Here is a 136,015-nt window from a genome sequence, read left to right as displayed (position 1 = left end):
AGGATCTCAGCTCACTGCAACCTCTGCTGGGTTCAAGTGATTCTCCTGCCTCAGCCTCCCAAGTAACTGGGACCACAGGTGCACACCAGCACGCCTAGCTAATTTTTGTATTTTTAATAGAGACGGGGTTTCACCATGTTGGCCAGGATGGTCTCGTTCTCTTGACCTTGTGATCCACCTACTTTGGCCTCCCAAAGTGCTGGGATTACAGGCGTGAGCCACCGCGCCCAGCAAAAAACATCATCTTTTTAACATGCAATCAATATAAAAAGTATTGGAATGCTTTAAATGCTTTTTTTTCCCCTTCATGTCAAGTCTTCGAAATCTGGTATTTTACACTTACAGCACATCTCCTTTCCGACAAACCACATTTCACAGCTTAATGGCCACACGTGGCTGACTGCCACTGTTTTGCACAGTGCAGTTCCAGGTACTTAACTATCCCCAAAGTGGTCAGGCAAAATCAGCATCTGTCTCAGCTGGAAGTTTGTTTGTAATGCAGAATCCCAGACCCACTCAATCAGAATCTGCCTTTTAACGAGGTGCTCAAGTAATTTACACACACATTCCAGTGTGAGACACATGGGTGGATGGCCATTGTTTTGGTTTGTTCTGGAAAGTATACTTGCATTTTTCAGACTACATGCCTTAATTTTGGTTCTGAAAACACAATCACTTCGCCTATGATGGCATCTGTATTAGGGTCCTCCAGAGAAACAGAACCAATAAAATATATAGAGAGAAATACAGACAGATTTATTTATTTATTGAGACATGGTCTTGCTCTGTTGCCCAGGCTGGAGTGCAGTGGGGCAATCATGGCGCACTCCAGCCTCGACCTCCCAGGCTCAGGCAATTCTCCTGCCTCAGCCTCCTGAGTAGCTGGGACCATGGGTGTGTGCCACCATGCCCAGCTAATTTTTAAAAATTATCTGTAGGCCGGGCACAGTGGCTCACGCCTGTAATCCCAGCGCTTTGGGAGGCCGAGGCGGGTGGATCACGAGGTCAGGAGATCAAGACCATCCTGGCTAACACAGTGAAACCCCGTCTCTACTAAAAATACAAAAAATTAGCCAGGCGCGGTGGTGGGTGCCTGTAGTCCCAGCTACTCGGGAGGCTGAGGCAGGAGAATGGCGTGAACCTGGGAGGCGGAGCTTGCAGTGAGCCGAGATAGTGCCACTGCAGTGCGGCCTGGGCGAAAGACAGAGACTCTGTCTCAAAAAAAAAAAAAAAATTATTTGTTGAGACAGGGTTTTCCTATGTTACCCAGGCTGGTCTAAACTCCTGGGCTCAAGCGATCCTCCTGCCTTGGCCTCCTGGGATTACAGGCATGAGCTATCAGCCTGGCCACCTAAATGATACTCAAATAAAGTTTAAAGACAATGCAAAGAACTCCCCAGAATATGCACCCTATGCTCCAAAAACAATTCCCAAAAGTTTGGTCACTGGCATTGCTGCTGACATCACCGCAAAACCTCCCGGGGCTACTTGGAAGGACCAGGCCTGTGCAGATGTGCACGCCAGCACCTCTTGGTAGGTGGCCCATGGCCTGTGGGGTCCACTGTTCTGCGAGCCTGGGAGAGTTGTGGTGCCCTCGCTATTGAGCACAGATACACCCGTGTTTAGGGCCGCTGCGTCCTTGGACAAATGGTGATGTGAGATGCTCAGGGGAGGTGGGTTGGGGGCGGGCATGAGTCCCAACGTGCCCCCAGGCCTTCACCCAGTGTCCCACACATTGTGGCCAATACCACTGCCACCGCAACTGCCCATTAGCTCGAGTGTGTGGCGCCCTCACCCCCATCTCTGATTTCCTTCAGCTGCTTCCGGCTGAAGAGCGTTCTCGGACTTCATGGGGAGGCTTCTGGAAAAGATTGCAAAAGCAACAGAGCAGCTCTGTCCACTGACATGGTGGCATGGGTGAGCACCAGGCCTGCCATGGCCAGAGCTTCAGGAGGACAAGAGGCCAGAGCTTCAGGAGGACAAGAGGCAGGACAGGTTGGGGCCTTTCAGCTGTGTGGGAGAAAGAGACCTGCTGACACCAGGACTGGCGCCCATTTGGGACACTGGCTACCAGCCAGGGAATGGGCACTGCTGAGATGTGAGTCTTTGTGTCAGCAATCAACGGCAAGGCGGTAGCATCCTACCTAAGTGCCCCTTCTAGAATGCCTGGACCAACCTTGCTGTTGGTTATTTTTATTTATTTATTTATTTTTGTAGAGATGGGGTCTTGCTATATTGCCCAGGCTGGTCTTGAACTCCTGGCCTTAAGAAATCCTCCCACCTTGGCCTCCCAAAGTGCCGGGATTACTGACGTGAGGCACGACACCTGGCCTGTCATTGTTATTATTTTATTATTTTATTTTATTTTACTTTTTTGAAATGGAGTCTCACTCTGTCACCCAGGCTGGAGTGCAGGGGTGCGATCTCAGCTCACGGCAACCTCCGCCTCCCAGGTTCAAGTGATTCTCCCGCCTCAGTCTCCCGAATAACTGGGATCACAGGCATGCGCCACCACACCCAGCTAATTTTTGTATTTTTAGTAGAGACAGCGTTTTGCCATGTTGGCCAGGCTGGTCTCGAACTCCTGACCGTGGGTGATCCTCCTGCCTCGGCCTCCCAAAGTGGTGGGATTACAGGCATGAACCACCACGCCCAGCCTGTTAATTGTTATTTTTTTTAATGGTGGTTGTCCATATGAAGTTTTTTTTTTTTTTGAGACGGAGTCTCTGTCACCCAGGCTGGAGTGCAGTGGCGCGATCTCGGCTCACCGCAAGCTCCGCCTCCCGGGTTCACGCCATTCTCCTGCCTCAGCCTTCCGAGTAGCCAGGACTGCAGGCGCCCACCACCACGCCCGGCTGATTTTTTGTATTTTTAGTAGAGACGGGGTTTCACTGTGTTAGCCAGGATGGTCTTGATCTCCTGACCTCGTGATCTGCCCTCCTTGGCCTCCCAAAGTGCTGGGATTACAGGCGTGAGCCACCGCCCCTGGCCCATATAAAGTTTTAGAAGGAAGGCTGAAGGCGTCTGTTTGAACCTAAATAGATCACCCTGCTCCCCTACTGCTGTCCCCGTGGAGGGTTTGTGACTCTGCTTTCAACATGATTAATTCTTTTCCTGCTTTACAGCTTTTGAAAGGGCACAGTGGGGGCTGCTAGTATGTTCTTCTCCTAAAAGACACCTACAAACTCAGACACAGACCAGAAACAATGGGGAGTGAACTTTTATTTAAGACTTGCTCAGTGGTTGGCATATCTCCTTTGCCTATTAAGGACGGCTCCTCATGTGCTTCCCTTAGGCATCCAGTACAAGTGTGGACTTCATAATCCCTGTGGCCAGCCAAGGTTGGATCCAGGGTGCTGGTTTCACAACAAGCCTAGGTGTCAGTAGAGGCACATTCATAGATAGCAGGATGGGCTTTTTCCTCTCTCCTTTGCTCCTAGAAAACTCTGCCTCAGCTCCAAATAGGATATTACAAACTATATTAATAAGTAAATAAAAGATAGGAAAGCTGAGTGCGGCGGCTCACACCTGTAATCCCAGCACTTTGGGAGGCTGAGGCAGGTGGATCTTTTGAGGTCAGGAGTTTGCGAACAGTCTGGCCAACATGGTGAAACTCTGTGTCTACTAAAAATACAAAAATTAGCTGGGCTGGGTGGTGGGCGCCTGTAACTCCACCTACTAGCGAGGCTGAGGCAGGAGAATCGCTTGAACCTGGGAGGTGGAGGTTGCAGTGAGCCGACATCACGCCACTGTACTCCTGCCTGGGTGACAGAGCGAGACTCTGTCTCAAATTAAAAAAATAAGGGAAAGATTAACCACTGCCAACATCTGACTAACGTTCTCTTTAGTAGTGGTGCCAGCCAGGCGCAGTGGTTCTCAGCCATCATCCAGCACTCTGGGAGACTGAGGGGGAAGATCGCGTGAGCCCAGGATTTTGAGGCTGCAGTGAGCCATGATTGCACCACTGTACTCCAGTCTGGGTGACAGAACAAGACCCTATCTCTAAAAAAGAAAGAAAGAACGAACAGGTAGATACCTATTCAGGATGATGCCTGTCGATGGCACTAATCGCACCTTGTGGCAGGGTTAGGAGTTCTCAGTCCCCATTCTCAGTAGCTTTCATCTTTCCGTCTTTATTCACACCACCACGCTGGCCTATCAGTCTTTTTTTTGTTTGTTTTTTTGAGATGGAGTTTCGCTCTTGTTGCCCAGGCTGGAGTGCAATGGCGCGATCTCGGCTCACTGCAACCTCTGCCTCCTGGGTTCAAGAGATTCTCCTGCCTCAGCCTCCCGAGTAGCTGGGATTATAGGTGCCTGCCACCATGCCCGGCTAATTTTCGCAGTTTTAGTAGAGATGGGGTTTCACCATGTTGGTCAGGTTGGTCTCAAACACCTGGACCTCAGGTGATCCACCCGCCTCGACCTCCCAAAATGCTGGGATTACAGGCGTGAGCCACCATGCCCGGCCATAGTCATTTGTATGTTTATTATTATTTTTTTCCTTTTTTTAATTTTTAGAGATAGGGTCTTGCTGCATTGCCCAGGTTGGAGTTCAGGGGCTATTCATAGGTGCGATCCCAGCCCACTGCAGCCTCGGACTCCTGGCGTTGAGCGATCCCCCCACCTCAGCCTCCCAAGTAGCTGGGATTACGGGCACATGCCACTGTGCCCAGCTTGTATGTGTTTTCTGGGGTCATCCGTTCCTTTAGCAAAAATGTGTTGAGCGCCAGTGGAGCAGCAGTGCACCTGCCCAGGAGGCCCGTGGCATGAGGCTGAGTCTAAACAGAAAGAGAGTAATTTCCTGGACTTTTACGAAGTGAGGCCCAAGTTTTGAACAGAATGCCCTGGTGAAAGGTTAGCTCATAGACCCCGGTGTGAGTTGAACTCTTAACCTTGTGGAGCAATAAATGAAGGCCTCCAGATATGAAATGATTTGCTCGGTGTCTCCTGCCTGCAATCTGTACATTTTTCTTCTAGACCATGCCTATTGTATTCTTGATTTTTTAAAAAGGACTATTTTGAGGAAACAGTTTTAGGTTCACGGCATAATTGAGAGGAAGGTACATTTATATGATTTTTAAACCTTGGAGGAAGAGGAAATTTTTTTTCTTTTTTTTTTTTTTTTTTTGAGAGAGAGTCTCGCTCTGTCACACAGGCTGGAGTGCAGTGGCATGATCCTGGCTCACTGCAACCTCCGCTTCCCGGGTTCCAGTGATTCTCCCGCCTTAGCCTCCCAAGTAGCTAGGACTACAGGCACACACCACCACACCCGGCTAATTTTTGTATTTTTAGTAGCGACGGGGTTTCACTATGTTGGCCATGCTGGTCTGAAACTCCTGACCTCAGGTGATCCACCCACCTTAGCCTCCCAAAGTTCTGGGATTACAGGTGTGAGTGTGGCCTAATTTTTTCATATTTTTAGTAGAGATGGGGCGGGGGGGGTTTCACCATGTTGGCCAGGCTGGTCTCAAACTCCTGACCTCAAGTGATCCTCCTGCCTTGGCCTCCCAAAGTGCTGGGATTACAGACATGAGCCACAGTGCCTGGCCTCACAGGTAATAATTTTATTTATTTATTTATTTATTTATTTATTTATTTATTTATTTTGGGACAGAGTCTCGCTGAGTCACCCAGACTGGAGGGCAGTGGCATGATCTCGGCTCACTGCAACCTCTGCCTCCCAGGTTCAAGCTATTCTCCTGCCTCAGCCCCGCAAGTAGCTGGGATTACAGGTGCCCGCCACCACGCCCAGGCAATTTCTGTATTTTTAGTAGAGATGGGATTTCAACATGTTGACCAGAGTGGTTTCAGACTCCTGACCTCAAGTGATCTGCCTGCCTTGGGCTCTCAAAGTGCTAGAATTACAGGTGTGAGCCACTGCACCCGGCCCTCGAAGGTAATAATTTTTGGGTTTTTTTTCAGACGGAGTCTCACTCTGTCACCCAGGCTGGAGTGCAATGGCACGATCTCGGCTCACTGCAACCTCCGCCTCCCAGGTTTAAGCGATTCTCCTGCCTCAGCTTCTCAAGTAGCTGGGATTACAGGTGCGTGCCACCACGCCTGGCTAATTTTTGTATTTTTAGTGGAGACAGGGTTTCACCATGTTGGTCAGACTGGTCTCGAGCTCCTGACTTCGTGATCCACCCACCTCGGCTTCCCAAAGTGCTGGGATTACAGGTGTGAGCCACCTCGCCTGGCCGAAGGTAATAATTTGAAATTATTGAAAGTTGCCCCACATTTTCTGTAATTACAGTTATTAGGCACAAGGATTCTGGAAAATGTTTCTTTTGCATGTGAACATTTAAAAAAAATTAAAAACCACATATGCCTTGTATAGGTTGTCTACTGTCCATGACTTCAGTGGGCTTAACGGTTTTCTCTCAAAGGTGCTTAGCAAATATTTCGTAACTAATAGTGGGAAGCTCAGTTAGCCTTGGTGAGGGTCCTGGTCTTAATTCAGGCCTGACTCTGCCCTGACAAACCTGCAGAACTCTGAATCGCACAAGTTAGGTCCAGATTTAAACATTCCCAGAAAGTCCTAGCTGCAAAGGAGATGAGGAACACATGGTTACAGTGATTTTTCTGGAGTTAGGAACCTTATATTCTGGTTTTGGGAAGACACTTGGCTTCTAAATAGTTTTCTTTACCATTGGTCCTCTTTTCATAGATCTTACTATTTTATAAGTTTAGTTAATGAAAGAAAAGCTTTTCTTTTTCTTTCTTCTTTTTTTTTTTGAGATGGAGTCTGGCTCTGTCGCCCAAGCTAGAGTGCAATGGCATGATCTCAGCTCACTGCAACCTCCGCCTCCTGGGTTCAAGCAATTCTCCTGCCTCAGCCTCCCACGTAATTGGGATTACAGGTGCCCACCACCACGCCTGACTAATTTTTGTATTTTCAGTAGAGACAGGATTTTGCCATGTTGGCCAGGCTGGTCTCGAACTCCTAACCTCAGGTGATCCACCCACTTTGGCTTCCCAAAGTGCTGGGATTACAGACGTGAGCCACCATGCCCTGCCTCTCTTTCTTTCTTTCTTTCTTTTTTTTTTCTTGAGACAGAGTTTCACTCTTGTTGCCCAGGCTGGAGTGCAATGGCGCGATCTTGGCTCACTGCAACTTCCGCCTCCCAGGTTTGAGCAATTCTCCTGCCTCAGCCTCCCATCCTGCCTCAGCCTCCCAAATAGCTGGGATTACAGTCATGTGCCACCACGCCCAGCTAATTTTGTATTTTTAGTAGAGATGGGGTTTCACTCTGTTGGTCAGGCTGGTCTCGAACTCCTGACCTCAGGTGATCCACCCACCTCAGCCTCCCAAAGTGCTGGGATTATAGGTGTGAGCCAATGTGCCTGGCCACTTTTTTTTTCTTTTTTTTTTTTGAGGCAGTGTCTTGGTTTTTTGCCTAGGCTGAAGTGCAGTGGTGTGATCACAGCTCACTGCTGCCTCTACCTCTTGGGCTCAAGTGATCCTCCTGCCTCAGCCTCCTGAGTAGCTGATTCTACAGGCACTGCCACCACACTAGGCTAATTTTTCAAAAAATTTTAAATGAATAAAGTGTTTTTACATAGAGACATAGTCTCACTATGATGCCTAGGCTGGTCTCGAACTCCTAGGCTCAATCAATCCACCCGCCTTAGCCTCCCAAAGTGCTAGGATTACAGGTACGAGCCACTGCACCTGGCCTTTTTTTAAAAAAAAAAAAAAAGAAAAAAAACAGCATCTCACCTTACACGGTTTGCTGCGGCCTCAGCCTCCCGGGCTCAAGTGATCCTCCCATCTCAGTTTCCCAAGTAGCTGGGACTACAGGCACACACCACTATGCCTGGCTAATTTTTTGTATTTTTTGTAGAGACGGGTTTTTGACATGTTGCCCAGGCTGGTCTCGAACTCCTGGACTCAAGTGATCCACCCACCTCAGTCTCCCAAAGTGCTGGGATTACAAGCATGAGCCATCGTGCCTGGCCAAAAAGTTTTTCTTCACTTGAGTGTCTGATGATAATAAACACTTCATCTTCATTCCTCCTGGGTGGTGATAGAAGTAGAAATTATTTACTTTGGTTTCCAATTATATGTATTTTATATATATATAATAATTTTTTTTTTGAGACAGAGTCTTGCTCTGTCACCCAGGCTGGAGTGCAGTGGCTCGATCTCGGCTCACTGCAAGCTCCGCCTCCCGGGTTCACGGCATTCTCCTGCCTCAGCCTCTCGAGCAGCTGGACTACAGGTGAGTGCTACCAAGCCCGGCTAATTTTTTGCATTTTTAGTAGAGACGGGGTTTCACCATGTTAGCCAGGATGGTCTTGATCTCCTGACCTCAAGTGATCCACCCGCCTTGGCTTCCCAAAATGTTGGGATTACAGGGGTGAGCCACCGTGCCTGGCCAGTCTCCAGTTATATTTATAGTAAAAGTCAAAATAACATTGCATTCAATTCTGGTAGACAACGACCTGCCCCAAATTTATCTTTTTTTTTTTTTTTTTTTTTTTGAGGAAGAGTTTTGCTTCTTCGCCATGGCAGGAGTGCAATGGCACGATCTTGGCTCACTGCAACCTCCGCCTCTCAGGTTCAAGGAATTCTCCTGCCTCAGCCTCCCAAGTAGCTGGGATTACAGGCACATGCCAGCATGCCTGGCTAATTTTTGTATTTTTAGTAGAGACAGAGTTTCACCATGTTGGCAAGGCTGGTCTTTAACTCCTGACCTCAAGTGATCCTCTTGCCTTGACCTCCCAAAATGCTGGGATTACAGGTGTGAGTCACCGCACCTGGCCCCAAATTTATCTTAGTAAAAACTTTTCTTTATAGTATGCAATAGTTTAAAAGAACATTGTAAAAATACATTAAAGTTATGTTTTATTAGTTTGTTTAATTCAGGCTTGTCACTGACTGGGTCTAGCTTTCTGCCAAATGGTCCAAATTGGCCCAATTTTCTGTCACTGTTGTCACCTGCCTGGTGCACTAGGCCGGGCATTGACTCCTGATCCAGCTAGGTTGCAGATCAGTGATCTGAATGACCCTGCTGGCTTAGCAAGAAGTTCAGAGCAAGTAATTCAAGCTTTCCACCTCTGAAGAAGTTCAGAGCAAGTAATTCAAGCTCTCCACCTCTGAAGAAGTTCAGAGCAAGTAATTCAAGTGCTCCACCTCTGAAGTCCTTGCTGATTGGACTCTTTGGTGACCTCTGTTCCCTTGGGAACTTCATTCTGGAGACAGCGTAGGTATCCACCCCTCAAGCACTGGTGAGGGTTGCCAGTGCTGTGCCCTAAAGTTACGACAGAGCCTTAAGGACCTACCCAGAGAGGACAAAAGAAAAGTGAGGGACAGAGCTCTCAGAGCTTTGTAATTGTGTCCATCCTCTCCGTGAAGTCCAGGTTCAATGGGAATAAACAGAGGCACCTTTAAAACAGAAAGGGAGGCCAGGCGTGGTGGCGCACGCCTGTAATCCCAGCACTTTGGGAGGCTAAGGCGGGTGGATCACCCGAGGTCAGGTGTTCGAGACCAGCCTGGGCAACATGGTGAAACCCCATCTCTACTAAAAACACATAACTTACCCGATGTGGTGGTCTCCTGTAATCCCAGCTACTCGGGGGGCTGAGGCATGAGAATTGCTTGAACCCGGGAGGCGGAGGTTGCAATGAGCCCAGATTGTGCCATTGCACTCCAGCCTGGGCTATGGAGCAAGACTCTGTCTCAAAAAAAAAAAAAAAAAAAAGCAAACCCAGAAAGGAAAATTAGCCATTGCAGAATTGCAGAGAACAACTGTGTTTTGTGAGCAGGTCCCAACAATGCCACCACCGGGAGCGGGTGCCGCCTGCTCGGCCCCTGCAGAGCCGGGGACCTCAGAGGAAGGGGTACACGTGGTAGGGAGGGCTGGGCTGCAGATGTGGGGCCTCATTTTCTTTCCCTGTAAAGTGAATTCCCCAAAGGGTTCTGAGGCTTTTGCTTGGCAGAGCAAGGGAAAATAAGACATTTTAAATGGATTCCTTTGTCTTTCCTGGTGACAGAGCAGCCTCCCCAGCATGTTTCCGTGTCTCTGTAGCCCTGTGAGAGCAGTTGCTCCCTTCTCCTCTTAAAACGCGGCAATAATGAGTCGGAAGAAAAAGTGCTTGTTGCCAAAGGCTGATTATTATAGGTCTCCGAGCATTCTGCATCCACCTGCTGAGGAAATCATGGCTTTGAGTGTGCAGAGATTTATTGCCATGCAAGTTCATTTGCAAGTTTAGAAGATAGGAACAGACTAATATTGAACTACAGAGGCAAAGATGGTAGAGTGTTTGAAGGGGTGCGACTTAATTTTAAGATCCAGCCAATTCTCCCCCTCATCTCTCCTTCCCATCCCAAGGGCAATAACATCCCGAATCCCTGGGGCCATGCCCTGCATAGCTCTACGTAGCTGGCACATTTTCTAGGACTTGAGCTAACTGGAGCTTGGAGTCTTTGGCGATGACAAGCATGATATGCAGGGCAGCTCTCATCTCACAAGACCAGCTGGTAGGAAGCCCTTCCAAGACGTGCGTGGCCCTGAGCTTGAGCTTAGCTCAGGCAAAGTGGGAGACTGGAAAGAGAAGTGGAGGCAGGCTGGCCATCTTCCTTTTCTGACATACCTGCTGTGGCCTTAAGGAAGTCCTGTAAACTTTCAGGGCCCCAACTACCTCCTTCTCCAAATGGCTAGTGGCCTCCTTGAGCTCCTTGAGTAGGGCCGCAGGCCACAGCAGTGAGAGTCCGCTGGGGGGTGATGAAGTTTTAGGGAGCCCAAGGCAAAGCAGCACACAGTGTGAAATACCATTTCATAGCATGAGCTTGTGTGTATGCCAATTAGTTGGTATAAAGATCAAGGCCAGGCATGGTGGCTCACGCCTGTAATCCCAGCACTTTGGGAGTCCAAGGAGGGTGGATCTCTTGAGCCCAAGAGTTTGAGACCAGCCTGGCCAACATGGTAAAACACCGTCTCTACAAAAAAAAAAAAAAAAAAAAAAAAAAAAATAGCCGAGCATGGTGGTGCATGCCTGTAACCCCAGCTATTTAGGAGGCTGAGGCAGGAGGATCACTTGAGCCAAGGAGGTCAAGGCTGTAGTGAGCCATGATCACACCACTGCACTCCAGCCTGGGTGTCAGAGTGAGACTCTGTGTCAAAAAAAAAAAAAAAAAAAAAAAAAAAGATCAAACTCAGATTCTACCCAGGGTTTCAAAGATGAGCACTTACAGAGGGATGTGGACCTGAAAGGACGTATCTGGAGAATTTTAACTGCATTCAGTATGCTTTGAAATTGTGTATGGGTAAAAATGGCTCCAGTTGCCATTGCAGGTTGGGGGAGAGCTGGCAGGTGATGGGGAGGAGGGCAGCTCACATGCAGAACCATGATCAAGCAAAGGGGGTCTGAGAAGGTGGCTCCAGGTTCGTGGAGCTCAAAGACAGCGGGTGAGGGTGGGTGGGGGAGGCTGGGCCAGGGAGGAGGCCTAGGGAACAGCAGGTGCTCTGAGTTGGAAAGCGCCCCCAAGAAATTCATGGCTACCTGGTACCCGTGAATGTGACCTTATCTGGAAATAACGGTCTTTGCAGTTGTAATCAAGTTCAGATGAGGTCACACCCACATCCAATGACTGGCATCCTTAGAAAAGGAACATTTTGACACAGAGATACTGCCCCAGAGGGGCAATGGCCACATGAAGACGGAAGCAGAGGTCAGAGCGACGCTCCCACAAGCCCAGCAATGGCAATGACTGCAGGTGTCTTCGTCTGCTGTGGCTGCTAAAGAAGATGTGGTAGACTGGGAGGCTCAAAGAACAGACATTTGTTTCTCACAGTTCTGGAAAGTGGAAAGTCAGAGATCAAGGTACTGGAAGATTTGGTTCAATCTGGTGAGGGCCTCTTCCTGGTTTTAAGGATGGCTGCCTTTCTACTTCGGACCTCACATAGCAGAGGTGGGTGTAGAACGAGAGAGGAGAGCGCAAGAGAGCGCACGATCCTCTGTCCCTTTTTTTTTTTTTTTTTTTTTTTTTTGGAGATAGAGTCTCACTCTGGCTGGAGTGCAGTGATTAGATCTCAGCTCACTGCAGCCTCTGCCTCCCAGGTTCAAATGATTCTCACCCCTCAGCCTCCTGAGTAGCTGGGATTACAGGCACCCCCCAACCACACCTGGCTCACTTTTGTATTTTTAGTAGAGATGGGGTTTCGCCATGTTGGCCAGGCTGGTCTCGAATTCCTGACCTCAAGTTATCCACCTGCCTTGGCCTCCCACAGTGTTGGGATTACAGACATGAGCCACCGCGCCCGGCGTCCCCCATCTCTTCTTATAAGGACACTCATCCTATCATGGCATCAGGGGGCTCTACCCCCATGACCTCATCTAACCCTAGTTACCTCCTGAAGATCTCACCTCCTAATACCATGCCTAACTGGGGGTTAGGGTTTCAACAGATGAATTTTGCGGGAACACATACACTCGGTTCGTAACAGCCAGGAACCACCAGAAGCTAGAAGAGGTGAGGAAGGATCCCTTTCTTGATGTGACTCCTTCATTTTAGACTTCTGGCCTCTGGAACTGTGAGAGAAGAAAGTCTGTTGTTGTAAGCCACCCAGTTCATGGTTGTTTTACTTTAGCTGTGGTAGAAAGCCCAGGAAAAAGTCTCCAGAGTGAGCTGGGGGACATACCTGCCCCTCACACCCTTGGCCATGGTCACCCAAGGGTCTCCTTTCCTCCTCATGCCTCCTCCCTCTTCCACCAGGGGCACGGGCACCATCCAAGTGCAGCCTCTGCAGGCAGGGGAGACTCCTGCACGGACTTCCTGCAGAGTCAGTTCTGCAATAGACACCAGCCGGGGGTCCTCTGCTTCCACTCAGTCCCAACACTGTCTACCTGGAGATGTCCTCAGGTCCCACAGGTTGAGGACTTGGTCCCACAAGACCTGAGCCCCACTCCCAAAGCTGATTCCAAGCCCAGGTTATTCTGAATTTGCTTCTTCTTCTTTCTTTCTTTATTTTTTTGAGACAGGGTCTCACTGTGTTGCCCAGGCTGGAGTGCAGTGGTGAGATATTGGCTCACTGCAGCCTCCACCTCCCAGGTTCAAGGGAATCTTCTGCCTCAGCCTCCCCAGTAGCTGGGACTATGGGCCTGCGCCACCATGCCACACCAATTTTTGTATTTTTAGTAGAGATGGTGTTTCACCAGATTGGCCAGGCTGGTCTTGAACTCCTGACCTCAAGGGATGCACCCACCTCAGCCTCCCAAAGTGCTGGGATTACAGGAGTGAGCCACCATGCCTAGCCTATTTTGTGTTTGCTTCTGACCAACCAGCCATAAATTGGGGTTCCCACAGCCCTCTCTTTGGGTTCAATTCACTTGCTAGAGAGGCTCAGAACTTGGGGGAACACTTACTCAGGTTTACCATGTGGGGTGAAGGGAAAACTTCCCCTTTGCCCTCTGAAGGTTCACGGAAAATCAACTCACAAAAGGCAGATGAATAGGAGAAAGGGATGCGCATTTATCTGATTATAGTTTTACCTGTCACAGGAGCCTTCGGAATGAAGACCCAAAGATACAGGGGAAATTGTCCATTTTCATGCTGAGGTTCAACACAGTATGGGCGGCTGTGGAGACATAGGACTGGACAAAAACAATCTGATCTGATGCTAGCAGATGGAGTGGGGAACCAAGCAGGCCTGTCTGGCTAGATTCCTCTTGGTCTCTCTGAGCAGAGTTCCTTCTGGGTGTGGGGAGGCCCCTCTCTGGAATGGGGGTCTTATTACTATTTTTTTTGAGACAGAGTCTTGCTCTGTCGTCCAGGCTGGTGTACAGTGGCGTGATCTCGGCTCATTGCAACCTCCGCCTCCTGGGTTCAAGCGATTCTCCCGCTTGAACCAGCCTCCTGAGTAGCTGGGATTACAGGTGCACGCCACTACGCCTGGCTAATTTTTGTGTTTTTAGTAGAGATGGGGTTTCACCATGTCGGCCTGGCTGGTCTTGAACTCCTGACCTCAGGTGATCCACCCACCTCAGCCTCCCAAAGTGCTGGGATTACAGGCGTGAGCCATGGTGCCTGGCCTGGAATGGGGGTCTTATGGTCTACAGTCAAACAAAATAGGCCAGAGAATTTCTTTATGGCCAGTTTTTACACAGATAGGGCAGTGGGGAAGTTAGAGTCATACTTTAGGTTGTGTGGCTGGTTTGGGGGAAAGGGGTTCTGGTTTCTATGACCCACCCTGAGGATGAGGGACTCTAGTCTCTGTGGTCAGCCTCAGGGCAGAATGAGCGGCCAGAGACAGGAGGGCAGGAGAAGGTCAGAGAGAAACTTTTGCTTCTGAGGCTGCTGCTGAGGCCTTCATTTTGGGGAATCATTTTCTGAGCCCCAAATCTCCTTTAGTATACAGGAGCCAGCCTTGGCAACATAGCAAGACCCTGTCTCTATCAATCAATCAATCAATCAATAATCCGGGCGTGATGGCACACACCTGTGGTCCCAACGACCCGGGAGCCTGAGGTGGAAAGATCGTTTGAGCCCAGGAAGTTGAGGCTGCAATGAACTGTGAGCATGCTACGGCACACCAGTCTGGGCCTCAAAAACATATATTGAAAAATTAAAAAAGCAGCTAGATGAGGAGCTATACAGGCGAAGGTCTGGAAGGGCCCTGAGCGCAGGAGCTCCTGTCCCCGTGGAGTTGGGTGGGCCACCCCCAGCATGTGGATGTGTTCCTGTTCACTTTCCTGGAAGCCCCTGTATGTCTGGCTGCCTGTAAGCTTTCCGAATCCAGTCCTGTTGGGGTTTTATGGAAGCTTCATTATGTAGGCATGATGGATTAAATCAGTGGCCATTGATAATCAACTCAAACTTCAGCCCCTCTCCCTCCGGGGAGATTGAAGGATGGGGCTCAAAGTCCTAATTCTCTAATCTTGTCTCGGTCTTCCCAGTAACCAGGCCCCCTCCAGAAACCACTGGGGGCTGCCAGTCACCAGCCAATCATTAGCATACAAAAAGATACTGTCATTTTGGAGGTTCCAAGGGTTTTAGAAGTCATGTATCAGGAAACCAGGTAGAAGACTAAATACATATGTCACTGTGTCTGTATTAGTCCGTTTTCACGCTGCTGATAAAGACAAAGCCAAGAATGGAAAAGTTTAATAGACTCACATTTCCACGTGGCTGGGGAGGCCTCAATCGTGGCAGAAGGGGAAAGGTGGCGGCAAGAGAGAAATGAGAGCCAAGCAAAAGGGGTTTCCTGTTATAAAACCATGAGCTCTCATGAGATTATTCACTACCATGAGAACTGCCCCCATGATTCAATTATCTCCCACAACACATGGAAATGATGGGAGCTACAATTCAAGATGAGATTTGGGTGAGGACGCAGCCAAACCATATCAATATCACTACTCCCCTCTCACTCAGCCCACTTCCTGTTTGACGACAACCTCGATTTCCTTTTTTAACTTTTATTTTTTACTTTTTGGGATGGAGTCTCACTCTGTCACCCAGGCTGGAGGGCAATGATGTGATCTCGGCTCACTGCAACCTCTGCCACCCTGGTTCACATGATTCTCCTGCCTCAGCCTCCTGAGTAGCCGGGACTACAGGTATGTGCCTCCATGCCTGGTTAATTTTTTGTAGTTTTAGTAGAGATGGGGTTTCACCATGTTGGCCAGGCTGGTCTCGAACTCCTGATCTCAGGTGATCCACCTGCTTTGGCCTCCAAAAGTACTGGGATTACAGGCCTGAGCCACTGTGCCTGGCTGTCAACCTCGATTTCTTGAGTCTACCAAGCAAGGTCCTTGGGGGTCCTAGGAGCCCTCAGAGGCCTCCCTGCCTCTGCCTTCTTGCCCTTAGGTTTGGTTCCTCCCACACCAGCTAGGGCAATCCTTTAAAAACCCTCAGACCGCTTGCTGGGAGGAGGGTACTGAATGCTCCCAGCACAGTGACATGATAGACATGATCAAGAAGATGGATATGCTAATTATGTTGATCTGATCACTACACACTATATGTATCAAAACATCACTGTGTGCTCCATAAATATGTACAATTATTCTATGCCAATTAAAAAATAAGATAAAATAATATTCTGATTTTTTTTTTTTCAGACGGAGTCTTGCTCTGTCACCCAGGCTGGAGTGCAGTGGCACGATCTCAGCTCACTGCATTCTCTGCCTCCCGGGTTCAAGCGATTCTCCTGCCTCAGCCTCCTGAGTAGCTGGGACTACAGGCGCCCGCCACCATGACTGGCTAATTTTTGTATTTTTAGTAGAGACAGGGTTTCACCATGTTGGCCAGGATGGTCTCGATCTTGACCTCATGATCCACCCTCCTCAGCCTCCCAAAGTGCTGGGATTACAGGCGTGAGCCACCGCACCCGGCCCTGATTTTTTTAAGTAAGCCCAATTATATAATTCTGTTTAAAACTCCCTCATGGAGCTCCCCTAGAGTAAAAGCCAATGTTCTTGCCATGGCCTGTAAAGTGAAACCAAACCTGCCCCCTTCTTTCTCTCAGGCCTTATCCTTATCCCCCCATTTACTGTGATCCAGCCACTTGTCCTTGCTGCTTGGGGATCCTGCTGTCGAGAGGTGACCTGTGTCCAGGCTGGTGTCTGTTGGTAAAGTACAGTTTTTTGTTTTTTGTTTTGTTTTTGTTTTTTGTTTTTTGAGACAAAGAGTCTCACTCTGTCACCCAGGCTGGAGTGCTGTGGTGTGATCTTAGCTCACTGTAACCTCTGCCTCCAGGATTCAAACAGTTCTCATGCCTCAGCCTCCAAGTAACTGAGATTATAGGCGCCCGCCACCATACCCAGCTAGTTTTTGTATTTTTAGTAGAGACGAGGTTTCACCATGTTGGCCAGGCTGGTCTCGAACTCCTGACCTCAAGTGATCTGCCCTCCTCGGCCTCCCAGAGTTCTGGGATTACAGGTGTGAGCCACCACGCTCAGCCCAGCATAGTTCTTAATAGTGCCACTTTCACTCCTGAATGGATTTTGGATGCATCAACCTAAAGAAACTGAGGTAAAATTAATATAGGTAGAGAGTTTATTTTGGGCCAAAGTTTAGGACTACGGTCTCAGACACACTGGGAAGTGCCCCGGAGAACAAAGGAGAGACTGGAGTTTTTAAAGAAAAAAGGATCGGGCCGGACGTGGTGCCTCACGCCTGTAATCCTAGCATTTTGGGAGGCCGAGGTGGGCGGATCACTTGAGATCAGGAGTTCAAGACCAGCCTGGCCAAACATGGTGAAACCCTGTCTCTACTAAAAATACAAAAATTAGCTGGGCATGGTGGCACGTGCCTATAATCCCAGCTACTCAGGAGGCTGAGGCAGGAGAATTGCTTCCATCTGGGAAGCGGAGGTTGTAGTTAGCCAAGATTATGCCATTGCACTCCAGCCTGGGGGACAAGAGTGAAACTCTGTCTCAAAAAAAAAAAAAGAAAAAAAAAAGAAAGAAAGGAAAAAGGATGAATCAGGCTGAGCACAGTGGCTCACACCTGTAATCCCAGAAGTTTTGGGAGGCTGAGGTGGGAGGATTGCTAGAACTCAGGAGTTGGAGACCAGCCTGGGCAACATACTGAGATCCCTATCTCTATTTAAAAAAAATCAGCCAGGCATGGTGGTGTGTGCCTATAGTCCCAGCTACTTGGGAGGCTGAGGCAGGAGGATTGCTTGAGCCTGGGAGATGGGGGCTGCAGTGAGCCACAATCACATCACTGCACTTTAGCCTGGGCCATAGAGCAGGAACCTGTCTCAAGAAAAAAAAAAAAAAAGTATGAAACAGGAGAGAAGCAATTACAGATGTTACAGGAATTCTCATTGGTTTATTGAAATCACATTGATTAGGGTATGAGTTATGGTATCCAGCAAATGGCGTGGTTAGGTTAATTTATGGCTGTCGGTGTTGACAGTTAGTCTAGGGTCCCAATAGCAGGTGGCTTTGGGGGCAGGGCGGGGATGGGGCTTGTAACTGCCATCACATTTCGATGCCTCTCTGGGCCTGATCATTTAAAGGGGGCTCTCAGCAGGGCACAGTGGCTCACGCTTGTAATCCCAGTACTTTGGAAGGCCAAGGTAGGGGGGAAATCACCTGAGGTCAGGAGTTTGAGACCAGCCTGGCCAACGTGGCAAAACCCCATCTCTACCAAAAAATACAAAAATTAGCCAGGCCTGGTGGCGGGCACCTGTAACCCCAGCTACTCAGGAGGCTGAGGCAGGAGAATTGCTTGAACCTGGGAGGCAGAGGTTGCAGTGAGCTGAGATTGCGCTACTGCACTCCAGTCTGGGCAACAGAGTGAGACTCCTTCACAAAAAAACTAAAATATAATAAAACAAAGTCAGCTAATTAGCAAACTTCATTTCATCTTCGACCTTCATTCCCTCTTGCCATGTAACACAACATATTCACAGGTTCCAGGGATTAGGACATGGACGTCTTGCGGGAGGCACCATCCTGCTACCACTGTGAGGATGCTACTTTGAACAGGGTGGTCAGGGAGGGCTTCTCTGAGTAGCTGGCATTGAAAGGAAGATCTGAAGCATAAGAAGGAGCTGACAACATCAAGTGGCAGCTTCTCAGGCAGAGGGAGTGCCACGTGCAAAGGCCCCAGGGCAGTGAAGAGATGGGTGTGTTTAGGAGCAGGTGGGATCTAGAGTGGTACAGCGCACTAAGGGGAAGAGTGACCCCAGGTGAGGGTCAGAGGGAAGCTGGGATCAGCTAGTGCAGGTGCACTGGTTTTCTCTCCCAGCCTAGGTCATCATAATTAGTGTGATTTCCATGCCATTGTCAAACACAAGCTTGATTCTGTGTGTGAGGTGGCTGTGTTTTAACAATGTGTGATTCTTGTAGATTTGTTCACGAAGCGGTTTGAGATCTGGCTGTAAGACACAGGCAATTGCTACTCATTCATAAGGTCACTTATTTTTTTTTTTTTTTTTGAGACAGAGTCTCACTCTGTTGGAGTGACTGGCACGATCTTGGCTCACTGCAGCCTCTACTTCCTGGGTTCAAGCAATTCTCCTGCATCAGCCTCCAGAGTAGTTGGGATTACAGTTGTGCATCACCACACCCGGCTAATTTTTGTATTATTAGTAGAGATGGGGTTTCACCATGTTGGTCATACTGGTTTCAAACTCCTGACCTCAGGTGATCCACCTGCCTCGGCCTCCCACAGTGCTGGAATTACACATGTGAACCACCATGCCGAGCCCCAGTCACCTTTTAAATTTACTGAATGGACTGATTCATCCTTCAAAGAGAAGGGATAGCCAGGTGCAGTGGCTCACACCTGTAATCCCAGCACTTTGGGAGTCTGAAGTGGGTGGATCTCTTGAGCCCAGGAGTTTGAGACCAGCCTGGGCAACATGGTGAAATCCTGTCTCTACAAAAAATACAAAAAATTAGCTGGACGTGGCTGGACACAGTGGCTCATGCCTGTAATTCCAGCACTTTGGGAGGCCGAGGAGGGCAGATCACGAGGTCAGGAGATCGAGACCATCCTGGCTAACACGGTAAAACGCCATCTCTACTAAAAAAAAAAAATTACAAAAAATTAGCTGGGCATGGTGGCGGGCACCTGTAGTCCCAGCTACTCAGGAGGCTGAGGCAGGAGAATGGCGTGAACCCAGGAGGCAGAGGTTGCAGTGAGCCGAGGTATAGCCACTGCACTCCAGCCTGGGCGATAGAGCGAGACTCTGGCTCAAAAAAAAAAAAAAAAAAATTATCTCGATGTGGTGGTGCAAGCCTGTAGTCCCAGCTTCTCGGGAGGCTGAGGCAGGAGGATCACTTGAACCCAGGAGGCGGAGGTTGCAGTGAGCTGAGATCGTGTCACTACACTCCAGTCTGGGTGACAGAGAGCAACTCTGTCTCAAAAATAAATAAATAAATAAATAAATAAATAAAATGGTAATATAACCCTAGTTTGCATAATGATTTTGAGCTATGAACCTAGACTTAAAGGGAATACATTGAATAAATCGAATGACCATGGAGAACTAGATGAGACCTGTTGTAACCAAGTGGCTTGTTTTCTTATTTTGTGTATTTGGGTCTCAACTTCCCCAAAGAAATTTATCCAGGTGTGGCATGTAGTATTAGCAACAGCACAGACATTTCCTTATCCAACCAATAAACAATATAGAGCAAATTCATCATCTAGCATCCCATGACTGGGATGAATTAAAGCCAAGTGAACAACAGTTCTATTAGGGATGTTGCCAAAGTTACCCACTAGGTGGCCTAAAGGATCTCTTAGGTCAGGTTCTGTCAAGTTACCAGCAGAAGCTACTGATTGTGAAGTTTCAGTTGCATCATTATCCTGCCAAGTGGAAAAAATTGGCATAAGCAGGGAAAAATTAAGAGGGACAAGAGGCTCATGATGGGGACTCTCGTTCTGTTGTCTTGGGAAAAGCCACCCACAGCGTGAAGCCATCAACCGCTTGTCCTGGTTTGCAGTTACGATGTCTCTGCTTATGGCATGGGGCAGTTCAGTGAACGTTCTAAGTGGTCCATAGATCACACACAAGACTCATCCCTTAAAATTCATTTAATTTCAGCTTATAGTGCCTTAGGAACAGAGAAATTCCCATTCTTAGTATACTATGGAAGAAAGTTGGATTGGAGGAACCAAAAAGAATTTACGGTCAGGTGGGCATGGTGGCTCACGCCTGTAATTCCAGCATCCCGTGCATGCTTCAACCAGAGTAAAAATCTTTATGCGGTAAAAATCTTTATTTCTGGAATGTGCACAGAAATAGAACTAAAAATGGTCTATAACTGATTCCCTTGAGCTCGCAAGTCCCCACTCTTGCTAACGGCAAAAGAGAGAAAGGAAATAACACCAGGAACATGCTCATCAGAGCTAACTCAGCCTCTTCGGTCTTCGAAAACGCCCTTCCTCATTAATGCGTCAAGATTGAAGTTCAAGTTCAGGTTCAAGTTCCGATCAAGTGTCTCTCCCTGCTCCTTTCTGAGATGCTGCTGGGGTGCGGGGGAACTAGGGCACCCTCCTGGCTCCTGCCTCTCAGCCATGGCCAGGGAGGTTTCTGGGCCTTCTGTCCTGGTGTCCACGAGGCAATACCATCATGCATTATTCTCAGGCTCCAGCCCAGGGCTCCCAGCCTGGCCTCTGTACCCCAACCTCAGTCTTCTGATTCATCAGGGCCTGGGCTGCTTTTCCCACTCCACACTAGAGAGTGTAGGATCTGTGAGGCTGCCTTCCAGGCCACCCTCCTAGACCCTTTCCTGGCCATTTCCAAACCATGCCTGAGCAGCCTGTGCCATTCTGTTGCCATGCTCACCGCAGGCCTTGCTACCACTGTGTTAACCTCGAGGAGGGAATCAGGACGCTGACATCTAATCTCCTGTGTCTTCCTGCTGATGAGAACTTCCCTAAGTCACACCTTCTGACCCTGTGCACTGCTTATAATCCAAGTCCAGGATTCTGTTCTTTATGTCTTAAAGCAGAGCCTTTGGAATTTAGAAAATCTCTTTTTCCTCTGAAAGCTCAGTTTCAAGACTACCAAATCACATGCACTTGGAGTCAGTCTTAATACTTAAAGGTGAAAGGGTCTTTCTTTCTCATCACCTTCCTACTATGAAAATCATAATTATCCTTGTGGCCAACAGGAGCTTCTGACTAAATAGGAGAAGGAAAAAATATTAATACATCTAAGATAGTGTCTGGCCAGGTGCGGTGGCTCATGCCTGTAATCCCAGCACTTTGGGAGGCTGAGGTGGGTGGATCATTTGAGGTCAGGCGTTTGAGGCCAGCCTGGCCAACATAGTGAAACCCTGTCTCTACTAAAAATACCAAAAAAAAAAAAAAAAAAAAAAAAAAAAAAAAAAAGAGCCTGGCATGGTGGCCCACACCTGTAATCCCAGCTACTCGGGAGGCTGAGGCATGAGAAACGCTTGAACCCAGGAGATGGAGGTGGCAGTGAGCCAAGATTGCACCACTGCACCCCCGCCTGGGTTACAGAGTGAGAACCTGTCTCGTATCCCTCTTTTACTTGTAGCATAGCACTTATCACAAACGTGCTAGAATTGTTCCATATCTGTCATCCTAAATAGAGAGGAATTACTTAAAGGAAGGGCACAACTCTTACTCACTTTTTATGTCAAGTGCCTAAATATTGTTCCTGGCACTTTATACACTCTCAGAAACTATTGGATAGATGGATAGGTGGACGAGTGGGTGGTTGGGTGGGTGGGTGGTGGATGGATGGATGAATGGATATGTTGATGGGTGGATGGATGGGTGGAAGGATGGGTGGATGGGTGAATGGATGGGTGAGTGGGTAAGTGGATAGGTGGGTAGGTGGGTGAATGGTTGGTGGATGAGTGGATGGGTGGATGAGTGAGTTGTTGGCTGGATGGGTGAGTGGATGGATGGATGGGTGGGTGGATGGATGGGTGGGTAGATGGGTAGTGGATGAGTACATGGGTGGATAGATAAAAAATAAAATGGGGATAAAAAGGATTGGAGGTAGGCAAAGGAAGAGGTCATATTTTTTTCCTTGATGCCAACAATAAAAACTTTTAAAGCGTCTTACACGTACCATGACTTGCATCCAGACCACAGGAGACTTCTTGCCAACAGCCATGTGAGTAAACCTCCTTGGAAGAAGATCCTCCAGACCTAGTCAAGCCTTTGGATGACTGCAGCCCCAGTGGACACCTTGACTGCAACCTCATTAAGATCTTGAACCAGAACCACCCAGATAAGCCACTCCCAAATTCTTGACCCACAAAAATTGTGAGATAATAAAAACATCCATTGCTTTAAACCACTAAGTTTTGGGATACTTTGATATGCATCGATAATTAATAAACCTAGCAAACTTCAGCCTGAATCTCATTGTCCAAAACTGTGTCACTTGGCTGCCCTGAGATACAGAGGGAGCTGGGAATATAATACGATAGTTGTAGTCATTTTAAAAGGACCATATTAGAACAAAATTATCGTTCTATTCTTAAGGAAGTGGGGCAGAATGGATACTGGCTATGCTCTTGGCAGTAACAGCCAAAGGAGGTTGCATTTTAGCCAAACCTCACAGGGTGCAAAGGAGAGGAAGGTCATTTGGAGCTGAGAAAACAGCCTAATCAAAGGTATAGAGGCAAGAGAGTTCCTAACGAGAGCAGGGAATGGCTCCTAGTAAGTTCTGGGTAAATGCTAGCCCATGACTATTAATATACATACACAGAGGATTCTGTAGAAAGGATTTGTATTTTAACCTAAACTGTAAATAAATATTGCATTATAGAATGAGGCATGAAACTGACTCATAAATGTGAGCTATCGTTATTTCTGACTCTCTACTTTAGCTGTGTTCAGTTCCTTGGGTTAATTCCTAACAAGCCCATGCTTTCTCTTGCATTTGCTCTGCTGCTGTTGCCAGAGGTCTGCCTATTTCATGAGTCTTAAAGATCCAGCTGCAGTTTTGTGTATCCTCTATTCATTTTTTCTTTGATTAATTTCTGTTTTTATCTTTATGATTTTCTTGTTTCCTTCCTTCTACTTTTATTTTTGTTGTTTTATTCTACTCTTTTTCTTACTTTTAGAGTTGGACACTTAGCTCATGAATTGGGAATCTTCTTATTCTTTTTTTTTTGAGATACAGTTTCATTCTGTCACCCAGGCTGGAGTGCAGTGGCGTGATCTTAGCTCACTGCAACCTCTGCCTCCTAGGTTCAACCCATTCTCTTGCCTCAGCCTCCCGAGTGGCTGGGATTATAGGCAAGTGCCACCACACCTGGCTAATTTTTGTATTTTTAGTAGAGACAGGGTTTCACCATGTTGGCCAGGCTGGTCTTGAACTCCTGACCTCAAGTGATCCACCCACTTCGGCCTCCCCAAGTGCTGGGATTACAGGTGTGAGCCACTGTGCCCAGCGTTTTTTTTTTTTTTTTTTTTTTGAGACAGGTTCTTACTCTGTCATGCCACCCAGGCTACAGTGCAGTGGCACAAACACAGCACACTGCAGCTTCAACCTCCTGGGCTCAAATGATCCTCCTGCCTCAGCCTCCCAAGTAGCTGGGACTACAGGTGTCCACCACCATGCCCGGCTAATTTTTGTAAAGATGGGGTTTCGCCATGTTGCTCAGGCTGGCCTTGAACTCCCAAGCTCAAGCAGTCTACCTATCTTGGCCTCCTAAAGTGTTGGGATCACAGGAGTGAGCCACCATGCCTGGCTGAATCTTCTTCTTTTCTAATGTGCGCAGTTAAGGCTGTAAATTTCCCTCTGCATACTCCTTTAGTGGTATCCTTCGAGATTTATCACACAGTGACTTAATTATCTTTCAGTTCTAAATATTTTCTGATTTCCCTTATGATATCTTCTTTAACTTTTATGTTAGGCAATCCATGAATTCAAATTTTAAAACATATGGGTTTAGAAAATCATTTTATAATTTCTTTCTAACCTGACTGCATTGTAGCCAAATACCAATTTATTGTACGTGTTGAGCATGACATTGCAACCTGCTACACATGCAGTCTAAAAAACTTTTTTTTCATTTCAGTCTTAAAACTATTTCTTCAAAGACAACATGTACAATTTTTGTAAAAGTACTATGTGTGTTTGGAAAGATATAGTCTCTAATTCTTGGGCATAGGAGTCTCTTATTGCCCATTCATCTTTAGGAGAATATCTCCATTTTGCCTGCTGGGTCTATCAATTCCTGAGAGATGGATAGGATGCAGATTATGACCTTCTACTGTAATATTACATGTGGTGGCCATGGACTTACGCCGCTCAGATTCCCCTTCAAAGGGACCTGCTGCAGGGAGTGTGATCGGCCAACAGCCTTCAGACCACTGTGATATTCAAGCCAAAACCACATTCCTGTCCCTCCGACCCCAGTTGCTCCCAGGCAATGACTAATCACCAGGGGGGTGCTGGAGCCCAACCACATTTGCCTGGTGCAAGACTCCTCTAACGAGCAGTCATTGCTTGGAGACTCATCATCTGCCTGGCCAGGCTTGCTCAGAGTCCTGCTGCAGCCTGAGGCTTCCTTCTTCTCTTCCTCCTTTATACGTCAGACCTGCCTCCGTGGCCTGAAGGCTCTCCTGCTACTTCTTTGCTTCTTTTTTTGAGACAGAGTCTCACTCTGTCTCCCAGGCTGGAGGGCAATGGCATGATCACTGCTCACTGCAGCCTCAACTTCCAGGGCTCAATGCGATCCTTCTGCCTCAGCCTCCCAAGTGGCCGGGACCACAGGCATGTGCCTTGATGCCTAATTATTTTATATTTCTTAGAGATGGGGTCTACCTATGTTGCCCAGGCTGGTCTCAACCTCCTGGCCTCAAGCAATCCTCCTGCCTTGGCCTCCCAAAGTGCTGGGATTACAGGCGTGAACCACCATGCCCAGCCCCTAGCCTGCTTCTGCACTCTCTCCCCTTCATCCTTCGCCAAATCTCTTGGGTATCTAATGTCATCTTGGTGTTTATTTCTTGAAATCCAAACTAGCACAGGGAATTTGTCCATTTCTCCTTGTAATTCTGACAATTCTTGACATATTTTGGGGTACATAAAAGTTCAACTTCTTATATATTCTTGATGAATTGTTCCTATTATTGTATATGATAATCCTAATTCTTAATAGCACACTTTATTAAGTATCTATGCCCCTGAACAATACATAGTATTGTTCTATATTTTTTCAACTTTAAAGTTGTTTTGAAGTATTCCTCTCCAATTTATGTTTTTGAGGTTTATTCATGTAGATATATGTAGTTGCAGTTTATTTTTACTGCTTTAATCTGTTATGTGAATAAAATACAATCTATTTATCTCCTCTGTTACTGAAGGACACATAGCTTATTTCCAGATTTTCTCTATTGCACATAAGGCTGCTGTAGACTATCTTTTCTTTTCTTTTTTCTTTTTTTTTTTTTTGAGACGGAGTTTCACTCTTGTTGCCCAGGCTGGAGTGCAATGGCGTGATCTTGGCTCACTGCAACCTCTGCCTCCCGGGTTCAAGTGATTCTCCTGCCTCAGCCTCCCGAGTAGCTGGGATTACAGGCATGCACCCCCACCCGCATGCTCACCTTCCACATGCGCCCTGCTAATTTTGTATTTTTAGTAGAGATGGGGTTTGTCCATGTTGGTCAGGCTGGTCACGAACTCCCGACCTCAGGTGATCTGCCCGCCTCAGCCTCCCAAAGTGCTGGGATTACAGGTGTGAGCCACTGCACCCAGACTGCTGTAAACGTTCTTGCACACAGAACACGGTGTTCATATACGAAAGTTTCCTTAGGATATTTGCCTGGCAATAAAACTCCTAGGTCATAGCACATGTACATCTTCAATAGAAAAAATATCCAATTGCTCTCTGCAGTGGTTGTCCTTATTTACACACAACTAGCACAGATATGGGTTTTCTTGTCTCCATATCTTTGCCTATACTTGGTATTATTAGGCTCTGATATTTTTGACAATCTGATACTATCTTATTGTGGCTTTTTATGTATGTATGTATGTATGTATGTATGTATGTATGTATGTATATATGTATTTGAGATGGAGCTTTGCTCTAGTCACCCAGGCTAGAGTGCAATGGCGCGATCTGGGCTCACTGCAACCTCCGCCTCCCAGGTTCAAGTGTTTCTCCTGCCTCAGCCTCCCAAGTAGCTGGGATTACAAGTATGCACCACCATGCCTGGCTAATTTTTGTATTTTTAGTAGAGATGGGGTTTCACCATGTTGGCCAGGCTGGTCTTGAACTCCTGACCTGAGGTAATCTGCCTGCCTTGACCTTCCAAAGTGCTGGGATTACAGGTGTGAGCCACTGCCTCAGGCCAGCTTATTATGATTATTATTATTAGAGACAGAGTCTCACTGTATCACTCAGGCTGGAGTGCAATGGCATGATCATGGCTCACTGCAGACTCGACAACCCAGGCTCAAGCAATCCTCCCACCTCAGCCTCCCAAGTAGATGTGACTACAGGCATGCATCATACCCAGGTAATTTTATTCTATTTTTGTAGAAACTGGGTCTCACCATGTTGCCAAGTTTGGTCTCAAACTCATGAGCTCAAGCAATCTGCCTGCCTTGGCCTCCCAAAGTGCTGGGATTACAGGTGTGAGCCATGGTGCCCAGCCTGTTTGTTGTAGCTTAAGTGATCATTTCCCCTAATATCAATGCAGTTGATGGCACCAGTGGCCCATCTAGAGCAGCCACTGCCATGACACCGGCCGCAGTGGGGGAAGCACGGCCAGGGCTGCACACTCAATGGAACTGGCAGGAGCTGGGAATGGGTGGAAGCCCCACCCCCTTCTGAGATGGCAGGCTGGGAGCCTTGTGCTCCCTGGGCACAGTTGTAGCTGTTCAAGCCACAGCTGCAGACCTGGGCATCCCTGTGCTCTTGGGGGCTGGGAGCAGGCAGGAGTCCCACCCTTCCAGGCACAGCTGAGGCCGCCCAGCTGTGGCTGCTGACCCAGTCATCTCCACACTCTTGGGGCTCAGAAAGGCCTCCCCTGTCCCTGCAGGCTTGGAGGTGCCTGCTCCCACTGCCTGTGGCCTCTCCCTGTTTCCAGTACCCGCTCAAGTCTTAGAGTGGAATTGAGGCCAAGCTCAGAGGCTGTCACAACCAGCCAGGTGTGCACATGCTCGAGGCAGCACTTACACACCAGCCCCCTGCCATCTTGGCCCCTTCCAGACTTTGGGCACCAACGAGCATGAGAGGGTGGCTGAGCAGGGTGCTGAGGGCAGCAGGGTGCTGAGGCGTGTCTCATCACAAACAGCCTCAGTGATGGCAGGAGGCAGACAGGCTTCTAGGCAGAAAGGGGAGGGTCCTCTGTGAAGCCCCACCTTCAAGCCAGGGATGGCCTGAAGTCTGGGGGCTGGGCTGATGGACCAGAATGGGAACTTATGATGCTTTTTCCAGGCCCGCCTAGAGCTGCCCATGGACCAATCAGCATGCACTTCCTCCCCTCTGAAGCCCATAAAAACCCCAGACTCAGCCAGACTCCAGGAGACAACAGGAAGACCTACCTTCAGAGAGGGGTTACTCACTCCAGGATCTCCTCTCTGCTGAGAGCTGAATGCTCATTAGGACATCCTGGCTGCAGAGAGGAGCTACCCACAGCAAGCCTCCTCTGAGCTGTTCTATCGGTCAATAAAGCTCCTGTTCATCTTGCTCACCCTCCGCTTGTCTGCATACCTCATTCTTCCTGGGCACAGGACAAAAACTTGGGACCTGCCAAATGGTGGGGCTGAAAGAGCTATAACACAAACAGGGCTGAAACATGCCCCTTGCTCATCATGTTGTGGATGACAAGAAAGAGAGAAGAGCTGCAGCACTTCAGGGAGCCCAGACCTAGGAGCTCACCAAGCCAGGGCTGTGACACTCTCTTTGGGGCTCTGTGGTTCTTGACATCACCAAACTTCCAGGTGCCACTGCGTTTCCCCAGTGTCAGCTGTGGAAGCTGCTTGCGGTATGCCTGGTCCAGCTGCAGCCTCTCAGGAAGTCGGCACCCATGCCAACACTTGGAACTACCTGCCCCACCACAGCCAGAATGCCTAGTTGTGCACAGTGGCTGGACTCCACACTTGTTCGCTCTCACACCCCTTGGCAAGCATGGGATCCAGGCCAGTAGCACGAGCTTAGTGCAGCTCAGCAGGCCTGAGCAAAACTTGGCCAGAGGCGCCACTGGCCATGGAGGTTTCCAGCTGGTGAAGTGACCCCCCCCCCGGGGTCCCATAACACAGTGGAACATCTTTTCATCTTCTCATTAACCATGTAAGATTTCCTTCCTGTAATTTGGCATTTGTTATCCTGTGCCTATTTTTCTAATAAACTGTTTGACTTTTTATTTCTGGGAATTCTTTGTGTATATTGAAAATGAATTCCTTGGCCAGGCACGGTGGCTCATGCCTGTAATCCCAGCACTTTGGGAGGCTGAGGCAGGTGGATCACGAGGTCAGGAGATCCAGATCATCCTGGCTAACATGGTGAAACCCCGTCTCTACTAAAAACACAAAAACAAAATTAGCCAGGCGTGGTGGCAGGCGCCTGTAGTCCCAGCTACTCTGGAGGCTGAGGCAGGAGAATGGCGTGAACCTGGGAGGTGGAGCTTGCAGTGAGCCAAGATTGCGCCACTGCATTCCGGCCTGGGTGACAGAGCAAGACTCCTTCTCAAAAAAAAAAAAAAAGATAAAAAGATAAAAAAAGAAAATGAATTCCTTGTCTGTTATATATGTGTTCTATCTTCTCCTAATCTATGGTTTGTTAAATTTATCATGTCATTGAGACAGAAAGGTTTTTTTTAAAATGTAAATATAGTCAGATTTTTCCCTCATTTAATTTACAACTTGTGCTTTTAGTGTCTTCTTTAAGAAATCTTTTGCTTCTTCAAGGTTGTAAAAATTTATCCTGGCCCGGCATGGTGGCTCTTGCCTGCAATCCCAACAATTTGAGTGATTAAGGATCACTTAAGCCTAGGAGTTCAAGACCAGCCGGGGCAACATAGTGAGACCCCATCTCCACAAAAATAGAATAAAATTACCTGGGCATGGTGAATAGAATAAAATTACCTGGGCATGGTGAATAGAATAAAATTACCTGGGCATGGTGAATAGAATAAAATTACCTGGGCATGGTGAATAGAATAAAATTACCTGGGCATGGTGAATAGAATAAAATTACCTGGGCATGGTGGTGCACACCTGTAGTCCCAGCTACTCAGGAGGCTGATGCAGGAGGATCACTTGATCCCAGGAGGTTGAAGGGGCAATGAGCCTTGATTGTGCCACTGTGCTCCAGCCTGGGCAACAGAGCAAGACCCTGTCTCAAAAAGAAAAAAAAGATTGATCACGTTTGGGCCTCTGATGTTTTTATGTATGTGGTATGAAGTAGGACTCCAATTTTATTTTCTCCCATTTGTAAAACAAATAGTCCCAATATCATTTACTGAATACTGCCATTGTTTTTATACCCTAATTGTTGTTGTTAGTATTGTTTGATGGGGTCAGTGGTTGTTTGGGTCCATTCACCTTTTTTCAGGTCTTTGCTCACTACAATTTCCATTTGAGAATTCCTTCTCAACATTTTTTCACAAATTTATATTTTTTCAAATGCTGAAACCCAAGAAAAATAAGTTGAGAAACTGGGGGAAAGGATTAGAAAACCCTATGAGAACTAAGGCTTAATCAAAATAGAAATGTTTCTGGTTCAGGCTGGGTACAGTGGCTCACGCCTGTAATCCCAGCACTTCGGGAGGCCGAGGCGGGAGGATCACCTGAGGTCAGGAGTTCAAGACCAGCCTGGTCAACATGGTGAAACTCCATCTCTACTAAAAATACTAAAATTAGCCGGGTATAGTGGTTGGCACCTGTAATCCCAGCCACTTAGGAGGCTGAGGCAGGAGAATCACTTGAACCCAGGAGGTAGAGGTTGTAGTGAGCCAAGATCATGCCACTGCACTCCAGCCTGGGCAACAGAGTGAGACTCTGTCTCAAAAAACAAAAACAAAAACAAAACAAATTGCCTGGGCCCAGTGGCTCACACCTGTAATCCCAGCACTTTGGGAGGCCGAGGTGGGTGGATCACCTGAGGTCAAGAGTTCAAGACCAGCCTAGCCAACATGGCAAAACCCTGCCTCTACTAAAAATACAAAAAAATTAGCCAGGTATGGTGGCGCATGCCTGTAGTCCCAGCTACTTGGGAGGCTAAGGCAGGAGAAGCGCTTGAACCTGGAAGGTGGCGGTTGCAGTGAGCCAAGATCGTGCCATTGCACTCAAGCCTGGGTGACAGAGTGAGAATCTGTCTCGGAAAAAAAAAAAAAGAAGGCATCTTGCTCGCAGCTATTCCATGTTGTGACCATGGATGGCCCTGTCTGCTGCTGCAAGTCATTCTTGCAAATAAAATAATTATTAACTTGTCTATATGAATAATATACTTTATATAAACTCTATCATATCAGTGGTGTTCCAAGAACAAATTTGGGAATCAAAATAAGTCTTAAAATTGGCAATTTTGACACATGAAGTGTTATTTGCAGTGACACATGAAGTACTATTAACCTTGCTAGGAAATCCAAATATTACATTATTTGAATATCACCCAATAATGGTCACTGGTTTTTCCCGTGTTGTAATATGCCCTATAGGCTACAGTTCTTTATAAATAGTATTAAGCTTAATGTTTCTTATTTGTTAAATATGTTTTTAGGTGATTGGGTTAAGAGTATGAATCATGTTGGAAGCATTTTAGGAATAACTTATGATTTGGGGAATTCCCAAGAATTCCTGGGAATTCTGATTTCTTATTCCTGAATTTTAAACTTTAATATCTGTCAGAATTTGGAAATGGTTTTACTCATTGAGGCAATATTGCTTACTTGAAAAGCACACCATTGCTTCTATTAAAATTTTTTTTTCTGTCAAAAGAGAGCTGGAGTAATGTCATAATTTTTTGAGACAGGGTCTCACTCTGTTGGCCAGGCTGGAGTGCAGTGGCACAATCATGGCTCACTGCATCCTCAACCTCCCAGGCTCAGGGGAGCCTCCTGACTCAGCCTCCTGAGTAGCTGGGACTATAGGTGCACACCACCATGCTCGGCTAATTTTCAAATTTTTTGTAGAGATGGGGTCTCACTATGTTGTGCAGGCTAGTCTTGGAACTCCTGGCCTCAAGTGATCCTCCTGACTCAGCCTCCCAAAGTGCTGGGATTACAAGCATGAGCCATGACACCTGGCTCTCCACTACCACTTCTTGAGTTGGTATAGCATAGTGTTTAAGAATGTGTTCATGTCCTTTGTAGGGACATGGATGAAATTGGAAATCATCATTCTCAGTAAACTATCGCAAGGACAAAAAACCAAACATCGCATGTTCTCACTCATAGATGGGAATTGAACAATGAGAACACATGGACACAGAAGGGGAACATCACACTCTGGGGACGGTTGTGGGGTGGGGGGAGGGGGGAGGGATAGCATTGGGAGATATACCTAATGCTAAATGACGAGTTAATGGGTGCAGCACACCAGCATGGCACATGTATACGTATGTAACTAACCTGCACATTGTGCACATGTACCCTAAAACTTAAAGTATAAAAAAAAAAAAAATAAAAAGAATGTGGACTTTTGTAGCCAAACCTTGGCCTGTGACCAGGGCAAGTTTTAACCCCTCTGTGGTTTCCCCATCTGTAAAGGGCGTATGATAGTAATCACACCCAGTTCTGAGGGTTAACATGAGAATTAAATAAATAAGAGGCCGGGCATGGTGGCTCACACCTGTAATCCCAGCATTTTGGGAGGCTGAGGCGGGCAGATCACTTGAGGTCAAGAGTTCAAGACCAGCCTAGACAAGATGGTGAAACCCTGTCTCTACTAAAAATACAAAAATTAGCTGGTTGCGGTGGTGAGCACCTGTAATCCCAGCTACTCAGGGAGCTGAGGCAGAAAAATCACTTGAACCTGGGAGGCAGAGTTTGCAGTGAGCCGAGATTGCACCATTGTACTCCAGCCTGGGCGACAGAGTAAGACTCTGTCTTAAAAAAAAGAAAAGAAAAAGAAAAAGAAATAAATAAGGAAAGGTACCCACCACCACACTCGGCTAATTTTTAAATTTTGTGTAGAGAAAATCCTTAGAACAGTGCCCGGTATACAACAACCACTCAATAAACGAGACTTATTATTATTGTTTCCAAGTCTTTTCTTCCTCTGGGTTGACTTTTCCCTTTCATAAAGTACATTTTTACTAGTACAGCACTTCCAGTGAGTGTGGCAAACAGCCTCTGTCTTCATTCTAAAATATATATATATTTTGCCCTCATCCTAGAACAATAATTAAGCTAAGCATAGGATTCTAGGTTGACAATTCCTTTGAAAACACTGCTTAGCTGCCTTCAGAGATTTTGGTTGCTGTTGAGAAGTCTTCTGTCAGCAGAATTGTTACCCGTAGGTGAGGTGCCTTTTTTTCCTAGTTGTTCCTATGATTGTCTTTGTGTCTTTTGTAGCTTACAGTTTCTCTATAGCGTGCTGAGGTGTAAATTTATTATTACTTATTGCTCAGAGCCGTTTCTGCTTCTTGAGCCCAACAAGTTAGATCTTCCACCAATTCTCAAAAAACTGTCCGTTACGATTTCTTTGAATCTCACCTCTCCCTTTTTTCTTTTCTTTTCTTTTCTTTTTTTTTTTTTTTATTTTTTGAGACAGAGTTTCACTCTTGTTGCCCAGGCTGTAGTGCAATGGTGTGGTCCTGGCTTACCACAACCTCTGCCTCCCCAGTTCAAGCGATTCTCCTGCCTCAGCCTCCAGAGGAGCTGGGATTACAGGCATGCACCACCATGCCCAGCTAATTTTTTTTGTATTTTTAGTAGAGACGAGGTTTCACCATGTTGGCCAGACTGGTCTTGAACTCCTGACCTGAGGTGATCCTCCCGCCTCAGCCTCCCAAAGTGCTGGGATTACAGGTGTAAGCCACTGCGTCTGTCCCCTTTTCTTTTAGAGTTCCTATTAAATGAGCAGGATGCCTTTCAATATATTCCCTGTGTCTCTTAATCTCTCCTAACGTTTTTTGTTTTTTTTTTTCTCTCTCCACTCTGCATTCTGGATTTTTTTTTCTTTTTCTTTTTTGAGACAGAGTTTCACTCTTGTTGCCCAGGCTGGAGTGCAATAGCACGATCTCGGCTCACCACAACCTCTGCCTCCCAGGTTCAAGTGATTCTCCTGCCTCAGCCTCCCAAGTAGCTGGGACTACAGGCATGCGCCACCACGCCCAGTTAATTTTGTATTTTTAGTAGAGACAGGGTTTCTCCATGTTAGTCGGGCTGGTCTTGAACTCCCGACCTCAGGTGATCCACCCACCTCAGCCTCCCAAAGTGCTGGGATTACAGGCGTGAGCCACTGCGCCCAGCCCAGATATTTTTTTTTCATATCTTCTAGTTTATCAATTCTCTCTTCATCTGTGTCCAATCTGCCATTAAGCTTGTCCTAAGTGTTAAATTTCATTATTGATATTGTTCATTTCTAGAAGCTCTATTTGGAGCTTTATGTTTTGTTTCATAATTTTTATTATAGAAAATTCAAATGTGTATAAAATTAGAGACAATGGAATAAACCTCTGTACTTATTAACCTTTTTTTTATTTACTCATTTTTTAAAATAGAGATGGCATCTCACTATGTTGCCCAGGCTGGTCTTGAACTGCTGGGCTCAAGCAATCCTCCCACCTCAGCCTCCCAAAGCACTGGGATTACAGGTGTGAGCCATGGTGCCTGGCCCTGTGTAGTTATTATTCACCTTCAACAAGTATCAACCCATATCTCCTATTGTTTCATCCATGATCCTTCCTATAGCTCCCCACTCTGAGATTATTTTGAGGCAAATCTCAGACACCATATCATTTCATCCACAAATATTGTTCAAATCTGTCTAGTCTAGCCAGGTGCGGTGGCTCATGCCTGTAATCCCAGCATTTTGGGAGGCCAAGGTGGGTGGACTGCTTGAGCTCAGGAGTTCAAGACCAGCCTGGGCAAAATGGCGGAACTCTGTCTCTAGAAAAAATACAAAAATTAGCCTGGTGTTGGTAGCTTGCACCTGTAGTCCCAACTACTTGGGAGGCTGAGGTGGGAGGATCACTTGAGCCCAGGAGGCAGAGGTTACAGTGAGTTGAGATCGCACCACTATACTCCGGCCTGGGTGACGGATTGAGACTTCATCTCAAAAATAAATAAATAAAATTAGCTGGGCATGGTGGCATGCCCCTGTAGTCCCAGCTGCTCAGGAGGCTACAGCTTCTCGCTTGAGCCCAGAAGGCAGAGGTTGCAGTGAGTCAAGATTGCACCACTGCGCTCCAGCCTGGGTGACAGAGCAAGACCCAATCTCAAAAAAAGAAAAAAAAATCGGTCTATTCTTGGTGTCATGATGTCTCACTATCTTCTTGAGAGTTTGAATCTTTTATTTTGGCCTTTAATCATCACAAACATTCTTATTCAATATTCTCTTTTGGCCTGCTATTCGGTTATCTCAGAGTCTCGGCCTCTATTCCTTCTGTGTGTACCATCTGTCCATGTGATCCAGGTGACCCCTTTCCTTGTGTGTACTGAGATTTGATTGTGAGCTCATCTTCAGTGGAGCATGTTTTTCGCGTGGGAATTTCCTGCTGCTGGAGTTGTAAAAATGCCCCTCCAGAGCCATTTTGCAGCTGCTGCACCAGGTGGCCCAGAGTTAACACCAGCCTGGTACCAATTTTCTTCTCTTGGCATAGGAATCCCAGGCCATGCATGAAGTACAAATTTGGACCTCAAACCCCCTCAAAGCACAGATATGAGGCTTGGATTTTTCAACGGATCCTTTTGTAGCATGTCCCCCAGGCCCCCACTGCTCTATGCCCCTGCTATGATAAACAAGCTTTCTTGTTATCTCCCTGTGCCAGAGGGTAGGTTTTTTTCTAGCCCATCTTTCACTGAGAGATCTGCCCTCAGAGGAGTCTGGCTTTTGCAAGGAGGCATAGTTTCAACTCTCTACTCCTGTCAGCTGAAGATCTTATCTCCAGTCTCAACACAGCCACCAGAACCAAGGCTCCTGGTTGCTGGCTCTGATAACCCTTGCCTTCTCTCACGTGCCTCCTGGAGGCAGCTGTGGGACAGAACCCTGTGCTTACCATTCTGGCTTTTCCCTCTTTGTTTCTGGCCCCTGGGGATATTCCTTTCTTGCTTGCTAACTCAGTCACACACTGGCATTTTATTTATTTACTTAGATTTTATCATGAATTTGTTTTTGTAGGGAGAGGTTTTTCCCACGACCCTAGTCAAATATGATGTCAGACTGGAGTTCCTTTCATTGGTAAACCCAGTTTAATTTGGTTTTATTTCTTCCTTGCAATTTAAAAAACCTAACTGATCAATGATCGCAGCAACAGGCTCAGATCAGACCCATCTGACAGCAAAGCTGCTGCGGAGGTGCACCTGTCTCTCTCTGAGCCTTTCCTCGCTAAGGAGCCTGCACCTGCACTGGACAGAGGCCGGCCTGCTCACAACCCAGGATTCACAGGTGACCCAGCACTTCAGTCTGAATGCAGCCCCCTGCAGAACCTTTGAGGACAGAGCCTGTGCCCTTTATTTGGTCCAGATCAGCTGCGGTTCTTGCTGCAGGAAACTTGCTGGACAGTGCTCTGTCATGCTCCCATTTTGCAGAAACTTCAGCATTCTGGATTTCGCTATGATATAGCCGCTCTGTCATTTTTTTCTTTGTAAATAAGCAACATCATCCATAATACTGATTTGTAGAACTGCCACTAAATAGCCAGCCAGCAAAAAATGACCTGCGTCTTCATAACCTAGTTCTTTCCCTGGCAAATCTAAGAGATGGAGTCTATTCTGTCACTGCTATAAATCTTTAGCCCTTGTGCACAATCACTGCTGTGCCATTGCTCATGTTCTTGGCTCAATGAGGGCCCACACTCGTCCCCTCCAAGCCCGTCTCTGCTCTGCTGCCAAACTGATGAGACATAATTTGGGCAGGCCGTGACCCTGTCAAAAACCCTCCTCAGAAGGGCTTTTCTGTGGGATGTCCTAAAGTTAGTTATGGTGACACAACTCTGTGAATATACTAAAACCCATTGACTTGCATACTTTAAGCAGGTGCATTTTACAGTATGTAAATTCAACCTCAATAAAGCAGTTTGTTGGTTTTGAGACGGAGTCTCACTCTGTCAACCTGGCTGGAGTGCAGTGGTACGATCTCGGCTCATTGCAACCTCCGCCTCCCAGGTTCAAGTGGTTCTCCTGCTTCGGCCTCCCAAGTAGCTGGGATTACAGGTGCACGCCACTACACCCAGCTAATTTTTGTATTTTTAGTAGAGCCAAGGTTTCATCATGGCCAGCCTGGTCTCGAACTCCTGATCTCAGGTGATCTTCCCACCTTGGCCTCCCAAAGTGCTGGGATTACAGGGGTCAGCCACCACGCTTGGTCTGTTTGCTTTTTAAGTGTATGGGAATTATAGGGAGAAAACCTGCAAGGCACCCAAGCCCTGCTGGAGCTGGTCCTCCACGCGACCTTAATCTCTAGCCATAGCAAACTTCTTACTGCTCCTCTCAGACACCACCATGCTCCACGGCGCCCGTGACCTTCGACAAGCTGTCTCTTCTACCTGGGATGTTACTGCCGCCACCATCTCCCAGCCAACTCCTAGTTATCGTACAAAGCCTAGCTCTGATTTTGATTTCTCCAGGAAGTTTCTGTGACCCTCGGTGAGTCCCGCAGTATCCTGGTTTACCTTTGCCACTGCTCCCATCACATCAAACTGACAGTTTGTCCCATAGGACTATCAAAGGGTCTTAGTCACCTCTGCATCTCTAGGACCTGTCTTGGTGCCTGGTACCTCCAAGATGTCAACGTTTGCTCAACTGGCCCCAGCTGATCTCATGGGTCTCCTTATTGAATATTGAGCCCGCTACAGAAAGCAGGTGCTGCATCCGAGAAGCGTTTAGGCAGCGCCAGCTCACCTCAAGCTACAGAAACATGTGGTCCTAATTCCTTCCTCGCTCTCCTCTTTAGCTTTTTCTTAACCTCTGATTTCACAGTTACCAATTAGCAATTTAGCAAGAAACACCTTCCTTGTCTTTCTGAAATGCGTCTCTACTAAGGTACCTTTTCCTTGGGGTAAAAAAAAATAGGGGACGGGAGGTACTAAGTGAATGGGGGAGGGGAGCCAATTAACATTCAGCTAAGAAAGAAAATGATTTCTCCTATCAGCAGTAAAAACTGACAGCTCTATCAGAAAACGAGCTGGGGGAGCCACAAAGCCTGGCAAAGCAGGGTGGGGAGGGAAGGCGTCTGCAGCCCTAATCAGGAGTGATAAAGACGGCTGAGGGCAGAGTCCGCTGCTGGGAGCCAGGGAATCGCTCAGGCGTCCAAAAGGAATCACCTCGGGAGGTGGAACCGTTGCCTTCCACCTCCTCCCTCCTGTCTGATCCGGCCCCAGGCAAGAGGACTGGTACTATTCAGGTTTTATACCTGAAACTTACAGCTCCAACTCTCCTAACCGCCTCTCCCTATGCACTCGTTTCCTCTGACCTTATCATAAAAGGTGGCCACGTGCTGTCTATTCATGGTAGCAGGATGGTATGGGGAGAGGAGGCTCCGTGCGCTAATTCCAGGGTTGATGAAATTGCTCCGGCCCTCTAGATCTCTCCTCGCCATGAACGAATAAACGGGTTTGGGGGCAGGGTGGTGAAATCAAACTCCAGTGTTATCTGACATACAAGTTCTTTCTTGAGTGCCACATAGGTAATTTGTTATAAATCAGAGCTTAAACACCAGATCGGATTTCACAGAGCTCAATTCCATCGCTTTAAGATGAGAAGACGTGCAGAGAAGGATGGGAGAAACACCCCCACTCGGCCTGGCAGAGAAGATATTTAGCGTTTTAAAATGTAACCACTGATCTTCTGCTTGAAATACAAGTGCATTTTGCTAAAAAAGAAGATGTCAGTGAGATTGAGACAGGAAGTGATGGAGAGAAACCAAAGGCTCGAGCAGGTTGTTTAATTGGAAAGAGCGAGAGGCAGTTTTCGGTCATGTTTTGTGTACAGTTCCAGGCCACGCTCCCTCTCTCATATACAATCTGAAACATAAAGACACTGGAACAAGCTCAGTGCCTGAGAGCATCGACACCTCCCTCGAGGCGTGTGTGTGTCCATCACCAGGATGTAGGGAAAAGGAATAGTCTCAGCCTGTGTACAGACTGGGATTTCTGCAGACGCTAGTCTTCAGCAGACACTAATGGGGGAATGCAGAGAGGTCCAGGCCCCGCATCTTCAGAGACTATAGCTCCGGGGCTGTGGTTTTCTGAATCACTCCCAAATGCTTTTGAACTGGGGTTTTTTTTTTTTTTAATTAGGTTTCTTGTCTAAAATGTTCTACTTTTTTAGTGTTCTTAGTACAGGAGGTATAACAAGGCAGTTAAGCATTTAATACTCAAGAATTGGGCTGGTCGCAGTGGCTCCAACTTGTCATCCCAGCACTTTGGAAGGCCAAGGCAGGTGGATCACCTGAGGTCAGGAGTTTGAGACCAACTTGGTCAACATGGCGAAACTCTGTCTCTACTAAAAATACAAAAATTAGCTGGGCTTGGTGATGGGCACCTGTAATACCAGCTACTCGGGAGGCTGAGGCAGGAGAATCGCTTGAACCTGGCCAGCAGAGGTTGCAGTGAGCCGAGATTGCATCACTGCACTCCAGCTTGGGCAACAGAGCGAGACTCCGTCTCAATTAAAAAGAGAAGAAGAAGAATGTGTCTTTCAAGATACACTGATGATTTTTGAGGATAACAGCAAGGAAACGCTAGCTGTTGTAATAAATAAATCCCCTGATATAAATCCCCAAATATCAACGTCTTAACCCAAAAGACATGTGTTTCTCACTCACATAACTGACCAGTGTGAGTGTTTGTGGTTGATGAGGGGGTTTTCCCCCATCACCTTCCATCTCCTCTGCCTAAGGCTTCATCATCATTGCTTGCCTCAGTCAGTGGGAAGGGAGAGGGAGTAGAGAAAGAATAACTACTACTTTTTTTTTTTTTTGAGACAGACTCTTGCTCTGTTGCCCAGGTTGGAGCGCAGTGGCGTGATCTTGGCTCACTGCAACCTCCGCCTCCTGGGTTCAAGCCATTCTCCTGCCTCAGCCTCCTGAGTAGCAGACACACGCCACAATGCCTGACTAGTTTTTTGTATTTTTAGTAGAGATGGGGTTTCACCATGTTGGCCAGGCTGGTTTTGAACTCCTGACCTCCAGTGATCCAGCCGCCTCGGCCTCCCAAAGTCCTGGGATTACAGGCGTGAGCCACCGTGCCCAGCCTAAGAATAACTACATCTTGATTGCATTGGCAGTGTGCAAAGCTGACTCAATATTCAAAAATTAATTAGGCAGGGCATGGTGGCTCACACCTGTAATCCCAGCACTTTGGGAGGCTGAGGCAGGTGGATGGCCTGAGATCAGGAGTTCAAGACCACCCTGGGTAACATGGTGAAACCCTATCTCTACTAAAATACAAAAAATTAGCTGGGCATGGTGGTGTGCGCCTGTAGTCCCAGCTTCTTGGGAGGCTGAGGCATGAGAATAGCTTGAGCCTGAGCCCCGGAGGCGGAGGTCACAGTGAGCTGACCACTGCATGCCACTGCACTTCAGCTTGGGCTACAGAGTGAGACTCCGTCTCATAAAACAACACAAAAAAATTAATGTAATTTAGCATACCAACAGGATAAAGAAGAAAATCATATGATCATATCAATTGATGCAAGAAAAGCTTTCGACAAAAATCCAACACCCATTCATGATTAAAAAAAAAAAAAAATGGCCAGGCACGGTGGCTCATGCCTGTAATCCCAGCACTTTGGGAGGCTGAGGCGGGCAGATCACAAGGTCAGGAGATCGAGACAATCCTGGCTAACACAGTGAAACCCCGTCTCTACTAAAAATACAAAAAATTAGCCAGGCGTGGTGGCGGGTGCCTGTAGTCCCAGCTACTCGGGAGGCTGAGGCAGGAGAATGGCGTGAGCGCAGGAGGCGGAGCTTGCAGTGAGCCGAGATCACGCCACTGCACTCCAGCCTGGGTGACAGAGCGAGACTCCGTCTCAAAAAAAAAAAAAAAAAAAAATTCCCAGCAAACTGAGAATAGAGAACTTCTTCAACTTGATAAAGAGCATCTACAAAGAAACGTACAGCTAATAATACCACACAACTTGATATGTTGGGTTTTCCTTTTCAGTCAGTTCAAAATACTTTCTGACTTCTCTTTTGACTTCTTTTTTGACCCGTGGATTATTTAGAAGTGTGTTATTTCGTTTTCAAGTTATTTGGGCATTTTCAGAGCTCTTTCTGTTATCAATTTCTAATTTAATTCCATTGTAAGAGCATACTTTGAACGACTTGAGTCCCTTTAAATGTACTGAGACTTGTTTAATGTCTCAGAATATTGTCTATGTTGGTAAATATTCTGCGTGAACTTGAGAGGGATGTGTATTCTGCTGTTGTTGGGTAAAGTGTTTTATAAATGTCCATTGGATCGAGTTGGTTGATAATGTTGTTCAAATCTTCTATATACTTGCTGGTTTTCTGTCTATTCATTCTATCAATTTCTATTTATTTATTCAGAGGTGGGATCTCACTATGTTGTCCAGGCTAGACTCAAGTCCTGGGCTAAATTGCTTCTCCTGCCACAGCCTCCTGAGTAGCTGGGACTACAGGTGATACACAGCTACCCCCAGCTATTCTGTCAATTCTATCAATTATTGAAAGCAGGGTATTGACATCTTCAACTACGATTGTCAACTTTTCCATTTCTTTTTGGTGTTCTATAAGTTTTTGCTTCAAGTATTTTGAAGCTGTTATTAGGTACATAAATGCTTAGAATTGTTATGTCCTCTGGAATAACTGACCCCTTAATCATTATTAAATTAACCTCTTTATCCCTGGTAATATCTTCTGCTGTACAATCTACTTGGTCTGATATTAATAAGCCACGCTAGCTTTTTTTGGATTAGTGATAGTACGGTAGGTACGTCTTTTTCCATCCTTCTACTTTTAACCTATTTGTGTCTTTATATTTGAAGTGTGTTTCTTATAAACAGGATACTGAATCTTTTTTTAATCCAATCTGACAATCCCTGTCTTTAAATTTGGACATTTTCTTTTCTTTCTTTTTTTTTTTTTTAGAAAGGGTCTCACTCTGTCACCCAGGCTGGAGTGTAGTGGTGTGCAATTGTGGCTCACTGCAGCCTTCACTTCCTGGGCTCAAGTGATCCTCCTGCCTCAGCCTCCCCAGTAGCTGGGACTACAGGTGCACACCACCACACACGGCTAAATAACTGTATCTTTTGTAGAGATAGGGTTTCACCATGTTGGCCAGGCCTAGACCATTTACTTTTTATTTTATTTTATTTTATTTTTTTTGAGACAGAGTCTCGCTCTGTCGCCCAGGCTGGAGTACAGTGGATCCACCAGCCTATGCCTCCCAAGGTGCTGGGATTACAGTCATGAGCCACCGCATCCAGCCTGAACTCATTGTATTTATTGCAGTTTCTTAAATAGATGGTGGAGTGTGTATGTGGAGAATCAGAAATACACTACTTTTAGGTTCTTTTTTTTGGGAGGGTAGGGAGTGGGGATAGGGTCTTCCTCTATTGCCCAGGCTGGAGTGCAGTGGCACAATCATCGCTCACTGCAGCCTTGACTTCCTGGGCTCAAGCGATCCCAAGTAGCTGGGACTACAGGCATGTACCACCATACCCAGCTAATTTTTTACATTTTTTTGTAGAGATGGGGTGTCACTGGTCTCAAACTTGTGGGCTCAAGCAATCTACCCTCCTCAGCCTCCCAAAGTGTTGGGATTACAGGCATAAGCCACCGCACCTGGCCAATCTTCTTATGCTTTATATTAAGTAGTATATTGGGCCGGGCACGGTGGCTCATGCCTGTAATTCCAGCACTTTGGGAGGCTGAGGCAGGCGGATCACAAGGTCAGGAGATCGAGACCATCCTGGCTAACACAGTGAAACCCTGTCTCTACTAAAAATACAAAAAATTAGCCAGGTGTGGTGGCGGGCACCTATAGTCCCAGCTACTGGGGAGGCTGAGACAGGAGAATGACATGAACCCAGGAGGTGGAGCTTGCAGTGGGCCGAGATTGCACCACTGCACTCCAGCTTGAGGGACAGAGCAAGACTCTGTCTAAAAAAATAAAAAAAGTAGTATATTATCACTTAAAGGCAGATTGTGATTGGCAGGGCACAGTGGCTCACGCCTGTAATCCCAGCATTTTGGGAGCCCAAGGTGGGTGGATCACGAGGTCAGGAGTTCGAGACCAGCCTGACCAACATGGTGAAACCCTGTCTCTACTAAAAGTACAAAATTAGCCAGGTGTGGTAGTGCACACCTGTAACCCCAACTACTCAAGAGGCTGAGGCAGGAGAATCGCTTGAAGCCGGGAGACAGAGGTTGCAGTTCACACCATTGCACTCCATCCTGGGTGACAGAGTGAGACTCTGTCTCAAAAAAAAAAAAAAAAAAAAAGAAGGTAGATTATGATTAATTGAAGTTGAACAGAAATACTTTTTTTTTTTTTTTGAGATAGGGCCTCACTCTGTCACCCAGGCTGGAGTGCAGTGGTGCAATCTCGACTCACGCAAACTCCACCCCTCAGGCCCAGGTGATCCTCCCACCTCAACCTCCCAAGTAGCCTCCAAGCACCTGCACTACCACATCTGGCTAATTTTGTATTTTTTTGTAGAGATGGGGTTTTGTCATATTGCCCAGGCTGGTCTCAAATTCTTGGGCTTAGTTGACCTGCCCACCTCAGCCTCCCAAAGTGCTGGGATCGCAGGCGTGAGCTGCCACCCTGGCCTGGGAATTTTCTTTTTTCAATTTAAATTTGATTTAGAACTAAATAAAGCATTTACATGATGGCAAAGGCAAAACTGAAGAACAAGGGATATTAAAGAGGTCTGCTTCCATCTCCTCTATACCGTTACTGATTTTTTTCCTTGGCGTGGTCTTATTTTTTAGATTTTAGGTTCAAGAGATTCTCCTGCCTCAGCCTCCAGAGTAGCTGGGATTACAGGCGCATGCCACCATGCCTGGCTAATTTTTTGTATTTTTTTAGTAGACACGAAGTTTCACCATGTTGGCCAGGCTGGTCTTGAACTCCTGACCTCAGGTGATCCACCTGCCTCGGCCTCCCAAAGTGCTGGGATTACAGGCGTGAGCCACAGCACCTAGTCCCTCCTCCAGACTCTTAATATTGATGCTGCTCTTCTTCTATGACATCATGAGGTGGCAAAAGACACAGGTTCATTGTTAAGGGTCATGTCGACAGTCTGGTGACGAGGCTTATATGCTTAGATTTCCTGAGTATTTTGAGTTCCCCTGGTGTATACAGAAGGGTCTCCGTGGTCAGTAACTGATGCTTGCCATGCACCGGCACCACGTTGAGTATTTTATAGATGTCTATGACTGTGTAACAGGGTGGGCACGGTGGCTCAAGCCTGTAATCCCAGCACTTTGGGAGGCCAAGGTGCGCAGATCTCTTGAGCTCAGGAGTTTGAGACCAGCTGGCCAACATGGTGAAACCCTGTCTCTCCTAAAAATACAAAAAAATTAGCCAGGCATGGTGGCGGATGCTTGTAATCCCAGCTACTTGGGAGGCTGAGGCACGAGAATCGCTTGAACCTGGGAGGTGGATGTTGCAGTGAGCTGAGATCGTGCCACTGCACTCCAGCCTGGGTGACAGAGTGAGACTCCATCTCAAAAAACAACAAAAAACGATGTCTATGACTGTGTAACAAATTAGCCCGAATCTCAGCTTAAGCAGTACATGTTTATCATCTCACAGTTTCCGTGGGTCAGGAGCCTGGGTGCAGCTTAGCAGGGTCCTCGGGCTGCTGTCTCTCACCAGGCTGCAGTGAAGGTGTCAGCCAGGGCTGCGGTCACCACGAGGCTGGACTGGGGAAAGAGCCACTTCCACCCTCACTCGTGTTGCCGGGTGCCTTTGGTTCTTTGCCACGGGGCCTCTCTCTAGGGCAGCTCTTGATATAGTATTAGGGTGAGCAAGTGAGCAGGAGAGAGTGGAGGAAAGAGTCAGAGACAGAGAGACCCAGAGAGCCCCAGTCTTGATCACCTAGTCTCAGAAGTAACCCTACCAGCTGTGCCCTGTCCTCTTGGGTGGAAGCAGGCAGTGAGTCCAGCCCACACACAGGGCAGGGGGTTCCACAAGGCTGTGAAGGTCAGGAGGCAGGGGATCTTGGAGAGCCGTTTTGGAAGCTGCCTAACACCGAGACGTTACCTCATTTCACAGCCCTAGCCGCCCCAGGAGGGAGGTGTTACCATCCCCACCTCACAGGTGAAGAAATTAAAGCACGGAGAGGGTGGGCATCTCCCCAGGACCCCAGAGCTAGCCAACTGTAGAGTTGGGAGTCCACCCAGCAGCCTGGCTCCAGGCCCCACTCTCAGCCCCAGCCTGGGAGAAGGAGGAGGAGTGGCAGGCGGCACTGGGGCCTGGGCGGGTGCAGCTGAGCCCTGCCACCTGCTGAAGCGTCACAGGATTTCCTAGGCCGTGCATCAGTTCAGGCAGAGGTGCCATGTCAGGACCACAGTTGACTTCCATGAAAACCAAAATCCAAACTTGAGCAGCGTCAAGATGACATTCGGAAAAGCAGTCTGAGAGCAGGGGCCCCATCTGCCTCGTTCAGCCCTGTCCACCCCGGCCAGGCAGGGCCTGGCCACAGAAGGTAAACATTCACTGGCAGCTAGTCAGGAGAGTCCCCAACCCTGTCCTAGGCAGCTCCAGAGCTGGATTTCTTTTTTCTTTTTCTTTTACTTTTTTTTTTTTTTTCTTGAGAGAGGGTCTCACTCTGTTGCCCAGGCTGGAGTGCAATGGCACGATTATGGCTCACTGCAGCCTCTACCTCCCAAGCTAGAGCGATCCTTCCACTTGGGATCCTCAGCTTCCTGAATAGCTGGGGCTACAGGCATGTGGCATCACACTCGGCTAATTTTTTAAGTTTTTTGTGGAGATGAGGTCTCACTATATTGCCTAGGCTAGACAGCTGGATTTCTAAAGCCCAGATCTGACCACATCTGTCCTTGCTCTACAATGGTGACCCCTCCCTGCCTAGGATCCAGTCTGAGCTCCGCCTGTCTGCCCCACCTCGTCACCCAGGTCCCCATCCTTGCCCGTTTTGTGCCTCCACTGCACCCCAGCTCGCCTTTACATCAGCCCCACTCTGTTTACTCTGCCTCCATGGCCACCAGTGGCCCCTTCAGCCCAGGGACTCTGTCTTATTCAGCTTTATGTTTCAGGGACTGGGGACCTGAGTGTGGAGCCTGAAGCTCCCATAGCATCCGTACAGAATGGGGAATGAAGGGAAGAGGGGCCTCTGCTACAGGGGATGGTGTGGGGAGCCACTGCTCATCCTCTGTACCTAGAAGAGGGAGGAGGGAGGAGGAGGAGGGGGAGGAGGAGGAGGGGGAGGAGGAGGAGGCTTTGCTAAAGCTACCAGGCCATGAGGGGGCTGCAGTGAGGGGATCTAAATCTTGTCTGTTTTGTTTTTTGTTTTTTCTTTTTGTTTTTTGTTTGAGATGGAGTTTTGCTCTTGTTGCCCAGGCTGGAGTGCAATGGCATGATCTAGGCTCACTGCAACCTCTGCCTCCCAGGTTCAAGCGATTCTTCTGCCTCAGCCTCCTGAGTAGCTGGGATTACAGGTGTATGCCACCACACCCGGCTAATTTTTTTTTATTTTTAGTAGAGACAGGGTTTCATCATGTTGGCCAGGCTGGTCTCAAACTCCTGACCTCAAGTGATCCACCTGCCTCGGCCTCCCAAAATGCTGGGATTACAGGCGTGAGCCACCGTGCCAGCCCTAAATCCTGGGTTTTTCTTGAAATCTGGAAATCAGCTCTGGGGTAAGATGCCTGGAACCCTGGAAAGAAACACTGCAGATTATGAGTAATGACTCTAGAAATGCCCTCAGCACAGGTTCTGCTGTGTGCAAAAGCCACTGAAGGCAAATATCTTGGAATCCCTCCGCTCCCCACTCAGATTATAGATCTCAAAATACCTGAGTCAGCTTAGCTCCAACTCAAGTCTGCATTTGTCTGTGACTTATGTTCAGGTCTAGATTTCCATCAGGAAGCATCAGTCACCACCAGCAGCATCAAGGGTGCAGAGTCAGAGCTGATGATGTTTTCTGAAGGTCTAATTTCTGAGTTAATCCAAAAAGACGAAGCCCTGCACTTCCAGAGGTAACCTGCAGAGATGCAAGTATTGAAAAGTTTCTAGTTATTTATATTAAATTCTATTTGTTTATTTATTTATTTATTTAGAGACAGAGTCTCACTCTGCCGCCCAGGCTGGAGTGCAATGGTGCAATCTCAGCTCACTGAAACCTCCACCTCTCGTGTTCAAGCAAGGGGTCACTCTGGCTTTCCCCATGGCAAAGAAACTTCCCATGGGCACCTGCACACACCCCAGGCCTCCTCCCTGCCAAGGCAGGGATTCCTGTGCCACCTGCTGGGGAGGGCAGCCCAGCAAATGAGCCAGCTGCATGGGTGGGAGTTGGTGACTGTTCTTCGTTTTCTGCAACGGTTCATTTTTTTGCATCAACTTGTTGGAGCCATGAGGTGCCCAGTATTTGGTTCAACATGATTCTGGGTCTGTCTGTGAAGGTGTTTCCAGAAGAGATAAGCATTTGCATCAGTAGACTGAGTAAAATGATGGCCCTCCCCAGTGTTGATGCTCTTCGTCCAATCCATCGAAAGCCTGATGAGAACAAAAGACAGAGTAAGCCCAGTGTGGTGACGCATGCTGGTAGTCCCAGTTACGCAGGAGGCAGGAGGATTGCTTGAACCCAGAAGTTTGAGACCAGCCTGGGCAACATGGCGAGACCTTATCTCTACAAAAAAATTTTTAAAAAATTAGCCAGGCGTGGCACACTCATAGTCCCAGCTACTCAGGAGGCTAAGGCAAGAGGGTCATTTGAGCCCAGGAAATCGAGGCTACAGTGAGCCACGTTCACACCACTGCACCCTAGCCTGGACAGCGGGGCAAGAGCCTGTCTCAAAAAAAAAAAAAAAAAAAAGACCAGGTGAGGTGGCTCACTTCTGTAATCCCTGCACTTTGGGAGGCCAAGGCAGGTGGATCACCTGAGGTCAGGAGTTCAAGACCAGCCTGGCCAACATGGTGAAACCCCGTCTCTACTAAAAATATAAAGATTAGCTGGGTGTGGTGGCAGGCATCTGTAGTCCCAGCTACTCAGGAGGTTGAGGCAGGGAGAATTGCTTGAACCTGGGAGGTGGAGGTTGCAGTGAGAGTGTACCACTGCACTCCAGCCTGGGTGACAGAGTGAGACTCCATCTCAAAAAAAAAAAAAAAAAAAAAGAAAAGGAAAGGTAAGATAGAATTATTCGCTCTGTCTGCCTGACTGTGAGCTGAGCTGGGACACTGGTCTCCTCTCTTTGAGCTTGGACTCAGCCTGCAATGACACTGTTGGCTCTTCTGGTTTTCTTCTGCTTGGTGACCGCAGATCCTGGGACTTCTCAGCCTGAGCTGGGTCAGGGCTGCATTTAGGTAGAAGAAGGGCTCAGGGTAATTAGATGGGGCAGCTGGGACTCTCCAGCAGCAATTTTGGGGCAAGTCAAGCTAAGACAGCTCCTTGAGAATTGCTCTGCAGAGAACTGCCCAACCCCAGGCAGTAAGAGGTGAAGCTGCCACGCCTTTGCCTAATTCAGGAACAGTCTTTGCCTTTAGAAATTCCCTCTGCTGGGTTGGGCGTGGTGGCTCACACCTGTAATCCCAGCACGTTGGGAGGCCAAGGCAGGCGGATCACGAGGTCAGGAGATTGAGACCATCCTGGCTAACACGATGAAACCCTGTCTCTACTAAAAATACAAAAAAATTAGCCAGGCATGGTGGCGCATGCCTGTAGTCCCAGCTACTCGGGAGGCTGAGGCAGGAGAATGGTGTGAACCCAGGAGGCGGAGCTTGCAGTGAGCCAAGATCACACCGCTGCACTCCAGCCTGGGCGACAGAGCGATACTCCTTCTCTAAAAAAAAAGAAAGAAATTCCCTCTGCTGTTATGTTCAGGGTGGGATGGAAGTAAATATAATGTTTCATGCAAAGCAAAAAAATAGGATATAATACGGATTTTGGGCTGGACTGAGTGGCTCACACCTGTAATCTCAGCAATTTAGAAGGCCAATGTAGGAGGATTGGGTGAGCCTGGGAGTTTGAGACTAGCCTGGGCAACATAGTGAGACCCCATCTCTTAAAAAAAAACAAAAGAGGACTTTTTAAAAGTCTTACTTTGGCCATTACTGTTGATTCCCAATTATTCAGGATTCGATCATCCAGTTTGAGAATCATTGAAGCCTTTTCTAGGCTGTTTTGACTCATCTTTTCATTCTTTCACTAATCTTGGCATTTCCTAATATTAATGAAAATAAAAGGAAATGAGAGTGAAACAACAGGTTTACTTTCCTCTATTAGCTTCTGAGGGAAAAGGAACGGACAGGTTGGGCGACCAGCTGGCATTCGTCCTTTAGTCAGGTGACCTCGACATCCCCGCATTGCAGAAAGGACCCTGAGAGCTGACCTTGCCTGTGTGCGTCTCCCCAACGACACCTCTCAGCAAGTCTGACTTACAGACCACTAGAAACCTGATCGGGACCCAGAAACCCCACTCCCAGGTATTCGCCCAAGAGAAGTGAAAACTTCCATTCATACAAACACCTGTGCGTGAATGTTACAGGAGCTTATTCATAATCATCGAAACCTGGAAATCGCCCACATCCTTTACCTGGTGAATAGATAAATAGACCACAGTCCATCCAGACAGTGGAACACTTCTCAGCAATGAAAAGGAACCATACAACAATGTGGGTGAACCTCAAATCACGATGCTCAGCAAAAGCACCTGGACTCACACGATTCCACTTCCAGGACTCGCTGGAAAAGCAATGGGAGAACAGAGCAGTGGTTGCCAGGGGCAGCACGGGGAGTTCCGGGAGTGACGGGATGTTCCCTGTCTTGACGGTGGTCATGGTGCATTTGAACTATATACCAGAAGAAGTGAATTTTACTGTGTGTACATTTGAAAGTATTTTTTAACCATTAAAAAAGAAAAATCGAGGCTGGGCACAGTGGCTTATGCCTGTAATACCAGCACTTTGGGAGGCTGAGGCAGGCAGATCACCTGAGGTCAGGAGTTCGAGACCAGCCTGGCCAAGACGGTGAAACCCCATCTCTACTAAAAATACAAAAATTAGCTGGGTGCCATGGTGGGCGCCTGTAATCCCAGCTACTCAGGAGGCTGAGGCAGGAGAATCGCTTGAACCTCAGAGGTGGAGGCTGCAGTGAGCTGAGATTGTACCAGTGCACTCCAGCCTGTGCGACAAGAGTAAGACTATGTCTCAAAAAAAAAGTGACTTCAATTTTTCCTCCTCCTCCTCTTGGCTTGTAAAAGGGTTGATCCTGCGTGGCTTCAGAGTGTTTAAAATTGCTTACCTCCTCTTGAGGAGGTTCAACATTCTTTCTTTTTTTTTGAGACAGAGTCTTGCTCTGTCGCCCAGGCTGGAGTACAATGGCATGATCTCGGCTCACTGCCACCTCCACCTCCCAGGTTCAAGGGATTCTCTTGCCTCAGCCTCCCGAGTAGCTGGGATTACAGGTGTGCATCACCACACCCGGCCAATTTTTGTATTTTTGTTGCCCAGGCTGGTCTCAAACTCCTGGACTGAAACAATCCACCTGCCTCAGCCTCCTAAAGTGCTGAGATTACAGGTGTGAGCCACTGTGCCAGGCCTCAATATTCTTTCTAATAAGCTCACTTGGGTTCTTATTCAGTGTATTCCTTTTCCCAGGCTGCTGTAACAAAATAACATAAACTGGGCGGCTTAAGACAACAGAAATTGATTTCCTCCCAGTTCTGGAGGCGAGAAGTCCAACACCAAGGTGTCGGCAGGGCTGTGCTCCCTCTGAAGGTTCTAGGGAAGAATCCTCCCTCACTTCTTCCAGCGTCCAATGGCCACAGGCATCCCTTGGCTTGTAGCCTCACCACTGCCATCTCTGCCTCCATCTTCCTATCTATGGCCGTCTTTCCTCTGTGTCTCCTCTGCTTCTTCTTCTTCTTCTTTTTTTTTTTTTTTTTTTTTTTTTGAGACAGAGTCTCGCTCTGTCGCCCAGGCTGGAGTGCAGTGGCGCGATCTCGGCTCACTGCAAGCTCTGCCTCCCAGGTTCACGCCATTCTCCTGCCTCAGCCTCCCAAGTAGCTGGGACTACTGGCACCCGCCACCACGCCCGGCTAATTTTTTGTATTTTTTAGTAGAGACGGGGTTTCACTGTGTTAGCCAGGATGGTCTCAATCTCCCGACCTCATGATCTGCCCACCTCAGCCTCCCAGAGTGCTCGAATTACAGGTGTGAGCCACCACGCCTAGCCGTCTCCTCTCCTTCTTATAAGGACACCAGCTGTTGGACATAGGGCCCGCCCTAAGTCCAAGATTATTTTATCTTGAGTTGAAAGGACCTGATTACATCTGAAAAGACCCTGTTTCCAAATTCAGGTCACATTCACAGGAATGGAAGAGTCAGGGGGAGGGAGAGGTTAATACTTGAACATATCTCTTGGGGAGCACAATTCAACCCCTACATTCAGTAAGACTCTCTTAGAGAGGGCAGGGCAAGCTGGCCCTGTACTCCTTGGCCGTCCTCTGCTGTCACCCTCAGACCTCAGGCAGGGCGGCCCCTCACTCTCCCCCATCTCCTCTGTCCAGGTCTCTGAAGTCACCATTTCTCCATGCCCAGCTGTGGCCTGTGGAAGAGAGCTAGGGGGGTGAGCTGGAGCTGCTACTTAGCAGCAGAGTCACAAACTCACCGTTCCTAATGAAGCCCATCGCTTCTCCCTCCTCTTCCTCCCAGCAATGTCCCCAGTGGTGCCTGCGATGAAAGAAGCTGACCTAAGACATAGGAGGGAGGTGATTATGGGTTTAGAAAAGTCTTGACAAAAACATATCCTTTTATGATTGGGATGGTTCTGTCAGGCTCTGCTGGCCCAGCATCCTCCCCACAGCCCACCCCAGCCAGAGGGACAGACTCCTGATTTTCCTGTGGGGACTCCTGTCCTCTCAAGGTAATTTAGTTGAGCAGGATTGTCCCTACCCCCAGTTCCCTGTCCCTCTGTCTTCTTTCCACTGCAGGCCAGCCAGCAGAACCCTGCTTTTCTGCAGACCCTGAACAGGAGCTGCAGCCCCTCCCGGCCCTGTAGCCGCAACTGGCCCCATCTCTTGATTCCGCTTACCTGTCCGGCCCAGGCTGGAGCTACCCCACAGCTGCCAGGGCTGGGTCCTCCGGGCCACCTGACTATGAACCAGCAAGGTGAGCACAAAGCATGTCTCCCCCACCCCCTGTCTTGGGTCTGTAGGGACAATAAAATGCCCGCCAGTGAAAAGGGCACAGTGAGGCCGGGTGCTGTGGCTTGTGCCTGTAATCCCAGCACTTTGGGAGGCCAAGGCAGGCAGATCATTTGAGGTCAGGAGTTCGAGACCAGCCTGGCCAACATGGTGAAACACTGTCTCTACTAAAAATAACAAAAATTAGCCAGGCGTGGTGTCTTGCACCTGCAGTCCCAGCTCCTCAGGAGGCTGAGGCAGGAGAATCACTTGAACCCAGGAGGCAGAGGTTGCAGTGAGCCAAGGTCATGACACTGCACTCCAGCCTGGGCAACAGAGTGAGACTCCGTCTCAAAAAAAAAAAAAAAAAGAAAAGGGTGCAGTGCTGAGCCACGGATTTAAGATATCCTATTTCGGGAAAAACAAACAAGTCCAGATTCTCTTGGCTGTGGCTCCATGCTTTATATGTTTGCAGAATCAGAAGAGTGAGTGACAAAGGTTACAGGTGAGCCTGCAGGAGTAGACACCTTTGGGGGAGAGATTGGAGGAAATGATTAGCTTTTTCTGTATAGATTTTTGGATTATTTCACCTTGTGAACTCTGATATTTGCTCTGACGCCAGCCACCCTCACTGGGTCCTTGGTTCTGCCCTGTTCTGTTCCACCTCCTTCTTTGCCTGTGGGGTTTCCGGGTTTCCATCCTGAGCTCCGAGCCAGGGTCCAACCCAGCAACCTGCGGCCCTGAGGTCCGTGCGTCCCCACGTGGGCACTCTTGACCTCCTAGGCTTCGCGGACCTGCAGGCCTCCTCGCCAGTGACTCATGAACTTGGCTGAGGCACAGCTTTTCAGATCCCGGGAGGGCCCCCTCTCTCTTCTCTCCCACGGGGTTCTTATGAAGCTCAAGGGAGAAAATGGTTGACAAACAGTTTTGCTAAACTAGGATCGGTTACCCAATGGGGAAGCTTATTACTGAAGACGCTGATGAGGAACATTCGAGCAGCGCCCCATCAATCTCCTCTGCTGTCAAGAAGGCTGGGGGAGGGGCGGTGGGACCCACGCCATCAGGAGCGGGATGCCACCGAGTTCTCAAAGACATTGTCCACCCTGGCACTTCCTGTCCGGCCTCCAGGGGGCACCAGATCTCCACCCAGTGTGTGACCACCCCCTCCCCACCAATCCCTCAGCGAGATTCTAGCAGAGGGAGAGAGCCAGGGGCCGTGGGGACCCAGGGGTGAGAAAGGGGCTGGCAGAGAGCAGGGAGTCCACCCAGGGTCAGGTTCAGGGCTGCATTGATGTGTGGCCAGGGTGCAACACAGAATTCTGCAAGATTCAGAACATCTCTCAATCACTACATTTTCAGAAAATGGATGAAAAGCTGATCAAACAGACGTTTGATGCCAGGATGAAGAGAAGCTGGATCTTGCACCATCGGGCTGGAGGCAAAGTGCGGGCTGGAGTTCCCCACAGCTGGAGCAGGAGTCCTCTGTCATCCATCAAGTCTGAAGCGGGAAATGCAAGAAGGATCATCGGCGCCTCCTCCCACGAGCCAGGCTGCTGAGAGCCCGGGGTGTGCAGTGGCGGGTTCAGGCCAGGGCAGCGGGACTCTGGGAGCTGGGCTTGCTGGTCCAAGAAACTTGGAGCACAGTCAGGTTTGCAGTTCAGCTCAGAATCCTGATTCAGAAACACCACCCCTTCTTCAGGCCTGGGGAGATAGGTGAACTCCCAAACTGGGCTCCCGGGGCCACCCCAGCAAAACCCTAAATGACAGAATTGCCCAGATAGAAGCTGGTTGATCTGTTAGCAAGACTAACCCCATACTTGCCCATGCCCTCTTCTAGTTCACAGGGCACTTTCGTGGCAGGGGAATATGAACTATTCTTGCTAATGAGGCTGGTGAAGCTCACAGGACCTGCACTTGTCCAAGGCCCCACAGTTAGGAAACGGCAGAGCTGGGCCTTTAACCCAGATCCCCTGCCTCCAAGTCCTGGAATGGTTGTTTCAGAGGCTGAGCCTTCTGAGTGAGATGATAAAACTAACAGGAGTCTGGCTGCTGAATCCTCTTTGGGGCACTTTCTCTAGAACAGCCAAAAAGGGGTCCCCAGACTCCACTTGCTTGTATGTACCTGGTAAGTCAGTGCCATTCAGTAAAAAGAAAGTCCTTTTTTTTTTTCTGCTGAATTGCAATATGTAATTGCAATGTGTTCCTATGTCATATGTTTCTGTAAAGTTTGCAAAGGTGAGACATCAGTTAGTCACACCAAGCCAGCTTGGTGGCACAGCACATGCTTGTAGTCCCAGCTACTCAAGAGGCTGAGGTGGGAGGATGGCTTGAGCCCTGGAGTTCAAGGCTGTGATGAGCAAAGATTGCACCACTGCACTCCAGCCTGGGTTACAGTGAGACCTGTCTCTAAAAAAAGAATCAAACCTGGGCAACGTAGTGATAGACTCTGTCTCTAAATATACACGTATGTCTATGAATAAGGCTTTTAAAAATAATAAAAATAACTCAGCTAAGTCTATTTCCACTCTAATTCCCTGCCTTCCCCGCTCCCATCCAGTTGGATGGTGTTGGACTGGCTGTGGGTATTTTGGGAGAAGTTGATATGGAAATAGTTCAGAATTTAGGGGTACTTCTTGTGGTTCACGGTTCTATCCATGTGTAGCTCAGTCGTTGCTGGCTGTCCGAGGGTACAGATGGCTTCCAGGAACACGCTCACCAATGAATGAAGGAGAATGAATACAATGATCATGATGAAAAAAGATTTAAATTTCTTGCTGATTTGGCGTAAAATATTGACACCAACAAAGACAACATAAAACTCAGAACAGGTCCCTGTGATGAGAGCATCAAAGCCTCGCTTGGTAACCAGTGTGGTCCATCCAAGGAGCATTTAAGGTCAGGTCCCACATGAGAAAACTTGACACAGCCATGCCCTGAACTCTTCCTGCTACCATATCAAAGAAATTTGATCAAAGTTTGTGTTTTCTCTATAGAATATGGCATTACAAAATCCTTGTTGTATAAGGAAGCGATCAGGGTATAGAAAAACATAGGGAAGCCAGGTGTGGTGGCTCAAGCCTGTGATCCCAGCCCTTTGGGAAGCCGAGGCAGGCAGATCACCTGAGGTCAGGAGTTCGAGACCAGTCTAGCCAATGTGGTGAAACCCTGTCTCTACTAAAAATACACAAGTTAGCCGGGTATGGTGTGGGCACCTGTAATCCCAGTTACTCGGGAGGCTAAGGCAAGAGAATCACCTGAACCCAGGAGGCAGAGGTTGCAGTGAGCCGAGATCACACCACTGCACTCCAGCCTGGGCTACAAGAATGAAACTTTGTCTCAAAAAAAAAAAAAGAAAAAGAAAAACATAAGGAATGCATTGTAGAGGTGGTCAAGTCGTTGATACAAAATGCCCTGTTATGTTTCCGAGTAGCTTGATGTTTATGATATTTACCAACCTTCTAAAAATTGTAGTGTGATTTGTATTTGTCTTAGAATGGGCAGTTAAAATTCACTGTCGGCAGGGCGCGGTGGCTTACACCTGTAATCCCAGCACTTTGGGAGGCCGAGACGGGCGGATCACGAGGTCAGGAGATCGAGACCATCCTGGCTAACACAGTGAAACCCCATCTCTACTAAAAATACAAAAAAATTAGCCGGGCGTGGTGGCGGGCACCTGTAGTCCCAGCTACTCGGGAGGCTGAGGCAGGAGAATGGCATGACCCCGGGAGGCGGAGCTTGCAGTGAGCCCAGATGGTGCCACTGCACTCCAGCCTGGGTGACAGAATGAGACTCTGTCTCAAAAAAATAAAAAATAAAAAATAAAATAAATAAATAAATAAAATTCACTGTCATGCCTAATTTTGGTTTTGTAATTGTGTTTTCTGTTTGTTTGTTTTTTAAATGAGAGTCCTCTTGAAATTGTGTAAGCTTCAGATACCATAAACCCAGCTCGGCCCCAATGACCAACTCCCTCTGTGCTGTAAACAGGTGGTTTATAGAAAAGAGGAGGCTTGAGAGCCAGAGATATCCGGGTCCAAATCCTGGTTCAGCCTCCTCCTCGCCCTGAGAATCCTGGGTGACTTGCTTCTTGCAGACACAAGTTCTTTCCCTATAAAATGGGGATAACCTGCCTGACCAACATGGAGAAACCCTGTCTCTACTAAAAATACGAAATTAGCTGGGCGTGGTGGCACATGCCTGTAATCTCAGCTACTCAGGAGGCTGAGGCAGGAGAATCGCTTGAACCCGGGAGGCAGAGGTTGTGGTGAGCTGAGATCGCACTATTGCACTCCAGCCCAGGTAACAACAGGGAAACTCCATCTCAAAAAAAAAAAAAAAAAAAAAATGGGAATAATCTGAGCTCCACAGGTGGCTGTGAGGTCTGGTGTGTGTGCAGCACCAGGAGGACTCTGGATTCCTTCACCTCTGCCATTCTTTGCCCCTTCCCTCGATCTTTCCTGCTCTGTAGCCCACCCTGTGGTGTCCATGCCTCCTGCTCAGTGCAGGGCTATTACCCTGGCCAGGCATCCCTAGGGAGAGTAGATCCCAGAACCTGATCATGTCTTTTTCTAAATCAAAATGACGAGTGTACAATCTCAGCCACTGAGCAACGTCCTGGAATGAGGATGGGACAGAGGAGAAGGGCAGTCAAGGGGTCTTTCAAAACAGCTCCCTCCCTAAGGGCCACCCCGAATGAGTCCCTGCGAGGAAGGAAGGGCCTCGCCATGAGGGAGGCCCAGGTGGTTCAGCATCACCAGGCACCCACAAGACAAGCATGTAGGGATGGCGCCCTCATCCCAAGAGGAAGGAAGGGCCTCCTGGGGCCCAGAAGGGGCACAGCAGAGGGTATCCTGCAGGTGGCTGGCCCTGACCCCAGCTGGAAGGAAATGGGGGACCCGAAAGGAGCCAGGGGTCTCCCAGGAGCCACGTGTCCATGGTGAGGGGACCACAGTTCCACCAACCTCCATCCTGGTCAGACCCCATCTGAACTGGAAATGCAGGCTGGGGTCCCCCACGGAGAAAGGTCTGGAAGCCATGTTGGGAGGACAAACAGGACCAGGGATGTCTTAGCCTGGAGAAGGGGAGGCTGGGTGGCCACAAACCCCCATCCACACCTGCTGGAGATGCTGGGGAGAAATTCCCAGGGAAAGGGCTGTTCACCAGGCCAGGCTGTGGGCAGTGGGGGAACAGAGTAGAGGGGCTGGGCAGGGGACCGAGCTACGAGGCCTCCGGCGAACCAGGGACCCGGTGGGGAGGGGCTGGCGACCCAGGAAACCCCTCCTTCCCCTAGTCCGCCTCCTGGCCTGCGTCTGGGTGGCTGGGCCTCGCCTGTGCAACCCGAAGCGAGGGGAGAGGAGAGTCCAGCGGCGTCTTCTCTTTCCAGGTGCTCTCAGCGCTTGCCCAGGCCGCCATGGGGCTCCCTTAACACCCATGGAGTTGAACAAAAGAGAGACCCCAGATCCAAAGCCACCTGCCCTCTTTCCTCTGCCCCATAGCCAGCTCCTTCCTACCTAGGGCCAAACGCAGCCTCTCAGATTCTGACCTCCACTTTCCACAAGCCGGTGTGACCCAGGTCCTACTTATCTTCTATTAAATTTAGTAGAATCCACCGAGGTGCCCTTTTCACCTGCGCATTAAGGGAAAGGGCTCCACCTTCATGCGTTCATTCAAGAGATTCCTGGGCTTTGGCCTAAGCACCTGCAGAGAGGAAGTGGAGCCTGAAGCAGGGCCGGGGAAAAAGTGAGGGGCTGCAGCAAGCTCCGGTCTAGCTGGGAAGCACAGACACCTCTAGAGGTTATCCCCAGGCAGTGTGCCTGATCCTAGGATTCGAACCCCAGCCCCACCTCCACTGGCCACGTCGCCTTAAAACAGCGACTTCCCTTCTCTGAGCCACAGTTTCCTCATCCGCAAAATGCAGACACAATAGCACCTGCCTCGCAGCGTGGCTTGGAGAACGGACTCAGCCAAGCGTGTGGCAAGTAATCCTTTCCCACCTTATGCCACCTCTTCCTCATCTTGCCCTCACCCTCACTCACTGGCCATGCCCAGCAGCTGGTGGCCCAGTGCCCAGAAGGGGGTTGGAAGGCTGTGGCCTTCCCTGGAGCCAGGCCCTGGGGTTGGTGACCAAGGGCCTCCCGCCCACTCCTAGGCCAGCTGCTCCTGGCAAGTGCCCAAGTCCCTGTCCCACGGGCAGCTCAGAGATGGCCTGGCCCCATGCTCCTTCTTTGACACAAAATCAGCAGACAGCTGGAGGAAAGAAAAGAAAAGGGAAGCTCGAGAGAAACAGTGACTCAGGCACAGGCTCCCTGCCAGGCAGACAAAAAAGCCCAAAACACTTTCCTTTTGCCCCAGGGGAGTTTCCTGGGGAGGGGGCTTCTGCCAAGTGAAGCCTTTGGTCACCTGTGACCTGCTGGAAAGATCACGGTCCAGAGATCCAAAGGCGGATTTTCCCTTCCTCTGATTCTATTCCGACAACGGAGGGCAGGCTGGGATTATTGTTGATCTGCACACCCCTGGGAGATTTCTGTTCCTAAAACAGCATCTCGCCTGTAGTCCCAGCTACTCAGAAGGCTGAGGCAGGAGAATCACTTGAACCTGGGAGGTGGAGGTTGCATCTCTTCAGTGTTGCGGGGCATTTTGTACAGAATGGACCTTTGAGTCCAATAAGTGTAGGAAGTCTCTAACTTCCCAAGGAGCTGTCTCCCAGAGAAAGCCGTTCCCACTCAGAAACCAGATTATAAATGACATCGGGCTTCCAGGAACTGCCCGAAAGCTGCTGAACTGTGAATGCAGCTGAAAATCTGTACATGTGAAATGAAAACAGTAAAAATCAATACTAGTTGCAATACCAGTAATTTCTGAACAGAAAAAATAAATGGTATTATGCATCTGACTGTGGATGCTGCAGAGAGAAGGTAGTTTTCATCAGAGGAGGCCTAGGGGAGGAGGGAGGCCTTCTCATTCCACTTTCCCTGCGTCTCTCTCCAGCCTCAGCCTCTCAGCCTGGAAGGAACACCCCAGTCCCTCCTGCGAGCCCTCTTGTCTACTCCTGGAAGCTTTTTTTTTTTTTTTTGAGACAGAGTTTCACTCTTGCTGCCCAGGCTGGAGTGCAATGGCGCGATCTCGGCTCACTGCAACCTCCACCTCCCGGGTTCAAGTGATTCTCTTGCCTCAGCCTCCCGAGTAGCTGGGATTATAGGCATGCGCCACCACGCCTGGCTAATTTTGTATTTTTAGTAGAGACGGTGTTTCTCCATGTTGGTCAGGCTGGTCTCAAACTCCTGACCTCAGGTGATCCACCTGCCACAGCCTCCCAAAGTGCTGGGATTACAGGCGTGAGGCACCGCGCCTGGCCTAAAACTACTTTTCTGTCAACATCTCACTGTTTGCAGAGTGCTCTCACTTCAATTACTTCCATTGTTCTTCACTAAACACTGACAAAGTGGGTATTTGATCTCCATTTTGTGGATGCAGAAACTGCCCCCCACTTCAACGCCTGAGGAGACAAGGCTGGGATGTAAACTGAGCTCACACCAGAGCCCTTGCCCTTCCCAGGAGGCGGCGCTGACCCTCCAAGGAGGAGGGAGAGGGGAGGGAGAGGGGAGGGGAGAAAGGTTGTCGGGAGGAGGAGGAGGAAGAAAAGGAGGGAGGGCAGGTTGGGGGCAGAAGGGGCGGGGAGGAGGGAGGAAGTGGGAAAGAGGGCGAAGAAGGGAGAAGTGGGGGAACGGAGAGGGGGAGGGAGTATCAAACCTGTCCCATATTTGAGAGGTGCTTCGAGCAGTTTCCGAAGTGTGAGAGCCAGGGTCTGTTTAAATGCAGATTTCCTGGCCCTGCAACTCTGTGGGGTGGAGCCAGCGTCTGCAGATTAGCGGCAGCCACACACACCCTGTGCTCACGGGAGACTGAGGCTCTGGTCTCACAGAACCTGAGAACTGTGGGTGAGGAAGCATGAATAGCCTCAGGGGAGGCCCATTGCTTCCTTAATTAGGTGAACCCGCGCTGGGGAGCCCTGCCCGGAAAGTCCCAGTTGCTGGGAAGGATGGGACTGGCTTGCCTGGCGGCCAATAACCGTCTCCGCTGGAGGCTGCCCTAGAGGAGATTGTGCGGCGTTCTGCCTGCACCGGACCATCCCGGAACCCCCACTGCCCTATCCCACTGCCGCTCAAGCCCTATCTTGATCTTGCTGGGCGGTAGCCTCAGGGCAGCCCAGGAACCCTAGAGGGGGAAAAAGGGTCTCGGAGAGGAAATCTCAGGTGAGGGCGTTCCCACGTCTACCACCAGGTGGCACCATCAGCACAGGCCAACCCTGGGGCTGTCCTGCGTGGCCAGGAGGGGAAGTGGGTGGCACCGTTAGTGGGGGACTTGGTGGCTCTGGCATCTGTTGTCTGAGGGCCTCCTGGTTCTGTGCTCGTCTCTTTCAGGGACATGGTTGTGTCAAGGGCCCGAGCCTCCCAGAACCTTGGCACATGGTGGAGGTGGAATAAATGTTGAAAATTGTGGCCGAGTATGGTAGGTCACACCTGTAATCCCAGCACTTTGGGAGACCGAGGCGGGCGGATCACTTGAGATCAGGAGTTCGAGACCAGCCTGGCCAACATGGTAAAACCCCCGTCTCTACTAAAAAATACAAACAGTAGCCGGGTGTGGTGGTGGGCGCCTTTAATCCCAGCTGCTCGGGAGGCTGAGAAAGGAGAATCACTTGAACCTGGGAGGAGGAGGTTGCAGTGAGCCAAGATGGCACCACTGCACTCCAGCCTGGGTGACAGAGCGAGACTCCATCTCAAAAAAAAAAAGAAAAAGAAAAAGAAAAAATCATGCCACGTTTGTTTTTTGTTTCTTCCAGATCGTGAAGATTCCTTTTGGTGTGGCGGGGTTGGGGAGTGGGCACTAGCTCCTTGCTGCCTCCCAGAAACCGAGCATAGCAGGGGGACCATGGTATGTGTCCAGTAGGAAAGCCCGGGTCCCCTCTGTGACCCTAAGCAGGTGAGTCACTCTGTTTTTCTCCCTCACTAAATATGTCAGCTGAGGCGTATAATATCTGCCCTGATTAAAGGAGCGCAGTGGTTAAAGCCAGGTCCCGGGAGCTGGAGCCGTTGTTCCACTGCGTCCTCGCTGTGTGGCCTTGGGCAAGTGGCTTGTGTTCTCTGAACTCCAGTTTCCTCATCTGCAAAGCAGGAGCAGTCATAACACCTCCCATACAAGGTTTCTGTGAGGGCCGAAGTACAAGAGAAGCCTTTAGAACTGTGTCTGGCTTCAAACAAATGCTTAAGAGCCAAAAATACAAGCAGCTGGAACTGAGAGGGGATTCTGGAGACAAGCCAGGCAAGGCTTTCAGCCCCGGCAGCCTGCGGGCAGATGGCCTCCAGGTGGGTCTGCCTGCCTCTGGTGGGGTCAGTGCCACCCAGCTGCAGGGCCACTTCAAGGCACAAGACGGCTCCAGAGGCAAACCCGGCTGCTCCTAGGATGGAGGCTGCCCTTTCTGATAGTAAGGGTGTTTGAGAGAGAGGATGGATCGGCCCCTGAGTACCCCGGAACCCTTTTTGCCTCAGCGAAGCCAGCTCAGAGGGTCATTCTGAGGGGTCCCTCCTGCTGGTTGGCTCGGCTCCTCTTGGTGCTGGAGTCTTTCGGGAGGAAGGAAGTGATTTCCGCAGCCGCAGCGGGGAGCAGAGGGATCCCCTTCCCACGGCACTTCTGCTTCCTGTGCAGAAAGGAACTATGAAGAGCTCAGGACCTCACTGTGTCCCGGCTGGAGGTCCCTCAGCCGCCACTTGCTCGCTGGGGCATTTGAAAATCCTGGATTGAGGCCAGGTGCGGTGGCTCACGCCTGTAGTCCCAGCACTTTGGGAGGCCAAGGCGGGCAGATCACCTGAGGTCAGGAGTTCGAGACCAGCCTGGCCAACATGGTGAAACCCCATCTCTACTAAAAATACAAAAATTAACCAGGTGTGGTGGCGGGTGCCTGTAATCCCAACTACTTGGGAGGCTGAGGCGGGAGAATCACTTGAACCCGGGAGGCAGAGATTTCAGTGAGCTGAGATCATGCCACTGCACTCCAGCCTAGTGGAGTCTTTTTTGAGCCTGTCTCAAAAAAAAAAAAAAAAAGAAAAGAAAGAAAAAGAAAATCTTGGAGGTGGTCGTGGGTAGGGGATCTGTTTTTCTCCCTAGACGGGGAGTGCCTTGAGGGCAAAACCATGACTTATGTTTTGTCTGCCCAATGCCTGGCATGCAGTAGGCACATAATAAGTGTTTGTGGAACTAAACTGAAAACAGAGACCAGCTGGGCAAAGTGGCTCACACCTATAATCCCAGCACTTTGGGAGGTCGAGGCGGGCGGATCACCTGAGGTTGGGAGTTTGGGACCAGCCTGACCAACATGAAGAAATGCCATCTCTACTAAAAATAGAAAATTAGCCGGGTGTGGTGGCACATGCCTATAATCCCAGCTACTTGGGAGGCTGAGGCAGGAGAATCACTTGAACCCGGGAGGCAGAGGTTGCAGTGAGCACCATTGTACTCCAGCCTGGGCAACAAGAGCAAAATTCTGTCTCAAAAAAAAAAAAAAGAAAAGAAAAAGAAAACAGAGGCCAATAATTGTGGTCTCATTTGGAAAGCCTTAGTCTTAGAGTCGAGGAGGCCCCTGGGGACTGCAGGGGACACCTGGGCTCCCCCATTTCCCCACCCAGCTTCCACCTCCTTCAGGGCTGCCACCTCCTCCATGAAGCCCTCCTGGGCAGCCACTCAGAAATTACTTTAACCTCCCTGTTCCTCAGTTTCCTCATCTGTAAAATGGAGGTGATTAGAGTGCCTGCCCCATAGGACTGCAGTGAGGATTAAACTGGCGAGGAGAGCAGGTCCCCTGGAGCAGTGTCAGGCACTTGGAAGCTTCCCGGAACTGCTGTGTTACTGCTTCACTCTCCTGAGGTTGCTGTGCCCCTAGGCTTCCCAGGGAGGCTAGGCTCTTTCACTTCTACAGCCTCTGTGAGGCCAGGGCCCAGGGCAGGGCAGGTGTTCAGTATACTGTGAGGCATAGATGCACGGATAAACGGGGGATGGACGGAGGCCTGGGCAAACGCCGGTGGCTGAGAGGTGTGGTCCCCCAGGGACCTCACCTGCAAATTCAGCTGCCAAGGCCTAGCTCGAAGGCTGTGCCACTGCAGCTGCCCCTGGGACACCCACAGAGCCTCCGCCCACTCCTCTGCTCCGCCTTCAGCCTTTGGGGCCTTTACTGTTTATTCACAGCTCTGGCTGAGGGCATAGGAGAGGAAGCACATGACAGGTGCTAGAAAGTTTTGGTAGAAATGAGGCTCCTGGATGGGCTGCAGTTTTATTTCTATTCCCCTGGCTCCTGAGGAGGATCAGGGCCAGACACGAGGCCCCGACAGCGCAGCCAGGGCTGCTGGGCTCCTTGCCAAGGCCCGTCCCTGCCTCTCCCCAGGAGGCTGCGCGGCTGCAGAGCGTCTCAGAAACTGGGCAATGAGCTGGGACCCTCAGCTGCTTCTTGTCTAGTCACGTCTGCGTTCCGCAGCCCAGGGCCTGCCTGGGGAGTGTGCACGCCCCTCCCGCCCTGCCTCCCAGAGCCTACGCCTTCCCTTGAGGCCTCCTGTGCACCAGCGTGGTGTTGGGCACCTGCCTTCACATCAAGCCTGGAGGAAGGCTTCTCCCTGCCTTACGCTCACCCATCCGTCCATTCGTGCACCCCCTGGGCCAGGCTCAAGAAGGAGAGGGGAGGAAGACAGGCAGCTCAGGCAGGCGAGCGTGGAAACCAGGTGTGCAGCAGGCTAGACGCAGACTCAGAGGTGGCAGAACTCCCGGGAGTCGGGGGGTACAGAGCTGTGGTGTGGGGGGCACCGTGATGGGCTGAGGGGCTTGTCGTCTGAGAGGCAGGGGCAGTGAGCTGGCACAGGGGCAGGAGTGGAGGCAGCACCGGGGTTGGAAGAGCAGGCTCCCTTGTTCCGAGGCAGTTTGGCATTCAGCTGCCTCCCAGTGCCAAGTCGTAATGAGACTTGTGGAGGCACAGACCGATGCTTTTCCAATGCGCCCCGTGTACCCTGAGGTATTGACACGAGGTCTCTCACCATGGCATCAAGGTGCTTAGACAACCTGCTACCCCCAGGAGCCGGGAATAGCGTGAAGCAGCGGATCTGCATCTCACTGTGACATATGCGAGCATGTATCACTGTGATGGATCAACAGTCAATACCACTGGGGTCCCCGCCTGCCCCCTGTGCGGTAGGAAACGTCTCCTGTTCATACGTCTTCCTCCCCCAGTGGGCGGCCCCTGCTCTTGCCAGCCTCCCAGTGCTCGTGGCATTGGTGGAAACGTCTTCAGGCTTTCACTGTTCATGTTTGGAGCAGCCCAGGGGAAAGCATGTGTGCAAAGAACTGAAATGGACCTCATGATGCCGTCACCGGGGGCTGCAGCTGGACACACCTGAGCAGGCAGCAGCGGGGTGGGAGAAGGCTCGGACATCACACCGCTGGCAGTTTAAATGCCCGCCCCACGGACCTGCCCTGATCCTGGGCATGTTGTTTTGCCTCCTGGGGCCGAGGTCTTCTCTTTTGTACAACTGGGATCATCATATTTATCTGGTGAGTGAAGGGACGCCTGCAGAAAAGGGAGGTAAGCGCTCAGCATGCGCTGAAACTCAGCCACCTTCCCGCCCACGTCTTCCACGTACCAGGTGCCTCCAGCTCCACCAGCCATCACCACACCCCAGCCCCTTTCCTCTGCCACTCCAGACACGCAGGCAGACGTGTGGGTGCCAAGGGTGCCAAGGTTGAGAGAGTCTTCCAGTCTGCTGGGGAAGGGGGTCCTGGCAGCAAACAATTCCTGTCCCAGGCTGATGCTGCTAGAAGTGAGAGCAGGGGCTGTGACTTGCAGCTAATGGGGAAGCAGTTCGAGGTTCTCACAGTTGGGAGGCTGAGTGAGCTAAGCTTTAGGGAAGCCACAGGGAGGAGCTGACGTTAGAGATGGACCAGAGAGGAGGCGTCTCCTGGGCCTCTGCAGGGGACACACAGAGGCTCTCGCTGGGCGAATGATGGGCAGCCTGTCTTTCACCTGCCCTGGGTGTTTGGCCTTCTCTAGGGCTAGGAACATGAGGCTTCTGCCCTTCACCCCAGCCTTCCTAACACCCCCCACCAAAAAACCTACCTTTGGTAAACACCTTATTAAGGGATTCTCGGAATATTTTAGAGAAGCTTGTATGAACATGCTTGTGGTCGTTTTAAAAGTGTTTCAGAAGTGAGAGGCTAAACCAAGGCCCGAAGTCACTCATGGAAATCCCATGAGCCCTCTGCACGGTTACCAGTGTCTCCTGGACGGGGCCCCCGCTAGAAAGGGGCCGAGACGGGGTGAAGCCCACCAGGGGTTGGACTGGGGAGGCTTGGGTCCCGTCTCCAGCTCTTCTTCTGGTCGTGTGGCCTGGACCAGTCTCAGTGCCAGGTTCCTCATCTGGCGGCCACCCTGCTGGGCTGTTCCAGCTTTGCTTCTGAGCGGAAGGTCAGGGGCTGTCAGGGAGGAGCTTCGTGGGGAAAGCAAAGGGGAAGCTGTCAGCGCCGGCCGTCCCCTCCTGTGAACTAAAGAGTCGCCGCGGACAAGCAGGCCCCCAGATGGAGAACCAGCCTCTGAGGTGGCGGGCCCTGCCGGGCCTCCCATGCCCTCCTGGGCCCCCGACAGCCCACTGGCTCCTCCTTAGCCTGCTGCTGCTGCCTGGGACCCTGCGACTGGCAGGTAGTGTCTATCCTCCTCCTTCTCTCTATTCTCTCGCTCCAGAACATCAGAGCGGCTTTCATCCCGCCTGGCACAGCTAATTCCCAGGGACCTGTCTCTGGGGATTTGCTGGTTGTCGTTTGAACGCTGCAGACTTCACAGGGGAAGCCTTCTGGGACCGAGAAGATGTTTAGCTAATGCCTTGCCAAGGTGGCTTTTGAAGGGGAGGGGGACAGTGCTCTCTCCCTCGCTGCTGTGACAGCTTTCCCCCAGCAGTCTGGCCTCCTGGCCCTTCAACAAGGAGGGTGGGCACTGTGTGGCTGGGGTCGGGGGTGGGGCAGGGGGGAGGGACAGCTCCCCACCCGAGGAACCTCACGTGGCTGCTGCAGGGGAGCCTGCGTTGAACCTGGCAAGTGGTGGGGCTACCATCTGGGTTGTTGCTGGCGTTGGCCAGGGAGAGAGGGGGGATACCAGGGCTAGCCACAGGGCGCTGCGCCCGGAGGCACAAAACTGTCAGTCACCAGAAAGGGTCGCATCTCCCAGTTCCTGAAACACAACCAGAGGCCAAGTGTTTTAGGACACAAGTGTGTCTTTCCACGCCAGTGGTGCTCCTTTCCTGGTTCCAGGCTTTCTTGGAAGCTGGGTGGCCGGGATCCGAGCCAGGCTGTGGGGTAGGTGGCCTCAGGGCCAGTTCATCAGGCCAGGGAAGGCCCAGGAGGGTCCCATTCCAGGGCTGCCAGCATGAGGGCTCAGTGAGTTCTGCCAGATTCTCTCTGCCCCTCCTTGGCTGGGCAGCAGCCAACCCTCCCTCTGGCCAAAGGGGTGGCCTCCACTGTGGAGACCGGGTGCCTTCCTTTCTATTCTCTTGGAGTTTATGGGGCTTCCAAAAGCTGCCCCCACCCTGTCCTGCTGCACCCCCTCTCATGACCACGAATTAGGCTTTATGGAGCCCTTAGCAGGGCACACACTGGCCACCCTCACAGCACCCCTTGGGGCCCCTATTGTCCTCACCTGCACCATTTTAAGGACAGGGAAAAGGAGGCCCAGGGAAGCCAGTTCATTTGCTCAAGACCTAGCCGGTAAGTAGAGGCCAGGCTCAGCCCCAGGCCAGCCTTCAGCCCTGAGCTGGGCCCCTTGGCCAGTAGGCTCAGAGGATCCTCTTACTTGTAAAGAATGTTCTTCACCGGAAACTTACCCTGGGGAGGCAAAGGCTGACCTGTGTGTACCTCCCCAGGCTGGAGCCCAGGGCCCTAGGACACCATCTCCTTTAATCCTGTGCACACCTCCCCCCACACCCCAGACAGTTGGTGCAAACACGGCCAGACCCCAGAAGTGCAGCCTGTTAGTGTCAATGTGTCTCAACTCACAGTCATTTTTAACTTAATTTCCCCCCAATTCCCATCCTTTCCCTTTGTGTGGTTCCTCCTCCCCAAAAGACACCCAGCACACCCTGGTAACTGAGCAGTAAGAGGTTTTGCGGGGTGCTACCGAGGAAAAGCTCTTTTGTAACAGTCTCAACTACAACAAAACACTCCCAGCGCCACCCCCTCCCACCCGGTATTGCAACAAACATTACATAAAAGAGAAACTGTTCTTTCACAAGAGGTGAAAACACCCTTATGGTGTCCTGGTGTCCTAGAGTCCCTTGGAGCAGCAGACAAACCCCCAGGCACGCTTTTTTTTTTTTTTTTTTTGAGAGAGTTTCACTTTTGTCACCCAGGCTGGAGTGCAATGGTGCCATCTTGGCTCATGGCAACCTCTGCCTCCTGGGTTCAAGTGATTCTCCTGCCTCAGCCTCACGAGTAGCTGGCACTACAGGCGCCCACCACCATGCCAAGCTAATTTTTGTATTTTTAGTAGAGACAGGGTTTTGCCATGTTGGCCAGGCTGGTCTTGAACTCCTGACCGCAGGTGATCCATCCGCCTCAGCCTCCCAAAGTGCTGGGATTACAGGCATGAGCCACTGTGCCCATCCTGTTTTTATTTTTTTGAGACAGGGTCTCGCTCCGTCCACCAGGCTGGAGTGCAGTGGTGCAATCTTAGCTCACTACAACCTCTGCCTCCCTCACTCAAATGATCCTCCCACTTCAGCCTCCCGAGTAACTGGAACCACAGGCATGTGCCACCACACCCAGCTATTTTTTAAATTTTTTTGTAGAGATAGAGACTCACAGTGTTGCCCAGGCTGGTCTCAGACTCCTGACCTCAGGTGATCCACCCGCCTTGGCCTCCCAAAGTGCTGGGATTACAGGCGTGAGCCACTGTGCCCAACCCCCAACCCGCTCTTTGTCCTACCCCTGTGCATCCCCCTTCATCTATCTGTCACTCCATGTCACATCCCTGCCTTTTCGTCTCAGAGCTTTGAGGGCTTGCTGGAAGGAATCTTGTCCCTCCCACATCTTCCAAACCTCCCCTGACCGTAACCATCAGCCTGGTGCAACCAGCTCTGCCACCTGTCAGTACCAACCCAGCTTGCATCCCTCAGCTGCGTCCACAGGGGTGTCACTGAAGGCCAGTGTCCCTGATTCTGCGCTGTATCCCTGGACTTGCGATAGGATGCTGGCTTAGGAATACAGGCCAGGGGCATTCATCTTCAGTTTGATTTTTTATTTATTTATATTTTTTGAGACGGAGTCTCGCTCTGTTGCCCAGGCTGGAGTGCTGTGGCACCATCTCAGCTCACTGAAACCTCCGCCTCCCAGGTTCAAGTGATTCTCCTGCCTCAGCCTCCTGAGTAGCTGGGATTGCAGGCACCCACCACCATGCCTGTCTAATTTCTGTATTTTTAGTAGAGTCAGGTTTTCACCGTGTTGGCCAGGCTGGCCTTGAACTCCTGACCTCAGGTGATCCACCCACCTTGGCCTCCCAAAGTGCTGGGATTACAGGCGTGAGCCACCGCGCCCGGCCCAGTTTGAATTTGAGCTCTGCTACTTGCCCAGGCACCCTGGGCAGATTACTTCTATCGCTATGCCTCAAGTGTCTCCTCCATTAAATGGATGTGATAACACTGCCCGCCTAAACACATCCTGAGGACTGAGTGCGCAGGATGTCACTAGTGCTCAGTGAGTGTCAGCCGCCTGCCAGCCTCGCCAGAGCCACGGAAACTTGAGGTGCAGTTGGTGAGCCCACAGCCTCCAGCTCATCCTGGGTGCCCGCTCCTGCTCCCAGTTGTCCTCCTCCTCTTACTGGAGCCGGGACTTGGGCCTGCCCTCTGGCTTCTTGACCCCTCTGCAAAGCCTGCTTTTCTCAAAGGCAGCCACTGGTGGTCTCCCCAGGACGGGAATTGTTGGGGGCTTGGCTTTTCCAGGAGCAGCTGCAACTCAGCTTCCATGGGCCTCAGTCCTCCCTAAGGACTTTGGGGCTGGACAGACCTGAGTTCCAGGCCTGCCTTCTTCTGGTGACGGCTGTGTGACCTCAGGCAATTACTTAACCTCTCTGCACCTTAGTGTCCTCTGCAAATGTCAGTCCCCTCTCTCTTTGTGGCCTTTCCAGAACTCTGGGCTGTATTTATTTCTCACATATCCATTGAGAAGGACCGGTTCTAACCACCGGAGGGACCCAGAGGTGAACAAGCCATAGGCCCCACTCTCAGCCTGGTGGGACCGTGAGCCTCGGCGGGAGTTACCAGACAGGTTTGTTCTGGATCCAGGTGGTGGGCGCTTGTAATCCCAGCTACTCAGGAGGCTGAGGCAGGAGAATTGCTTGAACCTGGGAGGCAGAGGCTGCATTGAGCTGAGATCGTGCCACTGAACTCCAGCCTGGGTGACAGAGCAGGACTCTGTCTCAAAAAAGTAATAGTAATAAAAAAAAAGATGTTCAGGAGCCCCTGCCTGCTCCAGGCTGAGACCTCCTGCCTCCCTTCCCGCCGCTCCGGACCTCTGTCAGGAGTAGCCTCTGTTTTTCATCTTTGTCTAATCCCAATAAAAGACTTTCGAGGCACAGGCAGAGGTGGGCGGGGAGGGGCAGGGGAGTGCTGGAAAGGCTGCCCGCGGAGTGGGGACAGAGCGGGAGGTGGCTGAGGGAATGAGGGCTGAAAGCCCAAAAGGCAGGGCCAGGAGGGCCGGGAGAGGCTCAGCTTGACCTCAGGGGAAGTCTGACACAGCAGTGGGATGCAGATTATTATTGGGTGGATCACAAATGCCCTTCAGGTAGGGGTCCGGGCACACTCCCAGCGGGTCCTGTCTCACTGCTGTCTCCTCTGTCGTGGTGAACTATCACACACAAAAACGCAGTGCTGCGTGGTAAACACTAGAAAACAAAGTCCTGTGTGGCTCCCAGCAGGTCAAAAATGAGAACATCCCAGTGCCTCAGAGCCCCTTCTACTCCCCTCGCCCCACAGACACCGCCCCGCCCCGTGCCCCACCAAAGGTACCCCCATCCCAGCTTGTGGAGGGATCCCTTACTGACATTTCTTTGTAGTTTTATCATTAATACACATCCCGAAACCATATGGACTAGCTTCGCCTGTTTGTGAACTTTGTCTAATTGAAGGATACTGTGTGTATTCTCCTGCGACCCGCTTCTTTCACTGAGCATTATGTTTTTTAAGATAGATCCAGTCCACGATATGGCTGAAGTTCGTTTTGTTGCTATAGATAGAGCAAGAGTTGAAACCACGGCCGGTGGGCTAAACCCAGCCCACTGCCTCTTGTATGGCCTGTGAGTTATGAATGGTTTTTATATTTTTAAGTGGTTGAAAAAATCAAAAGGTACTGTGCGGACTCATGTGGCTTCTAATCCTTGACTCCCAGCACGGGGCCGGCACCCAGCGGATGCTCAGGAAATGGTGACAATCAAGGATGAATTAAGCTCTGAGCAGGGTGGAGACGCGATGCCACAGGAGGGGCACCTGGGGGAGGAGATGGAAGGACTGGGTAGTCATCCTCTGCCCTCCCTGAGCCCTGGCCCCTCTCCAGCATTGGTAGGGTAATGAGACCCCCTGTGTAGTGAATGGGAGAGAGGACACAGGCATCCTGGGGAAACGTGGACCCGGAGGCAGGATCTGACCCTCTGCTTGCTCCTCATGGATCTAAGCAAGGCCGCACCCTAGTGGGGACGTGGGCAACAGGACCCGGATTGGGCTGAAACCAGAGAAAGGGACGGGGTGAGCCTGTTGAGAGGGAGGGGAGGGATATGGAAATGAAATTGGCAAGTGGGGCACCTGAGCTCCCAGTGAGGTCTGAGCAGCCTGGATTTGGGTCCTGGGAGCCTTTGGCCAAATCTCCAGAGCACGCTGAACCTCCACGAGCCCCCCTGCCTGGGTGCTCAGCATCCTCCCAGAGAGCAACAGGAAGGCACATCCAGCACCATGATAGCCTCAGGGCGTGGCACCTGGGACCCCTCAGGGAGGGTCTGTGAGGCTTTGGCCCTAGGGACAGGGCTCAAGGGCACTGTGAGGGAGGGGACTCGGTGCTCACCTTCAGTCATGGGTCATGGGTCGTGGGTCATGGGTGGCCTGCCCACCAGGCTTCTCTGGGTCCAGCCACTGGCCCCACCTATTCCTCTGCACCCTGAGACTCAGGTCCTCGCAGGCTAAGGGGCTCACCATGGCCTCCCCAGTCCTCCTGCAGGCAGGGATGATTCACTGTCCCAGGACACACTCAGGCCAGAGCCCTGATGGCGCCTTTGCCAAAACAGAGGGCCTGGAGGGCCAGGCCCCACCTGAGCTGGTTCTCTGAGGCCGAGTCCAGCACCAGGCCAGGCACAGAGGAGGCGCTGCAGAGTCTTGGCTGGGGCTTGGATGTGCTTGGCTGCTGAGGATCTATTTGATGAGTGGCTGCACCTGGGGGCTTCATTCTAGGGCTTGGGGGCTGTGCAGGGTGCCGAGAAGAGCCAGAAGAGGCAGAATGCTGACCCTGGCTGTTTCTGCTCCCCACGCACCCCATTGCAGGTGCTGAGGTGGAGGAAGGGCAGGGCCTGGGCCAGATCTTTGCTTGCTGCTGGTGGGACAGGGGCCAGGGGTCCACAGAGCATAACCGCAAACAGCCTCACTGCCATCAGCAGGCCCCTAACCCTGGTGCATTCAGATAAGACCCTCCCCATCCCTGGGCCACCCCTTCTTCCTGGGCGCCTGCTCCTTATGGCCACTCCCACCTTTGAGGTTGGCTGGAGGCAGAGGACTCCTGTCCCCTGAAGAAGCCAGCCACACCCACTCCCCTGAACCTTTGCTTCTACACTGCTCCCTGGGTCTGGAGGGTATCCTGTCACTTGCCCACCTGGTAACATCCAAACTGTCTGTCAAGGTCAAACTCATAGGCTCTTCTGTAGTACCTCCACTGGCCCCTTCCCCACCCCGAACAAACCCAGTCCCCCTCCCTCTCCCCCAAGGTGTTCATCTGTGATCCCAAGCACACAGGCGCTCAGAGGCACGTGGGGCATGACTGAGCTCGCCTGAGGCACGTGAGGCTGTGGGCAGAGCCAAGGAACAAGCATCCAACTTTAAGAGGCAGGCTGTGTGAGAAAAGCCAGGGACAGTGCAGAGAGAGTACGTGGGCTCAGGAAGCCTGGGGGTGGAGGGGAAGAAGAGGGAAGGTCAAAGAGAGAGGGTCTGCAAGGTCATGGTCAAGGCCAGAAGCCTCAGGACCCACCAGCATCTTTGCTGACCTCCTTGGTGGCAGCGGAGCCAGCCAGCTGAAAGCATCCTGTGGCGGGCAGGAGGCGGCGGACAGGGAGGGAAGGAGGGAGCTGGCAGGGTGGAGGAAGTGGAAGGGTAAGGAGGGGAGGACACAGGGAAGGACGGAAGCCTGGAGAGGTTGTGTGCCTGGAGGGTGAGGGATCTTGTGGGAGGTAGAGATTTAAGAGAAGTCAGGATAAAAGTGAGCTAGCCAAGTTGTCCAGGGGAAGGAGTTAGTGTGTTAACAGCCAGAAGCACATATATTTTAAAAGGAGGCTGAGGGTGAGAGTGCAACAGATCCCACAGAAGGAATCACTAATGCGAGGCAGGGTTTCAAAGGCTGAGGGAGACTGGATTTCTAGTATTGCTCTTGTCCTTGTTCTAAAATGCAAATATGGGCCAGGCACGGTGGCTCACACCTGTAATCCCAGCACTTTGGGAGGCCGAGGTGGGTGGATCACCTGAGGTCAGGAGTTCGAGACCAGCCTGGCCAACATGGTAAAACCCCTTCTTTACCAAAAATATAAAAAAATTAGCCAGGCATGGTGGCACACACCTGTAATTCCAGCTACTGGGGAGGCTGAAGCAGGAGAATTGTTTGAACCTGGGAGGTAGAGTTTGCTGTGAGACGGGATTGCGCCACTGCACTCCAGCCTGGGCAACAGAGCAAGACTCCATCTCAGAAAATAAATAAATAAATAAATATGAAAAAAAAAAGAAAGGAAAGAGAGAGAGAGAGGGAGGGAGGGAGGGAGGAAGGAAGGAAAGAAGGAAGGAAGGAAGGAAGGAAGGAAGGAAGGAAGAAAGAAAGATAGATGATCATGTCTCTTTCCAATTTAAAAGCCCTCAGAGGCTCCACTAGGTTTCCAGGGCAGTGTTCAAGCTGCTTCCCACATCTGAGGCATCCCCTTGTACCCCCCCACCCAGACACAAATCATTCCTTCCAACTCCACCAAGGCGCAGTGCCCATTTCAAGAATTTGAGAAGCTTTACCCGAGAACTTTCTTGCGTTTAAAACCTCTCTCCACACCCCTCCCCCAACTGTCTGCCTCCTGCTCTTCTCTTTCTTCCAAGTTCAGCTTCGTAAAGGGATGGGAAGAAAGATAGCAAGATGCTCACAGCTGTGAGGTCGGGTGGCAGAACTGTTCAGCTGAACAAGTTCAGCTTGCTTCTTGAGATTTTGTTGTCATTTCTAGAATTTCTTTTTCTTGTTGTTTGTAGGTTTTTTGTTTTTTGTTGTTGTTGTTTTTGTTTCTTTTGAGATGGAGTCTCGCTCTGTCCCCTAGGCTGGAGTGCAGTGGCGCAATCTCAGCTCACCGCAAGCTCCGCCTCCCGGGTTCACGCCATTCTCCTGCCTCAGCCTCCCGAGTAGCTGGGACTATAGGTGCCTGCCACCACGCCCATCTAATTTTTTTATTTTTAGTAAATATGGGGTTTCACCGTGTTAGTCAGGATGGTCTCGATCTCCCGACCTTGTGATCTGCCCGCCTCGGCCTCCCAAAGTGCTGGGATTACAGGCATCAGCCACCGCGCCCGGCTGTATGTTTGTTTGTTTTTTTTTAAGAGATGGGGTCTCAGTGTGATGGCTCACACCTGTAATCCCAGCACTTTGGGAGGCTGAGGCGGGCAGATCTCTGCCTCAGTGAACAGGAGTTTGAGACCAGCCTGGCCAACATGGTGAGGTCATGAGGTCAGGAGTTCAAGACCAGCCTGGCCAACCTGGTGAAACCCTGCCTCTACTAAAATACAAAAACTAGCTGGGTGTGGTGGCACATGCCTGTAATCCCAGCAACTCAGGAGGCTGAGGCAGGAGAATCTCTTGAACCTGGGAGGCAGAGATTGCAATGAGCTGAGATCATGCCACTGCACTCCAGCCTGGGCAACAAGGTGAGACTCCATCTCAAAAAAAAAAAAAAAAAAAAAAAGAGGGATGGGGTTTCACACTGTCACCCAGGCTGGACTGAGGTGGTACAGTCATGGCTCACTGCAGCCTCAAACTCCTGGGCTCAAGTGATCCTCCCACCTCAGCTTCCAGAGTAGCTGGAACTGCAGGCACTGCTACCTTGCCCAGCTAATTTTATTTATTTATTTATTTCAGAAACAGGGTCTTGCTATGTTGCCCAGGCTTGCCTCCGAAAGTGCTGGGCATTTCTAGAATTTCTACAGTGAACATGTTTCACTTTGTTACTGGGAGGTGGTAGGGGTACCTAAAGAATTCTAATTTAAAAACCAAATAATGATCCACACTCCAAGAGTTGCCTTCCCAGGAACCCCTTGCCCCTTCCAGGCTGAGATGGGCCCCCCTCTCTGGACTCCCGCAGCCCACGGTCTTTCCTTTCTCCCACCTCTTTCTGTCTCCATCTGTCAGCTCCCTTCCTGGTGGCAGGCCTGGCCCTCCTTGGTGAGACTTGGGGTGGACACATACTCCCTGCTGAAGGAGGCACTCTGGGGGGTCTGTTCCCCTCACTTCATTTCCTTTTTTTTTTTTTTTTTGAGATGGAGTCTTGCTCTGTCGCCTAGCCTGGAGTGCAGTGGCGAGATCTTGGCTCACTGCAATCTCTGCCTGGCGGGTTCAAGTGATTCTCATGCCTCAGCCTCCCAAGTAGCTGGGATTATAGGCGCCCACCACCGTGCCCAGCTAATTTTTGTATTTTTAGTAGAGACGGGATTTCACCATCTTGACTACGCTGGTCTCGAACTCTTGACCTCGTGATCCACCCGCCTCGGCCTCCCAAAGTGCTAGGATTACTGGCGTGAGCCACCGTGCCCAGTCTGTTCCCCTCACTTCATTTTGCCCACTCCAATTCAGAGACAAGAAGCAGACCCCAACCTCACCCTTTTGGCCCTATTGCCACCTTCTATACCATCCTGATGCCCCTTAGAAGGTAGAGAGATGGCTATAAAAGGAGAGGCTGAGTCCCCTGATGACCCAGACCACACTCTCAAATGAGCTCCAAAGTTGGAGCAACTTGACCACTTTTTGACCTTCTTTTTTTGTTTGTTTTTGTTTTGAGACAGAGTCTTACTCTGTCACCCAGGCTGGAGTGTAGTGGCACAGTCTCGGCTCACTCTCCACCTCCCGGGTTCAAGCGATTCTCCTGCCCAGCCTCCTGAGTAGCTGGGGCTACAGGTGCGTGCCACCATGCCCAGCTAATTTTTGTATTTTTAGTAGAGATGGGGTTTCACCATGTTGGCCAGGCTGGTCTTGAACTACTGACCTCAGATGATCCGCCTGCCTCAGCTTCCCGAAGTGCTGGGATTACAGGCGTGAGCACCTGCGCCCGGCCTTGACTTTCAAAACAGGCAAAAAGGAGGCAACTGCTATAAAGACACTGATTGACCCTTGTGAGGCTTATTCCCGATTCAAATCTTGGACGTTCTGCACATGGTTTGTGTCCCCGAGCGGCCACCGTACACCCTGGTTCGGGGGTCTAGAGACATGAAAATGAGCCGTGGATGGGCTGTGGAAATGGCCACGTCTTGATGCATCTTTGTAATTTGGAGATGTTGAAAGATGTGACAACCTGTCCGATGGCGCCATTCCAAAGGCAGCGGTGCTAAAAGCTCCGAAATAGTCTCTGTTCAAAGGTTGCCTTCCAAGTCCTGCAAAATGCCCCTCCCTCGCCAGCCACTTGACCACACGCCTTTGCATTTGATGCCGTGTCCTGCCCGCCTGCTCGTCTGTGGCATCCTGGGATTTGTGCTCAGGCACATGACTGGGGCTCTGAGATAAAACCAACAGCCCCGATCGCAGCCTTTCAGATGGGCCTTTAAAAAGGCACAGCTCTGAGAGATGCCAGAATTAAATTGGAGGGCAAACCCCATGCCTAAAATAAAGACCGTGGGAACTGCTTTCTTCTGTAGCTGGGGAATCAAAGTGTTTTCCTTCAAAATCGACCTAACTTGGGATGGATACCTTTGATCAGCGTTGTCTGGGTCCTCACACCCTTGGCTGACAACGCGCGCTTGATGCCATAGAAGGGATTGAGTTCCATGCAGCGGGGAGCGGGGACCAAAGCCCTGGCCCGTGACTTGGTGGTGAGAGGAGCCTCAGTAGCTGAAGCAGAGTGTGAGGAACAGGGGAGATTGTGGGTGGCAGATTCTGGGGGTGAGAGAAAGCCACAGAAGCATTTTCTTCTTTTCTTCTCTTTTTTCTTTTCTTTTTTTTTTTTGAGACAGAGTTTCACTCTTATTGCCCAGGCTGGAGTGCAATGATGCGATCTCGGCTCGCCGCAACCTCTGCCTCACAGGTTCAAGCGATTCTCCTGCCTCAGCCTCCCGAGTAGCTGGGATTACAGGCGCCTGCCACCACGCCTGGCTAATTTTTGTATTTTTAATAGAGACGGGTTTCACCATGTTGGCCAGGCTGGTCTCAAACTCCTGACCTCAGGAGATCCACCCACCTCACGCTCCCAAAGTGCTGGGATTACAGGCGTGAGCCACCGCGCCTGGCCCATGGGAGCATTTTCAATAAGAGCATACCAAGTTTTCCACGGTGCATTCCTTTCCCAAAATGTCCGCCCCTGCTGCAGAGCAGGGATGCCATCTGGCCCTCTGCAGCACTGGCCTTGTCACAGGGCCAGCCTGTAGAGGGCTCGGGGGTCACTTCTGTTTTGGGAGCCACAGGCTCTGCTTGAGTTGAGGTGACAATAACAGTCCCCCAGTGCTGCAGGGCCATTTCTGACTACCATTGTCCCCAGGCCCCTACATATTGCTGGCCCTGTTTACCTATTAGATGACCCAAATTTAAGGAAACAGCCTCTGAATTTTTGACTCCCTTTAAATAAGTATATTTCTTTCCTTTGAGAATGTTTTCTTTTGCTTGCTTTGAGGAGTTTGTTTGTTTGTTTGTTTGTGACGGAGTGTCGCTCTGTCACACAGGCTGGAGTGCAGTGGCGTGCGTGATCTCGGCTCACTGCAACCTCTGCCTTCTGGGTTCAAGCGATTCTCTTGCCTCAGCCTCCTGAGTAGCTGGGATCACAGGCGCCTGCCACCACACTTAGCTAATTTTTGTATTTTTAGTAGAGGCAGTGTTTCACCATGTTGGCCAGGCTGGTCTTGAACTCCTGACCTCTGGTGATCCACCTGCCTTGGCCTCCCAAAGTTCTGGGATTACAGGCATGACCCACTGCACCCAGCCTGTTTGTTTTTTAAGAAAGGGTCTCTCTCTGTCACCCAGGCTGGAGTGCAGTGGCATGATCATAACTCATTGCAGCTTCAAACTCCCAGGCTCAAGTGATCCTCCTGCCTCAGCCTCCTGAGTAGCTAGGACTACAGGCATGCCATCGTGCCTGGCTAATTTATTTATTGAGTAGAGATGGGGTCTCGCTATATTCTGCAGGCTGATCTTAAAGTCCTGAGCTCAAGAGATCACCCAAGGTCAGGAGTTCGAGACTAGCCTGGCCAACATGGTGAAACCCCACCTCTACTAAAAATACAAAATTAGCCAGGCGAGGTGGCACATGCCTGTAATCCTAGCAACTCAGGAGGCTGAGGCAGGAGAATCGCTTGAACCTGGGAGATGGAGGTTGTAGTGAGCTGAGATCGTGCCATTTCACTCGAGCCTGGGTAACAAGAGTAAAATTCTGCCTCAAAAAAAACAGAAAACAAAAAACAAAAAAAAACACGAGTGGGATTACAGACTCAAAGGGACCCAGCTTAAAATCCCATGTCTACCACCGCAATTTGGGCAAACCTCTTGCCTTCTCTGAGCCTCAGTTTTGTCATCTGCAAAAGGTGAAACCAAACCCAGGGGACATTGGCTCTTCTGATCACATGGCTTAACAGTGATGCTTGAGAGTCTGTGCTGTGCGGGGCAGCCAGACACCCAGGAGTGGCTCAGGGAGGAAGTGAGCATGTCCTGGAGACAGAGAGGGGGACCTCAAAGCCCAGGAGAGGAAGGAATGGGTAGGACATTCCACGCAGCCGGGCGAAGGCGCCGGAGTGTGGCCGGCTGACGTCTAGGCAGGAGTGGGCGAGTGAGGGCCAGAGAGCAGCTGAGCGGGGCTGTGCAGGTCCTGGGAGGCAAGAAATGGATCCTCCAAGCCAGGGACTTTCCATTTTTTTAGCAGCGGCCCAAAGTTAAGAGATGCATGTTTTAGCGTGACCCTGTCTGAACCCAGTTGCATGAATATAACTGAAACTAGAAGGTCGCAAACAGTGCCCTTACTACGCATGAAATGTTTCATGTTCTGTTTTTTTAATTGCTTGTCTTGACCCCGTAAATTGATTTCAGACTCCTTCCTGGGTCTCCTCCAGCAGGGAGCCCCTGCCGGTTCAGGCAGGGCAGGAGCAGGATGAGTTTGTGGATCGCTGGGGGCTCAGAGGCACAGAGACAGCGCTGGTTGGGCAGGAGAGGGGACTGGATGGGAGCTATTGAGTTGGAGGGATGGGGGTGCTGTGCAGGTGGTGGGCAGGTCTGATCCTGAGCATCAGTGATCCACAGGAAAGCTGCCAGGTGGGCACACCAACGCGTGGGGGCACACCCCACCAGGGACTCACTCAGCATGTAGTCCCCACGCCAGGTGTGGGAGGATAGCAACTCCGCCCAGCTCTCAAACTCCGAGTTCAAGCAGCCACAGATTCATAAGAAGAACCGGAAAAGGAAGGACTCAGGCACCCGCGGGCGGTTGACAAACTCTTTCCCAACAAGGGTGGGAGAAGAGCAGCTGGAGGCTGAAGGCAGAGGGCTGTTCGTGCCCCCAGCCCTGCACACACCACACCCCTGAGGGGCCTTCAGCCAGGCCAGGCCAGCACCCGGGACAGGGACGGTGCCCAAGCCTGGGTCAGGGAAAGACCCCTGGGGGTCCTCCTGTGCCTGGACCGTCAGGGCCTATGTACCCTGCGCTGAGGGCATGTCATTTAACCCGGCAGAAGGGTATAGGGCTGGCATTTGCCTTTTTTTAAAAAAAACAGAGATAGCTCTCGTCACCCAGGCTGGAGTGCAGCAGTGCGATCTCGGCTCACTGCAACCTCCGCCTCCTGGGTTCAAGCGATTCTCTTGCCTCACCCTCCCAAGTATCTGAGACTGTAGGCTTGTGCCACTATACCCAGATAATTTTTTGTATTTTTAGTAGAGAAGGGGTTTCACCATGTTGGCCAGGCTGGTCTTGAATTTCTGACCTCATGTGATCTGCTTGCCTTGGCCTCCCGAAGTGCTGGGGTTAATAGGCATGAGCCGCCACACCCGGCTGGGATTTGCCTTTGTAGATCCCCAAGGAGGACTCCCTGTCTCATTCTTGTCCCTGGGGAAAGGCAGCCTGGCCTGTGGCAAGTAGCTGGGTTCCAGGTCCCAATTAATCCCACGACAACCCCTTAAGGCTGGCATTGTTGCTCTCCCTGTGTTGCGGGGAGACGCTGAGGTCAGAGGAGTAAAGCCAGCTGCCCAAGTTGCACCACCTTGAAGTGGCAGAGCCAGGAGCCGCATCCACGCCTGTTGCCTCCAGAACCTGGGCTTTTCCCAAACGCCCCCGCTCATCGCCCCTATTTCTGGCCAGGCCCAGGGCTTCCTCACAGTGTGGGAGGGACTTCCCTGGAGCTGCAGAGAAGTGAGGGGTGGAGGGTGTGTCACCCCCGAAAACACAGTCTCCTGTAAAGCAGGGTGGGCAGACTAAGCAGGGATCCGTGGTGCTGCCCAGATGAGATGTCTGTGCTTGCAGTTCTGTGGGGGTGGGGAGGCACAGGAGAGGAGTTGAAGACTCAAAACAAACAGCCAAGCCCGGGGGCGGGGCAGGGGCCCTCCCAGACACCGTGTGGCAACCCTGCCTCTGATGGCCCTGCTGCCCTCCTGCTGCATCCCTCTTGCCCCATGGTCCTCACTATGGGTGCCCTCTCCCCTCTCCCTGTACCATCCTATCCACATTCACCAGTTTCAAGACGCTCCTGTTCAGAAAACTCCCCCTGGGCCAAACTCCCTGCCCCTGCAGCCTTCCCTCCCGGCAGGGCAGGCCAGGCAGGAGAGTTCAGGTCCTCACCAGCCCCTCCTCACTCTCTGCCCCAACTCCCTGAGCCTCAGGGGTGCTCCTTGCAGCCACCTCCAGGTCCCGCTCTCCACAGGGCAAATCTCAAATCCTCCTAAACTCTCTAAGTGGAAGGGAAGTTCCCAAATCCGTTCCCTGCACAGAAAACCCCTGGGGCTCCTTGAGACGTTTCCTCCCTGCACCCCAGGACCTGTTCCAGCTCTGCCTGCCCCAGATCCCATGGGACCTGGAGAATGACCAGAAAAGCAGCTGGGAGCAGCTCCTGGGCCCTCTAGGCCCCTTGGTGCTGGGGGATTTCTCCAGGCAAAACTCAGCTCCTCTGGTCACTCCAAGTCAAAGTTCTATGGTCACTGAAAGTCACAAATGCGTCTCAGTTCTTCACATCTCTAACCCTGTGTAACAGACAAAACTTCAAACTCTAAGGCTGAAGTGGTTTCCCAGGCCACCTGAGGCCTGTGTGAGGGTGAGGGGCGAGGTCCCTCTTCTCTTTCCCACCCAGACCCCTTCCTCGTCCGTCCCCACCGGTCAACCTGGGTGGAGGCAGAAAAGACCTCCCTTGTCAGGTGCAGGGGAGGCTGGCCCTGGGCTCTGGGTGCTCGCGGTGTTGGTGTGGAGTCTGTTGGGGGCCCCCACGGAAGTGGGGGAGTGCTAACTGGAATTATGTGGCTCTCACTCCCTCCTCAGCCCCCAGGAGTCTGGTATCCACCCTGGTCTTCCTCGCCAGGCCGTGGGCCCCTCTAGGCAGCTGCATGAGCCAGTCTAGAAGGACACTCAGCCAGCTCACTGCCCCGGACCACGTTATCCCATGGGGACACACTGCCTTTGCCAGAAAAGGGACAAACCATGATGCAGCCACACCACGCCCTGGCATGAGATAGTCGGCAGCCGAGTGCCCTCACTCAGGGGATACTGCTCAAGCTCAGCCAGGGTCCCGCTAAAGCCCTTCTCAGCCTGGGGTGAGAAGCAGGCACCCCCAGGGCAGGCCGGATGCCCTGCAGCTCTCCCCAGCCCCCTCTACACCCACCTTCTTGGCTACAAGCCAAGTAGCCACTTGTTGGCCATCTGGTGGTGAAAATTTGTGAGGCCCATCAGGGTTCTGACAAACCTCTTGTTAGCATCTGATGGCTACTGTGCCCAGTGCCACCATGAGCACCCCCTGCCATATCTGATGACAGCTTCCCAGCCCGGGTGCTGGCTCTTCTTCCGCAACACAGCCAGACCAGCTGGGGTCCAAAGCCTGGCCCCACCACCCATGATCTCTGTGGTTTTGGGCCTTTAAAATCCTCTGCTTTTTGGTTTTGGTTTTGAGATGGGGTTTCACTATGTGCTCAGGCTGGTCTCAAACTCCTGCGCTCAGGCGATCCTCCTGCTTCGACTTCCTGAGTAGCTGGAACTACAGGCGTGCGCCACCACTCCTAGCTAGACCCGCTACAGAACACGGTTGCAATAGTTGCCTCCTAGGATTGTCGTGGTGTTTAATTGACATAGGACCTGTGTCACACCAAGCCAGGATACGATTTCTGTACTTTTTCTTTTCCTTCTGTCTGTGGGTTCCTGCTTCTGGGTCATGGACGCCCTCTAGACCCCCGGGCCACCAACCCTGCACCCCAACCCCATCCCAGGCAAACTCAATGCTCCCCATACCAGCCCTTCTGCCTCAGGCTCCTTCTGCTCCTTCCCTTTTGGACTGGGGATGTTGCCAGGGCAGGGAGCCCTTCCTGATCTGGGACAGGGCCTGTGACCTAACCGGTACCCCTTCAATGTTTGTGGGAGGCAGAAAGAAATGACAGCTGAAAAGAATTTGTGGACTTGGAAATGACCGTGAAACCTATCAGCACTGTGCCTTCACAGGGGACCGCTTCTAGTCGGCAGCCAACTAGGGCCTAGACCTCTACAGGCTACATCTCTGAAGGGGCCTCTGGGAGGCACGGGTCCAGGAGATGGGGTGGGAGCTGGGCAGTTGCAGGGGTCCAGCTCTGGGGTGCTGATGCCCCATTGAAAGGAAGGTGCAGGCCAGGCGTGGTGGCTCACGCCTGTAATCCCAGCACTTTGGGAGGCCGAGGTGGGCAGATCACAAGGTCAGGAGATTGAGACCATTCTGGCTAACACGGTGAAACCCCGTCTCTACTAAAAATACAAACAATTAGCCGGGCATGGTGGTGGGCGCCTGTGGTCCCAGCTACTCAGAAGGCTGAGGCAGGAGAATGGCGTGAACCCAGGAGGTGGAGCTTGCAGTGAGCCGAGATCGCGCCACTGCACTCCAGCCTGGGCGACAGAGGGAGACTCCATCTCAAAAAAAAAAAAAAAAGAAAGAAAGAAAGAAAGAAAGGAAGGTGTAGGTGCAGGGGAGGTGGTAAGCTACTTTCGCAGGCCAGAACCCAGAGGCCTTGGCTGCAACTGCAGACCTCCTCTCCTCCCCCTGGTGTTTTGGCCTGACGTCTCCAGACTGGCTGTTGGTTATTGACTGAGCTCGTCAGAGACGGCTTCCTCTTTTTACTTTTTGGACACAGCAGTTTCATCAGAGGTCTGAGGTTCTCGTTTGGAAGCCTCTCCTCGCTGTGGCAGATCTAAGCCAGAGCCGTGCATTGTCATGAGCCTAACCCGGTGACCTTAAAGAAAGGAATCCCAAAAGAATATAGAACAATGGACGTCTGTTTTTATAGATTTCCCTGGAATTGTAAAGATTGGCTTAATTGCAGTAGCAGAGTTCATCATTTTCTAGAAGGATACCTCAGACAGGGAGAATTTTGAAAGAAATCGGTCTGAAGTCTTCCTGCCCAGGACAAACAGGAAGGTTTCGTGGTGCTGACAGTGTACCTGCCCTCCCCCTGGAGTGGCCTCTTAGATACACTGTGAGGTGGAGCAGGAGGCCCCGGGTGAGGATATGGAGGTCCCAGGTCGAGGGGGCCACAGGGTAGGTACACAGAGGGGGCAGTGGCCTGTGAGTGCTGTGCAGGGCTGCTGGGCAGGGTCGGTGGTGATGTCATTTGTGGTTCACCCTACCCCTCTTGCCTCTAAAAAAAATTTTTTTTAATAAAAAAAAAAAAATTGATGGCCAGGCTGGCCTTGAACTCCTGGCCTCAGGAGGTCCTTCTGCTTTGGCTTCTGAGTAGCTGGGATTACAGACACGCGCCACCATCCCAGCCCACCTGGGTCCCTGGGGGACAATATAACAGCCCCCACCTCTTATGCCTACCCTGCCCCTGCCCCATCTCGGATAAGCCCCTGCCCTGAAGCAAGGCTCTTAGTTTTATGACAAAACGAATGTAATGTTATCATTAAACAGCAGCAATCCTGCAGTAGAGTCCAGACATACAAAGTCCAGGGTAAAATCCCTCCTGCTCCGTCCACCAGAGGGGAGCCCTAGAGGGGGCCCGGGTGCCAGCTCCCTGGAATGACATTTCACAAGTGAGCGTTGTTATATCAATTACAAGTCGAACCTACTGTGACTGCCGGACATGTGAGTCGATTCCTTGGAACTGTCAGTGCCTTTTGTTCTTTGAGGGAGGGGGTGTCTCTCTTTTTCTTTCTTTCTTTTTTTTTTTTTTTTTTTTTTGAGACGGATTCTTGCTCTGTTGCCCAGGCTGGAGTGCAGTGGCGTGATCTTGGCTCACTGCAACCTCCATCTCCCAGATTCAAGCAATTTTCCTGCCTCAGCCTCTTGAGTAGCTGGGATTACAGGTGCCCACCACCACACCTGGCTAATATTTTTTAGTAGAGACGGGGTTTTGCCATGTTGGCCAGGCTGGTCTCGAACTCCTGACCTCAAGAGATCTGCCCACCTTGGCTTCCCAAAGTTCTGGGATTACGGGCATGAGCCAACAGGCCTGGCCAAATTGGCCAGGCCAAATTTTTGTTGTTGTGGTTATTGTTGTTACATAGATGAGGGCTTTCTGTGCTGTCCAGGCTGGTCTCAAATGCCTGGCCTTGCCTCCTTATGTGACAGGACAACAGGCCTGAGTCACCGTGGCTCCTGATTTTTTTTTTTTTTTTTTTTTTGTATTTTTAGTAGAGGCGGGGTTTCACCATGTTAGCCAGGCTGGTCTCGAACTCCTGGCCTCAAGCAATCCACCCGCCTTGGCCTCCCAAAGTGCTAGGATTACAGGCATGAGCCACCCTGCCCAGCCTGGGGGTGTCTCTTTAGTGGCTCAACAGGAAGCTCAAAATATCAGCATTGCCAGAGTTTTGAGGGATTAACTGAAGCACAGGGCCAACTCCATCTCTGTTCCCCCATCTTCCAGAAGGCTGGCCTCCCTTTGGGACCCCCTTCCCAGAGCTCTGGCTCAGAACTGAACTGAAGAGACCTGGGAAGAGATCAGGCTGGCCTCCCTCCAGCCCCACACCACAGGCAGGGCCCACGCCTCACTTTCCCCAATGAAATAAATCTTGTGGCTCCTCTGAGCATCTCAAACACACGATCTTCTCCCGATTAACAACCCAGCCTGCATGTTCTTGGCTGCTGGCTGCCGACCTCAATTTAGAACTGTCTGCTGCTCAGCTGCTGGAGAAGGAGGGGCCTGGAGAACCCAGGAGCGCTAAAGCTGATGGGCCTGTGCAGCTGAAGTCTGGGGCAGGGGGTGGCTGCTGCCCCCAGCCAAGGATCCAAACAGCATCTCAGAGGCCTGCAGTAGGGGTTAGAGCCCCCCAGGCAGGGCTGCTGCTTTGGGAATTTTCAAACTGCTTTCTGAGGTGCCTCTGATGAGTGGGGGGAGGGGTGGCTCCTGCAAAACTGGCTTTGTCATGGTCATTGACATCATGACCACAGCCGAAATGGCCCCACGTGGAGCACCTCTGCGTTGTTGGAAAAACCGCGCTCAGGATGTTGCCTGTTATACTATATAAAAACCTGACAAATCCTCTCCGAGCCCAGAGTCCGGGAGAGGTTTGTGTCTCCCACCGCCTGCGTGCCTCCTTACTTTGGCACAGGGAGAACTGTGGGCAGACCTGCCTCCCTCTCTGTCTACCGCCAGGAAACACTTGGGTTTCTTTATTTTGTTTTCCTGCCTCCTTCTTTATTTCTCATCCATCACCAGCTTTCTCTCTTCTCAGGCCTGTGCTTTGATCCCAGGTGGCCTCTTGGCCTTTGGGAAGAAGAGGGGTTGGGAGCGCAGGCTCTGGTGTCCCCCAGCCCTGGATGGGGTTGTAGCTCCACTGTCTACCTGCTGAGGGATCTAGAGCTAAGTGCTTCAACTCCCTGACCCTCAGACTCTTCTTCTTCATAAAACAGGGGCTCTCACTTTGCCTTGGGGTATATTAGGAGAGGTAGAGTGGTGTGCGTAATATGCTTGGCACAACTCCGGCACACAGCGAGTGCAGGAGAGGCAGAGGCTGCACCTGCAGAGGTAGAGGTAAGCTCACAGGATGCATGAGACTTTTCTTTCTTTCTTTCTTTTTTTTTGAGACGGACTCTTGCTCTTGTCGCCCAGGCTAGAGTGCAGTGGCATGATCTCTGCTCACTGCAACCTCAGCCTCCCAGGTTCAAGCGATTCTCCTGCCTCAGTCTCCCGAGTAGCTGGGATTACAGGCATACACTACCACACCTGGCTAATCTTTGTATTTTTAATAGAGACAGGTTTTACCATGTTGGCCAGGCTGGTCTCAAACTCCTGACCTCAGGTGATCGGCCCACCTCAGCCTCCCAAAGTGCTGGGGTTATGGGCATAAAAAAGTTAGCCTGGCTAATTTTTGTACTTTTAGTAGAGACGGGGTTTCACCATGTTGGCCAGGCTAGTCTGGAACTCCTGACCTCCGGTGATCCTCCTGCCTCGGCCTCCCAAAGTGTTGGAATTACAGGTGTGAGCCACCGTGCCCGGCCGTAAGCCTTAACAGGCAAGTAGGTGGGATTGAGGCAGCTTCAAGTGAGCTGTCACTCTTTCCCTTTGCTTCCCTTCCAGGAGGACAGTCAGTGACCCACACCGGCCTGCCCATCATGGCCTCCCTGGCCAACACAGCTGTCTCCTTCAGCTGCAGGATCACCTATCCATACACTCCCCAATTCAAGGTTTTCACAGTCAGCTACTTTCATGAAGATCTCCAGGGACAGAGGAGCCCTAAGAAGCCGACCAACTGCCACCCTGGACTGGGCACAGAGAACCAGAACCACACCCTGGACTGCCAGGTCACCCTCGTGCTGCCAGGTGCATCGGCCACTGGCACCTACTACTGCTCTGTCCACTGGCCACACTCCACGGTGAGAGGCAGCGGCACCTTTATCCTGGTCAGAGGTGAGGCTTCCTCTGTGGCTCTTCAAGGGCAAAGGACACAGAGGTTTCAAATGGCAGTTTGGGACTTTGGATCGGAAATAGAGAATGGGGCCAGGCGCAGTGGCTCACACATCCCAGCACTTTGGGAGGCCGAGGCGGGTGTATCACCTGAGGTCAGGGATTCGAGACCAGCCTGGCCAACATGGTGAAACCCCGTCTCTACTAAAAACACAAAAATTAGCTGGGCATGGTGGCGGGTGCCTGTAATCCCAGCTACTCAGGAGGCTGAGGTATGAGAATCGCTTGAACCCGGGACGGGAAGTTGCCGTGAGCCTAGATTGCACCATTGCACTCCAGTCTGGGCGACAAGAGCAAAACTCCGTCTCAAAAAAAAAAAAAAAAAAAAGAAAAGAAATAGAGAACGGTTTGCCTTGTCTGCCAGCGTTGGCAAAGCAGGCTGAGCCACTTCAGGGAGCCTCGGCCTGCAGCTGTGCCAGGGCTCCACCTGGGTGTGGAAAGGGCAGGGCCGGGCATGCAGATCTGCCCCTAAATGCCGCTGGCAGGTGACCTAAAAGAGCTCACTTGGGCCCTTGGTCTCAGTGTGCCATGACCATCATGGTGGGGGAACTTCTGCAGAACTAGGTATGTGCATGTATGTATTTGTGGGGGCCTCGTGTATGTGAGATGTGAGCACTTGGCTCATGTATAATACACCTTTCCAGAGACAGATCTTTAGTCACACATCACATTCTCTCTCTCTCTTTTTTTTTTTTTTTTTTTGAGACGGAGTCTTGCTCTGTCACCCAGGCTGAAGTGCACTGGCACAATCTTGGCTCACTGCAATCTCTGCCTCCTGGGTTCAAGCGATTCTCATGCCTCAGCCTCCCAAGTACCTGGGATTACAGATGTGCAACACCACACCAGGCTAATTTTTGTATTTTTAATAGAGAAAAGATTTCGCCATGTTGGCCAGGCTGGTCTCGAATCCTGACCTCAAGTGATCTGCCCACCTCGGCCTCCAAAAGTGTTGGGATTACAGGCATGAGCCAGCACACCCAGCCAGTTTTCATCACATTCTCAAAGGAATGATGATCCCAAAAGCTATGAGTGAGCCCATCACCGAAGCCCTGATTCTCTGACCTACCTCTGCGATCCCCTGGAAGGAGCTGGGGGCTTCGGAATCCTGTAGACCTAGGTTTGAACCTCTGTCCTGCTGCTGTCCGATGTTATCTTGGGCCTGGTCTTCATGGGGATCCTCTGCCTTCCAAGGACTTGGATGAGGTTGAAGGAGATGGTGCCCTTATGGGCTGGTGGCTGACGATAGGCAGTGTTGGGGAAATCATGCTCATGTGCCTGGCACGTGGTTGGCACTCTGTGTGTTTTTGCCAGCCAGATGGATGGATGGATGGGGTGAGGGGAAGGAGGACTGGATGCCAGCAGGAGGGACCGGGGGATGGCATGGGGTGGGAGGGCTGGGCCTCACCTAGCCTGAGTGCAGCCCCCTGTCAGTCCCAGGATAAACCCGCCTCCTTCAGCCCTAGCCACATCCACCCATATTATCACCACCTCACACAGGGAAAAGAAGAGGCCCCAAGAGGGGAGACATCTCGCTCAGGGCCCTACAAGCAGCCTGCAGGGGAGCCAGGTCACTGGGGCAGGGGCACCGGAAGAGCAAATGATCCCTGTCCTTGCAGAGAATCAAGGCAGTGAACATGAAAAGGAGTGAGGGGGACAATGAAGGCCCGAACCCTGGCTCCCAGGGGGCCTAGTTGGGTGTGGAGTGTATTGGCGGGGTAGCATTGAAAACGGGGTCCTGAGTGAGGGAGAACATCAGGTGTGTGTGCCCCGCTTTCTCCTGGATCACTGACCCCTCTGCTCCCCTGTGCTTCCTCCTAGACGCAGGGTACCGAGAGCCCCCGCAGAGTCCACAGAAGCTCCTGCTCTTTGGCTTCACCGGCCTCCTGAGTGTCCTGAGTGTAGTGGGCACGGCCCTGCTGCTCTGGAAGAAGGTACGGGATCAATGCTCACAGCCATGCAGCCCCTCCACACGACACGCCATGGGCTGCCTGCCTGCCTGCGCTCTGCAGGGCATTTGGTGGGCCCTGGTGAGGGCACATCCACATCGGTAACAGGTGGCCCTCGTGGCCCCTTGCACCGGGGCTGGGGGCACCCCTCCTGTGCCACTCCCTGTGCTGCCATGGGGCGCCTTTTGATCTCATTGCAAGAAACCAGGGCTCTGCAGGGTTTCCCAGGTCCCACGTCCCTCTGAGAACCTGGGAGAGGCTGTAGGCCCTCCTGCCTACCATTTCTAGCTCCCCAGATTAGGGAATCCCTGCTCAGGTTTTCTTGATCCCAGCAGGCTGGAAGGGATGAAGGGGCTACCAGCCACTCACACAGGTGCTCTCCCACACGCCCTCCCGCTCGGCCTCTCGCACGCCCTCCAGCAACCCTCCCATACACCCTCCACCATAGCTCCATGAGGAGATTTTTTCCCATTTCACAGCTCTGGAAGGTCAGGCTCAGAGATGTTGTGATTTGCCCAGGGTCGCATAGTAAGTGTACTGCAGTCAGGGCTAGAGTGCAGGATGGGGCGGCTTGGTCCGTTTCCTCACCTGGACGGCTCCTGCTCACACTGTGGGTGGCACCTGCCTGGGGAGGGAGCCTCTCTGCTGGGGCTCCTCTCATGCTCGTCGTCACCCAGCCCTACGGATTCCTGCTCGATGCTGGCCCACCCTCCCTGCCTGGCAGCAAGTGCCAGGAGGCCAGAGGCCGAGGTAGTCTTGTTCAGGGGCTCCTTGCCCAGCACATGGTGGTGCTCAGACAGCATGCTGAGTGAAAGGATGCAGTGCCCAGCGGGTACCAGGTTCTCCCAGGCTCAGGGGTGCAAAGGTGATGGGTCAGGGCTCATCAGAGGCTGCTGTTAGCAGCTCAGGCTACTGCTCCACCCTCCGGGGACCTTCGGGGCCACACCTGGGGGCAGCTGAGTCAGCAACAGCCCTGGGTGTAAGGGGTGAACACCGGCACCATCACCCGGGTCTCCCTGCATCCAAAGGCCGAGACCCTACCCGCACCCAGAGAAGAGCTCTCTTCCACGGGAATGTATATGTTCATTCATTCAACAAACACTGAAAACCTACAACATTCCGGGCCCTGTTCTAGGCACCGGGGATACAGCAATGACCAAACTGAAATCAAGAAATCTCTGTCTGAGGCCGAGCGCAGTGGCTCATGCCTGTAATCCCAGCACTTTGGGAGGCCAAGGTGGGTGGATCACTTGAGGTCAGGAGTTCGAGACCAACCTGGCCAACATGGCAAAATCCCGTCTCTACTAAAAATACAAAAATTAGCTGGGCGCTTTGGCAGGTGCCTGTAATCCCAGAGGCTGAGGCAGGAGAATTGCTTGAACCTGGGAGGTGGAGGTTGTAGTGAGATTACACTACTGCACTTCAACCTGTGTGACAAAGCAAGACTAAATCTCAAAAAAAAAAAAAAAAAAAGAGAGAAATCTCTGTCGGCCAGGTATGGTGGCTCACACTTGTAATTCCAGCACTTTAGAAGATTGAGGCAGGAGGATTTCCTGAGCTTAGGAGTTCAATATCAGCGTGGGTAACAGAGAGAGACTCCATCTCTACAAAACATTTAAAAAAATTATCCAGGCATGGTGGCATGCACCTGTGGTCCTGGGCTACTTGGAAGGCTGAGGTGGAAGGATTGCTTGAGCCCAGGAGGTCAAAGCTGCAGTGAGCTGTGATCACACCACTGCACTCCAGCCTGAGCGACAGAGGGAGACCATCTCAAAAAAGAAAGAAAGTTTGAGACCAGCCTGACCCCTGTGGTGAAACCCCGTCTCTCCTAAAAATACAAAAACATTAGCCGGCTGTGGTGGTAGGCGCCTGTAATCCCAGCTACTTGGGAGGCTGAAGTGGGAGAATCGCTTCACCGGGAGGTGAAGGTTGCAGTGAGCTGAGATCACGACAGTGCACTCCAGCCTGGGCGACAGTCTCAAAAAATAAAAATAAAGAGGCTGGGTGCGGTGGCTCATGCTTGTAATCCTAGCACTTTGGGAGGCGGAGACAGGCGGATCACTTGAGGCCAGGAGTTCAAGACTAGCTTGGCCAACATAGCAAAACCCCATCTCTACTAAAAATACAAAAACTAGCTGGGCATTTTGTCACATGCTTGTCATCCCAGCTACTCAGGAGGCTGAGGCAGGAGAATAGCTTGAACCCAGGAGGCAGAGATTTCAGTGAGTTGAGATGGCACCACTGCACTCCAGCCCCTGGGCGACAGAGCGAGACTCCATCTAAGAAAAAAAAAGGAAGGTCCGGGTGCAGTGGCTCATGCCTGTAATCCCAGCACTTTGGGAGGCCGAGGCAGGCAGATCACAAGGTCAGGAGATCGAGACCATCCTGGCTAACACAGTGAAACCCTGTCTCTACTAAAGATACAAAAAATTAGCCGGGTGTGGTGGCCACGCACCTGTAGTCCCAGTTACTTAGAAACCTGGGGCAAGAGAATCACCTAAACCTGGGAGGTGGAGGTTGCAGTGAGCCAAGATGGCACCACTGCACTCCAGCCTGGGCAACAGAGTAAGACTCTGTCTCAAAAAAAAAAAAAAAAAAAAAAAAGAGAAAAGAAAAGAAAGGAAATCTGTTTTCATTAAATTGGCGTTCCTGTTGAGGCGAGACAGACGATGAACCACTCAGTGAGTAGGTCGTATATATCAGATGGGATAATTACTGGGGGAAACAGCATTATGAAGGGAGGTCAGCATGGGAATGGAGAAGCGCCTGGAATGAGGGAGGCAGGTGCACATCAGGGCTGGGCATGCCAGTGGGAGAATAGTGGGTTCAGGTGCTCTGAGGCAGGAGTGGGCATGGGGTGTCCCAGGAGCTGCATGGGGGCCCATGTGTCTGGTGTAGCCCGAGCTCACAGAGAGTAGACGGAAGTGGAAGGAGATGCAGCCAGGTAGGGAGCATTGAAAGGACTTTAGACCTTACTCTATGTGATACAAGGGAGGGGGTGAGATCAGACCTAGATTCTGATGGACCCTATGTCTGGGTGAGGGACACCCAGTGAGGAGCTACTGCAAAGTCCAGGCAGAGGTGACAGGAGCCGGGACCAGGGTGGCCTCAGGGAAGTGGTGAGCAAAGCGGGTGAAAGGCTGGAAGCGGACCCAAAGGGACTCGCGCGAGCGGTTTGCTCTGCTCCATCGGGGGGTAAGGCCCGAGCCTGGGGGTGTTTGGATCTGAGGCTGCCGGGCAGGTGTCAGGTGAGCTGTGGACTGGAAGAGCAGGTGAGGAAGCTGAAGGTCAGAGCGTGCCTGAGCCAGAGCAAGTGGCAGGCCTGGGTCTGGAGCCCGTGCCTTAGTTTCCCATCCTTGTCTTAAGGCTGGGGATGTCATCACTTTTCCAAGAAGGCTCTGAGGTGCTAAAAGAGCATGAGCTTGGCCCCTTTCACCCCCGGGAGCCCCAGGGGCTGCATTTCCTGCCTTCTGTGAGCCAGCGTCTGGGTCAGGATCCCAGCCACGATGCTGGCTCCCCTCCTTCCTATGGGTCTGACACTGGGGCAAATGGTCCTACTTTGACCTTGCCCTGTTAATGAGCTTCAGGGTGAAGTGAGTCGCAGGCCCTGGGTGCCACTGTGAAGTCCAGGAGGGCTCTGTGCTCCGCCTTGACTCCAGCCCAGCCAGAGGGACGAGCTGAGCCAAGAAGACCCGAGATGGGTGGGAAACATTTCCTTCAGCTTCCATGAACCCAGGGTTAGGATGGAGACCCACTGGCTTCAGGCTGCCTCCCTCCGCAAGCCAGCACGAGTGTGCACCTGCCATGTGCCCAGCCTGGGCCTTTCTTGCACATCCCCGACTCTCGCCCTCAATATATGCCTTCCCTCCCGGCTTCCGCTTTTCCCATGATGATAGCAAGTAGGGTATCTCTCGATTTGTTCACTACCGAGCAGCCCCCAGGCACTCAAAATGAGGCCAGGGGAGGAGCTGGGGCGTGGACACAGAAACTGGGCTTCAGGCACAGGTGACAAGGGACTCCCCCCGCCTGCGGACCCCCACCCAGGCTTATAGGAGTGACCCGCACAAGTGCCCTCTGTGTACACAAAACACAGTGGGCAAGGAACAGAACGGGGCCAGGCGAGATCTTAACCTTGAGCCCCCCATTTGCTGAGCAACCCCAGCTCCTGCCCTACAAAGATGGGCCGTACCATAGAGACTGGATCACAGTATCAGTAAAGGAGGGGACAAAGCTCAGAGCCCAGGGCTTGAGTTCTGGTCCCTGCTCCCTCCCCTCCAGGATGGCCTCAGTGACTCCTGCCTTCCTCTTCCTCCTCTCACCACCCTGCCTGTGCTTCCAGGAATGTCTGCAAAGTGTCTCGTGTGTGCCATCACTAGGCTAAGTGCCAACAGGGTAAAAAACAAGCCCTCTTGTCAAGTTTGGATCCTCTCTGAGCCTCAGTTTCCTCCTCTGGAAATGGGGGTAAGGAGGATAGACCCTGCCCACTAAGTGAACGTGGAAGGAGAGAACTTATTTGTTGTTGTTTTTTTTGTTTTGTTTTGTTTGAGATGGAGTTTCACTCTTTGCCTAGGCTGGAGTGCAATGGTGCGATCTCGACTCACTGCAACCTCTGCCTCTCAGATTCAAGTGATTCTCCTGCCTCAGCCTCCCAAGTAGCTGGGATTACAGACGTGTGACACCACATCCGGCTAATTTTGTATTTTTAGTAGAGACCAGGTTTCACCATGTTGGCCAGGCTGGTCTCAAACTCCTGACCTCAGGTGATCTGCAGGAGAGCACTTCTGAGGCACCAGTTGAGTGCCTGACACACAGTAGAAGCTTCCTGCTGCCCACACACCCTCTGTACCTGGGGAGGATGGCTGATGTGAGAGCCTGGGCTGGTAGGGAAAGAGAACCCAGAGGCCAGAGCAGCTGCTGCGTTTGCATTGCTAAAGCATCCCTGGGAGCCCCCGGTTCGCTGTGGATGCCCCTGATGGCAGCGGCAGGCTGGGGTAAGGAGAGAGTCCAGGAGAAAGAGGCTCCCTCCAGGCACAGAGGACCCGGGAGCACCTGCGGTGGTGGATAAATGAATTGAAGCTGGAAACTACCAACCAGAAGTGGCAGAGGGTGGACCCGAACCACAGTTGGCAGCTTTGGGGACAGTGAGGACAAAGAGCAGAGTGTGCGACTCCACTGGGGCGAGTCTGGAAGAATGGCATTGCCTCCTGGGGCAATGCCTGCACCTGACTTCTGCAAAGGCCGGCAGGGAGGGCACGGAGCTCACACCCCCGGGTAGATGGGAGCTGGAGGGTGGCAAGAACTGGAGATGCATGAAGTCTGCCCGGAGGGGCTGGGGCAGCAGGGATGGGGGTAGAGCCCAGGAATGGATGAGCCGCAGGTGGCACACTCAGCCCTGCCCGCAGGCCCTTCGACAGCAGAGGCTTCCCAGGCCCTCCTTGTTCTCTGTGTTCCGGCACCTGGGATCCCTCCCAGAGATCTCCTTCTTTGCTTTCTGGACCCAGCTCCCATGTACTCAGCTCAGAGAGGCCCTCTCTGACCCCATGGCTTTCTTCCCTGACACCTCCTTTGCCTCTGCCCTCGTCATCTGTACGTTCCCTGAGCTTACTCCATCTCTTCCTCAAGGCCAGCTCTGTGAGGCTGGGTGCCTCTCGGCCTGTTCCCTGCCCAAGCCCCAGCCTCTAGCACAGGCTCCCCCCCAACATAGTAGGCCCTCAATAAACACTTGCTGAAGGGCTTACCATTTATAGGGCCCTTTCACACCTGTCATTAAATTCATTTGTTCAGGCTGGGTACAGTGGCTCACGCCTATAATCCCAGCACTTTGGGAGGCTCAGGTTGGCTGATCACCTGAGATTAGGAGTTTAAGACCAGCCTGGCCAACATGGCAAACCCCCACCTCTACTAAAAATACAAATTAGCTGAGAGGCAGAGATTGCAATGAGCCGAGATTGCGCCACTGCACTCCAGCCTGGGCGACAGAGCTGAGCATGTGTCAGGCCCTGTACAGAGGCTGGGAACACAGCAAGCTAAACTCTTAGCTGGGGAGATCAGCTGTTATGCTGTCATGACCTGTTCAGGAAGAAAGGAAGTAGAAATCAGCAGGGGGCTTAAAAGCACAGACTTGGGCCTTCGTTCAGTTCCAGCTCTGCCACTTACCAATTTCTGCGAGCTTGGGCCGGGTGCTCCGGGCTTCAGTTTCCCCAGTGGGGGGGCCAAACAGAGGAGCTGTGTCATGGGGTTGTAGAAGGCACAGAGGGGCCGGGCGTGGTGGCTCACAACTGTAATCCCAGCACTTTGGGAGGCCGAGGTGGGTGGATCACGAGGTCAGGAGTTCAAGATCAGCCTGGCCAAGATGGTGAAACCCCGTCTGCACTAAAAATACAAAAAAAAAAAAAAAAAAATTAGCCGGGCATGGTGGTGGGCCCCTGTAATCCCAGTTACTCGGGAGGCTGAGGCAGAGAATTGCTTAAACCCGGGAGGCGGAGGATGCAGTGAGCCTAGATTGCGCTACTGCACTCCAGCCTGGGTGACAGAGCAAAACTCCATCTCAAAAAAAAAAGAAGGCACAGAGGGGCTGGTGTGGGTCTGAGGCGCTTTCAGTACCAGGAGAGGTCTCTTTCTTGAGAAGGCAGCGATCGCCATGATTCCTGCCATGAGAGTAGGTTTGGGGGCTCCTGCCTGGCTTGAGGGATCAAAGTGGTCTTCCCAGAGCAGGCGCTCCCGGCGGCTGGCCCGTCCTCATCCTCATCCTCTCATGGCGTCGGGCACAGCAGGCCTCCCGCCTCACAGCACACTCCTCCTCTTGGTTCCAGGACGCCATGCCCTCCTGGTTCTGTCCCACCCCATAGGCAGCTTTGCTGGGTCATCCCCCTCTTGGTGACCTCTAAATTCTGGCACATCCCGGGCCCCTTCCTCCAAGCCCTTCCGCGCTCTGTCTATGCTCCTGCCGTGAAGGTTCTGCTCTGCGGGTGGCATTCCCTGTCCACAGATGCTGTTGCTCAGACCCCTCCCCAAGCTCCAGACCGCGGTCCACAGCCCCACATGGGGGCCTGAGGGCGCCGCCACCTCACGTGTCCAGAGCAGTGCTCAGTCCCCAAGTCCTCTGTGTCCCAGCACGCGTGCTCCAGATGCTCAGGCCCAAGCCTTGGAGTTGTGCTCGGCTCTTCTCTCTCCCCACATCCATCCCTCAGCAAGCCCTGCACTCAGTCTGTCCCGGATCCAGCCCCTTCCCCGGGGCTTCCTAGGTGTCCCAGGCTGGGCTCCGTCACCCTCTCCTGGAATATGGGTCTCTGCTGCCATGCCCTGGCTTCCATTCACACCCTGGCGTCTGTCTTTATGCTGTCTGTCCTGCCAAAGCATAGCCGCTGCAGGCAGGGGACTTAGTGTCCCCAGCACCTGGGGGAGCCTGGCATGCAGTGCATGCTTGTGGAAGGAATGACAGGATAAATGCACGTGAGGACCTGGAAGATAAGGCAGAAGTGGCCAGGGTGTGAGGTGGGCAAGGCTACATTATCACTCCCATTTTACAGAGGAGGAAACTGAGGCCCAACAGGCTTCCTGAGCTGCTGATGGCAGCACCCCTGGTGTGCAGAGCTGGATCTCAGCCCAGGCCTGGTGACTCCCTGTCCCACCACCGTCTACTAGGGAGGGGAGACTGGGGCCACAGAGAGCTGGGCGCGGTGGGAAAAGCCACACTGGTGATTCATCTGAAAATCACAGTTGAAAGGCAAATGTTGGCCCCGAGGACAGAGCGCTCGGTGGGCAGGGATGGGCAGGGAGCAAAGCAGCCCCACCCCCGTAGTGTAATGTGAGTTTTCAAGAAGGCTCCCTCCCTCCTCCACAGGACCCCTTGCCCCAGCCCAGCCTCCCTAGCACCCCCAGGAGGCCTCTCTCCTGGAGATCCTGCCTCCTCCCCTTGCCAGCCCCAACCTACAGTCCACCCCGCATCTGTGGCAGCAGAGGGAGGTTTATACAATGCAACTGCGGCCACTTCCCTGCCCTGGTGGCCCCCACTGCCCTTCGGGTGGACACCATGGCATTTGGCCTTTCGTGGCCCCACCCGTGCCAGCCTGTGGCTTATCTCCTCCTTTTCGTCTAACTGTCCATTCTTCTGTGTGTCCATGATACTCCTGCCCCCGAGCTGTTCGCAATGCCTAAGACACCTTCTCAGACTGGGAGAGCTTTGAAGTTCCTCCCGTGTCTTCAGAAGACAGCACAAGATGGCCCCAAGTCTGCTTCAGTCCCCTGCAGACTTGGGGCTCCTTCCTGGGACCCCGCAGTGGCACTCACTTCTCTGGCAACCCCATCAGTCTCACTAACAAAGCCTCGAGGCCAGGCGTGGGTCTTGCTCACCATGGGGTCCTCCATGCCCAGCCCAGACCCAGCGTGTAGGAGGGCCAGGGAGGGACACCAAGAGCTAACTGAGCTTCAGGGACCTTGCTTTCCAGCCCCGGCAGGTCCAAAGAACTGAGCCCAGGTCAGCCTCCCGGGAGACCCACTGCCCATGAGCTCACATCCTCAGCCCTGGTGGTGTCCAGGCCGGCCAGCTCAGTGAAGAGACAGACACTAGGTCCCCAGCTGCCTTGACAAGAGGAGGCACTGAGGTGCACTGGGGCGGACCACAGCCTCTGACTGTGATGGTCCCCTCATGAAGCAGGTGGTGCAGGGGAGGCGGCCCTGGATTTGAGGACACACATCTGGGTTTGATCCAAGGACAGCCTTTGACCAGCTGGACAAGCCTCAGCTTCCCCCTTCTGTTTTTGTTTTGTTTTGTTTTGTTTTTGAGATGGAGTCTCACTCTTTTTGCCCAGGCTGGAGTGCAATGGCGCAATCTCAGCTCACTGCAACCTCCACCTCCCAGGTTCAAGCAATTCTCCTGCCTCAGCCTCCCGAGTAGCTGGGACTACAGGTGCTCACCACCACACATGGCTAATTTTCGTATTTTTAGTAGAGACGGGGTTTCACTATGTTGGCCAGGCTGATCTCGAACTCCTGACCTCAAGTGATCTACCCACCTTGGCTTCCCAAAGTACTAGTATTACAGACATGAACCACTGCACCTGGCGCCTGTCTGTTAGACGGGCAATTCCATGCCCGCCTCCTCTGGCTGCTATGAGAATTACATGAAAATAAGGACGAGTCCCAGCAGACTTCGTAAACTGTCAAGTGCTACACAGACGCCAGCACTGCTCTGTGTCTGTGAGGCTTACACATTCTAACTAAGCAGAGGAGTCAAAACTCCAGCTCCTGTCTCGTCAATATCTTGGTGAAACACAGACCTGGATTCAAATCTTGCCTCTGCCACTTCCTGGCTGCGTGGCCTCAGCAAGTCACCTGCCCTCTCTGAGCCTTCACTCCGTCAGGTACAGAACGGAGAGGATGGAAAGATTCACCTGCGGTTTGTGGAGGGCATGTGAGAGAAGGCGGGTCAGGTGTCGAGAGCCCTACCTGGCTCCATGCTCTGAGCCGTTATGTGCTGTGACTGGGGGTGGCGCCGGCTTCTGCCTGCGAGTTGAGTAGCTCTCAGCAGCTAATCCTGCAGTAAATGGGCTGGGGTTTGGCAGGAGGCCAGGGTTTTTAATTAGCTTCTGCCCTGAGATGAGACAGTTGTGGCTCCACTGTCAGCAGTGGCAGTGTGGTGCCTGCAATGAGGGGGGATGTCCAGGCCACCTCCCTCTGCCTCCGGAGGGCCGCCTGTACTGACTGCCTCCTGACTCCCCAGCCTTCACCTTCCCAGCAGGCCCGGCCCAGCCTCCACTGTGACCAGCGGGAGCTTTCTCCAGCACAGCTCTGACCCTGGCGCTCCCACTTCCAGCCCTCAGATGTTTCCTATGCTCTTCACGCAGCCTGTACGGCCACGCCACGCCTGCCCCTCCCAGGCAGGCAGGCTCCCCTCTCTGGCCACACACTGACCTCTGTCTCTCTCTCTTCTTTTTTTTTTTTTTTGAGATGAGATCTCGCTCTGTTGCCCAGGCTGGAGTGCAATGGTGTGATCTCAATTTACTGCAACCTCCGCCCCCTGGGTTCAAGCGATTCTCCTGCCTCACCCTCCCAAGTAGCTGGGATTACAGGCGCCCACCACCACGCCCAGCTAGTTTTTATATTTTTAGTAGAGATGGGGTTTTGCCATGTTGGCCAGGCTGGTCTCAAACTCCTGATCTCAGGTGATCCACCAAAGTGCTGGGATTACAGGCATGAGCCACTGCGCCCGGCCTATGCTGACCTTCTCTAAGTGCCTAGAGACCTCCAGGCCTTGGCATCTGCTGTTCCCTCTACCTGGGGCTCCCTCCTCGCTCTTTTGCTAAATGAACTTCTTGCCCTCAAGATTTCACCTTCAATATCGCTTCTGCCCAGTGGGGCATTGGTTTCCTCCTCGTGTGCCAGAGGCTCTGTGCCTGGCGATCAACCCACATACCACGTTTCGGCAAAACTACTGGTTCATCCTCCATCTCTTCACTGGTCCCTAAACTCCAGGAGGGTAGGGACGGTGCCCACCTCCTCACACTGCCTGGCTTGCCAGTGCTATCAAGTGTGTGTTGGTTGACCAAGGGCCTTCTAAGCACCACCTCCTAAGCACCAGGCACCTACTCCTTGTGCCCTCCTTGTCACTTTGCATCAATCTCACAAAGGAGGGTTATTGCTGAAGAAACCAAGACTCATGGCCGGGCGCGGTGGCTCACGCCTGTAATCCCAGCATTTTGGGAGGCCAAGGCAGTGGATCACCTGAGGTCAGGAGTTCGAGACCAGCCTGTCCAACATGGTGAAACCTCGTCTCTACTAAAAATACAAAATTAGCTGGGCATGGTGGCACACATGCCTGTAGTCCCAGCTGCTCAGGAGGCTGAGGGGGGAGAATCGCTTGAACCTGGGAGGCGGAGGTTGCAGTAAGCTGAGATCGCACCATTGCACCCCAGCCTGGGCAACGGAGCGAGACTCCATCTCAAATAATAATAATAATAATAATTAATAAATAAATAAATAAACCAAGGCCCAGAGAGGGGAACTGGCTTGCTAGAGTCCAGAGCCAGTGACAGCAGAGGAGGACTGGACACTGGACCCGGCTGGCACCACTAGGGGCCCACCCATGGCTGCTGGCTTGGTCTCTGGGGCCCTGCCCCACTGGCACTGGTCCCAGTAGCTTGTGTCCCTACCAGCCAGGTGCTCTGTCCAGGGACAACACCTCGTGTGGGCCTTTTCCATTTCCTGTGTCTCCAGGTGCAAGAATGGCTTGATGCAGGTCTTGTAGGCATTTGCCATGTTTCCCTGGAGAGGGTGAGTGGGAGGGACTGAGTGATGAATCTCTGTGTGACCTCATGACAATCTGCCATCCTTTCCCTTTGGGGGTCTGTGCGAGGAGGAAGATGAGAGCCACTCATCCCTGGCCCTGACTCCTTTTACCCTACAGAAGCAGATGCGGGGTCCAGGGAAGGACCCCACCAGGAAGTGCCCAGATCCAAGATCTGCCAGCAGCCCCAAGCAGCATCCTTCAGAATCCGTCTACACAGTGAGTCCCGGGGCCCCTGGCTCCCTCCACCTCTTTCAGGCCTTAGGCAGAGTCTGTCTTCTACCAGGGTCTGTCTGGCTCAGTCTTGTACCAGCTGTGTGGCCTCTCCTAGCCTCAAGTTCCTCATCTGTAAAATGGGGATAACAATTCTCACCTCGTGGAATTTCTATGAAGCTGAAAAGAGGTGACACGTGCAGGGCTCCCGGAAGGCATATGAATGTCAGGTGCCCCCCATGCCCTGTTCCCCTCTTTGGCATGGATCCTCATTCTGGGACAAGGGGTAGTGACGGCACAAGTTGGTGAAGAATGAAGAAAGCTCCTTCATCTGACCACACAGCTGTTACCACTTCCTCCTGTTTTTATTGTATAAACAACAAAAATCACAAAAAGAGGAAGAGGTCAGGCGCCATCCCACGCCCTTAACACATCAGTGATTTTTAATTATTTGCTGTCTCACCTCCTGGTACATGCAGATATTGTCTTACATGGTCACAGTCACAGCGGAGACACGCGTTGGGACCCTGTTTGTTCCACTCTCTGCTGTGTTGTAGGCATTTTCTGAAATAATCTTCCTGGAGATGTGGGTGCATCTCCAGGAAGTGGAAGGTAGGTGCAGCATAGGGGCTGAGGAGGCCAGGCTGCCCCAGCCCAGCCAGCCAGCCAGCATGCAGTCCTCTGCCCGGTGGCTGGGGCCCGGGACGTCTGGGAACACTCTTTTTGCTACGTTCCTTTTGGCTCCACAAACAACATATGCTCCAAGTAGAGCAAGTAAAGAACAAATGCCACCCAGTGCCAGCTGGGGTCCCCATCTCGTGAGAGCTGGCACCGCCAGGTGGGCTCCCCACTCCACGCCTGGAAGGCACACAGCCCTTCTGGGGCCCTGCAGGTCCCCAGGTGCACGCTCCCCAGGTGCACTCTCCCCAGGTGCACTCCCCCTGGCTGCGTTGGTGCTTGGGTTCTGCTCATACGTGCTGCCGTTTCTGTTCCCACAACATTGACTCACTCTAATAATGCCACAAAACGCCACACAGAGGACGTCCGGGATATGGCCTTGTCTGCTGAGGATGGGGCGGGTGGCAGCGAGGCCAAGGAAATGTCCCTGTGGGGCAGTGCCAACAGTTCCAAGTGGAATGTGACGGTTCTCAAAGGGCTTTCAGCTTCCCCATCCCAGGGAGTTTCTGTCAGCCACGGTTTTGCACATGGCCGGAGACTTCCTCATACTCTCTCCTGTCTCCCAGCATCTCATAGTGGTATTTTCCCTACCAGGGATTCTGGTGTCAACTGTTAGATGAAAATATTTCTCTCTCTCCCTCTCACTCTCACTTTCCCTCTCCCCCGACATACACATATGTGAGATATATATATATAAAAGAAGAAAATAACCAGCATCCTAATCTCATCTTCTTCCAGGATAAATACTAGGAACATTGATTAATATATTTTCCAGTATTTTTTCTATAAATATATACAAAGAAACCCATACACACTCACACATACTTCTTTTTTAATTGGAGTAATACAGCTATTTTTTTCATGAACATCGCATGAACATCTTTCCATGCTAATAAATATCTTTCTATGAGATTATTTTTAATGGAAGAGCTCTTTTGAGCAGAGCTTCTTTTTTGCCTGGGTTTCGAAGCCTCTAAGATGCAGGCTGACTTCTCTGGAGTGAGGTGAAGAGACCTAACTGCCTGCAGAGTTGCAGGGCAGCTTGGAGAGTAGAGGTCATAGAACTTTGCCAAGCCCTTGACATAAGGGTCTACCAGCTGGGATTGGGCCTGGGCGGAGAAGAGTGACAGTCACAACAATGATGATGGTATCAAGAGCCATTTGTTGTGTACCTACTATGTGCCAGGGATCATGGCAGGACTTTACACCTGTTATATTTTATCAATCCTCTTGATAAGGTTTTAGGGTAAAGGTTTTGTCCCCATTTTCACTTTCTTTTCTTTTCTTTCTTTTTCTTTTTTTCTTTTTCTTTTTCTTTTTTTTTTTTTTTTGAGCAGAGTCTCACTCTGTCGCCCAGGCTGGAGTGTAGTGGCACGATCTCGGCTCACTGCAAGCTCTGCCTCCCAGGTTCATGCCATTCTCCTGCCTCAGCCTCCCAAGTAGCTGGGACTACAGGCGTCCGCCACCACACCTGGCTAATCTTTTTGTATTTTTAGTAGAGATGGGGTTTCACTGTGTTAGCCAGGATGGTCTCGATCTCCTGACCTCGTGATCCACCCGCCTCGGCCTCCCAAAGTGCTGGGATTACAGGCGTAAGCCATCGCGCCCGGCCTTCCTTTGGATTTTCTACGAACCCAGTCATGTCATCTATGAATAATGCAAGTTTTACTTTTTCCTTCCCAATCCTCATTATTTTATTTTATTTTTACTATTTATATTTATTATTATTATTTTTTGAGACAGAGTCTTGCTTTTGTCACCCAGGCTGGAGTGCAATGGTGCAATCTCGGCCCACTTCAACCTCTGTCTCCCCTGTTCAAGCGTTTCTCCTGCCTCAGCCTCCTGAGTAGCTGGGATTACAGGTGACCACCACCATACCCGGCTAATTTTTTTGTATTTTTAGTAGAGACGGGGTTTCGCCATGTTGGCCAGGCTGGTCTCGAACTCCTGACTTCAGGTGATCCACCCACCTCTGCCTTCCAAAGTGCTGGGATTACAGGAGTGAGCCACCACACTTGGCCTGTTTTATTTTTTTTGAGACAGGGTCTTTCTCTGTCACTCAGGCTGGAGTGCAGTGGTGTGATCTCGGCTCACTTCAACCTCCACCTCCTGGTCTCCAGCGATCTTCCCACCTCAGCCTCCCAGGTGGCTGGGACTATGGGTGTGAGACACCGCACTTGGCTAATTTTTTAATTTTTTGTAGAGACGAGGTCTCACTATATTGCCCAGTCTGGTTTTGAGTTCCTGGGCTCAAGTGATCCTCCCACCTTAGCCTCTCAAAGTTCTGGGATTATAGGCATGAGCTACCACACCCGGCCCAATCCTTACATCTTATTTTTTCCACTTTATTGCACTGCCTGAGGCCTCTGATATAATGACGGTGAATAGAGGTGGTGATAGCAGGCATCCTTGTCTTGTTTCCCAGTCTCCAGGGAAGGTTTTTTTTAAATATATTCTTCCTTCTTTGGGTGGATACTTAAATAATTTCCTATCTTTCTCTTTTCCAATTTGTGCACTTACAGTATGAACTTCCCTTTAATATGGCTTTAGCTGCATCCCACAAGTTTTGATGTGTCATATTTTCATTGTCTTTCAGTTTAAAATTTCCATTGAGAATTCTTCCTTGCCTCACTGGTTACTTAAATGTGATTTGCTTGATGTGATGTGGTGGCGCACACCTATAACCCCAGCTACTTGGGAGGCCGAGGTGGGAGGATTGCTTGAGCCCAGGAGTTTGAGACCAGTCTTGGCAACATAGCAAGACCCCACTAAAAAAATTTTTTTTAATTAATAAGGATCAATAAGGATATGGAGGGCCGAGCGCAGTGGCTTACCCCTGTAATCCCAGCACTTTGGGAGGCAGAGGCTGGTGGATCACCTGAGGTGGGGAGTTCGAGACCAGTCTGACCAACATGGAGAAATCCCATCTCTATTAAAAATACAAAAAAATTAGCCGGGCATGGTGGCGCATGCCTGTAATCCCAGCTACTCGGGAGGCTGAGGCTGGAGAATCGCTTGAACCCGGGAGGCGGAGGTTGCGGTGAACCAAGATCGCGCCATTGCACTCCAGCCTGGGCAGCAAGAGTGAAACTCCGTCTCAAAAATAAATAAATAAATAAAAATAAGGATATGGAATATTTTATCAACATGATCAACAAACTTGGCCTAATTGACATATAGAGAATACTCATTCAACCAGGCATGGTACATGTTATTTTCAAGTGCACACAGAATATAAACTGAGCCATAAAGCAAGTCTCAAAAAATTCAAAAGGATTAAAAACCATACAGAACATACTCTCTGATCACCATGGAATTAGGTAAAAATAAAAACATCACATAGCCATCATATAATTAGACATTCAAAACTGTTGAATGAGTACTCTCATTCATTAAGGATTAACGATTGATCCTTACTAATTAAACTTTTTTTTTTTTTTTTTGGCTGGGTACAGTGGCTCATGCCTGTAATCCCAGCACTTTGGGAAGCCGAGGTGGGCAGATCACGAGGTCAAGAGATCGAGACCATCCTAGCCAACATGCTGAAACCCCGTCTCTACTAAAAATACAAAAAAAAAAAAAAAAAAAAAAAAATTAGCCAGGTGTGGTGGTGGGCGCCTGTAGTCCCAGCTACTCAGGAGGCTGAGGCAGGAGAATCGCTTGAACCTGGGAGGCGGAGGTTGCTGTGAGCCGAGATCGTGCCACTGCACTCCAGCCTGGGCCACAGAGCGAGACTCCGACTCAATAAATAAATAAATAAATAAACAAATAAATAAATAAATAATTTTTTCATGAGGTCTCACTATGTGGCCCAGCTGGTCTTGAACTCCTCGGTTCAAGTGCTCTTTCTATCACAACCTCCCGATTAGCTGGGATTACAGGTGCATACCACCACGTCTGGTTCTTACTGACATTTTTGGCCTGTTTTCTCAATTTTTAACAGAAGTTAGTTAAAATCTGCCAGTATGATTGTGGATTTGTCTGTTTCTTCTTTTAATTATGTCACTTCTTGCTTTTTATTCATGTGGAAGAGTGCTCATGGCATATTATGACATGAAAAAAAAAAAAGCTGTACTACTTCAATTTGTTTTAAAAAAAACTTGACCTATTCTTTGGGAGGCCGAGGTGGGCGAGTCACCTGAGGTCAGGAGTTCAAAGCCAGCCTGGCCAACATGATGAAACCCCCTCTCTACTAAAAATACAAAAATTAGCCAGGCGTGGTGGTGCACACCTGTAATCTCAGCTACTTGGGAAGCTGAGGCAGGAGACTCACTTGAACCTGGGAGGCAGAAGTTGCAGTGAGCCGAGATCATGCCACTGCACTCCAGCCTGGGTGACAGAGCGAGACTCTGCATCAAAATAAATAGAAATAAATAAAATAAATTTAAAAAGAAAAGAAAAGGCTGAGTGCAGTGGCACACGCCTATAATCCCAGCACTTTGGGAGGCTGAGTGGGGTGGATCACAAGGTCAGGAGATGGAGACCATCTTGGCTAACATGGTGAAACCCCATCTCTACTAAAAATACAAAAAATAAGCCGGGCGTGGTGGTGGGCGCCTGTAGTCCCAGCTACTTGGGAGGCTGATGCAGTGGAATGGCGTGAACTCAGAAGGTGGAGCTTGCAGTGAGCCAAGATCGCGCCACTGCACTCCAGCCTGGGCGACAGAGCGAGACTCTGCCTCAAAAAAATAAAATATAAAAAAATAAAAAGAAAAGAAAAAACTTGACATATTAAAAGCATGAATTTGGGGTGGGTCAGACAAACCCACCAAAACCCCCATCCGAGCCTTGTTCTTTTGCTTACTGGGTCTGCTACTTAAACTTTCTGAGTCTTAGTTCCATAATCTGCAAAATAGGGTTAACAGTACAATATTGGTTTACAGCTTGCAAACATGCTATGATTTCTTCCATCTGAAATTGCTTGAGCCCGCATCCCCCTCCAGCTCCCTGCCCTTTCTCCACAGCACCTTAGAACAGAGTTCCTCCAGCGTTGACAGAGCCCTCTCACCTTCAGCCCCTCTCCCTCTCCTTTCTGTTTCTCTCTATAGGCTTGCAGCCCTCCTCTTTGCCAGAACCTTCCTTCTCAGGGTCACCATTGACTCCACATTGTTAAACCAATGGGCAGTTCTTGGTCCTTACCTTCCTTGATGAATTAGCGGCATCTGACACCCTTGAGCTCTCCCTCCTCCTCAACACACTTTCTTCACTTGCTTCCAGAACATTCCACACTCTCCTGATCCTCCCCTGCCTCACCACCACACCTCCTCAGCCCCTTTCACTTGTTCCTCTTCCAGAACCAGTGGAACCCTGAACTGTAAAGATTGGAGTAAATGTTGGAGCCCATCCTGGGACCCTTTTTCTTCTTCACTCTCTTCACTGGGTGATCTCATTTAGCCACAAGGTTCTGAAGACCATCTATATCCTGACAACTCCCAAGTTTATATTTCCAGCCCAGACATCTCCTCTGAACACCAGAGTCAACCCCACTTGAATGTCTAAACGGCATCTCTCTCAAACCAAACTCCGATTCTTTTTTTTTTTTTTTTGAGACAGAGTCTCGCTCTTGTCGCCCAGGCTGGAGTGCAGTGGCGTGATCTCGGCTCACTGCAACCTCTGCCTCCCAGGATCAAGTGATTCTCTTGCCTCAGCCTCCTGAGTAGCTGGGATTACAGGTGCGCACTACCACACCCGGCTAGTTTTTGTATTTTTAGTAGAGATGGGGTTTCACCGTGTTGGCCAGGCTGGTCTCGAACTCCTGACCTCAAATGATCCGCCCACCTCAGCCTCCCAAAGTGCTAGGATTGCAGATCTGAGCCACTGCACCCAGCCTTGAACTCCAATTTTTTACCCCTCTGAGTGCCTGTTACCCCCGTCTCCTCATCACTCCTCCATCCTTCCCATTGCTCAGGCTGAAAATGTTGAAGTTGTTCTCTCCATCTGTCTTTCAATCACTGCCCATATCTGATCCATCAACAAATCTTGCTTCAAAATGTATCCAGAATCCAGCCCTTCTCACTGCCCCAGCACTAACACTGGTGGGAGCCACTCCCGTTTCTTGCCTGGAGTCCTGCTGTTGGTCTCTAAGCAGCTGGTCTATTTTTATCCTTTCCCCTCCCCATGTCCCCCTACCCCCACCCCCAAGACCCCTGTTCGTTTTTCACCTGGCAGCAGCCAATGATCCTGGTAAGCCATCGACAGATCATGGCCCTCTGCTCAGAGCCCTCTGAGACAGAGACACCAAGATGGGGTTAGGTGAGCAAGAGTTTTATTAGAGAAACCCTCTGGAGAGAAAATGAGGAAGGGGCTGGGGAAGACTGGGAGAGCAGCCCCTCTGCGGAGCAGGTCTGATCTCAAGGGAAGGAAGCCCCTAAACCATCACACTGCCTAGGGGTGTGAGGAGTGCCCAGGTCAGAGTCATGTGGCTTCCATGCAAATGTGGTGACAGGTTTCAGGGCCCAGCAGCTGGGCGGTTTTGAGCCCTTGGTCGGTTCCGATCCCTCGAAGCGGAGGTCTGTGAAGCAGTTCTCACGACCGCCACGGTCCCGCAGAGGTTCCCCTCTCACCAAGGGTCAAGGTCAGCGCCCTGGGCCTCTGTGCTGGCTGTTCCCTCTGCCCCAGGGTGGCCTTCCTGACACTGGCCACGCCGCTCTGTCATTTTTTTTTTTTTTTTTTTTTTGAGATGGAGTCTCACTCTGTTGCCCAGGCTCGAGTGCAGTGGCACAATCTTGGCTCACTGCAACCTCTACCTCCCGAGTTCAAGTGATTCTCCTGTCTCAGCCTCCTGAGTATCTGGGACTACAGGCACCCGCCACCACGCCTGGCTAATTTTTGTATTTTTAGTAAAGACGGGGTTTTGCCATGTTGGCTGGGCTGGTCTTTAACTTCTGACCTCAGGTGATCCGCCCTCCTCAGCCTCCCAAAGTGCTGGGATTACAGATATGAGCCACCACACCTGGTCCGCTCCCTCATTCTTTCAGATCTCTGCCCTCGTGGGACCTTTCAGTGCAGCCTTTTCCTGACTTCCCTTTCAAAATTGCAGCCTCTCCCCTTTCCTGTCCCATCCCAACCTCCCTGTCTTCCTTCTCCTTCTCAGAGTCTCTGCAGTGACTTCATGGCCACCTTTTACTGTGATCATTGTCAATCTAGAGCCTCCTGGCGCCCAGCACACAGTAAGTGCTCACCTACTATGTGATGGGCAGAAGCCTGTTCTTACCTCCCAGGGTGTCCGGGGTTCCACGGGGCCCAGCACAGGGAAGGGGGGACACTCAGTAGCAAATGTGAGGCGTCAGGATGTGATCTGCATCCTCGTTCAGCAGCAGTCCTCAGAACCCCCACCCGCCCAGCGGCTCTGTCCCAGCCCAGCCTGGCCCAGCATCCTCGATCTTGCTCTCAGCCTGCAGTCCCTCCTGCTCCCGTTCCTGCTCTGAGCTGCTGCTGGAGGGACCTTTCTAACACGCGACTCTGATGCCTGGTGAGGAAAGCCTTCAGGGGCTCCCCATTGCCAGTGCCTGGTCTAGAGCTGAATTGCTTCTCCACGGAGTGTGTTCCTTCCCAAACAACACCCCCAGATCTCACCCATCACCCCCAATGTCCAGGACCCTCAGACTAGGTCCAGGCCCAGGGACGCTAACTTCAGCTCTGGCCTCAGCCTGCCTGGAGAAGGCCTTGGCATTGACTTCACACCTCTGCCAGTCGGATGACCACTGGGGTCGGCACCATTGCCCACTGGGCAGCAGGAGGCAAAGGGCCTGGAGGGCCTGGATCCCAGACAAACAGCCACAGCCCAGCCCAGCCCCCAGCCCCCAACACCCAGCCCAGCCAAGCCCAGCCCAGCCCAGCCCAGCCCCCAGCCCAGCCACAGCCCAGCACCCTCCCAGCCCCCAGCCCCCAAGCCCCAGCCCAGCCCAGCCCAGCCCCAGCCCCACAAGTGGCCCACTCCAAGGCCTGTGCAATCTCCCAGCAGGCATACCTAAGGGAGGGCCAGGAGGGGATGGTTCAGGAGCTCAAAGGGTGTCCTGTTGCCAAGGCTGCACCCTGCATTTCACAGCCTGGTGATGCAGGTCATACCCTGCATATAAATGCACCCAGCGGGTCAGGACTTGTCAAAGGCCTCCCTCAGCAGCTGCTAATTGGTGGCCACCTCCGCAGCCTCCCCTGCCCTCAGCCCCGCAGCTGCTCCTGCCCTGTCCACTGTACCCACCACCCACTCGCCTATTCCCTGACTCCCCCACTGTATGGGTTGGGGGCCTGCAGCATCCCAGGGCAGGCTAGTCTTCTCTGGCCCTGCATCACCTGCACTCTCTGGGCTCATGTGTTCTGGGCAGCCCGGCTGAGCTGGACAGGAGGGAGAGGGAAGCGCAGATCTGCTCCCCTGCCGAGACATGGACAAGAAGGCTGCTCCCCTCCCTTCTCTCTGTGACCAGAATCATCCAGCTCAGAGAGACTGTCAGATCTTTGAGACTTCGAAGGGTCTGGGCCTGGGTGGGTGGAGGGTTGGGGGCACAGGACCACAGAGGAACATTCCCATCCTGGGTGCCAGGCCAGCCAGGGTGGCTGGTGCTCCTGACAGGCACGAAGGCCGCACAAGGCAGGGCAGGCCTTGGAAGTTTCCCTCCATTGGAAATGAGGCTTCTTCCTGGGGCAGCCCTGGACCCTTTCCTACAAGGAAGCAGGTGGGAAGCCCCTCTCCCCAGACCCAGCCTGTTTCTGGCTCAGAGACCCCTTGAACTCGTCCTCAGGGCCGCCCCACCATCCCCATGTCTGATGCCCTTGAAGTGAGGGTCTCCCAAGCGCCACATGGTTTATTACTTGGATTTTCATGCCCAGCTGCCTCTTGGCGCCTGCCTCCCTCCCTCCTTCCCTCCTGCCTCCCGCCCTCCTCCTGCCTCTGAGCACCACCTGTCTCTCCAGCCTGCCTCAGCAACCCCTGCTTGCCTGTTGCCAGGGAAACCGCCTCCTTGGCAACCAGCCGGCATCCATATGACACGTACACTCAGGAAGGAAAGGCTTCTGTTCTTGCTTAGGCTGTTGGTGGGCTCTGCTCCGGAGTCCAACAGGTTCTGAGGGAGGGTCTGGTCTGTGATCCCAGAGAGGGGAGGTAGGCAGGCCTCATGCCTCTCTTGACCATTCAACAGCAGCTTATTCAGCACCTACTACTTCCCTGCCCTTTGTGCAGAGTATCCCATTTAATCATGCATTGAACCTGCAAAATAGATGCGATTATTCCCATTTTACATACGTGGAAACTGAGGCATGGAGAGGTTAAGGAGTTGCCTTTGGCTGGCAGAAGTCAGACCCGAGATTCGAACCTACCCTTGGCTGACTTTAAAGCCCTGGTTCTTTCTACCATCTTGAGGTCTCTGGCTAGGCCTTTCTTAGCTGGGTCAAGAGTGAGTGGGCCTAGGACACACCCGAGTGACGAGGAAGCCCCCTCACTATAGCTCATTTGGTGCTGCTCCCTTTGTGCCAAGCACAGCTGTAGAATCAGAAACCCAGAGATAGACTAGGCATGGTCCCTGCCCTCAAGGGGTTCCCAGTCTGGTGAGATGCTGGTGGGGGCAGGACTCCGACATGACCCAGTGCAGGAGCCATGAGGCCAGGGGCAGGGCCTCCAAGCCCAGCTGAGCGCGACACTGACTCGGGCTTCTGGGAGGAGGCTTGGGCTGTGGGGGGACCGTGGTCAGAAAGTGGGTGGCAGGAGCTTGGGACCTCCAGGGAGGTGCATATGGGTGATGACAGCAGCCCAGGTGGCCCAGGAGGGGTGGCTGAGGGGAATGAAAGGAAAGTGACAGGCAAGGGGGATGAGGGGTGTGCTAAGAACCAGGATTGCACTCTGGAATCCCCCAGCAGGGCACAGGCTCGATGACCAGGGATTGTGACCCCAGTGGGTGCCAGGGTTATCCTTGAATACAGGCTGGGGTAGGGAATGGGGAGAGCTAGAGGGTGCAGGTGGGTGGGAGGACCCTCACAGGGGCCGGGGCTTTGAACAGGGGGGTGAAGGCAGAGGTCATGGGGACATCCTATTGGAGCAGTGGCCACAGGTATCATGCAGGGGGCTGCTGGCTGCCAAGCCCTTAAGAGCCTAGGGACAGGCAGGGACAGCAGGAGGCGGCCTGGCCCTTCCTCTTGCCAGCCAGGTGGAAGCCTGGATAGAACCCTCCAGGTGGAATACAAGGCTCTACTGGAGGTCCTTAAGGGGGGTTAGGGAGGTGGCCGAGAACAGAGAGGGGTCAGCCCTGTACAGGCAGGGAAGGGACAAGGTGACTCTGGGAAAGGGGGTGGCAGGTGCAAAGGTGTGGCTGGGCTTCACCCTCCCCTGGGCTCCCACGGTGGGGTGTGTAACAGGCAGAGGGGCTGGATGCTGGGGCCAGGGACTGCCCCTCTACACGCTTGCCCCTGATCCTGGCACCCCATCTCCTGTAGGCTCTGCAGCGCCGCGAGACCGAGGTCTATGCCTACATAGAGAGTGAGGATGGCAGCCCACCCACCGCCAAGCAGAGCCCCCTCTCCCAGGTACACAGGCGCTGGGGCACCAAGCCTGGCTTCTCGCTCCATCTGACCCTCCCATCACCGGTGAAGTGGGGGGGCAAATGGGACATGGAAGTGAGCCACCTGCTGTGGAATCCCAGCCCTCTCCTGGTGGCAGCTGGCCTGCTGGTTAAGAGGACTGGTGGGTTTGAGTTCCTGCTCTGTCCCTTAGCCACTGTGCAGCCCTGGCCGAGATGTCTGACTTCTCTGTGTCTGAATCTCCTTGTGTGCAGATTGAGCAACCTAACAGTACCCACCTCATAGATGTTCAGTGAGGGTGGAATGTTGTACTGAGAGAGCTGCCCGGGACCCAGCTGTGCCCATGCACTTTGAGCCACTGTAACTACCACTGGGCACAGTGTCCACACTGGTCAATCAGACAGCGGTGTTAGGCTTCCAGCTGCCCCCAGGTTGGTGTTGGCTAAAGTCTGGAGCTAGAGTGTGAGCTGGTAGAAGCCGGGCTGGCCTGGTCAGGGTTCTGTGATTGTCATGATAGGGCCTCAGACATATTACCCAATCATACTTTCTCTCTTCTTTTTGTTTTTGTTTTTTTGTGTGTGTGTTTTGTTTTTGTTTTTGTTTTGAGACAGAGTCTTTCTCCGTCACCCAGGCCAGACTGCAGTGGCGCGATCTCAGCTCACTGCAACCTCCACCTCTCAGGTTCAAGCAATTCTCCTGCCTCAGCCTCCCGAGTAGCTGGGATTACAGGCGCCCGCCACTGTGCCCAGCTAATTTTTTGTGTTTTTAGTACAGACAGGGTTTCACCGTGTTGGCCAGGCTGGTCTCAAACTCCTGACCTCGTGATTCACCTGCCTCAGCCTCCCAAAGTGCTGGGATTAAAGGTGTGAGCCACCGCGCCCGGCCCATACTTTCTCTCTTAAACCTGTTTGCTCATGTGTAAAGTGGATGAGCAGTGTTTTCCCGCAATACCAACTGCCTCTGAATTCAAATGTGTTCCAAGCTGAATCACATCTGCACCAGAGCTCCCAGCACTGTAAAGTGTGAGGCGTTGTTCAGCCAGAACAGGAGCCCACAGGCCTCTTGGAGCATCTGTCAGGGAGTGCGGGCGACTGGCACTTGGCCTTCTCTGGCCCAGGCTGGCACTATTTGTTAAATCGCCTATTCTCAAAGCCCTTTCTATACTCAGCACTCAACTAGACCCCGAGTGAAAGCAGGGACATCTCAGGCAGTGCCCACCCTGTGCCAGGCCCTGGGGTGCTGGACAGGAGAACTAGGCATGTCCCTACCCTCTGGGAGCCATAGTCTGCAGGAACAGGTCACTGACCCCATAGACACACAGAGGCATTTGTAGCCCTGTTGTGAGGGGTGGTCTTCTGGGAGGGACCAGCCAGGGTAGGGAGGGAGGGAGGGGGTCCCTGGAACCCTATGATGAGCCCGCAGGCAGGGTGAGTAGGAGGCAGTCATGGAGCAGGGTGTCTGTGGGAGGAGGCGCATCCCACACAGAGGGCAGAAGGCAGAGGGCAGAGCTGTGGGGGAAGCTCTGAGGCTGGAAGGGCAGGCCTATGTGGCTGGAGGGCAATGAGCAGGGGTGGAGGCAGCATGGTGGGGGAAGAGGCTGGGGAGGTGGGCTTGGAGACAGAGGGCAGGCCCCCCATCAAAGCTACACAGGAAGTGATCTGTTGCCCTCTGGCTAAAACTAGATTAGTGCGAGTTCATTATTTTCCTACTTAATGGTCATTCTCTCTCTCTCTCCCTCCCTCCCTTTCTTCTTTTCTATCCAGGAGAGACTGCATAGATTTGAAGATGATGGCGAAATTAACCTGGTCTATGAAAATCTCTAGGATGGGCTCCACTGCTCATAGAGCTTGCCCTGGGTCAGAGGACCGGGGCAGCCCCTGCCACCAAAGGACTTGACCTGAGTTGGGAGTAAGGCCCCCAGGGACACCCCATCATTTCACCCTCACATTCAAGGCCCTTCCTGCCTTGGCCGGCCCTACTGCCCCCCATTCTATACCCCAGCTGCCAAGGTTTTCCCATCTTGCGGCCTTTGCCCAGGCTGTTCCTTCTGCCAGGCAGGGCCTTCCTCCCTTGGCCCAACCAGCAAAGTGCCCCTCAGTCTTCAAGGGCTTTCCTGGATGCCACCCTTGCCCAGAGCCCTGCTCACTGCCTCATGCTGACAGAGCAGCATGCTCTCTTGGCTCTCTTGGCACCAGGCTGCACCTCAGCCAGCAGGGCAGCCTCTGAGCTGAGGGAGGACCCTGCAAGGGCCCCTAGCAGTGCTGTGTGGGGAGCCGACGTATGGAGGAGCTGGGGAGCAGCCATGCAAATCCCTACCTACCCAGCTGGGCCAGAGGCACGAGGCAGCCAGGCAGGGTGGGAGCAGGGACTGGCGTGGGAGGTTCTGGGGGACAGACAAGGATGATGGACCCCACAGAGGCAAGACTGGGATCAGGGACAGATCTGGAGGCCCAGGACATGGCTGAGAGATGGTCAGCAGGCTGGGGGCATGAAGCAGAGAGGGCTTGGTTACAAGCCAGTGAGGAAGGAGATTCTGGCATGTTTGGGGTGAGGGCAGAGGGACAGATGAGGGGAGGAGGGTGCTGGCTAAACAGGAGCTGAATGAATGGCCTGAAGCTCCCCCTCCCAAGGGTTCCCACTCCCATTGGCCTGGCCCTGTACGCGCACTGTGTCATCTCCTTGGTCACCCTCTGCTCCAGGCCTTCTCCACCGCAGGACCTCAGCTGTCCCTCCTTCTACCCAAGGTGGAGTCCCCCAAAGTCCCTTCTGTCTGGTCTGTCCTGTGCCCACCACCTGTGGCTTCATCCAGCCCTCCTCCTCTATCTTTATCTGCCATAGGCCCCAGCCCTGGCCCCCTGTGGATTGAGGTCCCAAGTGGTCCGGCGGGGTTTGGTGCTGGGACCCTCAATGGCAGCCGGAAGGTCCCTCTGAGGCAGAAGCTCAGGCCCCATGGGGACAGTGGCTCCCCAGTGCCTGGCCCTGAGCCATTTCCGCTGTTTCAAGTGCCCACATCACCCTCATTTCCTCCTCACAGCAGCCCTGCACTGTGGCCAGAAACCCATCCACAGGCAGGCAGTGGCTGGGGTCCGGGTGGCCCCGGGCTGTTGGGCTCTGCTTCCTCCCTCTGCTCCCCCATGTCTCCCTGAGTTCTCCCACCTTTGCTCGTTTGTAAAATGGGCAGGTCAATCTTCCCACCCTACCGTGTGGGCTGCCCCAACCCCAAATGTGCCCAGGGAGGTTGGGGAACCCGAGGCACAGGCCCCGCCCCTGCTCCCAAGCAGCACTGGGTTACTGGCTCTCAGAGACACCTTTGGTTCTGCAGGTCGTGCCCCTCCCTGCAGGGAAGGGAAAGCTGGTGGTAGAGGCTGGGCACAGACTGACCTCCAGAAGAAGTCCCTCGGCCCTGCTAGGGTGGCACCAGACTTCTCTGGTCCCACAGGACAGCCAGTGGCCTCCTAGCTTGGTTCTGGTCCCCCGCCTGCAAGCACACACGGCAAGGAGGCAGGCTCGCATAACCGAGTGGCAAGGCCCCTGCTCCCAGAGGCTGGATTTGAATGAACTCCGGGCCTGTTTGGGGAGGTGAAGCTGCCAGGTGTGCACAGGGGCCTCCCAGGCTCCTGGCTCCACCAGCCTGAGGTGGGGGCAAGGGTCAGGGCAATGGGGGACAATGCCGCTCAGGGTGCAGTGAGCTCCCCTGGGAAAACCGAAGTCAGCAAGACCAGGAGAGGGCCACCTCACTGGGCCTGCCTCCCCCACCTCCTGGGCCTCTCTGACCTCAGCTCCTGGACCCTGGACCCTCTGGCTGGGACTCAGCATTTTCCAGTCTTTTTCAGGGGTAGAGAGGGGAGCCTGGGTTAAACTTTACCACCGTGCCCTGGCCCAGGCATCACCAGCACGGCCTCCCTGCTCCATACCTTGCATGGTTTTTGCCTCACAGGGAGGCCGCTCCTCCCTGTGGCCTAGGAGGTTCTTGTCCATCACCAGAGGGGTCCATCACCCCTCTGGTGGACATAGACATTGCCAGTGTGGTGGTCTTCTGTGCTTGGTTGAGGGCAAGGCTGGGAGGCAGTGGGTGCTGAGGTCTTCGGTGAGCAAGGCGAGAGGCAGGGAGGAGGAGGACGAGGAGGAGGAGAGCACAGCATGGAAGGACAGGACCCTAAAGGGCTTTGGCCCAACGGAGGGTGGGGCAAGAATGTTCTGAGACTTCTGTGGGCAGCAAAGAAGACTGAGCACCTGTTCCCCAGCCCCCAGGACTGAGAGCCTGCAGAGACGAGCTGGCGCAGGGCGAGGGGTGTCAGGGAACTTCAGGGTGGCAGGTGCATGGGGCAGGTGGAAGAAGGAAGAACAGAGGGGACAGAGAGGTTATGAATGGGAGCTCCTGGGGTGCAGGCTTGCTTTCCACTATGAATGGGTGGAGGAGGGAAGAGAAGAAAATTGCTTTTGAGAGCCATGCAGGCTGGGTGGCCCCAGGGCCTCCCTTGAATCCCTGCTCCACCTCCCACAGCCTTGTGGACTTGGGCAAGTCACTGGCCTCCTGAGCCTCAGTTTGCAGTGACAGTCAAGACAGCTCAGGCCAGGCGTAGTGGCTCATGCCTGTAATCCCAGCACTTTGGGAGGCCAAGGAGGGTGGATCACTTGAGGCCAGGAGTTTGAGACCAGCCTGGCCAACGTGGTGAAACCCTGTCTCTACTAAAAATACAAAAATTAGCCTGGTGTGGTGGCACACACCTGTAGTCCCAGCTACTCGAGAGGCTAAGGCAGGAGAATCTCTTGAACCTGGGAGACAGAGGTTGCAGTGAGCCGAAGTGGCACCACTGCACTCCAGCCTGGGCTACAGAGCATGCTCTGTCCAAACAAACAAACAAACACCACTCAGTGTCTCGGAAAGGACAGAAGGGGACTCCCTGGCTCAGGCAGAAGCTCAGTGGGTATGGATTTCCTTCAAGACTCGTCCTTCAGAAGAAATAGGCTTCTGGGGCAGTACAGAGGGGTCTAAGTGAGAGGCAGGCCTCCCTGGGAGCTGGGCCCAGGCTCTCTGCAGCCATGCCTTTAAGGAGTGCCTGCGGGGTGGCACGATCAGATGGACAGGCCAGGGCTGCCCAGAGCTGGGGGTGGGAGCAAGGTAAGCAGAGAGGTGAGGGGAGGAGGGTGCTGGCTTAGCAGGAGCTGCATGAATGGGCCTGGAGGGGAAAAGCTAAGGGGGATGGGGTGGCTTGAGTGGGAGTAGGTGAGGCCCAGGTAAAGGGGAGCTGTGGACCTTCCAGGACGGACGGATGTGAGCAGTCCTGAGTGGGGTCTGGGGTTAGGGTGGGGAAGGGAAGCCCCAGGCAGCCCCTGCAGGCCACTGCCCCTGGGCCCTACCGCAGCAGGGCAGCCCTGTCTCTGGGTCTCCGCTGATGCTTCCCTCTGCCCACTGGCCCCTGACCTGGTGGGATTTCCCACCATCTCTCCCGGCCCAGCCTGCCCTGCCCTCCTAGGTCTTCCCAACCTCCCCTCTGCAGAAACATCTCAGCCACGTCTGGCACCCCCAGGCATCCCTGCCTGCCTCTAGGAAATTGACCCCTTCAATGGGTTTCAGCCTCCAACCCCACCCCCGCTTGACTCCTGCTCTGTCAGCACTTGCTTGAGAAAATCATCCTGGGAAACCAGCCTCTGGGAGCAGGGGCCTTGCCACTCGGTTCTGCGAGCCTGCTGAAGCCCTCCTTGCCATGTGTGCTTGCAGGCGGGGGCCCAGAACCAAGCTAGGAGGCCACTGGCTGTCCTGTGGGACCAGGGAAGTCTGGTGCCACCCTAGCAGAGGGCCCATGGACTTCTTCTGGAGGTCAGTCTGTGCCCAGCCTCTACCACCAGTCCAGAACTTGCAGTGGGTACGGTAAACGGTGGCCCCTCTTCAGCAAACATTTCCAGGGGATTCTGGCAGCAGAGTTTCCATGGGAACATGTGCTGGTTCTGCGCTGAACCCGGTGGGGTTGGGGTTCCCTTCACAGCCAATATTGCAGGAATTGAGGCTGGTGGCCTCGGCCAGGGTAGGCAGTGCTCTTTGGCCACCCAGTGTCACAAACCTGAACTCAAGTTACAGGCAAAACCTGCTTTTCCTTTTTCTTTCTTTTTTTTTTTTGTTAAAGCACATTCTAATTTAAAGTCCATGCTCCATTCTAAAGATGCCTCTGGGATTTCAGGGATGGATTTTTATGTAGTTCAATAGTTTTCTTGGCAGACAGCTTATGCAGGAGAGGTGGGCCGTTGGCTCAGTCCAGCCAGGCTGAGTGGCGTCACTCCGTTCCTTGCAATGCCAGGGGATGTCATTTGCCCACCTGAGGGGGCTTCCCCGGTCTCCCTTCCCGGACCTGTGGTCAGAATGATGGCCTCAGCCTTGACTGAGCGCGGGTCAGGCCAGACTCTCTGAACTTGGTGTTGGCGTGTGTTTTGTGTGTGTCTGGAGGTGACATATGTGGGTGACAGAAGCATATGTTACAGTGAAACATTAAAACTACAGCAAAGTGAAACTCCTCTGATGCACCTGCCACCTCCCAGCCTCTATACCCATCTCCTCCCCAGTAGCAACCAATCGGATCATTTGGGAGTGTTTTCTTCGTCGCTGCTTTTATGGCATCTAGGTGCCTACCTGTGAACATGTAAAATAAGGAGTGCCGTGTGGGCTTCCAAACAGCCGCAATGCATTCATTTTGTAGCTGTTGTTTGCACTTGCTTTGTTGATGCAGCCCCACGTGGTGGGATCTGCTGGAGACAGCACACAAGAGCTGCCAGACTCCAATTACAGCAAAGGATCCTGCAGGACAGATGGATCCTAATTTAATCAGGCCCCCTATCGAAGGCCTTTTCAGTTGTTTATGATTTTTCAACCTCACATAAGGGGCTGCAGGGAACATCCTTGTACACACACACATCTGCAAAACTTTCCCTATGGGAAATGAGGCGGGATTCCTGGGACCCAGTGCATAGAAGTTCACTGTTCTAACAGTCACCACCAAATCGCCAGGCCCTGAGGTTGGACTGGTTTCTATTCCTCAGACTCTTTATCTAGAATATTTCATTTAATCCTGAAAATGGGTCTGTGATGATGGGCAGGGGTGATCTCCCCATTTTACCAAAGCAGAAGCTGCCACTCAGAAAAGCTGACTGGCTCCAGGTCACACAGCCCAGGAGGAGCAACGCTGGGCTGCTTCGGCATGTGTGCAGTCCTGCTGTCCCCAAGGGTGTGTGTGCAGTCCTGCTGTCCCCAAGGCCAGATAGGAGAGGTGATGGAGGAGGCAGAAAGAGCCATGGAGGGATGTGGTGCCCCCAGGACTAGGGAAGCCCACAGAAGAACAGGTTTCCTTCAGAGATGGGCTGGCAGCCTCACATTCCTCATATCCAATTTCTCAGAAGTGTGTGTGTGTGTGTGTGTGTGTGTGTGTGTGTGTGTGTGTGTGTGGTTGGGGGGTCCTCCTGCCTCCTGGTATTCTATCTCTTTGGGGAATTGGAGGCAGGTCCATAGAGCCCCAGGGGTTGGGCCTCCCCAGCAGTCCACGCCTGCTGTGAGGCCTGGATCCTGGCAGCCTGTATGCTCTGATCCCAAGTCTACCCTGGAAATTCCCAGGCACAGCATGCCTGGAGGTGTGAGCCGCCTCTTAGAAGCTTTATAATCCCAGATAATGCTGCTGTAATTGGCATTGTTTTTCCATTACAATCCTCTCATTACCTGAAAACTGACTTTGCAAATGGCTATATCTGGAGTGGGTTTTATTTTACCACTTTGAGGACCTTGAGGGGCCGAGGAGTGGGGGCATTTTCTCTGTCTCTCCCTTGACTGCCCCATCCCCATCCCCCAGTGAGTTCCACAGGCCCAAGTGGGCCAGATCCTGGCCTTGGCTCAGGACATAGCCCTGTACCTTGCTCCCCACCATGGGCAGATCCAGGGATGTCCCTTCTCCCCAGATGCCCCTTCTGTCCCCCTGCCATCAAGTCCACCCATAAGAGCCTCCCTCCAACCCCTCCTCCTCCCAGCCATTCCCAGTCCAAACAAGTCTCACCTGATCTTTCTATAGCACATATCCGACCACATCATTCCTCTCTCAAAAGCCTGCCATACCTTATGGTAATGGTCAATTCATTCCAACAAGGGGGCCACCATCATTCAATGGGGAACAGTCTTTTCAACAATTGGTGCTGGGAGAGCCAAACCTCTACATGACCCCTACCTCACACCCTATACCAAACCTCACAGTGGTTTCCACTGTCCACAGGATTGGGGCTCAAACCCCTTAGTCTCACATTCAGGGCTCTTACCACTCCTACCACTCCTTCACTCTTTTTTTTTTCTTTTCTTTCTTTCTTTCTTTCTTTTTTTTTTTTTTTTTTTTGAGATGGATTCTCTCTGTGAGGCCCAGGCTGGAGTGCAGTGGTGTGATCTGGGCACACTGCAATCTCCACTTCCTGGGTTCAAGCAATTCTTCTGCCCCAGCCTCCTGAGTAGCTGGGACTACAGGCACGTGCCACCAGGCCCAGCTAATTTTTTTTGTATTTTTAGTAGAGATGAGGTTTCACCATATTGGCCAGGCTGGTCTCAAACTCCTGACTTCAAGAAATCCACCTACCTCAGCCTCCCAAAATGCTGGAATTACAGGTGTGAGCCACTATGCTCGGCTTTTTTTTTTTTTTTTTGAGACAGGGTTTCCCTCCTATCACCCAGGCTGGAGTGCAGTGGCGCAATCTCGGCTCACTGCAACCTCTGTTTCCCAGGTTCAAGCAATTCTCCTGCCTCAGCTTCCCAAGTAGCTGGGATCACAGATGTGTGCCACCACGCCTGGCTAATTTTTTTGTATTTTTAGTAGAGACAGGGTTTCACTACATTGGCCAGGATGGTCTCAAACTCCTGACCTCAAGTGATCTGCCTGCCTCAGCCTCCCAAATTGCTGGGATTACAGGTGTGAGCCACCACACCTGGCCATCCCTTCATTCTTTTAACAACATTTGTCCTGCTCCAACTATGTGTCAAGCCCAGTGCTGTGGCTGGAGTAAGAAACGGACAGTCCTGTCTTCATGGAGTCCACCAGCTATTTCTGACTGGCTCCTACTGGCCCAAAGTCACCCCAGCTCCATTCATGCTTCCATCTATGGCTTCTGTTCCCCAAGATGCTGAGCTCCCCACATCTGAGTCTGGGCTCCTACCATTCTCCCTGCCCTGAGGCCCTGCACCCTATTCTTTGCCTGAGGAATTCCTGCTCAAATGCTACCTCCAGCTGGGCACAGTGGCTCACGCCTACAATCCCACCACTTTGGGAGGCCAAGGCAGGCGGATCACCTCACGTCAGGAGTTCGAGACCAGCCTAGCCAACATGGCAAAACCCCATCTCTACTAAAAATACAAAAATTAGCCGGGTGTGGTGGCACATACCACAGATATCAGCCACGGAGTAAAACTCCGTCTCAAAAAAAAAAAAAAAATGCCACCTCCACTGCGAAGTCTTCCTTAAAGCCCTCTCCCACACCAAGTAGTTTACTGAATCCTCTTATTTCTTTGACCTCTTTGAACTGAATCAGTTCACACACACCCATCTCCCCCCAGAATTCCCGAGTTTCCCAAGCATGGCAAACACCTCATTTGTCTCTCTTTGTCTGTGCCTGACTCACAGTAGGGGCTTAGGAGCTGTTTGTTCAAAAAATAAAGGAGTCTTTTCCTTTGCTGTTGATTCAACACCGGTTCTTAGTGAAAAAGGGATAATTTTTTTTTCGATTTCCAGGAAGTGATCTTTAATTAGTATATGACCCATTTTACATATGTGAAAATTGAGACAGACTGTTGCTGCACCCACAACACCAGGAGAAGCAGGGCAATAAAAAGTGCAGGCTCTGGAAGGCCAGCAGCCTCCGCCTAATGGGGAGGGCGGGGGAGGCTCTGTGCTGAGCTGTTGGAGGCGAGGCCAGGCACAGGGGAAAGGCCGACATTCCCCTCCCCCACCTCCTTTCGATTCCTGGCTGCCAAGGCTGTCAAGAGGCTCTGAGGACACGTGCCTGCGTCAGGGGCCATGAGCCCTGTTAGGGTGGTTCTGCTAATTGATCCCAGAAGCCCTTGTGACTGCCAGGGGATGCCTCAGCGGACTCAGCAATGTCCTGACCGCTACCTCTCGCCTCACCAGATGGCCTCCCTCCTGCCTCAGCTGCCTCTAGGCCAGGCCACATGTCCCTGATCATTCAGGGCCTGAGACTCCCCCAAGTAGCCAGCAGAACGGAGCCCGACCAGGGGTGGTGGCGGGGGTGTGTGGGGAACACTGGAGAAGCTCCTTTTTTTCTCTCTCTCTCTGGCTGATTGGATGGTTTTCCAAAAAGAAAAATTTTAATGTGTTTTCGGTTTTGTTTTGTTTTGAGACAGGGTCTCACTCTGTCATCCAGGCTGGAGTGCAGTAGTGCGATCACAGCTCACTGCAGCCTCAACCACCTGTGCTCAAGCAGTCCTCTGCCTCAGCCTCCGGAGTAGCTGGCACTACAGGTGCGCACCATCACACCTGGCTAATTTTTTGTATTTTTCATAGAGACTGGGTTTTGCCATGTTGCCCAGGCTGGTCTCAAACTCCTGAGCTCAAGCGATCCTGCCACCTTGGCCTCCCAAATGCTGGGATTACCGGCATGAGCCATTGCTGCTTAGCCAGCACTCAGCCTCAAATGCCCCCACAACTTCCTCCAGCAGCCCCACAATCTCCTGCCCCTTATGGGTGGGGAACCCTGGCATGTCATGTGACGGGGGTGGAGCCAGGAGAGCTGCTGTCCTTCCTGACCCATTGGGACAAGTCTGTGCAGCTGAGTCCCAGGGATAAGGGTAGGACCCACAGCCAAGTGACCAGTTCCAGAAATATAGATGGTCATTGTGGTGCTCAAGGCACCCCTGCCTTCTTCCTGGGTTCAAGCCTGGAGCTCAAGATTGGAGTTCAAGATTGCAGACAGCTTTAGAACTGCTAATGGGGGCCAGGCGCAGTGGCCCACGCCCGGCCAACATGGTGAAACCCTATCTCAACTAAAAATACAAAAATTAGCCAGACAGCCGGGCACGGTGGCTCACGCCTGTAATCCTAGCACTTTGGGAGGCCGAGGCAGGTGGATCACCGAGGTCAGGAGTTCGAGACCAGCCTGGCCAACATGGTGAAACCCTATCGCTACTAAAAATATAAAAATTAGCTGGGCGTGATGGTGAGCGCCTGTAATCCCAGCTACTCAGGAGGCTGAGGCAGGAGAGTTGCTTGAACCCAGAAGACTGAGGTTGCAGTGAGCCGACACGGTGCCACTGCCCTCCGGCCTGGGTGACAGAGTGAGACTCCGTTTCAAGAAAAGAAAGAACTGCTGGCTGGGCACGGTGGCTCACACCTATAATCAGCACTTTGGGAGGCCGAGGTGGGCGGATCATGAGGTCAGGAGATCGAGACCATCCTGGCTAACACGGTGAAACCCCATCTCTACTAAAAATACAAAAAATTAGCCGGGCGTGGTGGCGGGTGCATGTAGTTCCAGCTACTCGGGAGGCTGAGGCACGAGAATGGCGTGAACCTGGGAGACAGAGCTTGCCGTGAGCTGAGATATCACCACTGCGCTCCAGCCTGGGTGACAGAGCAAGACTCTGTCTCAAAAAAAAAAAGAACTGCTAATGGGTATGGGGATTTTTTATGAGGTAATGGAAATGTTCTGGAATGCGACAGCAGTGATGGTTACACAACCTCGTGAATATGCTAAAATCCATTGAATTGTACACTTTAAAAGGGTAAATTGATAGTATGTGAATTACATTTCAATAACACAAAACAAAAATAAACGGAAAAAAATTGCCCTACTTAAACACTTTCTGTTGTCCCCTGTTCATTACCCTTAGGACAGAGCACACACACACTTCCCTGGGACGTGGCTCAGCTTCTTCCTCCATCCAGCCTGCCCTGCCCGTCCCCTTTCCTGCCCTTCCTCCTTTCCTCCTACAGAAGGGCCCTGCTGGGGTCTCTTTCAAGGTCCAGGCTCTGGCACATGAAACTCCCTCTACCTGTCAGATGGTTAAATGCCTATTCAGTTTTTATCTGTGGCGATAAGTAAGCATTGATCTCATTTCACAGATGAAGAAACCAAGCCTTAGAAAGATATAACAACTCACCCAAAGTCACCTAGCTGGCAGATGGTGCAGTTGAGATTCAGGCCCCAGCAGTGGCTTCAGAATCCATGATCTGAACCACTTTGGTTGGTGGCCTTCTGTGGTAGGCTGAAGAATCCCACCCTCGCCAAGATATCCACATCCTAATCCTGGAACCTGTGAATGTTACCTTATATGACAAAGGCGCTGCAGATGTGATTAAGGATCTGGAGATGAGGAGATTATCCTGGATCATTACAATCACAAACGCCCTTATAAAGAGGGATGCAGAGGGAGATTACAGACCAAAGGCAGAAGGTGGCGTGATGATGGAAGTAGAGAAAGAGGTCTGAAGATGGTACACTGCTGGTTTTGAAGATGGAAGAAGAGGTCACAGCCAGAGAACAGAGCCCCAGAAGCAGGAGAGGGCAAGGAAACGGATACTCCTCAAAGCTTCTGGAGGGAACGTGGCCCTGTGAACACCCTGGTTTCTGCCTGTTGAACTGATTCTGAATTTCCGGTCTTGAGAACTGTAAGAAAATAAATGTGTGTCTTGTTGTGGGTTTTCTAAAAATAATTTTTTTCTTTCTTTTTTCTCCCGGCTTTTCAATAGGGATAACGTGTGTTGTTTTAAGTCACCAGGTTTGTGGTGATTAGTTACAGCAGCCATAGAAAATGAAGACACTGGCCAGGCGCGGTGGCTCACGCCTGTAATCCCAGCACTTTGGGAGGCTGAGGGCAGGTGGATCACCTGAAGTCAGGAGTTCGAGACCAGCCTGGCCAACATGGCGAAACCTGTCTCTACTAAAAATACAAAAATTAGCTGGGTGTGGTGGTGCATGCCTGTAGTCCCAGCTACTCAGGAGGCTGAGGCAGGAGAATCGCTTGAACCTGGGAGGCGGCGGTTGCAATGAGCCAAGATTGCACCATTGCACTCCAGCCTGGGCGACAGAGCAAGACTCCATCTTAAGGGAAAAAAAAGAAAAGAAAATGAAGACACTTTCCCTCCTAGAAGAGCCTATTCTGCCTCCCAGGCTGGGCCCCTCTCTGAGAGGCTCTCCTGCCCCGCGGTCAGTGGCCCACCCTGTTTTGTGCTCCTTGGGGATGCTTCCTGTGACCTCTGACCCTGGAGCTTACCTCGGTCATGACCTCCATGCTCACCCTGACCTTGGGCCTCTTGTATGGCTCCCAGCACTGACCTCACCAGGCTGGAGTCATCTTCCAGTTGCCCAGGGGCAGGCACCAGCTCTGGGGCAGTGTGGAAGAGGAAAGCGAGGCTTGGAGGGGGGCACCAAATGCTCAAGGTCACTCAGCTAGCAAGAGGCAGAGCCGCTGAATGTGTGGCCAAGAGATGACCAGGGCACCCAAGCCGAAGGGCTCGTGAGGAAAGAGGCCACATTGGCTGCCCACTGCCCCTAGGTTCCAATCCGGGCACCCATCTGGGCCCACATAGAATTGGACCATTGCTGGTGGGCTTGGCTTTAGGAAAACCTGATAGCAAATTCCAAACCAATAAGAGCAAATAAATGAGGGGTGATTACCGACAATAAGAGAGGATACACTGCAGGGTGCCTCCAAATCGCATCTCCTCCAGTACGTTTTAAGTGCTTTATAGGTCATTGACTACTTGACAGAGAGAGCCTGACACTTAAAGCAAAGAATTTGGTACCTCTGCCAGGGAAAATCAATCAGAAATGAAGCTAGAGCATCAGAGGCGTTAAGATGTACCAGGCGGGCCAACGGGATTCAATTGACACAGAATTTTAAGACCCTCTCCACTGTGTAAAGTAAGGCATACTGGTATTTGAAGCCATTTATAAATCCCAAACTAGAATTTAGAAACACTTAACCTCTCCCCTGCCATTTTTTTTTGTGTGTGTGGATGTTAATGAAATATTTCAAAGACATGGAAAAGTACAGAGATAAACTAGAGCATCTAAGTCCCCCATCTGACTCTGTCAAATGAAATATTGCAGCTATGTGCAGCTATGATTGAAGCACCCACTTTTTTTTTTTTTTTTTGAGATGGAGTCTCCCTCTGTCACCCAGGCTGGAGTGCAATGGTGCGATCTTGGCTCACTGCAACCGCAGCCTCCCAGGTTCAAGCGATTCTCTTGCCTCAGCCTCTCAAGTAGCTGGGACTACAGGCATGCACCACCACACCCAGCTAATTTTTGTATTTTTAGTAGAGACAGGTTTCGCCATGTTGGCCAGGCTGGTCTCAAACTCCTGAGCTCAGGTGATCCACCCACCTTGGCCTCCCAGAGCGCTGGGATTACAGGTGTGAGCCACTGCGCACAGCCAACAGGTGCACCTTTAGAAAGAGGGTGCTTCGGATGGGCACAGTGGCTCATGCCTGTGGTCCCGGCACTTTGGGAGGCCGAGGCGGGAGGATCACCTGAGGTCAGGAGCTTGAGACCAGCCTGGCCAACATGGTGAAACCCTGTCTCTACTAAAAAATACAAAAATGAGCTGGGTGTGGTGGTGCATGCCTGTAGTCCCAGCTACTAGGGAGGCTGAGGCAGGAGAATTGCTTGAACCCAGGAGGCGGAGGTTGCAATGAGTGGAGATCGTGCCACTGCACTCCAGCCCAGCAACAGAGTGAGACTCCATCTAAAAAAAAAAAAAAAAAATTGGTGGGGCGTGGTGGCATGCACCTGTAGTCCCAGCTACTTGGGAGGCTGAGGCAGAAGAATCACTTGAACCTGGGAGGTGGAGGTTGCAGTGGGCCAAGATTGCGCCACTGCACTCTAGCCTGAGAGACAGAGCGAGACTCTGTTTCAAAAAAAAAAAAAAAAAAAAGTGCACCTGTTTTTTCTTCCTGGCTTTTCAAATCCTTTCTGTCTTCTGGCTCTGCCTTGTCAGGGAAACCTAAGCTGACCACCCACCCCTGCCCAAGACATCACTCCTTCCTCTGAAATCAGAGTGCAATTACTGCCTCTTTAATTAACTTGGCAATTAATCACCAGCTGCTTATGAAACAGCTTTTATTGTCCTTGTCCATCTTGGGATGTGGGTGGGAATGAAGACCAGGCAGGAAGAGGGAGGAGGGGCGGGCAGGCAGGGCCCTGCTCTGGCACCAGGCTGGGCAGGGTCAGCTGAAAAGGCTTGATGTCCAGAGGGTCGGCTGCCTCCCAACTCTGTTTCCACAGCTGCCAGGCACCAGGATCTGTGGAATCCCAAGAGAGCAGTGGGCAGCGACAGGGACATCCACCTTGTACAGCCCTGGGGCCTCTGCTCTCGATGTTCCCTACTAATCAAAGTGTTCTTTCCTCATTGAGCCTTGTTGAATTGTGTCCCCAGAAAGATATATTGAAGTCCTGACCGCCGATACCTGTGAATGCAACCTGATTGGGAAACAGGGTCTTTGCAAATGTAATCATCTTAAGATGAGGTCATACCGGATTAGGATGGGGCCTAAATCTAATGACTGATGTCCCTATAAGAAGGCCATGTGAAGACAGATGCAGGGAGCACTCATTCACCACACCATCAAGCCAGCTCCTCCTCTTCATGCCTCAATCTGGCTGCCTATGGGAGACAGGCTTTCAGCATTTTTCTAGTTGATTAACCCTTCCCTGCCCAACTCCGGAAGAAGCTTCTACACCTTCCTTTGTCAGAGGAAGCCCTCTCCCCCATCCCATCTCATACATCATCTCTCAATCAAAAGGACCTACTTGGGGGGGCATCCCAAGAACCCCCTCCCCGTCAGAGAACAGCAGCCAGGAAGTCAGTCTGCTTCACGATCCTCCTCATGACTTCCACAGGAAAATCCACCCCAAATGCCCCAAACTGTCAGAGTGGGCAATGCAGCCTGGTTTGAGCACAGTGCTTCCAACTTCCCCTGTGATGGGGGTGCAGGGTGAGGTCAGGGGGTGGATTCCCAGGAAAGGAAAGAGCCCAGCAGGTTACCAGGAATTTAACATGGAAGCAGAGGCTGTGCCATTCATACTGCCAAGCACAGTGCTGGGTATAGCATGTTCAAGCGTGTTCATTTAAATGACACTTTTTTTTTTTTTTGAGACAGAGTTTCGCTCTTATCGCCCAGGCTGGAGTGCCAGTGGCATGATCTCGGCTCACTACAACCTCTGCCACCTGGGTTCAAGTGATTCTCCTGCCCCAGCCTCCCTAGTAGCTGGGATTACAGGCACCCACCAGCATGCTCAGCTAATTTTTGTATTTTTTAGTAGAGATGGGGTTTCACGATGTTGGCCAGGCTGGTCTCGAACTCCTGACCTCAGGTGATCCACCCACCTCCGCTTCCCCAAGTGCTGGGATTACAGGCGTGAGCCACTGTGCCCGGCCGAAGTAAGTTTTGTTTTGTTTTGTTTTGTTTTGTTTTGAGATGAAGTCTCACTCTGTCGCCCAGGCTGGAGTGCAGTGGTACCATCTCGGCTTACTGCAAGCTCCGCCTCCTGGGTTCACGCCATTCTCTTGCCTCAGCTTCCCGAGTAGCTAGCTGGGACTACAGGTGCCCACCACCACGCCCGGCTAATTTTTTGTATTTTTAGTAGAGACGGGTTTTTTTTTTTTTTTTTTTTTCTGTCACCCAGGCTGAAGTGCAAGTGGTACAATCATAGCACTGCAGCCTCCAACTCCTGGGCTCAAGTGATCCTCCCACCTCGGCCTCCCAAGTAGCTGGGACTACAGGTGCACACCACCACGCCCAGAAAACTTCTTAATTTTTTGTTGTAGAGACGGGGTTTCTCCATGTTGCCCAGGCTGGTCTCAAACTCCTGGGCGCAAGCGCTCCTCCCACCCTGGCCTCCCAAAGTGCTGGAATTATAGGCGTGAGCCACAGGGCCTGGCAGTAATAACCCATCTTCTAACCTATCTCGTGCTCTAACACAACACTCTTGATAGACAGGAAACTGAGCTCTGACACTGCACAGGGCATCGCTGTGTAGAGGATCCGAGATCCAGTAATGTAAGCATGTCCAAGCATCAGCTCAGCCATTCATCCCCAGGTGACCGAATTTCTCTGCACCTCGGTTTCCTCATTCTCGGGAGAGAATAGTAATATCATCTCCTAGGGATGTTGCCAACATTAAAGATAGCTCTAAACACCTGTATGCATATTTTCCACTAATTCATTCAACTAACCGTTTTGAGCACGTACTGCGTGCTAGGCCCTGGGGAGACAGTGGTGAGCAGCACGAACCCCATGTTCCTATCTCCAGGTGCTGTTTGGTAGAGAAGGACAAGGAAATGCACGTAGCGTTATGATAGGGAGCATGGAAGCAGAGAGGAAAAGGCCGCAGAGTTCAGGAAGGTCCGAAAGAGCAGCGGCCACCGCCGGAGCGAAAAGGCAAAGAATGAAATCCACAAACCCCCACCCCCACGGCCTTAGTCCCTTCTTTGTCTCAGCCAATCAGACGTCAGCATTGCTGGCCGACCGACCAATCAAGAGCTGGAACAGGAGCCCTAGTCTCAGGCCCGGTTTCCCGGGGGAGGGCGGCCGGAACCAGCGCGCCCCGCCCCTGCCCCGACCACGCCCCGCCCGCCCCGGTCCGGCCCCTCCCCAGACCACGCCCCGCTGCGGCCAGCCTCGCCCGCCCAGAGCCCCGTGGCCAGCGGCCGGCCGCGGGGCCGTTTTGTCCTGAGGGCCAGAGAAAGGGAGAAGGGGGTGGGGGGACAGACACGTGGCCGCAGAAGGATTTACAACATTTTCTTTCGCCATCGATGATATCGCAAAATGTGTGAGAGAGGCGGCTGCGCAGCCCAGAAGGGAGCGTGAGGGCGCGCGGGCCAGGTAAGCAGCCCCGGCGGTTTCGCCGCGGACGGGACCGGGGGGCGACCGCGGGCACCAGCCACGCGCAGCGGCTCCGCGGGGTCTCGGCCGGGTCCGCGCTCTGAAGGGTCTCGAGAGCCATGGGTGGTGCAGGCGGGACCCTCGAGCCGAAGCATCTCCGGTGACCCGGGGTTGCCGAGGCGGTGTAGACCAGCACAGGTGGTCCGGCCCAGGCGCCTCCGAAAACGGGGGTGGTCAAGACGGATCTCCAAGGCTGAGGTCGGCAGTCCCGGGGAGTCGCAGCTACTGAGCCTGTGGAGACGCGGACCCGTGACCGAGGCACCCTTCAGCAACCCGGGGGCAGGTGAGACCGTGTAGACGTGCGCTTGCGGTTGAACCGCGAGCAGGTGTAGACACGGGCGGGTTCTGGACGCGGAAAGTTTGCCAGAGCGCGCTTAGCGGGCTGGCGGGGAGGAAGGGTCCGGGCGTAGGCGGAGCCGCGCCTCCGAGGGGCCAGGCGCACATCTGGGGCGGGAACGGGACCCACCTGTCGGGTCTCAGCCGCCTCCCAGGGCTGAAGCTCCTTGGGCGAACTCCAAACTCCAGCCTCAGCGGCTGGAATTCGGGTGCCCCCCTTCCTCGGGAGCTGCAGAAGCTGCAGGTGAGGCGGGAGAGGGATTTGGGGCGACAGAGCGAGACCAGAAGGGGCTCATTTTGAGACTTTTAGACAGGATCATCAAGCGCTCACTCTGTCCCTGGCTCCGGGGAAGCCTGGGGAGTCTCCACCTCACTTGTGAGGAAGCTGAGGGGCGGAGAGGCCAGTTTGGCACCCGTCCCACGCTGGTAATCAGACCCGGGGACTCAAACCCCATTTGTCCTGGCTCCTCTTCTTCCACCTCCGCCTCAGTGAGGAGAAAGGGTGCTAGCCATGGGGGTAGTGCAGGTGAGACCTGGGGCTGGGATGCAGGGAAGCCCTGGATTGAGACCCTCGGATCTGCTGGGGGTGGATCCCACCCCCTCTCTGGGGCTCCAAGTGGCCCCGCAGCCCTGGGTGAGAGAATGAACGCAGGAGGGAAGCTGGTGGCAGAGTACTGGGCAGGGGGTGCTAGTGCCCACCTGCTTTGTGCCCAGGGGTGCTGTGCCTGGAGCGCTTCGGGTGGGGCAGCGTATTTATGCGACAATCTCTCCTCTAGGGTAAGAAAGACGCCCCACCACAGTCTCTGCCACAGGGGAAGGGCAGAAGGGTTTCCCTTGGCTGGAGGAGATACCCGCATTTCTAGGGAGGTTCTTGGGGAGGCACAGCCTCATCTCCCATCACCTTCTGTCCCTTTGCCCCCGTTCCTTCTCCCACATCCTCCTGTCCTGGGATTTTTCCTACTACAAAGCCTTTTGCACATGTCGTTTATTCTTTTGATCAGCAAATAGCCACAAATAGGCAGTGTAGACCACCATAGGTGGTCCAGCACACCTACTAAGTGCCGGGCATGGGCAATTCAGCAGTGACTAAGACTGGCCTGGCCTCTGCCCTCATAGGGCTTCCAGACCAGGGCAGGGATATAGATGAACAACAGACAGTCAAGAAAGGGACCAGGGTATGGGGAGGGGAGGCGACCTTAGGAGGATATCAGAGAGGGACTCTGCAAGGGTGACAGTGAGTCAGAGCAATTAACACTCCTCATCCTTTGGGCCCCAGCACCAATGTCACCTCCTCCAGGAAGCCTTCCCTGACCTCCCTGACTTGATGATTCCACTATGATGGACTCTCATAGCATGGGACCACCCCCTCCATGGACACTTTTATGCCATCAATTGGTCAATGTTTAGCTCCCCCTGTCGATCGTAAGTGCCATGAGGGCAGGACCCAAATCTTTTCTGGGCAGATGGTAGGCAAAGCAAATAAAAGATGGGTAGGATTTCCCCAGAAAAACAGGAGCAGCTCAGCCAGGTCAGGCATCCAGATGGCAGAAGCTTTTCTTTCCCCTTCCCTGGCCCGAGTCCTGGGCTCCACACCCCATTTGCCGTTCACAGAAACAAAATAAAAGAAACCAGCAGGCCTTGTGAAGGGAGAGGCCTGGCACAGCCTGGGCGCTGCAGTGCCAAGGCTGGCCGGCTGCAGGGAGAGTGGACCTGCCAGGGGAGGCCTAGGGCAGGCGCTAATCCTGTTCCCTGAGCTCAGACCGACCTGTCTCCTCTTTCTTCTGTCCCATCTCTCGGAGACTTGTCTTCTTCAAGTGCTGCTCTGGGAGAAGGTGGTGGCTGACAGGGCCCCCTGAGTAGCTGGGATATAGGACCACAGTGACTGCCTGGCCTCCCCCATCCTGGTGGGCAGGGCCCTGGGCAGCACAGCTCTGACCCAGAGTCAGGTCTCCAGGCCAGCAATTGCTGCTCAGTTGACCCACGGCTCATTGAAACTCTCACTTAGAAATTAGGAACCCGGCTCAGGGGGACTGACTTTTTTTTTTTTTTTTTTTTTTTTTTTTGCATGGTTTCTATACGCAGTGAATCCTCCCTCCCCTGGCTCCATCAGACCCGTGTGCCTGGCACTTTTCCTGGGGCAGATGAAGCCCTCGCAGATGCTTAACAAAGCTTTTCTCCAGTCTCCCACACCCCCAACTGCCCCACTTCAGGAGCTTTGAGTGGCCGCCACGCACAGCTAGAGAGACAGTCAACTTGCTTTACTCAGGCTCTGGCAGGGACAGAATAAAAGCAGCCTCCCCACCCACCCACCTGGCCAGCAAGCCTCCTGCCTGGAATGGCTTTAAAAAAATTAATTTGCAATGATTTGCTCCCTTCTGTTCTGTGGGGATCACCAGCATTTTAAATATGTATTTAGATCAGATTCACAACTCCCAGTTAAACCTCAACTGCCTCCCCCCACCCGGCAGAAAGAAAACAGATTCAGAATCAGGTGACTAGAAGTTCAGGCCAAGTTCTGCTAATGATGAGCTGTGTGGCCTTGGGCAAATTACTTAAGCTCTCTGTGCCTCCACTGGCTCCTCTGGAAACTGAGGTTAAGGATAACCCCTCCCTCACAGAGTGCTGCGAGGATTAAATTAGATAAGTTCATGGAAGACCTGGGCAGTGCCAGACCTGTGTTTTCTTTTCCCTTGTACTGACTGTCCTGCTAATTACCCTGGTGACCCTGGGCAGGCCACTCAGCCACCCCTGGCCTCAATGTCCTCAACTGTAAAGGCTGGGGGTGGGGATTGTGGTAGGAGATGAGGGCACAAATACCCCACCCTCAGCCCCTTCCGCACCCCCACTTCCTCCTGCCCTCTCCCCACCAGAGACAATACTGTCCCCCTCAACCATTTCTTTCTTGTTATCTGAGCACTGGGTTTTAATTGGCGATGGCCCCTCCCCAGCTGCCTCTCCTCCCGGCTCCCTGTGAAGTCTCAGGCTTGCAGCCCTGAGGGGCCTGCAGTTCCTGGCTCATTGTCAGGGGCAATTAGCTGTGATGTCACAAGGCTAGGTGGTGACCTCCGTGGGGCAGATGCTTAGCCAGGCCACCAGGAGGCCAGGACCCTGCTCCATCTGTGACCTGCGGGGCTCCCCCAGGCTCCAGGGGTCCCCATTACCAGTCGCAGGGAGGCAGAGCTCCTAGGCAAAGCCATTTCCATTTCTGCACTTCATGGCTCCTTGAAGCCCAGCCTGCGTGTAAATGAGTTCTACCCTGTGCTTTTGTTGGCAACTGTCGGCTCCCTGGAAGCGAGGGGCTTTGTCAGGAAGAACAAAGCTGTGCGGTGTTTTTCTGATTTGGGGGGAAGCGTGCTCCTGGGGGAGGGCTCGGCGCTTCTTAGTGTCGGTCTCCAGCCCTGGTTCTCAGACTTGCTGGTTTTGTTTTGGGTTTTTAAATCCTATGGCTTAAGAGTCACATATGTTTGTGTGTGTGTTGGCTGAGGTTTTTTTTTTTTTTTCCTCCTTTTTGGCTTACATAGAGTTCCAGAGACTGAACTTCTCAAATCACTGCTTCAACAGCTTTTAAAAATCTGGACCTAGTTACTCCTGTCATCCATGTGTAAAGATTTAGAAAAAAAATCCCAAACCCAAGGGTGGGCAGCCGCGAGGATGTACAGCTCCTGGCAGTGTACGCTCACCGGAGACCTGAGGTCAAAGCCCAAATGCTGAGCATCTCCTGGGAGGCGGGAGCATGGTCTGCTCAGTGCCAGACATCTGGATATTGAGAAAACATCTGGGTAGCTGGGGTTTTCAGGTTTCTGCCTGACATTTAATATCACAAACATTGAGCCTGCTCCTGTCCCCCGCCAGCCACGCGGCTTCTCCTCCCAAACATACCCAGCCCCTTCCCCTGCCTTCCTGACGGGTAAGAAACATCCATTCTTTCCAATTCCCCAGCGTTTTCCCCCTACCGGAAATCTGATGGGCTTATGACATCATGGCTGGCTGCTGAGCGATGAAGTGGATGCCACAAAGAAATCCGACATATCAGATAGATTCTGAAATCGGTTTCCCTCCAGCTGTAGTAACAGGCGTGAAATCAGGAGAATTTGAGCTTTGTTTAAAAAATAAATAAATAAATAAATAAATAAATCATAACAAAGTCTTGCCCTGTATTAAATGCAATTTTCTTAAAAACAAGCAAACCTTTTGGACATCATTTTATTTTAATAGAAATGCTGAGTTTTATGAAACTAAAGTGGCTAATAAATCAGACCTGAAGCTTTGTGTGAGCGTTCCGTTTCTGTTGAGTGTTTGTGTCCTTATTCACTAATAAAAGAGGAGCTAGGAATGGTTTATCTCTCTTCATTATTCAAATGAGATAGCCTTTTTTTTTTTTTTTAGGCCAATAAAATTCACAGGGTAAATTGCTGGTTTATGTTTTTCCAGGAATCCATTTTTATGGAGTGACCCTGGACCTCACCAGTCTGCAGACACTATATTCCCCTTTGCTGGTTTTCCCGGCTGTGAGGCCCTTAAGAGAATGCAGTAAAGCTTTTCAGTCTCCTGGCTGGGCTCAGGGGAGACCGGCTGTCAGCAGGGTGGGACCAAGACCGGTGGGCCAGGCGCTTCTTGGGATGAGAAGCCTCTTTGAAAGGAGAGAGTCAAGAGAGGAACAGAAGTAAAGGGACCTGGGGCTGGGCGTGGTGGCTCATGCCTATAGTCCCAGCAATTTGGGAGGCCAAGGAGGGCAGATCACCTGAAGTCAGGAGTTCAAGACCAGCCTGGCCAACATGGCGAAACCCCATCTCTACTAAAAATACAAAAAAGTAGCCAGGAGTGGTGGTGTATGCCTGTAACCCCAGCTACTTGGGAGGCTGAGATAGGAGAATTGCTTGAACACGGGAGGCAGAGGTTCCAGTGAGCCAAGATCATGCCACTGCACTCCAGCCTGGGTGACAGAGCAAGACTCTATCTCAAAAAAACAAAAAAACAAAAAAAAAAAAAGAAGAAGAAAAAGTAAAGGGACCTGGGACATGAAGCCTAGGGGCCTGGGAGGGGGAATCCATTTTCTTCCTCCTCAAAAGACAGCAAGGACCTCAGAAATAACTCCAGGCTGAGGGGCCTCAGTATTCACCTCCAAAATAGGCTTGGGTGCAAGATTGCATGTGTCATGCCTGCCAAGCACCCAGCACAGGGACGTCCCAGACCTGGGCTGAGGTCCCAGCTGCTCCAGAGGCAAGCTTCGGGGCCCTGAGCAAGTCACACCACCTTTCAGCTTCTTTCCCTGAAAGTGGACACAATGGCCCCCACCCTGCCTGTTGGGAGAACAGTAGTGCTGGATGTGTCACACGATGCCCAGCTCTGAGGGCATCCGAGGCTCTGAGGGCACCTCAAAGGGCTCTGAGGCCATTCTCATAGCTGGGAGGGGCCAGCGTGGATTCTGGAGTTGAATCCCCAGCCTGGGCTTGACTCCTGGCTCTGTTACCTGCTATCTGCAAGACGACATTGATCTGTGTGACATTCGCTGTGCCTTCGTGTCCTCACTTGTCAAACAATAATAATAGGACCGGCCTCACACGTGAGGCTGCTGTGAGGATGAACGGCCTCAGAAGGCCTGGACTGACCAAGCATTAGCCGCATGAGTGTGTCCTGGGCCCAGGAGGCAGGTTGCTGGCTAGGACCCTCCGGTCTAGGACGGGAGGGAGTGTACCAAGCCAAGCACAGGCGGAGGCTAATCAAGGACTGACAGGAACATCTACTCCTCTCTCTGCAGAACTTCCCATGACTCCAATCGCCCAAAGGGAATAAAATCCCCTCATTTTCTGGGCCCCAGGCTCCTGTCCCCCAGGCCTCCTGTGCTGTTCCCCTCTCCCTCCCCGTGCTCTGTCCCTCCTCCCAGGCAGCTTTGGATGCAATGCTAACAGACAGGTGATGTTTACTGAGCACCTGCCATCATGTTGTTCGCCACAGTTTCCATGGATTAATTCATTTGATCCCCACACATACCCATGAAAGGGGACAGTTAGCATTCCTGTCAGCAATGGAGACCTCAGAGGTTAAGTGTCTTGCTCACAGTCCCAGAGCCCAAATTGAAACCAGGGTTCGGCTCCTGCACTGTCCACTTAACCTCGGCTCCACTGGGCCTTCCTCCTCCACTTTCTCGCCTTCCCACAACACCCATCTCCATCTGCCAAGATTTCCACCACCTCGCCCAAGAGGTCTTCCCAGCTCCCCCTCCACAGTGCCACCCGAGAAATGCTGGTGGTACCCCACGTGCCCCTCAGGGTGTGGCTCTCTATGATTGGCCCTAGGCCCCTTGTCCACCTCTCCTGGAGGCTGGGAGCTGGGCTGTGGCCAGTAATGTGTCCCCTGCAGGCCCAATGAGCAGGCATTTACTGAGGACCTACTATGTGCAGGACATGGGGAGTCATACAGCAGGTGCCCACACCGCCTGGACTTCTCTCGCAAAACCTAGACCTATCTAGCCAACAGCTTGTGCCACCTCTCCAAGTGGATGGCCAGTGGGCAGCTCTGCCTCAGCCAGTCACAAACCTCTCACCTCCGTTTTCCCTTCACTTGCTCAGGCCAAAAGCCTTGGGATTATTCCTGACCATTAACTCCTCCTCTGTCTCTATCTCAGCAATCCACCCTCCCTTCCACCTCCACCGCACCACCAGCATTGCCCGCCTGGATGGCACAGCGGCCTCCTCGTGGGTC

General features: G+C 51.8%; 1 protein-coding gene and 1 long non-coding RNA gene across 4 annotated transcripts; both read left to right on the top strand.

Annotated features, from left to right (window-relative positions):
* The first annotated feature begins 59,683 nt into the window (after positions 1-59,683).
* On the top strand, positions 59,684-114,398 carry NFAM1 (NFAT activating protein with ITAM motif 1). 3 transcript variants are annotated; one of them, XM_054543564.2, is made up of 8 exons: positions 59,684-60,106; positions 60,275-60,452; positions 60,697-60,836; positions 86,049-86,378; positions 88,254-88,366; positions 99,786-99,884; positions 110,979-111,068; positions 112,826-114,398. In XM_054543564.2, the coding sequence occupies exons 4-8, from the start codon at positions 86,084-86,086 to the stop codon at positions 112,883-112,885; spliced, it is 657 nt and encodes a 218-aa protein (XP_054399539.2). In that variant the 5' UTR covers positions 59,684-60,106; positions 60,275-60,452; positions 60,697-60,836; positions 86,049-86,083; the 3' UTR covers positions 112,886-114,398. The 3 variants fall into 3 exon arrangements, with proteins under 3 accessions (XP_054399539.2, XP_054399538.2, XP_002831263.3); XM_054543563.2 differs by lacking the exons at positions 59,684-60,106; positions 60,275-60,452; positions 60,697-60,836 and adding exons at positions 65,306-65,583; positions 107,650-107,725; XM_002831217.6 differs by lacking the exons at positions 59,684-60,106; positions 60,275-60,452; positions 60,697-60,836 and adding an exon at positions 65,338-65,583.
* Positions 114,399-128,681: 14,283 nt separating this feature from the next.
* LOC134761212 (uncharacterized) lies at positions 128,682-134,314 on the top strand. Its single transcript, XR_010139537.1, has 2 exons — positions 128,682-129,260; positions 132,835-134,314. It is a non-coding gene; the product is annotated as an uncharacterized LOC134761212 (long non-coding RNA).
* The last annotated feature ends 1,701 nt before the right edge of the window (positions 134,315-136,015 follow it).

This window comes from Pongo abelii, chromosome 23, assembly GCF_028885655.2.
Source record: "Pongo abelii isolate AG06213 chromosome 23, NHGRI_mPonAbe1-v2.0_pri, whole genome shotgun sequence".
In the NCBI taxonomy this organism is placed as follows: domain Eukaryota; kingdom Metazoa; phylum Chordata; class Mammalia; order Primates; family Hominidae; genus Pongo; species Pongo abelii.
This window is presented reverse-complemented; position numbering and strand designations above follow the sequence as displayed.

Coding starts and splice junctions, on each gene's coding strand:
- NFAM1 (XM_002831217.6), top strand. CDS start 65,463: ATGGAGAACCAGCCTCTGAGGTGGCGGGCCCTGCCGGGCCTCCCATGC. Junction 88,367..99,785: donor CCCTGCTGCTCTGGAAGAAG/GTACGGGATCAA, acceptor TTTACCCTACAG/AAGCAGATGCGGGGTCCAGG. Junction 111,069..112,825: donor AGCAGAGCCCCCTCTCCCAG/GTACACAGGCGC, acceptor TTTTCTATCCAG/GAGAGACTGCATAGATTTGA.